Source organism: Pectinophora gossypiella, chromosome 6, assembly GCF_024362695.1.
Source record: "Pectinophora gossypiella chromosome 6, ilPecGoss1.1, whole genome shotgun sequence".
In the NCBI taxonomy this organism is placed as follows: domain Eukaryota; kingdom Metazoa; phylum Arthropoda; class Insecta; order Lepidoptera; family Gelechiidae; genus Pectinophora; species Pectinophora gossypiella.
The window spans coordinates 9,575,133-9,699,975 of record NC_065409.1 but is presented as its reverse complement, the minus strand read 5'-3'; the positions used below and the strand labels follow the sequence as shown (position 1 = coordinate 9,699,975).

At 36.8% G+C, this 124,843-nt stretch overlaps 12 protein-coding genes and 1 non-coding gene across 24 annotated transcripts in view; 8 read left to right on the top strand and 5 right to left on the bottom strand.

Moving 5' to 3' along the window:
• Nucleotides 1–5,250: 5,250 nt before the first annotated feature.
• LOC126367944 (40S ribosomal protein S15Aa) lies at nt 5,251–6,744 on the bottom strand. Its single transcript, XM_050011750.1, has 3 exons — nt 6,654–6,744; nt 6,145–6,442; nt 5,251–5,371 (listed from the first exon to the last, which is right to left on the bottom strand). Exons 2-3 carry the CDS (start codon nt 6,438–6,440, stop codon nt 5,278–5,280), a joined length of 390 nt encoding a protein of 129 aa, XP_049867707.1. The 5' UTR covers nt 6,441–6,442; nt 6,654–6,744; the 3' UTR covers nt 5,251–5,277.
• Nucleotides 6,745–9,950: 3,206 nt separating this feature from the next.
• On the top strand, nt 9,951–43,699 carry LOC126367703 (protein sidekick). 2 transcript variants are annotated; one of them, XM_050011366.1, is made up of 29 exons: nt 9,951–10,505; nt 24,387–24,482; nt 24,558–24,734; nt 25,038–25,254; nt 25,344–26,047; nt 27,541–27,660; nt 28,297–28,452; nt 28,560–28,686; nt 28,770–29,065; nt 29,141–29,326; nt 29,919–30,331; nt 30,408–30,630; nt 31,040–31,236; nt 33,001–33,210; nt 33,705–33,959; nt 35,118–35,346; nt 35,531–35,851; nt 36,146–36,326; nt 36,639–36,854; nt 37,116–37,312; nt 37,553–37,749; nt 38,146–38,385; nt 38,968–39,105; nt 39,792–39,999; nt 40,243–40,521; nt 40,604–40,624; nt 40,836–41,156; nt 41,229–41,536; nt 42,055–43,699. In XM_050011366.1, the coding sequence occupies exons 1-29, from the start codon at nt 10,394–10,396 to the stop codon at nt 42,295–42,297; spliced, it is 6,588 nt and encodes a 2,195-aa protein (XP_049867323.1). In that variant the 5' UTR covers nt 9,951–10,393; the 3' UTR covers nt 42,298–43,699. The 2 variants fall into 2 exon arrangements, with proteins under 2 accessions (XP_049867323.1, XP_049867324.1); XM_050011367.1 differs by lacking the exon at nt 40,604–40,624.
• Nucleotides 43,700–43,807: 108 nt separating this feature from the next.
• LOC126367704 (uncharacterized) lies at nt 43,808–45,605 on the bottom strand. 4 transcript variants are annotated; one of them, XM_050011368.1, is made up of 5 exons: nt 45,459–45,605; nt 45,226–45,368; nt 44,729–44,878; nt 44,261–44,480; nt 43,808–44,191 (listed from the first exon to the last, which is right to left on the bottom strand). In XM_050011368.1, the coding sequence occupies exons 2-5, from the start codon at nt 45,364–45,366 to the stop codon at nt 43,845–43,847; spliced, it is 858 nt and encodes a 285-aa protein (XP_049867325.1). In that variant the 5' UTR covers nt 45,367–45,368; nt 45,459–45,605; the 3' UTR covers nt 43,808–43,844. The 4 variants fall into 4 exon arrangements, with proteins under 4 accessions (XP_049867325.1, XP_049867326.1, XP_049867328.1 ...); XM_050011369.1 differs by having other exon boundaries at nt 45,226–45,382; nt 45,459–45,591; XM_050011371.1 differs by lacking the exon at nt 45,226–45,368 and having other exon boundaries at nt 45,459–45,587.
• Nucleotides 45,606–46,823: 1,218 nt separating this feature from the next.
• LOC126367706 (nucleosome-remodeling factor subunit NURF301) lies at nt 46,824–62,030 on the top strand. Its single transcript, XM_050011374.1, has 20 exons — nt 46,824–48,433; nt 49,003–49,285; nt 49,374–49,825; nt 49,901–50,128; nt 50,203–50,375; nt 50,509–50,706; nt 52,023–52,260; nt 52,388–54,204; nt 54,291–54,522; nt 54,618–55,222; nt 55,366–55,578; nt 55,698–55,931; nt 56,111–56,225; nt 56,571–56,731; nt 58,955–59,162; nt 59,251–59,726; nt 60,426–60,640; nt 60,724–60,891; nt 60,980–61,260; nt 61,399–62,030. The coding sequence occupies exons 1-20, from the start codon at nt 47,413–47,415 to the stop codon at nt 61,602–61,604; spliced, it is 7,524 nt and encodes a 2,507-aa protein (XP_049867331.1). The 5' UTR covers nt 46,824–47,412; the 3' UTR covers nt 61,605–62,030.
• Nucleotides 62,031–65,377: 3,347 nt separating this feature from the next.
• Nucleotides 65,378–66,688, top strand: LOC126367691 (UV excision repair protein RAD23 homolog A). Its single transcript, XM_050011337.1, has one exon. It carries the CDS (start codon nt 65,539–65,541, stop codon nt 66,505–66,507), a length of 969 nt encoding a protein of 322 aa, XP_049867294.1. The 5' UTR covers nt 65,378–65,538; the 3' UTR covers nt 66,508–66,688.
• An 851-nt stretch (nt 66,689–67,539) lies between these two features.
• LOC126367692 (cyclic AMP response element-binding protein B) lies at nt 67,540–72,261 on the bottom strand. 5 transcript variants are annotated; one of them, XM_050011338.1, is made up of 7 exons: nt 72,078–72,261; nt 71,561–71,752; nt 71,217–71,366; nt 70,972–71,134; nt 70,580–70,651; nt 69,285–69,404; nt 67,540–69,188 (listed from the first exon to the last, which is right to left on the bottom strand). In XM_050011338.1, exons 2-7 carry the CDS (start codon nt 71,735–71,737, stop codon nt 68,986–68,988), a joined length of 885 nt encoding a protein of 294 aa, XP_049867295.1. In that variant the 5' UTR covers nt 71,738–71,752; nt 72,078–72,261; the 3' UTR covers nt 67,540–68,985. The 5 variants fall into 5 exon arrangements, with proteins under 5 accessions (XP_049867295.1, XP_049867297.1, XP_049867299.1 ...); XM_050011340.1 differs by having other exon boundaries at nt 67,540–69,176; XM_050011342.1 differs by lacking the exon at nt 70,580–70,651 and having other exon boundaries at nt 72,078–72,256.
• A 360-nt stretch (nt 72,262–72,621) lies between these two features.
• Nucleotides 72,622–79,042, top strand: LOC126367688 (lanC-like protein 2). The gene is made up of 8 exons (XM_050011335.1): nt 72,622–72,901; nt 73,314–73,493; nt 73,802–73,959; nt 74,294–74,432; nt 77,821–77,961; nt 78,121–78,306; nt 78,484–78,630; nt 78,747–79,042. Exons 1-8 carry the CDS (start codon nt 72,812–72,814, stop codon nt 78,927–78,929), a joined length of 1,224 nt encoding a protein of 407 aa, XP_049867292.1. The 5' UTR covers nt 72,622–72,811; the 3' UTR covers nt 78,930–79,042.
• Trnak-uuu (transfer RNA lysine (anticodon UUU)) lies at nt 77,200–77,272 on the top strand. Its single transcript has one exon. It is a non-coding gene; the product is annotated as a tRNA-Lys (tRNA).
• LOC126367687 (actin-binding protein IPP-like) lies at nt 79,021–88,670 on the bottom strand. 2 transcript variants are annotated; one of them, XM_050011333.1, is made up of 10 exons: nt 87,910–88,670; nt 87,388–87,532; nt 87,034–87,172; nt 86,141–86,306; nt 85,274–85,453; nt 83,959–84,122; nt 83,187–83,322; nt 82,712–82,922; nt 82,040–82,260; nt 79,021–81,477 (listed from the first exon to the last, which is right to left on the bottom strand). In XM_050011333.1, the coding sequence occupies exons 1-10, from the start codon at nt 88,069–88,071 to the stop codon at nt 81,241–81,243; spliced, it is 1,761 nt and encodes a 586-aa protein (XP_049867290.1). In that variant the 5' UTR covers nt 88,072–88,670; the 3' UTR covers nt 79,021–81,240. The 2 variants fall into 2 exon arrangements, with proteins under 2 accessions (XP_049867290.1, XP_049867291.1); XM_050011334.1 differs by having other exon boundaries at nt 87,957–88,089.
• A 502-nt stretch (nt 88,671–89,172) lies between these two features.
• Nucleotides 89,173–93,019, top strand: LOC126367689 (uncharacterized). Its single transcript, XM_050011336.1, has 6 exons — nt 89,173–89,431; nt 89,509–89,743; nt 90,138–90,297; nt 90,565–90,672; nt 90,814–90,969; nt 91,183–93,019. Exons 1-6 carry the CDS (start codon nt 89,256–89,258, stop codon nt 91,386–91,388), a joined length of 1,041 nt encoding a protein of 346 aa, XP_049867293.1. The 5' UTR covers nt 89,173–89,255; the 3' UTR covers nt 91,389–93,019.
• LOC126367693 (lys-63-specific deubiquitinase BRCC36-like) lies at nt 91,435–93,678 on the bottom strand. Its single transcript, XM_050011344.1, has 6 exons — nt 93,492–93,678; nt 93,164–93,374; nt 92,829–92,926; nt 92,085–92,195; nt 91,865–92,011; nt 91,435–91,649 (listed from the first exon to the last, which is right to left on the bottom strand). The coding sequence occupies exons 1-6, from the start codon at nt 93,591–93,593 to the stop codon at nt 91,518–91,520; spliced, it is 801 nt and encodes a 266-aa protein (XP_049867301.1). The 5' UTR covers nt 93,594–93,678; the 3' UTR covers nt 91,435–91,517.
• Nucleotides 93,679–100,850: 7,172 nt separating this feature from the next.
• LOC126367715 (4-aminobutyrate aminotransferase, mitochondrial) lies at nt 100,851–108,709 on the top strand. Of its 2 annotated transcripts, none has more exons than XM_050011386.1 (9): nt 100,851–100,869; nt 102,478–102,575; nt 105,611–105,778; nt 105,977–106,255; nt 106,512–106,675; nt 106,927–107,074; nt 107,154–107,311; nt 107,837–108,105; nt 108,215–108,709. In XM_050011386.1, exons 2-9 carry the CDS (start codon nt 102,525–102,527, stop codon nt 108,331–108,333), a joined length of 1,356 nt encoding a protein of 451 aa, XP_049867343.1. In that variant the 5' UTR covers nt 100,851–100,869; nt 102,478–102,524; the 3' UTR covers nt 108,334–108,709. The 2 variants fall into 2 exon arrangements, with proteins under 2 accessions (XP_049867343.1, XP_049867342.1); XM_050011385.1 differs by lacking the exon at nt 100,851–100,869 and adding an exon at nt 101,055–101,319.
• Nucleotides 108,710–122,613: 13,904 nt separating this feature from the next.
• Nucleotides 122,614–124,843, top strand: part of LOC126367710 (dnaJ homolog subfamily B member 6) — a 9,531-nt gene continuing 7,301 nt past the window's right edge. The window contains exon 1 of one of the 2 annotated variants that reach the window (XM_050011377.1): nt 122,614–123,066. The gene's annotated coding sequence lies outside the window, so the exon portion shown is untranslated. The remainder of the gene's footprint in view (nt 123,067–124,843) is intronic. The other variant, XM_050011379.1, reaches the window with a different exon arrangement.

Here is a 124,843-nt window from a genome sequence, read left to right as displayed (position 1 = left end):
TTTACAATACATATAATTTGAAGAAAAAAAACCTAACAAAACAACTGAATTTCATGAAATCTGAAAACAATAATCGACTCAACAGTAATGGAACAAGTAGCGACATCTAGTGGTTACGGATAAGATATACTTATAGAACTTTATGCCTCTTGCACTGTACTTCTGCTGCCATCTAGGAACATAAACTATTTACTTGCATACATAAACTCCCGCGCTTATAATCCGTAATAGGGTAGACAGACCCACAAAGAATTAAAAGACAACTTGCTTTCGATGTTAAGGACCACAAGATAAAGTGTTAAAAAGGTTGCATGTGACCAGACTATAGGGTAGTTTCCAACTAGTCAAATCAGTTACTTTTTACTAAACGTCAAAACACGGAATTACTATGGAATTTGTATGAAAAGCACACTGTGACGTCATAGAAAAACGTGATAAAATGTCGGACTTATTATTAAGTTTTTCTTTATTAACATTCATAATAAGTTAAATAGTAAAAGAAATGTTTTTCGTTAGTTTTAGGTCCGTCTTGATTTAGTAATCAGAATATCATAATTTATTTTGAACTTAGTACACGACCCAATTTTAACAAAATGATCTTCTCATTACTCATAAATGGTTTTAAAAAGATCCTTACCTATAGATTATCTTTGCCCTTCGTCAATATTTTATGTATATATTTTATTGCACTTAACGCACCATAAATATATTTATTTAAATTGTTGTTTGCATCGAATTATACATTTATTTAGTTTGGTTGGTCATGCATGTTCAAGGGATGGCAGATAGTATGTTTCACATATATCTGATCTAGATAAATCATATTTTCGAAAACTGGTATAGTATAAGGTGCTTACGACAAATATGAGTTTGTTAAACATATCATAAACAGCCTATATACGTCCCACTGCTGGGCACAGACCTCCCCTCCATCAACCGTGTATACTCCATACTCCAGAAAGCTGCTCCACTGAGGGTTTTCGGGTTATGTATAGTCTACTACATAACTTATCTAGTACATTTCACTTTATATACTGAATCAGTTACTACACTGCATACTCAAGAGTTGGATGGATCTTCGTTCTCATCATTCTTGTCAGTGTTGCATTCTCCATTCTTGTCTATGCAGCGCCAATTCTTCCAAGGTTATCAACTTGGTTCTATTATCTTGAAGTTAAGATGGCCGGACCAAATATTTTGTCAAACTTGTCGAGGTAGGTAGTATTACAATTACATTGATATAAATATGTGTAGCTGGCGAAGAGTGGGTGTATACTATACATCTCTGCCTACCCCTTCGGGAATACAGACGTGGTGCTATATGTGTATATTGAAAACCAAGACTTGGTCACGTCATCTTGACGATCCAACCACCGCAGTGTTTTTCCCGCGGTTTTGATTTTGTTAGGCAACTAAAGACGACACGCCAACATTATTTACTTGTATGATCGTAATAGTAGTTATTTAATTCTATTCTGTAGAGTATATTTGAGTTAAGGTGATGCGTTTCAGTCAGCTAGGTAACGCTGCGTCAGCAGATGGCGTTACTTCTGCAGTTTTCGTATTTTTTTCCATTTATTCGTTTAGTGTTGAGTTCTGACCCAGTGAAATGTTAGGTGGCGAAATCTTACATACATTATCTTTAAGATAAGCTACAATTTTGAAGTATTTACTGCAGATATCATATTAAAACATTGCATCAAAAGTTGGTGTCATTTCAATTTGTGTACAAACACGAAGCTGTCACACACACATGCGAACTAGGTTAGCTATTAAAAGAGATGCATAATTTGAAGTCTACTTCTAACTTCTAAATGGCGCATTTGGTAAAGCAGTCGCCGCCATTCTTAAGTTTCACGGTTCAAACCCAAGTGCATGTTTTAATTGTTTTTACTTTTTGTATTTTTTTTTACAATTGAATTTGGCGAACCCGTCTATTTGTTACGGAATTTTCAAAAAGTATCACTTTTACCAATAATATTATAATTATACAATAATGTACTTTGCACTAAAGTACCTTTCGTAATTTCCGTATTTACAGGCATTAATCGCATCAGTGAACATGCGGCTAACTAAAAAACTACTGAACGGATTTTCATACGGTTTTCACCAATGAGTAGTGATTCATGGGCGTGCTTTAGGGTATATAATTTATACAAGTATTTTTTTTTGTATAAAATGGTTCAAAAATGATGATGAATGTCAAACATAATTATCGTTACAAATATAGCCGACTTGGAGCTTTCGGCGAAAACACTGCCTGAGCCCATTGAGATATAACAAAACAACGTATGGTTGAATTGTTCCTTTTTTGTAGGTCTACCGAAAAGTCCACAATATGTCATAATAATTATATTGTGTATAAAGAATTGTGTATATGTTTTGTATGATTTTACAAATAACGATCACAGTACAGTAATAATAAGGTAGATTTTTCCTAAATTGCCTCGGTTCAAACTTTTGAAAGATGTAATAGCGCTTCAGGACGTCCCGCAAGCACGGCGCTGATGTCGCAGTATCCGCATATAATTATTATGACTTGTCATTTAGTTCCAATAAAATCCGCGGGACTTCATACGTATGTCAGTGACAGCTGGTGATAGCATGCGGGACACTTAGCAGCTAATCGAATTCTATGTTGTTTTCGCGCCCAGTCCAGACGACTTGCAGCGCATTTCTGGACTTATATTTACGCGTGGTGTTTATTGTTAGGTTAGTTAGTTCAGGTTAGGACGTCTTTTTTTAACGAGGACGTTAAAAAAAGACGAGGCTGGGACATATTGAAGTAGTATTTCCATATATACGCGGCCTGAAATGGGCTGTTTCGGGGACCTGAACTGGTTGCTGTCGAACTTATTATCACGTTTTCTTGATTAAAATTCATAAATAAGTCAAATAGAAAAAAGAAAAAAGATTTTCGTTAGTTTTAGATCTGTCATGATGTCTGTGATGTTTGTTTATTATACATGTCACCGTAAAATTGTAAATAACGTTAGATTATAATCTATCGATTTGAATCTCGCGAGATTGTGAACTGTCGAATAATTATGAATCGTATCATATTGCTTACAATTTAACGTATTATTTTTCGGTAGATTATAATTTATCGAAGTGAAACCGTCAAATTGTGATACGAAACGCACCTCGCGTGCTATACCATAGAGTTACAAAACTATTAGAGTGAGCATAATGTTAATTTGGGATTCTCTTAAAATGCATAAATGTTTTTGTCATAATTTTAATTATCATAATCCTTTTTGCATAACGTTTTTTAGCATAATAGTTTTACTTTCCCATAATAACATCTAGGAATACTGGTTTGTTAGGTATAACTTATTTTTGGGATTAATAAATAGATATCCAATTATCCATAATTCTTTTTTAGAATAATAGTGTTTTGTCATAATTTTTACAAGGCATAACAGTAGGTTAGGGTGCGGCAGGGGTGGCCCTTGGGCCACCCCTATGCCGCCAGCATGTTTATCTTACACACGAAAAGTATACTGAATGATACGTTTCAGATTTTTTAATTTTGATACATTTTTTCTTACCATGTGATGTCAGAATTATTGATTACTTACTAAATAATTAATAAATACGTACTTGATTTCACAATCTTGAAGAGCATTTATTTTATTTGACTGACACCTGTGTTTTATTCCTAACTCTATGGACACAGAACGGTCTACTGTAAGGCCGACCAATCAGGGACAGCCGTCGGACAGTTGACAATTTGACAATTGTAAGATTGTGATTTAACAGTTTTACTTCGATAGATTATAATCTGACGAATAATAATACGTTAAATTGTAAGCAGTATATTACGTTTCACAATTTTTCGACAGTTCACAATCTCGCGAGATAGATTATAATCTAACGTTATTTACAATTTTACGGTGACATACATAAGAATTTCAAAATTTATCTTATTTTTTTTTCCCAAAGGGCAAGGCAAAGGGAACTATGCCCATACAGCCATGTCTTGTGTTTTTTTTTCTTGATGATGATTAATGAAATGATGAAACCTAAGCCCCCACACAGACTCCTACTCCGAACCCCAAACGAAGTAAGCGGCTTGTTGGCGCAAAGCGAAAATAGATAGGTACACTTTGTTTATTGAATATTCCGATTTAATAATACTATCGGGAATGTTTTCCGACTAACTTAATGTGATCATTAACCACAAAACACCACTTCGTATTGATTATTTAGATTATTCAATGAAGAAAGCAACCTTCCCGTTCCCGGTCCCACCAAAAAGTCCGCGGCAAAGAGAATATAAATAAATCTGTATGTTGGACGGAAAAACAATTAATTATAAATGACTACTATTTAGGCCGGCAAATGCAACAACTTTTTTTTTGATTTGGTTTTCCCCGAAGGGTAAGGCAAAGTGAACTATGCCCATACAGCCATTTCATTTTATGTATTGATTTTTTATTATAATATATGTCCTCTTTTAAAACACGGTACTTACCCATTATTTAAAAATGTTTAAATAATATGCGTTAAAACAAAAATATTTTTCCAATATTCCTTTTCTCAGATTGTAGTATTTTTAGTTTTTTATTTATTCATACAAAATCTCTTTATAAATTGTCACTGACATTCTATTACACTTGTCAAGTAGTCAAAGCCTTTAGAGAAAAAAAAACTATCACGCACACAAACTAACATTGACACCACTACACGCTCAGCAAATACACTGTAATCTGCACCACTACAAATGTAGAATTGATCAAAATTGAGGGTCTGAAATATGGTACTTCTCGTATTCGGACCCAAAATTTTTGTTAGTTTGCGAAAATAATACACCAAAATATTACTATTTATCGGTTTTATAACAATATTCTTCTATCCGTTTTCCTGTAGCACTGCATCAACTTTTGTAAATCCATTCCTCATCATCCTCAGAACAGATACTGTGGAGGCACCTCATCTCTATACACTAACAGGAATTATACATATATTGTATTAGTGGGTCTATGGCAAATATTTACAAAATGGAAATTGTAATTAATTATCATTTACACATATTTTCATCCTTATTAACACTTTACCACATTAAATCTGCTTTCACAGTGTACTGTGCTTGGGTTTTTTTTTTTTTTGCTTTCTTTGGAAGATTTTTTTGAAATCTGATGTTGTTATGTGTACCTACTTACAAAAGGTAGCTAATAGAATGTGAAACAAATCACTTATAATACCAAAACAGAAGAGGAAACTGCCCCAGGCAAAATAAAACCACAGTTACATTTTTTAATGTATTAGGTAAACTTAGAAGAAGAAGCCTAGAATTTTTCCTCCGAGATGTTTTCTCCTGGCCTCCTCATGGTCCATGATGCCACCACTGGTGGTCAGCACAAGGTATCTGTAACAAACAAAAGTACTCATTAGTTGTTTCACATTATTTAACACATGCATTTCAATCCTATAGTCAACATTAACAACACATAACACATATTTTAATATAAAAAATAAAATTTGTAGCCAAAAACAAGCTGTAACATTGAGTTAATGTATAAAACAGCGCTCACAATGTTCACTATAGAAGTGACATCAATTGGTGCCATCTTATTTACTTTTGCATAACGTATCAAATGACGACCAACAAGAACTATTGGCGATCCGCGGTAGTTATGCATTTAACACAATAAAACAAAATATCTAATATACCACCTAAACCTTAAGAATTATAAGACATTTCATTATTTGTTCAAGAAATAAATAGCATAACAAACAAAACTATTTTAAATTAAAAAATTGTTTCCATACAGTATGAAGTAACTTTAATACTATTCATTTATATTTACACTCTTATATATTCAGAAATTCTATACATACAACAAACATAATCTCATAATCTTCATGGGGTAGACAGAGCCACAATTCAAACATGACTAAGTTTACTTCTGTTATTCATATCTTAAATACTACCCATATATATCCTTTAAAGCATCTCACTTATTCATAATGAATTCAAGATAGTAAAAAAACGAACTATAACCTAAAAAATGCCAGGTACATACATAACCTTATAAACTAGACTTGACTTAATCTTAGTTTAATTTGTTTACCATTTTAACTGGCATTTTCTTATTTACTACAATGCCACTTACAAAAAGATATAGTAGCGGAACTTACCCAAACTGTCTGGATGGCAGCAGGTTAGTCCATCTTTCAATATCATTGATCGGTACGTCGAATCGTGGTGAAATGACGCCGCATTTGTTCAGCCGTCCTGTGAGGTTCACGACGATCTTGCCGGCTCTGTGGTCATCCACAATCTCGAACTCTCCGATGTAGCCGTGCTTCATCATCACAGTCAAGAACTTGACGATCACTTTTGAGCAAGGCCTGATGAGGACTTGCCTTTTGCCGCGCCTTTCGGCATTGTGAATTGATTTCAGAGCATCGCTCAATACGTTCATACGCACCATGGCTGGAATAACAATGAAATATTTAAGACAAACTTAACAAGAGTGGTTCACAACCGCACTGGGAAATGTCAAAACATCATGAAATGAAAGAGGTTAAAAACTGCGAGAGTATATTCTTATGACTGAAATAATGTAACGCACGTAATACGCATAATGTCTTTTATTGAGATATTCGCCGTTTTTATATAAAAATTAAGTAAAAACGACGATTACCTAGGATTTAAATCCGCCTCAACTACCCAAATGACAGGACAGTCCAAAAAGAAAGAGGCTGGACGTGTTCCGTTCAACCACAGAAATTGTTATCTTTGACAGCAGGATAGCATATTATATTTTGTATGAGAGTGACAAGGATGGAGAAGATTGTCTAATATTATAGAGTTAGCAATTACACACATATGGAACGTATGTGTTGCTATTTTCGAACACCTGATTTCTACCATCAAGTGAGCGAATGGAAGAATGAATGAATTGAATGAGTTGCGAAGTTACAATTATAATGTTGCCAATTAATGTAATTTTTACAGCCTTTGCCAAAAACGAAATTGAATAAAAATACTGTAAAAGTCTTATATTCTTTATTTTAAGTTGTGATTCATGGATTCTGTTAGCTGGATCAGTTTAATCAATTGTCAAAATAATTATTTTAGTTATTATGTATCATAAAAGAAACATCTAATGTAATTTCAATAAACTTGAATACGCTTCCCATCACTTCTGTGTAAAAAAAAAACAGAATTTCTCCGTGTGCTGTGACTTATAACTTATTCTATTACTTATAATTGTATTTATTTTATATCTATAGTACACTTGAAACTTGAACGTTTTGGTTTCTTAATATTTTTTATGACAGTATTGAATCGCTGACTCTGGTCCTCAGAACAATAACTAAAGCATAGAAGGAAGGCTAAAATAGCAACAGAACTCTATAATTCTGCTCTACTTTATCTTACGGAACCGGCGTAATGTTAGACAAAGACGCATATACAAAAATTGTTTCGTAATTTCGTAGGTTGTCACAAGTTTTTCATTGCCTAGTGTTGGGTTTCACTTTAGTAGTATGTCGATAAAATTAAATTTACTTACAATTAATGTCGATAAATTTTTTTTACAAGATTTCTTTTTGTAGGATGCAATTATCTTCTTCTTGATGAAAGGAGACTCTGTCTCTGATAGGTAAGTATCTAACCATTTTTGGATTATATTGTCTGGTTTATATTAGTTTGGAGCTGCAGCTCACATTCAGGAAGGAAAGAAAATAGCCAACTGTTATCGTTTCATCGGTAAGTATTTTGTAATATTCGAATTTATTTATGATGTCATCCGCCGTGCACTGGTGTCGATCGACGTGCCGTGCAAATTGGAACCGCCGCCGCCGGGTCTAAGCCGCACAGACGGTAAGAGGCCCGATGGGGTCACGCCATAGACATAGAAAAGAGTATGGACTGGAAATACCTACAGAAAAAACGTGCCACTCTGTAAACATAAAATGGCGGTCTTTACTAGGGCTACAAGCTGTTTCAATACTAGGATTACCATACTCGTACCTACTAGATATAGCATTATACTTAAAAAAATACGGCATACAAGTATTCATAAGAGAACAGAAAGGGAAAGTAAAAGGTAGGTAGGTGGTGTACTGTATCTTTCGTGTAAAACTTGTAAGTATTGTATGTTGTGTGCAATAAAGTATATTACTTAGCGACTTAGATAAATCTTGACTAAACCTTCCTTTACAAATACAAATATATACTTTATATTTGTATTTGTAAATATAAAGTATATATTTGTATTTGTAAAGGAAGGTTTAGTCAAGATTTATCTAAGTCGCTTACACAAATCTATAACATTCATTACATTCTTTATTGGGCGCAGTTCGTATCAACCTGGAGTGTTGGAGTAGGAGTAAATAAGAACAGGAGGTAAAATGAAATATAAATTAGATCGTAAATCTGTTCATTAGCAAGTATTTATTTCACACGTTATTAATTATGTACATTATATTTACAATAAATACAAATTTATTAATTTCTAAACAGTGTCAATTTGCTTAGAAACTGTCTTTGTGACACCCTGTCACATTGTTTTTTTTTTTTTCATTAAGTCGTTTGATCTTGAGGCGGGACTTGTTCAGCTTTTCTTTTAAATTTTTCATCTCGTCTTCTTGAACTGACTGAAATAAAGTTTAATAATAATGTTAAAATAGTATATGTACAAAATAATCTATAAAAATAAAAGTAAAATATATCTGATTTAAGTGCATTGTGCAGCTGGTTGAATTATACACTCTATATATGTATATCATGTTAAAAATATAAAAAAAGAAAATTATTTGATATACCTTTTCATGTAAATCCAGTCGACACTTTTGGATTTAATATCTGAAATCAAAGATAATAATAATTTACTTATATAAAACGTGTACAACTCATAATTGTTTTAGACATAAAACAACTACAGATTTAGTATATACTAAGTTTATTAAGTACATAATAATATGTAGTTGAATGATAGATAGTATAAACGTGTTGTGATAACATGATACAAATATCTTATCTATCTATCCAGCAGTGAGATGATGCAGGCTAGGCTGAAATTTAAATTTAAACACCATTTCATCTGTCTGATCTATAATATAATGTTCAATGTAGGAATAGCATCGTCTCGAAGACGCCTCACACTTTGAATTAGGAACACACATAAATGAATCCGCAGTAAAATGTTTCGAGCAAATACGGCTGTACTTATTTGAAATCCAATTTCGTCTATTAATGCGAATTATCCATTCTTTCTCTTTGTTATCGTCTACAGGAAATCTAAAAATTAAAAGTATCGATAATTTTAGTACATCACTATGGACAATCAACATAACCTCAAATCAATTCCGTATTCATCGATGAAACGTATAATATAATGGATATCTCAAATATTTTATGCTACAAATCTATTCAGCAAAACATATTACTTTCCTAAAATTGTTCAGCAGTTCACATTTCACTAGAAAACTACAAAAAACTTACCGATGAAACGACAGAAGTTGTTGGCTATTTTCTTTTCTTCCTGAATGTGAGCTGCAGCCCCATACCACACAAGACATAATGTCACACAGTCGAGACACTCAATTATTTGATATAAATAAAAGTTTCTTTCCATTTATTTGGAAAAATATTGTTAAATTATCACTTAAAACAATCTGAACACAAGACACTCGTAAACACAGTTGACGCGACCGTGTCAAATAGTTCGGTAAATATAAGTAAAATCTTCTTATGTATGTTACTATGTATTTGGCCGAGTTAAAATGAGTCCAATAGGTCCAAATGACATTTCATGTTGTGACAACCTCGGAAAAAATGAAGCAAAGAGCGAATCATTTGTCCTTTTCTCACTCATAGTTTGTGTCGTAAGCTAGAAGAGAGCCGGTTTATAGTTTCTGAATTCTTATTTTAGCCTTCCTTCTATGCTTTAGTTATTGTTCTGAGCTCTGGTCACACTTGCTTTGTGCTCGTTTGTTGTCGACCTCTTCGCACGCTCGTACGGTATCGGACTCGGTTGATCCGATCGCGTCCTTCAAACAGTCAGTGAAATGAAGTTCATGAAACTTTCAAACTGCTATAAAAGTTGTAAAAAACGGTCAAATATGGAATGTCATATGTTGTAGGTAATAAATTATGTTAGTATTGTCGAAAACAGTTTAAAACAATAGAAATTCCGTGTAACATTACTTATAAATGGCACACAAAAGTTGAGTGAACCTGTGAGTAATCTGGTACCTTGTTCTCATACCTTGTACAGTGGTTTCGCGTCGAACAAATCCTACAGGTGTTATGTGAATGTTGTGGCTGCCGTGGTCCTAGCAACCAGTTCAAAATGGATTGTAGTTGGTTCTTTAACGTAAACCAGTGAAATCTGTAATGTAAACGGTGGTAACGAAGAACACTAAATAACGTGTCATGGAAGAATTGGAACGGTTGTTCAAGATGTGTGCTTCGAAAGTTTGGGGAAGCTTGGTGATATTCATCATGATCTCCACGTGCAATCTCACAGCATCTGTGGACAATATAGGTAAGTTTGTATTCTATTAATTTAAGTCATTTTTTATAACATAATTTTAGTTCATGCTACTCAAAAGCATTTATTTACATAATTAGCAAGCAACAAAGTACAATTTCATAGTATTATGTTTTATATCGAAATAAAATGCACAACTATTTAATGTCAAGCAAAGTAGGTATATTATGTACATTATATCTGCATCAAACAACTTGGTTGCATTCTGAAAGAGTGATTAAAATGGTAAAAAGGGTTTTTTCCTGATATCTTTGTTGGTATTTATTAATTTAATCAATTATAAACTTGACTGAATTATTAGAAATGTGGTATAATAATACATATAATAAGTCCCACAACTGGACACATGGCTTCCCTCAATCATTATCAATTACAGGAGCACACTGCCTTGCGCCACTACATTTCTCCATAAGTAATATAATCAAACATCCCTGCTGGGTCAGGCTCTCCCTCATTCACTTTCAGCATACTCGACCATGTTGCTCCAGCATGGATTAATGGACATATTTGGTATTTGGGTTTTATTAACCGGGACCAACAACAAGAAATTAAATTAACTCTATTTAATAAAACATTAATTTTTCATCCTAGAATTACGTCATACCACATTTTGAAATATTTTTATGTAATCCCACGGTAAAGTTCCATTCTACCCCTGTTTTATATATTTTACTCCTTATACCAATATTATTGCAAAGTTTGTTTTAACATACCTATTACTGATTTTTTTAAGTTACAAATTCAATCCCACCCAACCCAACTTAAAAAAAATATTTTAAATAATAAAACCCAAATATGGAACAATCATAATAAAAAGTATGAAACTATATAAATTATAAAAAAAATATTTGATAGAAAACTAATATTCCATTTTTTCAATAATGCCTGGCGTCCTATTAAGTACCTACTTCTTTTAAGCATTATGATTTGCTTCATCAATAATTGTTATCACCTGACAAAACAATGTAATCAAAAAAGTGAATTTGCTTTGTAACCTGTTTGAACAACAATAGCTCTGCCATGTTCTATTATAATCTACTATAATAACAATATCACATTTAACCCATAGTGCTGTAATGATTCCCTGGCATGTAATACCATAAAGGGCAGTTATAGAATTATGCAGACTTATAAGCTTATTTGTAGATACCAAACATAACAAAAACTTACATGTAAAAGATGCATAAGGCTTTGTTCAGACACGGTGAAATACGCGCCCGCTTCCGCGCGTTTACATACCATGATTTTTTTACTTTATGAATTATGCCCATGTACCGATGCCTGGCCAATTAGTATTACATTATTTGGTATGAAAACTAGCAGAAACTGCGGGGTCCCACCATGTCTGTACGAAGCCGAAGGTGAGCGAAGTATGACACTTTCACAATGTTATGAATCATCCTCTTTCTTCGGCCATTACTTACTCTTGGGTTTATTATAATACTGAATGCTCACGATCGACATCACGTGGAAATCGACAGCTCAGCTCTATCCTGTTAGGGTGCGTACCTATTGAAGCGGAGCGGAGACGTGAGCAACTAATTAATCACAGCTTAAGAAACAGAAGACTCTCGCGGAACCCAATAGTTCCGTTTGTTGCGGATTTAGGATATTTTGCATGCGATCCGCATATAAATTTTCACATACAAAAGGATATGCCTCAACCTCTAGCAACCATTCGAAATTCGTTCAGCAGCTTTTGCTTTTGCGCGAAGGGCGTATGCTCAGGTGAAATGCGAACCTATTTTCTGGCAAAGAATTAAATTAATATTTGTTTGTTGTTATATTTGTTTGTGTTGTGTGTCTAAGTTATGAATGAAGGATTTTCTAAGCTACGTTCCCAAAAAACATATTTGTTACTAATCTTTCTTATTGTTGTTTGTTTTTACTCCAACAAACTATAGCTTAGCTTATCTTTTTCAATTACGATAGTACATATTTTCTCATGCCTACTGACGTAATAACATCGTGATTAAAACAGCAAGTCAAGAATATACAATATATACTAGAAGTAGTAGTCAGCTTGGTAGTTAGTTTATTAATCTGACAATTCTACATTAGACCGACTATTTTTCGTGTGTTAACTGTTAACCTTCTAAATACTTGCTACCATGACTTTTCAAGTATGTTACTTATGTGACTTACTTCAGTGACTTACGTCAGTCACATAAGTAGCCATGCTACTTAAGGTAAAGTACTCACAGTACCTATCTATATCGTAGTCAATCGCTATCAATTACCTATTTCATTTTATACCGCCTCAAAGCGTAGACTGCACGAAACACATTCTGTTATGTTAATTATGGATGTCTAAAAAGATAGATCCTTTAGGTACATCACATAGAGACATAAATTGATATAATATTTAAGAACTTCATAAATACTCGATAGGTTTCCTTAAATAAACTTTTTTATTATTGTTTTTTTATTATTATATTATGAAGAAGTCTCTTAAAATTGGCTTTATACTCTAAAAACTTAGTTATCGTAGTGATACGATACGTACGTTTTTAGTATGTCTGTCCGTTTATATGTTTCAAGACGTTGTGAAGAAAGAATAGAATTGTTGACATTGTTATTATACTGCTTACTCAACTTGTTGCAATAACGTGAAATTAACGACTCGTCAAAGTTAAGTCATAAGACTGTGACAATCCGGCGTCGTCATCATGCAATTGTACAGCTGGAAGTGGCAGCTTGGGAGCAAGGTGGAAACAACTCAATCAAGTACATACTAATGAACTTCGTCAACTTAGAGTGCTTCTAAATATTCAATGGTGAATTAGCGTCTGGGCTCAAAATTTGCTCATGCATACAGAGTTAGTCAAGCGGTCATCAATTCATTAAGATGTTGGGGACAGCAAAATGTGTAAAACAAAATTAGCGAACGCAATTTGAGAAATGTTTTATGTCCCCAGTCTGTCTATAGACGTATAAGTCTACTTTCGGACTGAACAGCACTCTTGTGTCTTTGAGGACGTGAGTACAAGCTGTTTTTAGAAAATGCATTCACAAGCACGCACGCAAAAGTGCAGTTACGTATTATCATACGTACAGACATAGGTCTCTATTACACGTGTTGTACATGCTTGTAAACATACATATAATGCTTAGTAAACAATGCGCAAACCGTCACTTCATTGGCGATGAAAGCGAAGCTAGTTATAGTTACCCATTTACATAGTTATTAAAAGTTCTACCTGCTTTTATTATACTTGCATATTACGGGTAAATGTTTGATATTGTTTTGTTAATTTAAGTAAATATTCATGCTCTGCAGCTTCAGGTTAATTTAAGAAGTGGGCAAGAAACTTTAGCTTGTTTAAAAGCGCGAGCTGGCGACGTGAGACGGCGGTAAACATCGTCATAAAGAGCCGAGCCTCGGAAGCAACTACAGGAGCTCTCTTGTGTGGGGTTATTAATATTAAAACGGTTCGCGAGCCGAGTAAATACAGGCAATGAGGCTGCGACGACACGTCCGTCCAATGCCTTTGCTCCCAGCGATATCCTACCGCGACTCCAATAGCTTCTTTAGCTACTCATTAATAGAGCTCTCAATAATAGCTTGAACGTCTGTGTTGGTCACTGGTCACTACCCTTCACTTATAGTCACTGATATGGATGTTGCGTAACGAGGAAGTATTCTTCGTATTAATATTATGAAAGTCGACCATTCTTAGATAAAATTTGATCTCTTCAACTTTCATTATCACGTCTTAGTAAAAATATTATTAATCAGTAATTAGTATAAAAGCTTTTTCATTATAAACACCCAACAGCAACACTAAATCTTACTTATTAAGAGACTGGAATAAGTTAACACTGCACCGATATTCTGTGGCATATTTTAGGTAACACATTATTAGTCAAGTTTATTTTTGGTTTACTGCGGATGTCGTTAGATTTCCCAGGTGTCAGGTACCGGAAGGAGAAATGACATTCGGTGACTCTAATCCTGCTGTGGCGACCCATCTTAATTATTCAGCCGACCCGGCCAATTCGTGATTGTGTTGATCCCTTCGCACGTGGTCAGATTGAAGAAGACACCGATTCCACATCGTAAAATCAACAGAGTCCATAACAACGTTGGAGTGTGCATTAGGACATGTCGGTAAACAGATAAGTGTTTATCGTATCAACCCCTGTTTCAATAGTTTTAAGATACGATAAACACTTACCGATTACTATAGTAACATATTATACATCAAAGCTTACGGACATGTGCTAATGCACACTCCAACTAACTAAAGTTAAGGCTGACAGTTATATTACACGTTATTTTATCTCTAGTTAGATTTCCAACGGTTTACATTTAAGTCCAAAAAAAATTATCGGAAACATCTTGTAGCTACTTACAGCTGCTGCTAGTACAAATTAAACTGTTATGGACTTTATCTTTAGAAGTTACGTAATTATCTTCAACTTTCTTCTAAAGCTAGTATCAGTAAGTTTTTAATACTCTATAGCAGAATTCGTAATTTGACTGTAGTAATTTACGTTGCGAAGCGAACCGCGGCGAGGGCGGGCGGGGTTTTCAACATTTTACGACAGCCGTTTCAGCATTTGACGCGAAAGCGCCGCGAGTGCGTAATACATAATCGTCGATAAATTATAAACGTTTTCTCCGTATTTACGCTTACTCCAATTCGCCATTTCACCCTTCAGAAACACCTTGAAAACAACTGTCATTAATTAATTCTCCTGAAAGCAAAATTTAAGTAATTTAAAGCCCGAAAGAAAACTTCCGAACAGCTTCTTGTTTTCCTAATGAAACTTGAAAATGTATGTTCGATTAGCTTTATAATCACGATCATGCTTAATTATGTCTGCACTTGAAAGCCTAACTTCATCTTAAATAATGTTCATCTTAAATATATGAAAAAAGGTTTTCAGAGAAATAATATTTAACTTTTTTGTTTGGACTGAAATTCAGTAATGAGAACGCGTTACATTTGAACTGTCTACCAACATTCAGATTTTACACTCGAAAGGGATTATGAATTTCCGTTATTTATTTTCTTAATAGTTCTTTCTAGTGATGTTCTTGTCGCCCGACTCCTGTGATTCCAGAGCAGCTGACACAAATAAAAGGATCGATTAATTTCTATTTTTACTCGTGGCCTGCAAACCCGGCGTCGGTTGATTGAAATATGCCTCCGGTATACAAAGGACATCGAGGACATGGAGCCTAAGTGCCTTTTTGTGTTTTTCTGAAATCAATCATCAATTGATTTTCATGTAACTGCTGTTCCATAATATCCATGAACCTAAAACCTAAATAAAAATGTAACCCTCGTTGTTTGTACTAATCCACAATGAATATCAGTATACAGTTTTGCTTTTCCGTCCCTGTAAAATATTTGTCGGCTAATTTAACAAGCTAATATTTGTTTCAACATTTCTGCTGTCGTATAAACTCATACATAACATTAGAAAATTGGGGTTTAACTTTTCCACATTGTATTCGAAACTATTTCGTATTATACTATAGAGCAAGTTTACAAACATTAAAGTTGAGTACAGGTAACTACATAAAAGGTTCGTGTTAGTGGTCATTGGCCTAGAAGAGTATGTCGTGTGACCCGCCACTTGTTACCTATTTGAATCGATTACTTTCAGGATTATTACCGCGATACTGTAACAGTACATTGATCCTGTGCATACACCAGGACAGGTATTCTGTGTCTCGTAAATTATAAATAGCCTAGCATTGGAATAGCCTGTGACCCACTTCATCCAATAAATCAATATGCAATTTTACTGCTGTTTTGATATAAGTACGCAATGTTTCTTTTAGACCCGCTGTAAAAGCAAAAGCAAACGATAGAAATGAAAACGATAAAAATGAACAAAAAATCATGGTTTTTCTTGTTTTGGTCGTTTAGCACGAAATCAATGGATAGGGACCATCCTATTGCAAAGTATCCGTAGATTTGATAACGGAAACTTTCCTTTTTATCAGCAATTAGATCTTTGAAACCAACAGACGCTGAGTTTAGGTGAAAATATCTTATGTTGATCGTTTACTATAGTTAGTTATTGTACATGAAATAGCAACCAATAAATAGCTCATTCTCAAATCGAACCGTCTCTTTGTATGAAAAGATATAATGTGTATTTAACGATAGTTTCTACTCTAAACTGGAAGTAGGTTCAGTGCACATTACAGTGAAATGGGTTCGTGTCGAATCTCTTGGCTATATCCCTTTCAATACTGGTCAAAGGACGAACCGACGTGAAGCGTAGCGGGTTCGGTCTACTGGGAGCTAGGCAGGCTGCTAAACAATAAATAAACCTAATAACTTTGGGCCGCAGTAAATTTTTCACATAACACCCTTTGAGCCACACTTTTTTACATGGTTTTTTTTTTTACTTTGTTAACTAATCTTTCAGTACACGAACGTGTTTTTATTGTTCTGGATGTAACTCGTCGATGGAGCAAACGCAGTATACATTTGATTATCTTCTTATACCTAATATATAAAAAATAATAAGTTGAAAAAAAAACTTGTACCGACTGGCTTTAACCCCACGCTATTTGAGCACCAATCGAGCTGTGGAGAACTTCCGTCACGGTTCAGAAATCACACAAAATGATGTCAGAGTGAACCTGAGAACTTTTCAACTTAACATGCTAATAGCTAATACTGTTTTATGTATTTTATAAGACGCGTCGTTTTTTATTATTGAGAAGCTAAATCTATATTCAACATAATAAAACCACCTTACTTCGATGTTTAGGTATTGATTTAATTAAATCAATTCACAGAAATAAACACAATTAATAAGCAAATCAGGTTACATTCTAACAGTGGCCGTTCATTGTATTACGATGCAAGTGCATATTTAAGCGTCTCTATCCATAACAGTATTGGCTACTTGTAAATGTGTGCAGTACTGTAGTTACATGTGTTTTATTCTCATAGAAGTGTGTGCAGACCGGTTGTGGTGTGCGGTCATGCCGCGCTCGCCACCCGGTGAGAGGTAGGATTGCATATTATACAGTAAACAGCCTTTATAACAAAAATACAAAACCTTCTCAATGGGACCCTTTTACATGTACTCGGGTAATTTAGACCTAATTTCATTACTAAGCAGTAGTAAGCACTCCTATTACAGATTAAAACTATTAGGCAGCATGAATACATAGAATATCGCGCGGCAAAATCATACTTGTGTAATAGGTGGAGGTGCTTTTGACCTAAATGGATCGCTTTTGTATACAATGCGGCCGTAAACCGTTTATTTACTCTGACAACGATGTCTGTACCAAAAGCGTCTCAATTAATTACAGAATCAACAAGCTGAATCCGCTTCGGTCGGCAGAGCAATCATATTTATTGTACTATGAAAATGGCTGCATATTAGTGAGCAGGTCGATTTGTTATCGCGAGCGTCTACGCTACGCGGTTGACTGTTGCATGGCTTCTTTGTAAAAAGAGCACAAAACCTATAGGAAGGAAAGGTTTCCTCGTTCATTGTGTGCAACTAACGCTCGCGGCATGGCGTGAGCTCGGGTTACCAGGAGAGCGGGTCGACCTATAGGAAGTTATATTGTGGCATCAAAACCAATCTGTGCTTTGTAATGTGCATTGCTTTTACAATTAAATCACTTGTATTGTCAATAGACAACAATACCGTTTGTGTTCATTTATATTCAAATTAGGTTGTAAATACGTATATATTGTAAAAAAATATCCTTCCATAATCGAATTAAAAAGACGGTAAACAATTACTTATCTTAATTATGTGAAACGCAGAATTTCTAATATCTTGCTTTGTTGCTTTGTACTACGTTCCTTACTTATATTAGGGTAAATAATTTAAGCTCTAAATACGTTTACGAGATTAGCTTGCAGCGCTAATGTTGAACCGAGAATAAGTAGGCGACAATATAGGCGGAAGCGGAGTACCAGACGAGAATAGTTCCACAAAATGGCTCGTATATTACTAAGTACGCATTTTAGATTTTCCGCAGTCTCAATCAGTAAACTAAATTTTAAAACTTCCCGGTGTAGCAATAACTATCCTTTCAAAGCTTACATTAATAGCTTTTATAAGTTAAACACGTGGCTTTTGTGCAACACACAACGACAAATCAAAACTTCAAAATTCTCATCATAATTCCAGTGCCGCTCTCACTTGGAGGCTTCTAAGAAATAAAATGGCCTTCTGAACCGCGCTCTTTAGTATGTTAGTGGTCGCTAGCGCCTTGTGAACGTGCCATAGGTGTGAGTCACGTAACGGAAACGCTTCTTACTTCGATATTGATGTCTTATACACTCTGATACATTCCCAAGCTTTTTCCTTGCTTTACATTACTCTGCCAAAGTGCAATAGTGCACGATGCTCAGTTCAACAGATTGCTCCAATTTACTGCTGTCGGTTTTTCCTTATTTTCAGTCCGTATTTATTTTACAGCATCAGCGCATTACCCTCGACTAAGTACGTTTAATTCAAATGAACCTCATGTTTTAAACCATTTATCAGCAAACATCTGCGTTCCCGCTCGGGAACGAAGTTGGTTAAACGGCTATTTCTCTTTACAAAAACTCCAGTGAAACTGCCATCATTGAATGAGAGTATTTTCCTTTAATAATTGTAAGATTTTAAGCGGCTGCAAAGGTTTTATGCCTTAGACGACCTTATTTTGATAGGTCAAGTGAATCGAGAGTATCCGAATTAAGTTCATTTCGCAACAAACGCGCAATGTGGTACAAGACTTCTTTTTTGTTAAACGAAGACGAATTATAAACGGTTACGTAATAGAAGAAACGGTCTTGTTGTTTTCCCACACAGTCGTATAAAATTGGGAGTTCTAAGTAGAACTAGATTTAGAGACTGCTACAATTAATTAAAACTGAGTGTGACAAACTACAGGATACACCATCTGAGGCCATTACAGAAATGAATTCTGTGTTGAGTATCTGCTGTCGAGATGAAAGCTATATATCCAAGCTAATGAGAACCTAAGAAGGAAATTCATTGTACCTCACGATAAAGTTTGGAGCAACTGGATTGGAAATACCTTAATGGTTCAATAGCATGGATTGCTTACAGGGAACTTTGAGATGCTATAATAAATTGCAAGTGTTCGTCCAGACACCGAACTGCCGTCGTTATATTATGTACTTATTGTAACGGCGTAAATAGGTTATGGACCAAGCCCATAATTGCTTGTAAACTTCAACACTTTAAATTTTTATCTTATCACGTCATTATCAATCTTGGCGATATGAGAGTATATAGAGTATCGTGATATCATTTCACGACTGATGTACTGCGTACGGCGGCGTACAGGCATTGTCTATCTTTGCCCATGAGCTATGATCAAAAATCATCCTTGGACTACTTTCCGCCGTGCAACAAACGGTTATTGTTAAACCTGTAGCCTTTTTTATATGCTCTCGCTTGGATTTATGCATGTAAACTTTTTGCTGTTTACTTTTTTAATAAACAGTAAGATCCACAAGAAGGAAACATATACCTGCTTGGAATTACTTCAAACTAGTTCTCATTTAGTTTTTGTTGTGTGTATCAACATATTATGAACCGGCCGAAAAACCGAACTTTGATCGAAAGCCTAGCTTGCAATTTTATTTAATTGTGAATAGGGTCCATACAATAAATTTATAGGGCACATAATACCTACATGTTGCCCTTGCGCTGCCACGAACACGCCGGACAAAGGCTAAAGGTAAAAGTCTGTACCTAACAATACAGGTCAAACCGTAAACTATCGTCCAACCTGTGGAACATATTTATGAGGTTTTCCTGAAATAGAACTCTGTATCCTTATAACAGTAGTTGGAAATCTACAGCATCCCGACAATGTAAACTCGGAATCAGTTTTATGCTCCGGTGAAACTCAAAACGTTTGTTATCTTACCAACCGACAGTTATGAACTCAACACGTGTTAACCATAGTAACTGGGCCAGCTTTGCTGCAGTCAATCAATAGCACGTAAAAAATAAACAAATTAGTCCACGCTTCCCGGAATCGACTTTTTACTCCCATTACAAACAGTCTATTAATTACTTCTGCATTTGTATATAAGTACAATTTCCGTGGACTTCAACTTTTTTCTTTGATGTTATACCAATTTTCAGTATTCTTTCATACCACACTATAGTTTTAGTTTTTTTGCCCGATTTAAAAATCGTTCTGTGTGTGATGTAGTACGTATTGTACAATTTTTTGCTCAATAAAAAGTGGTGTAGAATTATTAATAACTACACGAATGTTTTAACTCAACACCCTTTTTATATTCTAGTCGTTTCCGAGCTCGAAAACCAGTGATCCGAAAATCGTGCATTAAAGAATATAGCCTACTTGTTCACACAATACATAAACTTATGTATTCCGTAAGTTTTTATAAGATAAACCATCTAAGCCACCTTTGGTATTTACGTTAAAATAAGACAAAATATGTGACGTGTGCTTGTTTATATTAAACTAGTTAGTCTTTGTCTTGTTTATCTTCAGTTAATCCTGTTATCTTCTGCTCAGATGTAGGGCTCGATGAACAGGGGGGTTAAAATGGCCACATTGAAGCAATTCATCTTAGAAAGCAATATTGCAATTTGACATTTGCGCATATAAAAGTAAGTGCGCAATGCAAACAAATGTCAAATAGCAATATTGCTTTCTTAGATGAATTGCTTCGATGTGGCCTTTTTAACCCCCCAGATTTCCACTCTTCGCGATCTTTAATATTCTAGGTATCTATAAAACAAAAATATTACCTGCAGTGGTATTCCGTCTATCCAATTTACACCTCTATAGTATCGAGTTACTAGACGACAGGTATGAAACTATGAAGCGAAACAGAGATAATTATGTTGAGCACAGCTCTGAAGCGACCTTCCGACAGATGGGACACGCCATTTACAAGAATAACCACTAATGGAACGCTAGCTACTTGCTTTTTTGTCCCGAGATGACAGTATAATTTTCTTAACGCAACATTCGAAAGTTGTGTCTACAAAAAAGTCGCAAAGGTTAAAGGTAATATTAACGATTCGAGAAGTTTTATATCAGAAAAAGGCGTATAGGGGCGCTGATTTAACATCGCTCATGACTTGGTCGTTAAATAATCCGCAACTTTCGACTATAACATTTATGATGCGCCCAACAAAGTTCACATGTGTTGAATTTCATAGATCCATTGAGTTTTCATGAAAATACCACTTTTATAGCTACTAAAATTCCTACCCTATTACAGCTACGATTAAGTGGTTATAATTAATATTACAAAGTTGTATTTCACGTCGTATAACTTAACAATTTTCCTAAAAATTCTTTACGTTCATCGTCCCAAGATTACTGTTGATATATTGTGTGGCTTAGTTTAACGATCCTAAAGCGCCAATTTCAATGGAAAAGGGTCAAATCCTCCAAATCTTAAAATAATACCCTTAATATGTTACAATCACGTGCGTACACAGGTGATACCTGCATTACTTAAATGTCTCTAAAAGAAAAAGTATCATCAATACTCGTAATAGAGTTCCTATCTTTCTTGTGGATATTTTTGTATCTAGAGATTCCAATAGAACAGTTAATGATTGTCGTGTAAGAGAAATATATATTCTACAGTCCACTTAAGATGTCAATAGATTGCCTGGAACATGGTTATAAGTGAATGCAAGAGTAGTTCTAGCTCGACTGTGCTATAGATATAGATAAGCGAACGCTTGAGTGATCGCTGCTGTTGTAAAGGGCGATGCGATCTTCCAATCGTTTTTGCGAGCAGCGTCTGCATTCCATAAGCTTAATTGGTTCCGTTGGTCAGCTCGCCTGGCTTCTATTTAGCTTTAATGAGATCCATAAAGCCAATCAGCACAGTTTCATATGCATTCGATGATCCATAAAATATAAGTATGTTCAAACAGACGTGAAATTTTTCGCTTTGTTAATGAATGTTAGAACGTTGCGTAAAATTTGAAAGCAAATATTTTTATAAGTAATCAGTGATTTGTATCGCAACGAGTTCGGTGCCGGCAGGCCATTCCGATCTGGAGATAAATTCGGTCAACGAGTGGCGCTGCTCCCTAATGTCGCTGCTCTCCGTCGAATGACGTGGCTCCTAATTGATCGCGTTTTTATACCTTCTCTTAACGGTCCCTTGACTCATCTCAGAATCATTTTGAATACAGACAGCCCATGATAAATGTGCATCTGGCTTGACCGAATTGGGTGATTTACTAGCGCATTCATCTTATAGTAACAAATGGCGTGTGTAATACTTTAGAATCGTGGCGTGTTTGTACTGTAGGACTACTACTAGACATAACAACATAACATAAATACTTTTAGGAAAAAACAAAAGAGAAATAGAATGAGTACAATAGGCGGCCTTATTGCTAAGTAGTAGTAGTAGGTAGTCCTTATTATACTATTCATAAAGTATCAATTTACTGCTTAAATTGTATGAATTGTTTCTTACGCAGCTTGGAATACATACCTTTTTAATCAATGTAAGGTTTCATATAATTTCATCAGTAGGTATTAGCGAAATTATACCAACTCATAAAATGAATAGGTTAATCTGTATTAAGCGGTCAAATCACGCAAACCTGCCGTAAGAGTTGAGTGTATTAGGATAAATGTATATATATAATATTCATTGCCTGATGGCTACCTTATTTCAGATAAAAGGTAACGTAAATTTTTGCTGACGACGTGGCGTGAGTGTACACTACTTCCTCCTAAAATATGCAAGTGTCTGGTAACCACGTAATTCCATACTAAAAAGAAAATTAGCCAATGAATAAATTGGTTTTAATGACTCAGTATCAACATATTACGTCAATTATATTTTTAAAACTTATCAGTATTGTCATCTCAGCTCTCAGGCAATGGGAAAACGCGATGGAAACTCCCTTAACTTTAGGACGCGAATGAACTATACTGTAATTTCTTTATATATATATTATATTTTTTTTTTATAATAGAAAATTTATCGACGTTATAATGGGAATGCAAAGTTAAGTGTTTCGCAAAAGTATATGATTCGCAAAAACGTATCGAAATGAATTTTCAATTGAAATATTTTCAGTTTTAACGAGTAAAGTTGGGCCGCATACGCGCCGTTTGCGGTGTTTAATTTCTATATGTCGGTACGAGTGTTTCCATGCGTAAAGGATTTACAAAGGCAATAATATATTTAGATAGTCATTTATATTTATATATTATGCTGCAGATAGCGCCATACTTGTTGCCAAGATTTGGGCCGATACAATTTAGTTTGCCATCGACACGATAATAATAAGATAGTCATTGGTCCTGTGGTTCACCAAGTTGCTTCTCAAACGGGGAGCGCCGGTTCGAACCCCGGTACTGCACTTGCACCAATTAATTATTAATTTATCTGCAGTTTTCTCTAACACAGTTGGCTCGACCATCATAGGCGGCGATACGACTCACCACCTATCACGCTGGGGCCTGTTTAATAAAACTTACAATTGTAAATGACAATGACAATTTGATGTACATTGCGGAGTGTGTCACGAACATCACGAATATTTTGCAGTTTCATATTAGCTACGTAATGTACATCAAATTGTCGTTGTAATTTACAATTGTAAGTTTTATTAAACAGGCCCCTGGTCTAACAGAAAGTTCGGTGAGGCGTGGGTACTTAGTTCATCTTGCGATCTAATTAACATATAGTGAGTGTTATGTAATAATATATTTAATTCAAATTATAAAATACGTTTCATATGTTTGAATATTTTTATAACTCAGACGATTTCAATGCAAATCGTTACTCTGAAAATTAATAAAGCAAATCGCGCTATAAACCAACTTTAAACTCAGCCCTTCAAACTTTTATTACGCAAATATTTAATAACTCCGTTTCTTTGTTTCAGTACAAATGCAACCACCGAGATTTAGTATGCAGCCATCTTCATCAAATAGCATAGTCAGAGAAGGAACGACAAAGATACTACAATGTTCTGCAAAAGGTAATAATATTTTCATGTAGAAAATATTCTCTTTTCTTTTGTTGTTTCGCTGTAGTTTATTTTTTACTTTTATAGGTATACCTCAACCCATGTATAGATGGTTGAAGAATGGAGTACCTCTCGGTGACTTCTCTTCAGAGTTATTCTACAAAATTCATAACACGCAGCGGCTAGACGCAGGGGCGTACCAGTGTATAGCCAAGAACGACGTCGGTGCAATTTTCAGTGAAAAGAACAACATTGTAGTAGCCTGTGAGTCCATTCTCTCTTAACGACACATTCACCTCCTTTGTCCCTCGCTTTACTGTTACCTTGTAACCAAGTACTTAACTCTACATTACAAATTCGTTTTGTTACCGTAATCCATCAAGCGATGCGATACTGATTCAAACAAGAATAGTTTAGTTTTATGATCTATCAAAACAATGAAACGTTGTGTATATGTCTATTATATAATTAATTCTTCGCTATATTTTAAACTGACTCCATCATAATTCTGTTTTTAATCTTGTGGGGAGATATTAAGGAATAGTCATTATCATTTTATTTTAATAGACATGGGTCTGTTTGAGAACACCATGGAGACGGTAGTGACGGTGGAGTCGGGGAGGGCTGCAATCCTGGAGTTCCCTCACATCGAGTCCGAACCAGCACCTACCGTTACATGGCAGGATGAAAACGGACATCTTCGCTACGATCAGAAATACGCTGTCACAGACAAACACCACCTCGTCATCCTATGTGCGTCGCGTGAGGATGACCGCGCTTACAGGTTCGTATTCTACAGGAATAGTCTTAATAATTTTACCTACATTTTCAGTTTGTTTCGGAAACCACGTAAAAATTACTTTAATATTCCAGAGTAAGAGCCATTAACAGCCAACTAGGTAAAGTTGAAAACAGTCCATACATCAAACTAAACGTTTACGGCGACGACGACAAAGAAATCCCACCGGAAATCATAATAAAGCCGCAAGACACAAAAATAATAAAAGGTCAAGAATATACGAACTTGTATTGTGTGGCTAATGCGAGGCCACTACACGAATTGGAAACATTGTGGTTCAAAGATGGGATAATGATTGAGCTGGCTGGAATCAATTACGATTTGACAGATCAGTGGAATAGAACATTGAGCCTTATATCGGCTAATTTGACTCACACGGGCCAATACACGTGCCAAGCGAGATTGAAGACTGGAGGGTTCGCGACGGTGACCGCGTCGGCTTCTGTTACTGTGTTTGAAAAGCCAATATATCTCTCTAATTTGAAGTCTGAAACGTTCGGAGAATTCGGTAGCAGTGTAGTTTTAGAGTGCAATGTCCAAGGCATACCATTGCCTGGGATAACCTGGTATAAAGATGCGAGGAAGATAGCTAGTGTGGGCGCCGATGCCGGTGAACCTGATAGCATAGACGTCGACGACGGAGCCGGCCGGTACAGGGTCGAGGTGGACCGCTCGCTGCTCATCAAAGACCTAAAAATGGAAGACATGGGCATATACCAATGCATCGCAACCAACGAAGCAGGAGAGTCGTCTATTTACACATGGTTACGAATTAAAAGTAAGTAATCTTTTACCCGTTACTTGTTCATACATGGATTTGGCTAATACACATTATAAGAAACCATTTTAGAGTCTAAGTAGATTAATATGACTAAACGCTTGTAACTATGTCGTACAGCCAAACCCACTAGGCGCATACCACGCAGTCACATGAAGTTAACGAGAATGCGGACGGCAGATAAAAAAGCAAAAACTTTCAAATTCGATACAGGCAGTAAGGAAAATACATCGTTGTCAATTGCACAGTTTTTCTTTCAATAGCAGATTATTATGTTTTTACAGCACCGTGTGATTGCAAACATCGCTTTTCCATTGTTTTCCTTGGTTATGGTGCTCACTTAGTACCGATGAAGGAAGTTTATTTTATTTGTAGTTTCTACTTATTTGCATTTATAGAAACACAGTTTCTATTTTCGTTAGTACATTTTTGTAGCACATTAACATTTTAGCATGATCAACTTAACATTCTACTAACACGATAGAGGCAATATTACACTGCTCAATAGTCGCGGAAAGTATGTGTCTCTTCCTTTTGTCGATTAAAAATGTATTGTATTTGTATTGTCACAGGAAATTAATCATTTACAACGGAAGATCAAAATTATTCAGGTGTACTATAAAATAAGTTCCCCTATAAAACACTCGAATTTAGCACCCAGCTCGTCAAATATTCATCGGTGTGGTCCAAGCTGGTGTAAGTCTAGTCACTTGCGGCATCTTGCGGCCGAGTCTTGGGAACCGGAATGAGTGACATAAATAAAACCAAAACGCTCTTTCCGGTTCTACGAAGTTCCTTCTTAAAGCTTTTCTCCGACTCACGATTAAAGAGATTACATTACGTTGAGCTGTGTACTCTAGTACTTTTAAAAGTTTGTTTTCTTTACAGAAATGATATTGTTTCAAAAATAAAATTAATTACAATATATTTTATATCATACAGAACATGCATGTTAATATATTTTTAATTACACTCTAATTAAGCGACTAATGGGAACTATGATGTGAGGACTGTTGATCGAGATTAAATTGTTTAAATGACACAATTAGCCTTTCACATTATATTGACCCTCGATGAATGCTCCGTTTGGTCGCTTTTGTTATACAAGTACCTATAAAGTAGGTCACTAGTTTTTGTGTGATACTAATTCGCCTTTTTAAGAGGACAAAATTAGAACTATTTAGTCTGGTTTGCAGTCGAGAAAAAATGATAAGTTGGTTAAGTGACTTAGTCCGTCGTGAATTATGTATTATCGACAATCACGCAATTTATAAAGCCAAGTCAAAATCTTTAGATTGGCAGCATTGCTCAATGACGTAATTCATTGTGTGGTTGTGGATATGATTTGCGACGACCTTCGAATTAAAAAGCTGCGTCATATAAAACCACGAATGTGATGCCATGTTGTGGCGATTATTATAATGGTGTAGCTATAGCCGTTGCAGTTTGTGTGGCTAGAGTAGCGTGTGTACTAACGGTAGCGTGGCTTGTAGCGTCTCCGCCGGTAATGCAGACCCCGCCGGCCAACCTGACCGTGCTAGACGGCAAGGACGCCACCATCGCCTGCCGCGCCGTCGGAGCCCCCACCCCTAACGTCACCTGGTACTTCAACGGTTAGTATTACCTCACAACCCTTGTACAGTAAGCTCTATTCATTATACTCCCCTCGCAATTTACGGGCTTACTCACTCCACAACTTAACGCATTCATTATTGAGTGATCATGATATCTGATAATGGTTTTAAAACACCTACCTACAGGTTTATACTCTGAATATAATCCACGAAGTCGTTCGAGTTAATTGCATTAAATTGTGATTTATTGTTTCGTTATCTTACTCAATTCCACTAATAGATTCGTTGTATTAAACTTAACTATAATGGATCTTCCCGATCGTTTAGTAAGTGGTTGTATCACTAAACGTCTATGAACGTGTATAAATTGCTCTCAGCTCTAGGTGGAACGAAAATTTATTATCATTGCCGTTTGCAGGTTTACAGATAAAAACAAAATGTAACTTTAATTTATCCTTTCTAAGCCCTGATACGTCTGTGACACACAAAACAGGATTTATAAAGTTTGAAAGCAAGATAAGTCTCAAATACAGCGATTCTTTGCTAATCTAAAATGTATAAGTACCTACGTACTAATTAGTTCAACAAGTCCTCGTATGTTTGGTGTACATGAAATATAAATTCTAATTACTTTTACGACGTGACGTTCCATACTCAGCCGGCGCAATATTACAGATTCCCTCATAATAAATTTGTCGGCGAGGTTGCAAGCTTTGGATGAAGGAGACCTCTTAATCACCGGCACTACTACTGCGGATAGCGGGAAATATACCTGTGTCCGCGCCAACGACGCGGGCAACGTTACGGGGGAGGCGTTCCTTACTGTACTCGGTATGATATTTAATCTGTTTATGAACTAACGTCTAAACACACTCATACATTCCCACGTGGTTCCAAAACTAAGGACAATTACCTACATGCTTCGTTTACTTTTCCAGTGAGAACACAAATTATTGCTCCACCAGTGGATACGCGCGTATTACTGGGTCACACGGCCACGTTACAGTGTAAAGTTTCCAATGACCCGAACGTCAAATACAACATCGATTGGTTCCACAATAAACAGTACGTTTGTTTTTCTTTGATTTCTCACGTGCTTATAAACAAGTAGAATAAGTATGTGTGTTATTTGTGTTTTGTGTTTGTAGGCCTATGACAGCTGGTTCTCGAGTATGGGTGACTGCTGAAGGGGCGTTGCAAGTGCAAGCTGTGCGAGCGAGTGACGCGGGCGAGTACACGTGTGTAGTGACGTCACCCGGCGGGAATCACACAAGGAGCGCTGTGCTCTCTGTCATCGAACTACCCTTCGCACCGACCAATGTGCGCGCAGAGAGGTTGGATGCGACCCCGCAGCGCGCTGTTAACGTGTCCTGGACACCCGGCTTTGACGGAAACTCGCCTATTCAGAAGTTCATCGTCCAAAGAAGAGTTGTGCCTGAATTTGGTCTGTGTATAACATTATAAAGATTTCTCTTTCTAATTATCGCCTTTATACTAACTAGTATTGCTGTCATTGTAGGCCCAATACCAGACCCGCTTCTGAACTGGGTCACGGAGCCAATGAATGTATCGGCGAACCAGCGCTGGGTGTTGCTAACCAGTTTGAAGGCAGCGACTTCTTATCAGTTCCGGGTGTCAGCGGTGAACACAGTCGGGGAAGGCCCGGCTTCGGATCCCACAGACGTACTTACTTTGCCGCAAGAAGGTATTCATTGCAATTGATAGTATGGAATCTTATATCAACTGAACACTGTAAGACCTGTACACAAAGCAGTTCATAACGTAATTTAATGAATAAAAAAAATCGTTCACAATCCATGTGCACCACTACATGATCATTGGTTTTGCACTGTACAAAATTTGACTGTACGTAGTGATCAATTCTCGCAAATTTGCAATTTATAAAGAAGCTTTTTGCAATAATCAGCATACAATTCACATCAATAAAGTGTGTTCTCTTTGTGATCAAGCAGCCAGTGATTTAATATGCTGCCAAGGTACGCAAAATACTTGGTAATTAGATGGTATTCTTCTTCTTTTGTCGTGTGATCGTGATGTGTTTAAATATTATGTTCTTTAATTTATTACAGCGTCTCTTTTTACTTTGGCTGTCTTGATTTCATCGTTAACTTCCATGTGTGCATGCATTGTTAATGTTAATTACTCTTTCACTAAATATAGAATATGATCTGTGTTCTAGAATTTTTTTTAATGTCGTTGCAGTGGCATGTCTTAGCCTTTTCATAATGTAATGTTCCTAATACAAATTCCTAATTGTTCCTAATCTATATTTCTAGCTCCGTCGGGCCCTCCGGTAGGGTTTATGGCCTCGGCTCGTTCCTCCTCCGAAATAATTACCCAATGGCAACCGCCTCTTGAGGAACACAGAAATGGCCATATTCTCGGATACGTCATCAGATATCGGCTGAAGGGCTACGACAATAGCCCGTGGACGTATCAGAACATCACCAATGAAGCTCAAAGAAACTATCTCATTCAAGATTTAATCACCTGGAAGGATTACAACGTCCAAATCGCTTCGTACAACGATAAAGGCGTAGGGGTGTTTTCGGATAGTTATACGATAAAAACAAAGGAAGGTGTCCCTGAAGCAGCGCCCGACAGTGTCCGATGTGAACCACACAACTCCACCTCCATCACGGTGTGGTGGACGCCGCCGAACCCGCAGAAAATAAACGGAATCAATCAGGTAATTAGTGTTATTTGCATAAATCACCCAGTTATTAGTATCGTATGCATAATTTAACGCGCAATTTCCATTATAGGGTTATAAAATTCAAGCGTGGCGTTGGGATGAAAATGAAGGCGAAAATGTCGAGCAGAAATTAGTTAGTGTGCCGCCCAACCTGCTGGATCCACTTACTGAACAATCGTCTATTATTAGTGGCCTGGAAAAGTTCACGGAGTATAACATATCCGTTTTATGCTTCACGGAACCCGGTGACGGTCCGCGCAGCGACTTCGTACTGGTCCGAACTAAAGAAGATAGTAAGTTCTAACACTATATACTCGAGCTTACTTTGTCTACAGAGCTACGAAGCAGTAACCAAGCTCATAAAACGACTATTATCTCTCACTGAATACAACTTCAACAGGTAGTAATACTCAGGATACAATTTCACTTTCGGCAGTTCTGGAACACGTTTTCAACTAACGCAACCGCAACATCTGTTAATCTCAAACCTTCAGAGCAGCTAGTTTTTAAATATATATTTCCGGTGCATAACGTATCCCGCTACCAGGAAAAGCTTTTACATTTGTATTTAAAATTCAATTGACTCTACAATTCACAGATATATCTTTGAATAAACGCTACAGAGCTCGATGTTCGACACGCCACGTTCATTTGCAGCCACTACGCCTACCACTTACAATAATAGCATTTTCCCCCATACAGTTCCAGACGAAATATCGAACCTACAGTTTGACGACATATCTGACCGTGCGGTTAGAGTATCTTGGTCTCCGCCTAAGAAGTCTAACGGAGTGCTAATCAGTTACAAGTTGACTTATCAAATCAAAGACAGCGAGGATTCAGTAAAGGAAGAAGTATTGCCGCCGAACGTTACGAGCATCAAAGTCGAACATTTACAGGTTTGTTTGTCTATTTTTTACATATTTTTTTTTTCTTTAAAAGGTATCGCGTTTGACCGCAAGTCTTACCTGACAATGAAAGCTCACGTATTAGGTACACTTACATGGTAAACGCCCCAACCTTTTCAACCACAGAAAAAAACTGGCTCAAACGCATCTTTACAAAAAAAACTTTTTTTTGTTGACTATAAAAAAAAAATATTTAAGAACCTTTTTACATTTGTTCTATCACACTACTAAGTTTTCGTCACTTAGCTATAATACCCAAAGTGAGCTTGTTTGCGCTAAGCTCCTTAACACGTTCGTATTCGTTAAGAATGAAATATCACCATAATATTAGGTATAACTAATAATTAAGATTTTGTCGGTTATTTATATGAGTTGTTGGATAGCTGCATTATGCATCCAAATTGGATACAACAGTGCAACTTGGGGATTCTACTTGCTAACTACTGAATACGATGTTATGTTAAAAGATATACAGTGAAACCTGGTTAAGTGAGACATCAAGGGACCTGCAATGTCGTTTCACTTATAGAGGTATTCCACTTACCCAGTGTCTCAGATATACAGGTATAAATAAATATCTGTCTCATTTACAGAGGGTTTATGTCCCATTAATAGAGGTGAGAATACAGGTTATTTCAGTTATACAGGTGCGATCATTAAATAAAATAACGTGTTATGTATTTTCCAAATAAACATCTGTATGATAGTAAAGCGAAACTAAAAATGAAGGTAATTAAAGCTCAAAATTTGTACTTACGTACTTGGAATTACGTGTGGAATTTGTGGGTAGAATAAGAATGAGTAAACAAACAATGTTATCTCAGTTACAGAGGTTTATGCATATAAAATTTACTCGCTGTCTCTGTTATAGAGGTAACTATGATGATAAATCGAAAGAACGAATCCCAGATATAGAGGCTTACCTCGTCCCACTAACAGAGGTAATTCAGTGCCAAAGTGTTGGGACCTCAGCATGAGTTCCAGTTATGGAGGTTTCTCACTTATCCAGGTCCCACTTAACCAAGTTTCACTGTACTAACCCATGAGCCGTGGTAGCCCAATTGGTAGAACGCTAGCCTCTCACTTTGAGGTCGCAGGTTGAATCCAGCAGGCCTAAAGTAATGATTACACAATTTGAATTTTACTAATGCTTATACATTCGAATTCATGTTTGGATCATAAATGATTATTACGTGCTCAGCAGTGAAGGAAAACATCGTGAGGAAACCCACATTCCCGAGAAATCCATTTTCGGAGGTATGTGATCTAATTAATCTGTATTGGGCTGGTTTTCCCTTCGCGGGTTGGAAGGTCAGACAGGCAGTCGCTTCTGTAAAAACAGGACCTGTCAAATCTTCAGGTTAGGTAAGCGGACCCTGTAAAAACGGGATTATACTAGGGGTGATGTTAAAAGATATCCTAATAATAACTGATCTGAACCTCTCCGATACTCTTTAGTGGTGATACGTATACTGATTTCTTATAAGAGAAGTTCCTTGGAGTACTTTCAAAGGGGTTTTAGGCGTGAAATGGTAACGGACAGACAAGACAGACGACCTTCGCATTTATAACATCAGTACCTTTGTATACCATAAAATCAAATATTTCACATACAGGAAAAAACTCATATACAGAAACAAAGGGAAATACAGAGAACAATAGGTAGCCTTATCGCTAAGTAGCAATCTCTTTCAGGCGACCTTTGTGTATAGGCGATTTTTAATGTTATATAAACGTAAATACTGTTGAATACAGGCAAGTACCCACTACATATTCTGGCTTTGCGCTATGACGACGGTGGGCGAGGGCCCGGCGAGGTCCGCTACCATCCAGTCGGGGGTAGAACCAGTTCTCCCGGACGCCCCTAGGAACCTCGCATTGTCCAACATAGACGCCTTCTCCGTGCTACTGCAGTTCACGCCAGGCTTCGATGGCAACTCTTCCATATCGCTGTGGACTGTACAGGTAAAGCAAAGTTATAAGATTCAGGAAATATGTGTAATAAGAACTTCATGAAGACAAAAGTTTCAGACAACTTCGGAAGAAATATTACAATGAGCTTTTTGTACTTTGTTGCAAGCTATTTATGCTTGGAAGAAACTAAATATTGCCGACTGTATTTCTTATGTATCCACAAGCTTTGAAATCTGTAATGATAAATTCCCCTTTCATAATCAGGCATTCGTCGTTAGCCCTAAAATAGATATAATAATATTATATACAGGGTGTTAGTGACATCGTAACGAAAACTTTGAGGGATGATTCAGGCCATGATTCTAAGTTGATACCAAGTAGAATTTTGCGTAGCAAAAAATTTGAACAGCAAATAATTAAAAAAATCAAAAATTTTCCTGTCGAAAAATTCACTTGATATCTAAAACCTCACTCAGAATCATGGTCTGAATCATCCGCCTCAGCATTTGTTACGATGTCACTAACATCCTGTATACACCACTCAGGCTCAAACCGCGCGGAACTCATCATGGGTGACAATCTACGAAGTGAGCGCTCCGGACGCTCAATCCATCCATGTGACTGGGCTGGTTCCCTTCACGACGTACCGGCTGCGGTTGGTAGCCACCAACGTGGTAGGGTCGTCGACGCCATCCGAGCCGTGCAAAGAGTTCCAGACCATTCAAGCGCCGCCGCAGCACCCGCCGAGGAACGTCACCGTCAGAGCTGTCAGTGCTACCAACTTGCGTGTGCGGTGGATTGTAAGTATATCTGGGGGATGGAAAGGCCACATCGACAATCCATCTAAAAAAGTAGGCAACAAATGTGAAATGGCAATATTGCTTTTGCATCAATGCTATGTATTGCTTCAATGCAACCTTTTTAATTCCGTCTTTCTCTACATTGTATGAAAGGAAGTCTCCTTGTACGAGGGTCTGTTGTCCGCTAACTACTTCTATCTATCTCTCGTAACGCACGGCCCACTTACCCACATCAACGATTCCAGTTTTTGAACGTAGTGATTTGATTGATATCTATCAATTTCAATCGAAATTTACACAAATATCTATTTGTGTAAATTTCTTGAAACGTGTCGATGACTTTTAAGGGGAACCCCGTGGTTTTCCTGAAAAGTCGGAATTTCAGAGACGGGGCGGGTCGATTCTAGTATAAATAATTAACTCTACCAACATAGTAACTTAAAACCTGACCAGACTTAGCTACTTGTTAGTAAAACAAATACCAACAAACCAAAACAAGTTTTAAAAGATGTCTTCTTGAGGGTTAAAAGTAATACTGGTTAAGCTAAAATTAAAAATTTACTACACCATAAACGAGTGATACCGCAAAACTAGCATTTGATCTTTATATCTGTATTTTCGTAACATATTTTTTACGGCTAATATTACAAATGTTAGTAAGATTAGATTATATTATTACGGTGTCGTACTTTGGTGTCGTATTAATATTTCAGAAGCCCTTAAAATGTCACTGGCTGTTCAATTAAGCTTGAAGCGCGTCCTTAAAATTAAACAAGGCGTGTTACGTACACTTGCGAGGTATCACTTCGAGATAAACACGGTAGAGAAACATTCTGAAACAAGATTATTTTCAAAACACGCTTCGAACAGCTGGCAAGCCATTAGAAGTGCATTGTGATTAGAAAAACAATTTGAAATCAGTCTATAATTGACGGTAATATCGGTGAACATACATAAAAAAAAATATTATACATACAGACGAATTGAGAACCTCCTCCTTTTTGAAGTCGGTTAAAAAAGAAAAATAATGTAGGGAAGTAGTTCAAAATGTAATCTATGAAACATTCGATTTTACTTAATTATATCTGTAAAATTATTGAACCCATTTTGTATACTTGTCTGTCATACAACATGGATTTACAATCACTTTTCTTACAGCCTCTACAACAGAGCGAATGGTACGGCAATCCCAAAGGGTACAACATAACGTATGCGAGGAGTGGCACCAACGAGACCCAGTTCAGCATTATCGACGACCACACTGCCAATTCGCACGTCCTATCCAATTTGGAAGAGTGGTCTCTCTACGAGATACGAATGACGGCTATAAACGAAGTCGGCACTTCTGCAGAGAGTCCTACTGCTACCGAACGGACTAGAGAAGCTGGTAAGTTATTTAAAAAAGTTGGTTAGTACCACATTAGTGTTTATTAGTAATTAGATAGCACGGAATTGTAGTCCAACGCCTTTAAATAGACATTAAATGATAATTGTTTATCTGTAGGAAATAATTTGCAACAACTAAATCATTTAGTAAATAGTTCTTTTTATCAACTTATTTTGACTTGTAGTACCATCACGCGGACCAGCGAAGGTATCGGCGAACGCGACATCCTCCACAACAGTAGTGGTCTCTTGGGGTGACATTCCAGTGCAAGACCAGAACGGTCTAATCGAGGGGTACAAAGTGTGCTACGCAGCCGTAGCCCCGCCGCCGCGGCCCGAACACAAGAAGGTGGAATGCCAAGCCATACCTTCCAACCAGACGCACACCATCACACTGACTGAGTTGAGGAAATACGTGGTCTATCAGATACAAGTTCTCGGTTACACTAGACTAGGAGACGGTACGCTGAGCGACCCTCCCATCTCGGTTAGAACGTTTGAAGACAGTAAGTATCTATTTGGATTTACAAATTATGGTAATCAATAAGCTTGCATAGAAATAAATACATATAACTTCTTGTGGGAAGCATTTTTTCGTGTAGTCTGTCCCCTCCGGTTGATTAAGGGGAGGCCTGTGCCCAGCAGTGGGACGTATATAGGCTGTTGTGTATATATGTTATGCTGATATATGTATATTCAAATAAATTTATATTTTTGTTATTTATACAAAATTTAATTATTTAAAATAATACTATTTATTATTTTCGGAAATAATGATACAAATGAATGTACTTTCCCAGCACCCGGCCCACCGTCCAACGTATCGTTCCCGGACGTAACGTTCACGACAGCGCGGATAATATGGGACGTCCCGGAAGATCCCAACGGCGAGATATTGGCATACAAAGTTACATATCACCTCAACAGTTCCAGTCAACACATGTTTTCTAGAGAATTCGAACCTATTGATAGGACTTTCAGGTATTTATATTTATCACTCATTGAAATTAGGTACTTACTAAAGAGCCTGTTCCAAGAGTTCCAAAAACAATGGTAATTTTACTGCTTGTTCTCACAGCAGTCCCTTACTGAACTCACTCGAAACACCAATATGAATCTCAATTATTGCATGCATTCAAAACAACCTGATGTCATTACGAAGAGCTATGTAGTCGTTACATGAACCTCCTTCCTTCCTCCTCCTCGTCCTTTAGGTTGCTCAATAATACCCACACCCCACAAGCCGAAGCCAAGAAAAGGGACCGTAGTGTGAACGCTAAACATGTCTCGCAGGGCCACAGAGCTGGCGTCGGAGCGCTACTACCTGTTCTCGGTGACGGCGCAGACGCGGCTGGGCTGGGGCGCCACGGCGCGCGCGCTGGTGCTGAGCACCGTCAACCGCGCCGCGCCCGCGCCGCCCGCGCGCCCGCTCGTGCAGCGCTCGCTGCTGCAGCCGCACCACATCACCTTCTCCTGGACGCCTGGCGACGACGGCTACGCGCCGCTCAGGTATGCCACGTGGGATTACCACGTTTACCAGTTGCTGGTAAACGTTAATCATTTCTTTACCTTACAATATACTAAGAACACATACGTAAAATAATCAAATTTTCTAACATTACTTTTTTGTTCAATAATGTACATCAGTGGTCCATGAATACATTAAAACATTAATCAACTATAAACGTTAGCTATTAAAAAGTACATTATACCTAAGTCAGTCTAGTGCGTTTTCTTTTGCAGCGAAAATAATTAATTTGTTCCTTTCAGGTACTACACAGTACAGCAAAAGGAGGATGGCGGTACGTGGCAGACTATACCGGAGCGCGTGGACCCGTTCGCGACATCTTACACCGTGGAGAACCTCAAGCCGTATACCGCTTACCAGTTCCGCATCCGAGCCACCAACGACATCGGGCCGAGTCGATACAGCAACGCCACTGAGACTGTCCGCACTTTGCCTGCAGGTTCGTCATGATTAGTTCAACTACCCTCAAAAAACAAGCATTCAGTTTTCATAAAACAGACAGACAACATAACAAATACTTTATTGCACAAACAGGAAAAAACAAAATACAACTTAATTATCTCAATCACTATTGACGTGAGCAGAGTCAGAGATAACTTAGCTACATTGGTATTGATTGAACTCTTTTCAAGATAATTGAATAGGTATCCTAAATCTTAAGCATAATGTTTTTTAACAGCGCCAAGTAAAGCCGTGGAAGGACTCCACGTGGTACCTATAACGCCGAGCAGCGTCCGCGTTCAATGGACTCCTCTTGGAGACCAATACTGGAGTGGAGACACCCGCACTGGAGGCTACAGAGTCTTCTACCAGCCGCTCGCTGACTTCCCCACGCCGCTACAGCAGAATATGAAGCAGGAAGTGCCGGGCATAAAGGTATGGAGATCTCATCTACATATTACAGAAAACACAATGTTTATTTCAAGTATATATATAAAACAACTCTTTCTACCAATAAGATTAATTTATTCTACATAAAATATTATTATCGTACCACAAACGCAGCGTAAATAACTAAACGAATACCTATACCTAACTTTTCAATATGAAAGCCTGATTCTAATATATATATATATATTGATATGAACTAATACAAAGACACATAAAACCCTACACGCTTATTTCTTGTTGAGGCAAGCAGAGGCCACGGGAAACAAACGTATATATGGAATCGTCACATAATAATAATCCAATAAAAAAAAACCACTTACCTTCTCTCGTATAAACTTAACCCCATACAACACACTAGTACAACAGAGCATTTACTTCCAGAGCGAAGAAGTAGTGCTAACAGATTTAGCACTGGACCGCAACTACGAGATCGGCGTGTGCGCAGTGAACTCGCAGGGCGCGGGCCCGAGCGGCACGCCGGCCGTGGTGTGGGTGGGCGAGGCCGTGCCCACGGCGCCGCCGCGGGACGTGGCCGCTGAGCCGCTGTCGCCCACCGAGGTCACGCTCAAGTGGAAGCCGCCGCTACTCGCGCAGCAAAACGGAGATTTGCTCGGATACAAGGTACAGTTTATATCAATGCCAGTGCTCTAAGCGCTCATGCACAACCCCGTCCTTTTATACATTGTTTTATGTTTACGCGGTTATTATCATAATTAAAACACATAATAACGGGTTCTTACCGCGTTTAAATGGGGATATGAGAATTACTGTGCAAGACTGCAACATATTTTTGACATTAATTAAAAAACATCTGTACGTGTTTGCAGATGTTTTTTTAAACTCAGAACAAGTCATTGGAACGCAGTAAATTAGGAACTGCTTTGTTTTTTTTTTAACTTATTAATATTATTAATAAGGAATTAATTTGCACTAAATGAAGTTTATCTTGCTGTCACAATCCGGATGTCCCGGGTTCGAATCCCAGTGGGGACATATCACAAAAATCACTTACTGATGTAAGTAATTAGTCGTTACATGAGCCATGTCAGGGGCCTTTGGTGGCTCGATAATAACCCTGACATCAGAGTTGATGAGGTTGGTAATTCACCTCACAAACCCACACGATAGAAGAAGATCTTGCTGTATCTTCAAGGAATATTATGTTCCAGAATACATTTTGTAATACTGAATGTTGTATTTCAGATATTCTACCTGATGACGGAGTCCCCTGAAGAGCCTGAGCCGGGGCGCCGCAACGAGGAAGAGATAGAGGTCGTCCCCGCCACAGCTACGTCGCATTCGCTCGTGTTTCTGGACAAGTTCACGCAGTACCGCATCCAGGTAAGGACTTCCACTTTCTTGACTGTGGTCGTTGGATAAAGTTTTGTCACTTTCTAATAAAAGTTATCTAATAATAACTAATAATTAAAAATTCAGACGTTATCAAATTCAAAAATATCTTTATTCAGTAGGTAACATAGTTACACGAACTTAGTTATAACGAACGTCTCACCCACCTAAAACTACTGCAGCTTCTCACAACCTGTATAGCCGGGGAAAAGAAGCTGCAAGAAAAACCTCGGCACAGGGCCCTAAACGTTCTTTAAAAAAATAAAAATAAACATAAAATATTGGTATACAATTGAGTAATTTAGCTGCCTAATATAAGTTCTCAGACAGTTAATCCCATGCATTCATATCTTCTAAATAATCACTAACTTTATAATAACCTTTTTTGTAAAGTTTTTGTTTAACTACTGTCTTAAAACAGTTGAAAGGCAATATCCTATTCTAAGTTATATACGCCCTGTGTGTTTACATTTAGACCAAGTGGCAGTACTTAAATCAATAAGTAATGTAAATTTCCTATGGCGTTAGTTCGGGCCAATCTCAATAGATTGGACCAAGATCTAACTAGGATTTGACAATTCAAATCACTGCTCATGTAAAAAGAGTGGATGACCTTTTCAATCCAGCCTGTAAGTAGAGCTAAACTCACAATTGATCTGCAAATATTAAATCCCCAGATGTTAGCATTCAACCCGGCTGGCGACGGGCCGCGGTCGAGCCCGATCCTGGTCCGCACGCACCAGGGCCTGCCGTCTGCGCCGCGCAATATCACCTTCACTGACATCACCATGAACAGCCTCGTCGTCGAGTGGGAGGCGCCGCACCGGCGCAACGGCCTCATACAGTCCTACCTCGTCACCTACGAGACCATAGAGCAAGATGAACGTTAGTTCTTATATAATCTCAAATTGGCTGACAGCGGGCACCGGAGCGGTGGGTACCCGTACTACGCCGTCCCTCGCCCCGCTGTCGTCATGTTTATATACTGTATGTCCTTATAGCTATACATTTATTTTCATATAATTACAAATTTTAATATAAGTGTTAAATGCGATCATAAAAATCTTTGTAGTTCTTCGATAAAGTATTCGAGTTTCCGACACGGTGTTCATGAAGACATTTGAACAGGTTTCAGCAAGCAAGTGAAGCAGAAGGTGACGGAGCGGCACCTAGCCGTGGGCGGGCTGGAGGAGGAGGTGGAGTACCGGTTCACGGTGCGCGGCGTGACGCTGGCGCCGGGCGGCGCGGCGGCGGCGCGCGTGCGCACGGGCCCGCAGGCCGGCTCGCCCAGCGCGCCGCGCGACCTGCGGCTCACGCCCGCGCCCGCCGCGCTGCAGCTGCGCTGGACCAACGCGCCCTCCGGCAAGGGGCCGCTGCTCGGGTACTACATCGAAGCACGGAAAAAAGGTACAAACGAATTCATTTGGCGTCGCCCCTAGTGATACTTTATTTCTACTGTTTTGCATTAATATTTCATTTTTCAATGCAGCCAAGGAAACATGGCAAGCCTGTAAGTTTTTGTAGTTGTAAATTAATTTTATTATATTAATAAAATAGTATAGTTTAATTAGTTTATTCTTAGCACGTAGTCGAAGTAGGGAGTGCGTTGTAGCTACGCGTAGACTGCGAACATTGAATAGAAAGTAAATTTTGTATATTTTCAATCGATATTATGTATTTACTATTTCGTTACGTGCTTCACCTTTATTTTGTCATTTTAGATGACTCAAGATGGGAGACGGTAACGCGAACCAGCAACGGAATGCTCGAAGAGTTCACGATATCGTACCAGAGCCTGTTGCCTTCCACCACGTACTCACTCCGAGTGATAGCGTACAACAAGTACGGCATCAGCAACCCGACATACAGCGACAATACGATCGTCACGCCTTCCAAGCTGTACCTAGAGTACGGATTTTTGCAGTACCAGCCCTTCTACCGCCGCACCTGGTTCATGGTGGCACTGGCCGCCGCCTCTATCATCATCATCATAATGGTCATCGCGATACTCTGCGTCAAGAGCAAGAGTTATAAATATAAAAGTAAGTAAAGAACGTGTTCCTGATAAATGAAATACGAAACTCGGATAAATAACACTATATTTGTTTCTGCAGAAGAAGCACAGAAGACTCTCGAAGAGTCGCTAGCGGGAGAGACGGACGAACGCGGGTCGCTGGCCATGGACCTGTACCGCTCGCGGCAGAACTCTGTGGCTAGCGCAGGCGCCCTGGGCGGCGGCGGCGGCGCGGCCACGCTGCGGCGCGGCAAGGCGGCGCCGGCACTCGGCAAGTCCCCGCCGCGGCCCTCGCCCGCCTCCGTCGCCTACCACAGCGACGAAGAGAGCCTGCGCGCCTACGACGAGAACCCCGACGACTCCTCCCTCACCGAGAAACCCTCCGAGATGAGCTCCTCCGACTCACAGGTGATCACGATCAAAATCAGCGTCGTCTAACTCTACCCGAGCTCCATGTTACTAAATTCCGACCTTATTTTTTTCCCTCATCACCTCCGATCGGATTCCGTGACGGTAAATATCATTGAATGGGAACTCGCTACCGCTAAAATTTATTGTTTTCGTCACGCTTTCATCCCTTGAGCACTAAGTGTAGTAGGTTCGAATTTCTTAAATCTTCCTATATACTTGGCTCTTCACATTATTACATCTATTTTGTAAATACAAACCATCACTATCTATAGTGCTACGTTGGTTCCTTTTCATAAATACAATCTTCAGCCTTTACATACCTTGTTTTAAATCATAATAGCATTAAAATAAACATAAATTTGTATAATATAGAGCATAAACCATTCGATCAATGATTTATATGCTTGGTAAAGTTTAAATAGTACAAGTAAAATAAATACGTATTTTTAATTATAAATATTAATGTAACACATGTTGAAAATAGTTTATAACAAGTTATTTGAATATAATTTCAGAATTCCGAGAGTGAAAATGAGAGTGTGCGGTCAGAGCCGCATTCGTTTGTGAATCACTACGCCAACGTGAATGACACGCTGCGGCAGTCGTGGAAGCGGCAGCGGCCCGTGCGTAATTACTCCAGCTACACGGACTCGGAGCCCGAGGGCAGCGCCGTCGTCAGCCTCAACGGCGGGCAGATCGTCATGAACAACATGGCGCGCTCGCGAGCGCCCCTCCCAGGGTTCTCATCGTTTGTATGACAAGCTCCCACGCAAGCCGTGCACATGTAACTTACACTGCCCATTCCTATTATATGTGCTAATTATAGTCTCTGATATTGTTCTCAGAGGTATGAACCTACGCGGTAGGAAACATAACCAGCACATATTCTAATGTAAATACATATCAAGCTTTACGATAGGTAGTTGAAATTAGTGATTCTAGATAAATCGTAATTAATCTAGTTAATCAATTCGAAATGAAATTGTTATTCTACAGCACAGATCATAAGTGTCTCACACTCGTAAATCTGTGCCTATGACCAATGTTATTTAAGATAATTTGCCGTTGTTGCGAAGTATGAGATCTCGTTATGTATGAATAAAATTTCAAATAAATATAGGTAATCATGTATTTAGATGAACGTATTGTATCTTCGAAATAATAACTAGTATCAGGAAAAAATACAAACTATAATGTACCTTAACCGGAAAGCAAGCCGAACTTACGATAATTCTGATAAATATTATAATATAATTATGTTGTTCTAAGGCTTTAGCTTCATTGCCATATAATGTATTGAAAGTTATTTATAAACCTTACATACAGCATTGTTATGATATATGAATTAAGTACTATATTTATAATAAGCATGTAGTTGTTAATTGACCGTAGACGAAATAACGTGAATTCATTACTTCCTGGATAGCACTTTTATACTATTACAGAAAAATAAAACTCATTTAAATTTGATCCAATGACAAAACAATAAATTAGTATCAATGTAAGTACTTAAATTGTTTTACCAGTTTTGTACATAATAACAGTTATAATTTTCATAACAGTATTGTTTTAGCTATTTTAGTCATTTATTACAATAAGTGAACAAGACTTAAATTTGCTATTGCATAATTTAACATTTTATATTTTATGAATATAACTTGCAATTGACTGATAGTTTTAGATTATAACTCCTGTTTATTGATGTAAATAGTAGTATTAGTTACATAAGAAAAGGCATGCATTTAATTTGAACAAGCTTAAATTTGGCACAACTATTTCAAAAAACTGTGATTTATTGTAACTTTCAATAACTCTTAATAGATATTAAAGTATACCTACTTATCCTTTATATTAAGTAGTAATAGATATTCTTGTAGAGAATATAGTATGGAACACCGAATAAATATTAAAGCAATAAAGTAAATATAAGATGCACTTTCCATAATAATGAAGTTCAGTTTATATTTTGGATTTCACTTTTTTGTATACCTAAGGTTCTACTACGAATTTTTTACACTCGAAAATCAGTAGAATTTTTTATTAATCAGGTGCCATTGACTTTTTGTCTAAAACTTTGTCATGAAGGTCACTCAAATTGAAATACAATTGTTATAATCTTATATTTAGACAAATATTTTAATTAATACATCCTTTAATTGACTTGAATTTCTTTTTTATGTGATAAACCTTTTCCATTATCCACTTTACTTAATAATCTTTGCATGTAGGTAATGTCAGTGTGTTAATTTAGGCAGTAATTAAATACAATTTGGGAGTAAATTACCATATATTTAATAATAAAGCATTATGACAACTTTTTTTCACACTTCTCAAACCAGTTTTTGGGAACATATTTACTGCTGTTTTGCCATTGTTTAACTACATTGTAAGCAGCTACATCCACAATAGAAAATCCATTTTCGTTAATCCATTCCTTTTGCTGGGAAAATAGCTTTTTTATAATAGCTTCTCTCTTTTTCTCAGGTGCTTTTTCCAGTTGATGACATAGGTCTAAGAGACTATCAACATAGTAGTCATCACCATTGTATGGCAGAACATTTGGATACACATAAGCCAGGTATCGCAGGATGTTGACATTGCCCACAATGGGGACAGACAACGATGATAGTTTTAATTCTGCATCGGCTGAACCTGAAACAATATATAATTATAAACAAACTTAAAAATAATAGGAAATAAATTACCTTTAAAATTACTCACCACTTTTAAATATCAGCCTCACATTAACTTTTCCCCCTTGGTTACTGTTCTTCAGTTTCTTGGCAAAAGCATTAATTTTAGGTAGCTTCTCCTTGGGTACAGAAGAATGGATGTGCCATGTAATATTAACTGTCAGCGAAGATTCTTTCAAAAACAAATTGATAAACCAAGGTAAGTTATCTGGATTGAGTGCTACTACTATTTCATCAGGTGTTGATATCTGAAACAAACATTTCTTATTACTTTTATAATACTTTACCACACAATGATAAACATTTTATACCACTATAAAAACTAATAGAGAACCACAAAACATGTATATAGAATTAAATAAAAAAGATAATATGCTCTACCGCTGCTGTTTATATGGAAGCATACTCTTCCATCAGAGGAGAATATTGGTGTTAGTTACATATATTATTTTATCAAAACAACATAATATGATGTGAATACTATGTATATACTCACAGCTTGTTTCACTTCCTTAGCTTTACTGACTTGTGGAGTACTGTCACTACAATATGAACTGATTGTTTTTATTCTATCATATAAAGCATCAAGTTTCTTCAGGAGCTGGTCTTGTCTTTGTTCCAGTTCTGCCATCTTCTTATTTGGGCCCTAAAATGTTATTGTAATTAATTTTATTATTTACTCAATTCAATATACTAAAATGATGAGCTTAAAATATCAAAATCTTTATTTATACTATTCATTAAGCAAGCAATTATCAAGCATAGACACCCTCTCTACTAAAGTATTTATATAGTGATTTTGTATATCACTCTGTCTAGGCACATCCAGTCATCCATCACCAAGGTTAGTAACACAAAGAAATCTAATATTCAGTTAGTAAAATTTAGAACTGCCATCACTGAGCAAACATGTTAAAACTTAAAGAACATTTGTTTGATCATATCAGATGGTAGTCCTATGTGATATAATATTATAATTATAATGAAATAAACCTTAAGAAATTTGATAACCTGGTTGCTTATATTGATATCATCTGCATTCAGTATTTCGTTTAGATTTTTTATATAGTACATGCACTTCGGTAAAGTAATTTCATCATCGAAGGCGATGATGTTCTTCATACGGTACATCATGTCTGCAAATGTTAAACTAATCAATTAACTATGCACTACACTCTTACCCCGTGTTGAATAAAAATTAAATAGTAAAGCCGAAATTACTCAACTCGTTCGTTTTACACCACAGACCAAACCCTGGCTGGAGGGTAATTTTAAGGACGATTTCTTTGATGGTAATTTTACACGTTTCCTTCGTTTTCCTTCTATGAAAGTGTCAGTCAGCGAGCCAGTGTCAAATGTCAATTTTTTTTTTCCCCGAAGGGTAAGGCAAAGGGAACTATGCCCATACAGCCATGTCTTACGTATTTTTTTCTTGATGAATAATGAAATGATGAAAGGTGATGATGATGAAACCTAAGCCCCCACCCTCGGAGTAGACTCCTACTCCGAACCCCAAACGAGTTAACTCAAAAGTCCGCATAAACTTTCGAGTTATGAAGCGGCTTCCTGGCACGAAGCGAAAATAGGCAGATACACTTTGTTTATTGAATACTCCGATATAATAACACTCGCGAATGTCTTCCGACTAACTTAATGCGATCATTAATCACAAAACACCACTTTGTATTAATTAATTAGATTATTCAATGAAGAAAGCAACTGTCCCGTTCCCGTTTCCCGCCAAAAAGCCTGTCAAATGTCAAACTGATAGACGCAATGCGCCGTCGCGCACGAGGAAACTGCAGTTTTCTGAAGCCTTATAGCGTTTTCGCATTAAGTATAGCCGATCTGAGTCAGAAAATGACGAATAGTAGATAATTATAGATATGATGGATATAATAGTAATTACCTGTTATGAATCTTCGAATTCTGTTTTGCGATCATTGTTTACTAAGCGCTGTCGCGCACGGGGAAACTCAATTTTTCAATAACCGCGCCCGCGACTTATAGCTGTACGACGTCTATCTACATAGATGCATTCGCTGCGTGTATTGGTCGATACCCTCCATATAATTCGCCGCCCCACGCGGCGTGGTTGTCGTGCAGACCCTGCTAACTATCCGGTTTCCTTTACATCACTCTCCATCTCTGAACCGCCCATGCATTTCAATAAAGGCTGACACACGACGCAGAAAACAATATCGTCCTTCGAATCACTTGGCATTATATACGGTCACTCGACTGAAAAATATGACTGGAAACCGCGCAACTTGATCGATCAATCGATATATAGAAAAACTTACAATGGCACAACACTACTGGAGAAACCGTACCATAGACGAAAATAGAAGTTGGCGGAAACTTGTAATGGCAACAAAAATTATATCAATCAATGTTGCTAGCAGTGTCAACATCCGATAACTACACTATAGTACCAATAGTTCTTCACTTCAAGATTTTGGCTTTACATAGTTAAATTATAAACATAAATTTGTGTTATTATTTAATATAGTGATTTAAATCTTAGTTTTCATATATATTTTCGATTTACTAAATTAAAATTAATAAGTTGTGAACATGACACGCTTTTCGGACCAAGAAATAAAATGGCTGCCGACTCTCCGAGCAAAGTGCTGTGCGACCGAAACTATGGTGTTACTTTGCAATATAAAACGTTAGAATATCTTGGAAAAAAGCTGTAATTCTTAAGGGAAATTCATTTATACGACATTTTTCCTGTGTGTGTGAAGTAGTATTTTATAGGCCAAGTTCAATTATTGGCGTTAGAAAATTCAATATCACACAATTTACGAAAACGACATGGCGGATTGATAATCGACCAATAGGAAGCCAGCATCTAGCGTTTCAGAATTGCATGTATCTACTCACATTTCGCGTCATTACTTTTGGTGCCTTCTTTCTTTAGATAAAAATGAAATGCTTTTGCTGTTATCAGTGAACTGAACGAGTTGTTAATTTGTTGTGAAAAAACAGTGAAAATTGTGTGTGAAAGCCGTGTGATATACAATTTCCGTATAGTGTCTCAAACGGCTGGGATCATGACTACGTTGGATTTAGGTTGAACTAAAATGCATTTCCATCGTTTTGTTTTTGTAAACAAGACTTGTGTTTTTGCTATACACGTGCAAATCGGTACATAATTGACAGTTGTTTACAATAATGTCGGGAAGGGGGGCAAAAAAACGCGGTAGGCCCCCAAAAGCGGGAACTTTTGAGAAAAATAGGAAATTTCAGTACCATTTATTGAAAAAACCAAAATACTTACAAGCTCAAAATGTTGGATCCAGTTCTCTGGCGAGCACTCCTTCAGCATCACGAGCTTCATCTCCGCAAGGTAGCGATGTGAGCAGACGAAGCACGCGGAAACAACGAGGAGGAAGAACGCATAAATCTAAAAGAGGAGGTTTGTCAAGTGCGTATTCGCGAAGAGGGTATAATCCGCATGCTGCCGATTATCACGAGTCTGAATATCATTATGGATCCGATTTTGGAGATGAATACAGTGATAGGTCTGAACCTGAAGAAGACCGTGGAAGCGAGAGCTCCGACGGCAGCGTCGGAGACGGTGCCGCGAGCGACAGTGACTTCTCAGTAAGCAGCTACAGTACTACTGGAGGCACTCCTCGGAAGGTAACTAGTAATGCACTTCGCCCTCCAAGTCCAGATCCACTATGGTTACAACAAGAAAGACAGATACCTCCACTGGATCTTCCCACTTCATCTGATGATTTGCTTATTCCTCAAAGTTTGGTCTTGCAAATTGTGGGTATATATGAAGTGTTACGCCACTTTAGACATTTGGTCAGATTGTCTCCATTTCGCTTAGAAGACCTGTGTGCAGCTATGACCTGTGAAGATCAAAGCAATTTGTTGATTGAGGTACATATAATGTTACTGAAGTCATTGTTGAGAGAAGAAGATGCTCAACAAACACATTTCGGTCCACTGGATCATAAAGACAGTGTAAATATCACCTTGTTTCTTCTTGATGTTATGACTTGGCCTGAGGTCCTCAGGATTTATGTGGAAAGTGATAAATCATTTGACCAGAATGTGGTCTGCATATTGAACTCCTGTGAATATCCATTCACAACAGTGGAAGATAGATTGGCTGTACTTCAATTCTTGTGCAATCAATTTCTTATCACAAACCCAGTACGAGACGATCTTCTGAGTGAAGGTGAGTTTAGACTTATAAATTGTTTTCTGTGATAATAACACTCCCTGCTTTGTACACTACAATAATATCATAGCACATAAAATATCATTAATTAAAGATATTTTTAAGAATTTCCTATTTACACATTTAGAATGAATGTAATCCTAAAGTGTCCCACATAAACTTCAAGTTACAAATGTTCCCTTGCCTCTAATAGAAATCTACATGGGAGGAATGTAGGATGCTATACTGTAATATACAGATGAACATGATTTATGTGACTTATATATTCACCCAATACCCATTAAACCTAATTCACCCTGTCAATGCTAAAGTTTGATATATTTGTCAATTCAGTTTTGTGTCGACAATCCCTTCTCATCAGAATAAAAATGGGTGTACTCATTTTTTGAATATGTAATAAGTACTCATTTCATGTTGTAGGTTTTTCAAATAGTGTCTCAACATTTTTTATTAAAATTCGTGACAGAAATAATATGAATGAGGCTAAAGTAATATTTCCCTTTTAGGTTTTTAAGTATTTATTTCTGGTTTCAACAAAACTTCTATGCAGAATGTATTCTTTTCAGTTCCTATACATTATGATGATCACTGCCGAGTATGTCATCGGTTGGGAGATCTACTTTGTTGTGAAACTTGCCCTGCAGTCTACCATCTGGAATGTGTAGATCCTCCTTTAGTGGATGTCCCTTCTGAGGATTGGCAGTGTGCTCTCTGTAAACAACATAAAACTGTTGGTGTCACTGATTGTCTTCCTGATGCAGAAAAGCAAGGCTTACTCTGTCGTCATGAACATTTAGGTTTTGATAGACATGGGAGAAAGTATTGGTTTATAACTCGTCGTATATTTATGTAAGTATTAACATAATTTTCGTTTTTTTTTGTACTGCATGACAATAAAACACCACCAACATGATAATAATTATTGGAAATGTTTTAGTGAATCTGAAAATGGAGAAGTCTGGTACTATACCACTCCAACACAACTTGAAGAATTACTGACAGTACTTGATGCAGATGAGATGGAGGCTCCGCTGGTTCGTGAGCTTTTGGAATTGAAACAAGAAATTCTGAGGCAAATGGAAATTACAGAACGGTTGACTAACCAGGCCAAGGGAAATCGTAAGTCGTATTTGGAAGTTGAAAACACTAATATTATAAAGCAAAGAAAATTAAGAGAGGAACAGAAACAACAAGGCCCACACACTGGCTTGAAATTAGATGATGAAAAAACTGGGAGTGATTCAGCTTTAGATGCAGATGGAGATGTAGTGAATGAAGTAACTATAACCAGTGAAGATGTAACTCAAGACGATGATGATCCACTTGATGATGATCTGAAGAAAATAAAGAACCATACAAATAATAAAAATAAAAAGAAAAATGAAGAAAGTAAGTTGGTTTGAATGTAAGTTATATATTTTGATTTGTATGTATCTGTATTAAAAACAATTTATTTTTTTACAGTAACTGAAAGAGTAACTAGGCTGAAATCAAATCAGCTTTCGAATGGAACTTACTTATTTAAATTAGGGAATGAAAATACTTTCAAAAGTTATGTCAATCAATATACCACAAACCCTCTGGCATTAAATAAACCCCAAAGGAATGAAGAAAGAGACAAAAAGCGGTACATGTCGCACAAGTTTTCATTATCTTCATCACAAGACTTCAAATGGGTTGGATTACTTAATGGTAAATATATACTATACATTTTGATTATTTAGTATTGTAATGTTAGTTGACTATAATGTTTTTGTTGTTTACAGCTACAAAACCTTTGTTAGTTGCAACACTAAGACAAACATTACTGCAACTGGAATCTAACATTGTCGTGCAATTTATGCACCCGAATTGGTCATTGTTGAGAAAACCATGGGTGCAGGCTGTGCAATTGTGCCAAGCACCTAGGGATTTTGCAAGAGCACTATGTGTTTTGCAGGTATGTTTTTTTTTAATTTAGAACTTGTAAAGACTTACTATTTTGTAACAGTCAATTCAATTAATGATACAATTAATAAATAATTCAAATTAGTGTCATCAGGAAATTCAAATTTGTTTAAAAACATTTGCAGGCATGTATTAAAAGTGTAGTATGGGTCCCTGCATGGCATGAGCAACTTGGTCATGTTAAACTTATACGAACTACTGCGGCCGAACGTGAGGAGAGGAAAAAGCTTGATAAGAGAGAGAAAAAAGAAAGAGATGAGGAAGAAGAACGATATCGCACAGCCTACAATTTTGTTAAATATTCACTGGGCCTTCGACATCAGGTATAAATATTTTATATATCATTATGCCCTGCGCGTCCAGTACAATAATGGCTTTAGGATGCTGTTGGGGCTGCCTCGCTTCTGCAGCGCATCTGGCATGTTTGCGCAGATGCACACCGACGACTTTTTCGCGTTAATACGCAAAAAGTCTGCCTCGTTGCTCTGCAGGGTGCGGGCCAGCTCCAACTCCATCCTGAAAACTATCGCGGCCAGGTATGACGCCCCAATTATGAGGCACTGGGCCAAAATACTCGTAAAAAGGAACGAAATTTTATGATGTTTTTTCTACCACCTACGCTACTAACATTATCTTTTAAGTTTTATTCATGTTACTAACGAATTGGATCTATGTTATCTTAAAATTAAATAAATAATAATAATAATTATTTTTGCATTCCATCGATTCGAAAAACTATGATTGGTTCATACATATGTGTGGCCAAAATAAGTCTTTTCCTCGAGAGACTTTCACAGGTGGTGTAAGTTTGCAATATAGAATAATGTTCACAATAATACATATCAGTGTGTTCCATGTAATATGTCATGCTCCACAACCAAAGAGGATCCACTGGTTAGTTAGATGAGCGGCGCACATGCTGTATTTAAGAAAAAAACAAAAAAGCGCGAAGTACAAAGTGTATCACTGGGCAGCAATTATTTTTAACTTGGGCGACATACGTTAAATCCAAAGCGAAGCGAAGGATAAGTCGTCGTACGACATTGCTGTCATACAAAAAAGCGAAAAGTAAAAATATATCAACATTTTTTCGCTCCGCTAAATTCTGGAATAAAATGTGTATGAAAATCCATTACCTCCCGCTTTTACTTTATTTATTTATTTGTACACAATAAAACAGACAAGGAACATACAAAGAAAACAGACACTAAATTTTTAATTTTTTGACTAGTAATAAAAAGGACAGTTTTCATATCCAAGTTTAATGTTACTAGTGGTAGGGGTGTCGTGCATGGCTGTTGCAAACGCTATTGCAAAAAGCTAAGAATAAAACAACAAAATTACAATCGCAATATATAGGTAATATCGCGCGATTCGCCATATTACCTATATTGTTAACATAATAATCACGACTATATTCACATTTTTAATATAAATATGATTAGGTATGCAAAAATATAAGCTGTTTTCTTTGTAGCTGTAAGTTTAAACAACTATGTATCACTCTAGAGAATGTATGGTTCCCAAATTGCGGCAAACTCGCAATACTTTCTTGCATCAGTAAACAATGTAGTAATATATAGTTAAAAAAAGTTTGTAGTCTTTTTTTACACAGTGCGTTTCTTCATTTTTTTTTTAGGCGTGGAAGCAAAAGGGAGAAGAGTACAGGATTCATGGACAGTGGGGATGGCTATGGAATTCCGCTACTCGAAAATTTAAGAAATATAATGGAACTTCAAAGCCCACCCTGAGTAGCGGGCCAGCCAAGATTGCTGTCAGGGTCAGAGAAGGCAGTGTCATCAAAGTCCTTGCAGTGGAGCCAAAAACGTATGAATACTTGTCCAATGAGTCTGCTGATAAAGAAGTACTGGAAAAATGTGAGTATATAGAATCAGTAGTTGGGAATCAGTCCTAAAAATATTACATTGGTAAAATCAATTAAAGACGCAAATAGCATAAAAGCTACTTTTTTCCTCATTATTAATTCACATTAAATACTTTTAGTGCCTGCATCTATGAGAAATCTCAAATTAGAAAAAGACAATGAAGATTTTGAAGAGATTGACGTTGAGAAAGCTTTGAGCTCTTCAACCAGAAGGTATTACCCCAAAATAGCAAGAAAGTCTAAACTAGATGATTTCCTTGCACGCCGGACTTATTTGAAGTTTATGGAGGAAAAGAAAATTGCTAATTTATTAGCTAATGTTAAAAAAGAAGAGATGGATGTTAAAAATGAAGATGATAAAAATATTGATGTCGAGAATGATGAATCAGAACCAGACGTGACATCTATTTGTGACCCAACAGATGATAAGATTGAACTGAAGCAAAAACCAGTAACCCTGAGTGTGTCCAAGGATGTTGATTCTTTGAGGGATCAGTACCAAAATCTGACTCAGTTGACTAAGCACTATAAATGCTACTCATCTGAATGTACTAAATTAAACTCCTCAACCTTGATACAATGCTCAGGTGTGAAAATAAATTGCTATTCTCCTCTGTGTATTAAAAAAGGAAAACTACTGAATGAATTGTTAGCTTTGATAAGAAGTGGGGCAGTCAATTCTACTGGCATGTTTACAAATTCTAAGGAGAATACTAAAATGTCTATTTTAGAACAGTACTTACTAGGAAAAAGTTCTGTTCAAAATATAAACTCAAATGAGAATATACTGTCAGACTTGCTATCCGCAGTAGCGTGCGCCCAAGAATGCGACAGTAAAAATACTGACAGTTTCGTAAAAAGAAAGTTCAGTGGTGAGGATGTTACTGTAAAGACTGAAAAATATGATGACGCCCTTCTAAAATCTGAGAGCACCCTCGAAGAGTCTGCTGTTCCAGCTGTAGGAAATGAAATGGACATTGACATATCATGTAATAATATTGATGACAACGAAGTTGAAATAGGACCTCTCAAGGAATTAACAGACGCTGACCAACAAGAAGAGGCGGAAAATTCTTCAGTAGCTGATAACGAAACTGATAAAAGTAGGCCGCCAATTCCCAAGCTTAAAATAACGAGGGGCAGGTCAGCAAAAATGGTGGCAAATGCTACTGCAGTCAGTAACAAAGAGGGATATAAGTGTTCAGTAACCACTGCTAAAGATGAAAAACCAAAATACCGGGCGGCTGTCAACAGACGGTTTGGATTAGCTAAACCAAAGAGAGATGATAAGTCCATAAAGGAAGAAAAAACTGAAAATGGTGTTGTAAGAGTATATTCTGCAGAGTGTCCTAGAGGCAAGCTGTACCTCAAAAGAGTGCAGACATCAGCAGTCGAGAAAAAGAAGAAAAGGACCCCAGTGAAATACCCCCTTTGTTCTTCATTCCATACTAGAAGTAAGGCAAAGACAATCATGGTTTTGCCTCACCATGAGCTAAAGAAGCTAAGTAGGCAAGCAGGACATAGTACAGTGACAGGATTTAGTCACAGCGCGAAGCCTAACCAGACTGTGTGGCCTTATCCCTGTGCGAGACCACTGTTCAAAACTTGTTGGTTATATCGCACAGTAAATCTTCAATGGTTAGCGAGTGCTGCGCTACAGTTGCGTATCTTGTGGTCATGTTTACGGTGGGATGATATGTCTGCCAAGCCTGCTACCGCCGACGGCAAGCACCAGCTCACGACGGACACTGAAATAGTATCACTGGAGTTATTAAAACATCGCCATGTTGGCCAATTCTCTGAGCGAACGCAATACCTTCGACGACGTGTTGTGATACCTTTAGAATTACCGAAGACGGTGCGTGAGGTTACATCCATTCGCAGCGGGTTAAGAAAAAGGAAACGTGCTGAATCTCCCCAAAATACTGAACCTCAGGTAAATATAAAGATATTAATAAAAAGTTTCTGAATTTAGGTCTCGATATAGGAATGATGTGTTCAACTATATTGTAAATTTTATAGGTGACAGAAGAGTGGGTAGATGAGGATAAACTAGAGTTATGGGAAGTACGGCAATACGGTGAGCGAGCGGAGCGGGCCACTCCCGTCACGCGGACGTCTACCGGCAAGTTACCGCAGCGCAACTCTGCTCAGCCGCCGCCTAATGCTGCAGATATCAAGGACAAAATGGAACAGCAGTTACGTGAACAACGAGCTGCGCACCAACAAAAGCGAGCGCTCGAAATGTCGCAAGGTAAATCAAGTCATGCTAATTGATATACTTTAATTTAATTGCTTCCATAGAAAACATTTTTTTTGTTATGTATTTATTTCGAATTCTTATTACAGATAAATCAAAGACGACTCCAAGTCAATATACTGGAAAAAGCACTCTCACTTCTTTGCTTACGAGTAATGCTACTACACCTACCGGCCCGAAAACCGTAATCGGCACTAGAAGAATCATCATGACAAAAGGTGCCGATGGTACTACACGGGTTATTAGCCAACCGTTTGCGGGAACTCCGAAAACCAGTCAACCTGATGGGGTTCCAACGGGGAAAACGCCAGTGGCGCCGCAGAAGGAAGGACCACAGAAAGTCCAAATAATTCGGGCGCCAGATGGGAAAATTACTGTTCGTGGATTACTGGCTGGCCAACAACTGATTCAAATGCCGGATGGGAAGCTGCACGTAGTAATGGCAGGACAACAAGGAATAACCGGGCAGCTGGTGGCGGCATCGCCTTCGAAGCCCGCGGAGACGACCGAGCCCGCCGAGCGGCCGGTCGCGCCGGCGAAGGCCGTGGAGGAGCCCAAAGCGGCGGCGTCCCCGCGCGTAGCCGCCCAGCCCACGCAGATCGTGCTGCAAGGCAACCGCCAGCTGATGGTGCAGCCTCAGCAACAAGTGGTCGTCCAACCTACGCAGCAAGTCGTAGTCCAATCTCCACAACAGGTATGTCCCAAGGTCGTATACTTAGAGAATTCGTTGAAAAAGATCTTGGAGGGGCGCACTCAATTTAAATCGGGATACAGTCTTCCGCTCTAGGTATTTCCAGGTAACGTAGATCGACGTAAAGTATGAACCCGTGAATGCAGGTGGTGGTGCAGGCGGGGGCGCGCGCGGCGCTGGCGCCGGGCGGCGTGCAGGCCGTGGTGGTGGCGGGGCAGCTGCTGCGGCCGCCGAGGGCCGCGCGCGCGCCGCCGCCGCGCGTGCGCGCCGCGGCGCAGCAGATCGTCGTCAACAACCCCGCGCTCGTGCAGCAGATCGCCGCCGGCAAGATACAGCTCGCCACCGTCAACGGCCAGCAGGTACGAAGGCCACTCTCACTTGGTCACGGAAGAGTTAGAATGGCTGTAAAACCTTTCATTTAATAATAGATAATTATGTCCTTCCATTCCTAAATTGTAATTGCTCCAATCTGTTCCAGGTGCTCATTCGGCCCACCGGCAACAATCAGGCGCAAATCGTAGCGCACATAGGCCAGAGCCCGAGCGTAGCGCCTGCGCCTGCGCCTACGCCGGTGCCCGTGCCCGCGCCTCCCGTCGCCCCCATCCGCGCCGCCACGCCTATTCAGCCGCAACTCACTGAAGACCAAATTATGGAAAAACGCCTTCTAGCGGGACAACCGCCTGGTACTGTGATTAAAACTGTCACCGCCCAGGTAATTAAATATCAAAAATATCTTTATTCCTTAGATAACATAGTTACTCTTTGCATCGTTTTTTTTTACATACCGAATATCTCATCCACCTAAAACTGCACTAAATATCACTTTGTGTATTCCTTGAAGACAAATTATTACACAAATTGTGAACTACAGTTCTCTTATGTTGTTTACAGGTGATGCAAACGAGCAGTGGCCCTAGCATCGTCCTGCAAGGCCTGCACGGGTACACTCTCACACCACAGCAGCTGGCCCTCGTCCAACACCAAGTCAAACAGCAGTTGCTGAAAGGTATGTGTTATAATGGTTATAATTAAGTAAATCATAAATTAAAGAATGCTTTATCAAAAACTTGAGACTGCGTGATAAAATGTGGTAAAATAGTGCATGCAGTAATAGGTCTATAATTCATGAATTTAATAAATCTCGCTCATAATTAACCAAGTCTCTTACAACTCCACATTAACCCCCTTTTCAATTTTGGCATCGATGATATGTTGTAGTTAAAGGGCGGCACGTAGCTCCTCCGTAGTATGACTTGTTTATTCACAGACATATTTACTCTACTCTGTTTGATAGTCGTATTCGTACTATTAAGTAGATTACAGATGTGTAAGATTATGACTGGCGTTCCAGCGCAAGAGTCTACCGGCAAGCAAGGCATGCTGGGCCCGCGGAAGATGTACTTGGCGGTGCAGCCGCCGCCGTCGGCGCCGCCGCCGCTGGCGCCCGTGGCCGCGGCGCCCGCGCTGCACGCCGTGCAGGCGCTGCAGCCGCTCACCGTCCCCGCGCACCAGGTAATTTACTACTATTAGGCTCCTACCAATCGCCCATCGACTGCTCCATCTCTTCTAGCGGAATTATACTAAATAGTAAGCCCGTAAATTTGACCACTTCTTGACAATTGTGACTAAACATAAGGACAGGTTTTTACGTACTTATTATTTAGCCGTGATTTATAATGATAGGCCGATATTCGTATAGCCAAATTTAAATATGTATGTGATCCAGGCCTACAAATTGTCTAATTGGTATCAAAATTTGGCCGTTTATCATCACAAGTTTAAATTAATGTGTCGCCCTGTAATTTATAAGCGTTTGGGATAACTGTATATAATTGGTATATTATAAGTTCGACATTTGAATAACGAACTTTGAAATAATGACTATTGATTGGGGTAGGATCACTCCGAGCGCATAGTAAATATAGCAGCATTTCTGATTTGGTGTTGACTCGCTAGCTAGCTAAAAGGCTATAAGCTTAACGTAAACTTGTCAACGCACTCGATCTGATCAGACCCTGTCTGCTAAAACGTAGAAATGTTGCGTTAGTCACTATACTCCTAAATGTAAACTACTGTATAAGACTGGACTCATAATGTAGAGAAAATATTAATTTATTATTCAGCTATAATATTTTTTTCTACATTGTCAAAGTACACCAAAGATATTTTGTGTATATTATCATTAATGTAATACCTATTTTAGTAACAGTATAATTATTATAATTTGATAGGGAAGTAACAAATCTAAAGAAAGCTCCTACACTTAACGCTCATTAGGTGAAATTTTCTGTTGAATGCTGCATATAAGGTCTAGGGTCAAAAAGTTATATTAAAACATTTTTTATTCATTCATTCGGAATTATTAATATTATTTCAATATGGTTTAGAAGTAGTATTCAATAAAAACTGCCTTAATTTGGAGAACATCAAGAATCTGATATTTTAAATGAGTGTGGTAAATGTAATTCGTGAAAATAACAATAATTCAAACATTTTCAATCGTATATATAGAGGCTAAACTCTTCAAGCTTTAATTTTAGTTTTTCTTTACATTTATTTTTTCATTAAATCCACCTATTGAGCGTTGAGAGTATTAATTACAGTATTAAAGTATAATAGCATCTTAAGTTTACAAGTTATTCCTGGCTGCTTAGGGTGGAATTCGCGAATGTATAAAACTTAGTTCATTCTAAGAATTCTATCCTAACACAATATCTTTTATAACTTTATGAACAGTTTAATTTTAGGGTACAAACTTAAATTATACAAATTTATTAATACCATAATGTCACTAGTTTCACGCAAAATACGTTAAACGGTTTAATTTCCTATTAGGGGTTGTATTTCCAGTTGGTATCGAATTAGTTATACAATACGTTTCATAATGGACACAAATCGTGAAACTAGCTGACTCACAATTAGAACTATTCTGTTTGTCAATTAATATTATAACCCTGGCTTAAGTCTACAGGGGCAGTCAAATTTCACTGACGTGTTCTAAATAGATCATTAATGAAAACTATTTTTGCAAAAGCTAACATTTGACGCCGTCACGTCATTATATCAACTATATTCACTGATAACGTATTGCAGCATTTATCTCATTTTTATTATACAGACTTATCTAGGAGAAATCTTCACATGGTATTAGTAAATGGTATCAGGAATTGCTCATACACCACCTGTCAACGTGTGTACCTACATAGTTATTAAAGTCATAATTATTGATATACTTCTAGTGCAATAATTCACTTGAATAAATTAATATACCATTGTCATCGACTTTTATTTAACAAGTCCTGTTTATTTTTGTAAATTTAATTTCTCATTTTCTTGATTATTTAATTATTTGCGAATAGTTTGTGGGGGTGTATGGGCAATTATGTACTAAATAAATAAGCGCATTTCTGTAATACTGATATAATAGGAACAATTTGTAAACAATTTTGCTATTCATCTATTATTACTCTTAACTGATATATTCCCACAAACGTCAAAATCAATCCTAATTTTATTTTATTTTTTTGTTTCCCCATATCATAAGAAAAAAATGGATAGTAATTGGTAGCTTAAATACGTTATTTTCCAGAGCATAGTAATTGATTAACAAAAAACCTGCAATTAGTGTATTATAAAACTCATAATAAGGTAGGTGGTATATATTGCATGGATACAACAATAATATTAGCGTTATAGAATTGTTTTTGACTAACAGACTTCACGCACTTTTTTTAGGATGCTAACGAAGAAGATGATATTAAACAACAACAACCTCTTGTAAACGGCGAGGATGTTGTGGCAGAAGCAGCGAGTCATAAAGAGGCAACTCCCGCCAAACCGGAGGACATTCGGGAAAATAGTACCAAGACAGACATAGTTAACTCAGCCCAGGACGGACTACAAAGTAATAAATTCGTCCTCACCCCAGACTACATACAACAAAGTAAGTAGATATATTTTTATTTAAAATCGCGAATGTTAATCGTGTATTTCGTGTGTATACCTTTAAATTAAATGTTGTATTTTTATAGCAATTAAGAGCGCCCTCAAACAAGAGAATCTCAACCCCGAAATAGAAGAGAAGCTATTGCAGTTGCAGCGATACCAGGAAAAGCAAATGAGACCCGAAACCCGTGAAGTGATAGAGCGGGAGCCTCGGGTAGTGGCCGTATCGGCGCAATCCCCGTCTCCGCCCCCGCGCCGCCGCGTGGTGTCGCGCCACGACGACGACGACGAGTGGATCGACACGAGCCCGCGCAAGCGGCCGCGCCTGCTGCGCCAGCCGTCGCCGCCGCGCCCCGCGCCGCGCGCGCCGCCCGCGCCCCCGCCGCCGCCGCCCGCCGCGCCGCCGCCCCCGCCGCCGCTCTCCGCCGCCGACGAGCGCCGCCGGGCTGCCTCCACACACTCCCGCCTACAGATGCTACTCTTCAAACATAAAGAGATGCTTAAGAAAGACATTATTAAAAAGAGAGGTCTACTCGAAAAGGAACTTGGTGTTGAAATACAGGTGAGAATATTATTTGAAACTAACTACTAATGTGATCAAATGTTTTTGATGCAAGTCAATCACAATTCTCAAAGTTGAGATATAGTCGTCATTGTCGTGGTGGCTTATGTAGTAAAAATTATGGAACCCTACTAAAATTTCAATAATGTTACCCAAGCTGTAAATAAAAAATGTCAATCATCGCGTGGGCTGCGGAAATTATTGATGATCGAATAAAACATTATTATTAAAGAACATATCAATATCTGTCACTATGACTACTTTATTACATTCTAAAAGTTGACAGAAATGCTGATCAAAATCAGAGCATGTTTTCATTTAACCAGATAAATCATCTCGTATCAATACCTGTAGATTACTTTTGAATTATTCAAATTGGATGTTCCATTCAAAAGAGAAAAAATTCAACCACGGTTATTTAATTATATGCATTGCATTGAGTGTGTCCAATTTGTATCGTTATCCATAATATAATAACATATCTTTTTTTTAGTTATCCCTAGATCACACTAGATGTCAGAAATGCTGATGCTCTGTACAGAATTAGAACGCGGTATTGAGATTTTTTATATGTGCATAAAAAAGAGATTGAGCATAAAAATCGTTTTATTCTATGTTTATCTCAAAAGTTAAAAAAGTGATTTTCACCCGTGGGAAGCCGGGTGCTGCTAGTAACTCAATTTGAATTTGTGTTTATAGAAGGAGCTATCCGCCGAGTTAGCGCTGCGTACTCGGGCGGAGCGGACCAAGCAAGAAGAGGTACGTGGCGGAGGCGGAGGCACCGCTCCCAGCACCGGTAGCAAGCGACGCACCACATCTAGTACTGCCCGTGACAATACACCACGTGCGAACAAAAAGACTGGCAAGAAAGAAAAGCTGTTATGTATCTGTCGTACTCCTTATGACAATACTAAGTAAGAAAATGTTTATTATAAAACAGATTTAATTGCAGTTACTCTACTTACATATTTATAATTTTATTATATTTCAATTTTAGGTTCTATGTGGGTTGTGAGCATTGTAGTAACTGGTTCCACGGCAATTGCGTCGGTGTTACCGAGGAAATGAGCAAAACTATGGAGGAGTATGTGTGTCCTGACTGCCGGCGAGCTGAGGAGACCCAAGAACTATACTGCCTCTGCCGTCAACCCTACGACAATTCGCAGTTAGTATACTTAACAGACAGAAAACTGTCTGGATTTATTATTTAGGAATAAAATCAATATTGATGCTTAATTAATCTCTCGTTTCAGATTCTATATATGCTGTGACCGATGTCAGGATTGGTTCCATGGTCGATGTGTTGGTATTCTACAGTCGGAAGCTGACAATATTGACGAATACATCTGTCCTAACTGTCAAAAAAATAACTCTGTTAACTTCGCAAACATGAAAGAATTGACAGCCAAAGACTTTGAAAATCTAAGGAGACTTGTCAAACAAATTCAGTTGCATAAAAGCGCGTGGCCCTTCATGGAACCTGTTGATCCTAGAGAAGCTCCTACTTATTACAAAGTCATCAAGGAACCAATGGGTAAGCATATCTGAACTTTGCACATATTTGTATCGGAGACGCTGGTATACTTTGAAAAAATACTGAAATTAAAACATGGAAGAAGAGATGTGTTCATTTTAGGAATTGAAAATATGTATTACTTTTTTCTTTTTCCAGATTTGCAAACAGTGGAAAGAAAAGTGAATGAACAAAGTTACAGTACGTTAAGTGAATTCATTGGTGATATGACAAAAATATTTGATAATTGTCGTTATTTCAATCCAAAAGACTCTGAATTTTATCGCTGTGCAGAAGGTTTAGAAGCATTTTTTGCGCAAAAAATAAAATACTTTCGTGAGAAACTTTTTGAAACTACTCAATGATAATAGTGCCAGTGTACAGTCTTATGTTAAGAATTGTGTTGAGTGGAATTCGAAGAATGGAAAAGACAATTTATATGAAAATCATATAATTATCTATATGTATTATTCCCTTGATCTGTAACACCTGTAAAATATAAACAATGTGATGAAATTGCAAAGAATAATTTAATTTAAACTGTTTCTGAAGGTATCTATTGAGTATGTCAGTTTCATGTTTAGTATTTATTGTATTTATTACAAGCTTTACATGCATTGTCCCACTAGCTGATGCTTGTAAGGCTCTTGACAGAAGAAGAATAATAATTATTATAAATAGTTTTGTGAAATATTATGTTAGCTGATATGAATTAGCAAGTTTAGTTATCTTAGTAGTACTTAGAGTAAGTAAACCTATTTGTATGTAAGTAATAAATTTTTATTAATATACATCTCGAGATGCTTTTCAATTTATTTTATTCTCTAAGATTTCAATCAATCACGATGACTGCAAGCAATAAGTTAATTTAAAAAACTGCAACTGTATTATTATTCTACATAACAGCAAGAATATATAAAAAAGTGTCTCTTATCCTGGCACGGCCGCCATAACGGATCGGGATTCTGATTACACACAAAAATATACGAAACTGTCGGATGAATTTCTTGAATTTGTCGGTCTGCCGTTAAAAAGTTACAAGCGGCCTTTTTTTCGTGGATCAGCCTATGCCAATGTCTTTTTTTTTCTACAGCACTTAACAAAAATCTCATTTCACCAAAAAATTTCGCTTCGTCGTCGTCAATAAAAAGATATTCGGCTTTTATTTTAATATGCAGTAGTCCAGGAGCCAATTCAGTAAATGTTAACATTGAATAAATTCTAGGTACTTACTAGTTTATTTTTATCAGATTATTTTAAGATTTAAAGTTTTGTTTATTCAACCGACAAATTCTGAAATTTCGCGGCATTTTTTTTTGTGTAATCAGTATTCCGATCCTTTATGGTGGCAGTGCCAGGATAATGGACACTATTAAGAGACTTTGTAATTATTTATTTTTAGTTTGGTGCAATAAAGTGTATTTGTATTGTATAAAAAAAAAGGAAAACAAATTTTAATATGGAAAGTGGTCCGAAAATTACGGGCATCATGTTTTCTATGGCTTTTGAGTTAAGAACCCATGTCTGTCTCTTCAGCAAGCCGATGCCTGTCCGAAGTTTCTTACTAGTCAGGGAATAACTGAAAATTTAGGACCTATTTTCAGCAATCACATAGCGTAACCTCACTTTTGGAGCCATAAGGGTTGAATTACATCTGGCCGCACCACATCACACTTTCTTATGCTTCTGTCACCCAGAACCATTATTTGCTAGAGCGAGAAAAAAGCGGGACTGCGACCTCACGCGGCGGAATTAACAAGGGGTTCGGAAACTCGGCAAAAATGCGAGACGGTAGAAAGCCGGCCCGTTTTATAGCACGCTATACTGTGCGGAGAACCAAAAAGATCACGATAGCATTCTGCACAGGGAACCGTATTCGTGACAGAAAAGCCTGGGAAAGAAAATGCGTTGCGGCCGGATGTAGTTCAACCCCTAACGGTAGAAGCGCGTGATTGTCGGTTTGCTAGAGATATTCCCCTGGCATCAAAACTTGAGGTTGGGGATGAATGGCAGGTACCCAGTCAAAAGTAAAGTCAATGTTCAGAACTGTATACCAAATTTCAAAACTGTAGCTTCTACTGTTCTTTACACAGTGCAGTTAAGCTTGCAAGAGAGACGTCTACCGTCTCGTAACTAGCGCATTTAGGTTAAAGTAAATAAGTAAGTACCTACCATGCTAGAATTTGAAGTCACGTGTTAGAACTAGGTTCCAAAATATTCAGACTTGAAGCCTCTCTTCGGTACAAGCGCAAGCTGTATTTATACCTTGTACCATAATGCAAAAGATTTCACCATTAATACAAAAATATCTTTATTCAGTAGGTAACATAGTTACACTTTGAATCGTCAATTTTTATGTACCTAACGAACGGCTCATCCGCCTAAAACTACTGCAAAACAATCTGAAGCCTACGTGTTATTATTAGTTTCGAACAAAACGTAAACCGCCCAAAAATTTCGAGTGTTACGAAATAAACGGTTATGGGTTCATCATCAAAAGCGAATTTTTGCGTTGATTCGTTAATTTTGAGAAAAAAAAGATGTTGCATAAATTAATTATTTATTTATTATTTTATTGATTCATGGACAAATTTTGCCTAGTCACCTTTAGTGAACAAGTTGCATAGCTGGTGAGGATTATGTATAATTTTTAGCTACATTGTAAAATGTTACGGGTTATGATGGTACACAATGGTACATATACATATAGCGGGTTTTTAATTCACGCGCGATAGCTTTAGCGCCTTTTTCTCGCGTTAGCAAACCATAGACAACACAGCGTCCGCAGCGTCCAAATAGCAAGTTGATATATCACAACTTTTTGCACGAGACGGACAAATAATTTATTTGTTGATGGTTTTTAGTATAATCTTAGAGAAAGTCCTATAGTCTATTTTTTCTGCCAAGAGAACAAGAGAGTACAATAGTAAATTATTTTTTGTAGGACTTGGGCAACGTACTACACGTATTTGTTTTCAGCTTGGAACAAGGAAGAATTAGAAGAATCCTTTCTACACAAAGACCAAGTATACTTTGTTTCTACAAGTTTTAATTTTAATAGGTACCTACTTACTATTTATTTTTATAAACTACTTACCTAATTAATTAAAAAGGAAATACGACGTCGTATGACCAAAACTTGCTCATAATGAAGTGTAAAACACAAAGAGAAATAATAATAATTTTCTTTTTGATGGCGAATTTTCAATCGTTTTTGACGGTTTTTGATTTAAATCGGTTCTTAATCGATTATTTTAAATCTGGTGCAGGTTGGGTGCAGGTTAGAAGTTCGATCACAGGCTCGCGCATCGAGATCGGGAAAATCGACGCTAATATAGGTACTTACCTACTTGCTCGATCGTGGTTACCATGGTTACGCCCACTTGCTATCAGACTAACACCTTTGGACTATATACCCTCTTTGGATTATACACGATACCGATCACCGATCCCGTGAACTTGACGCATCAGCAAATGTTTTATAACCGCTATAAAATACAACATGGTAGAGCTAAGATCACTTTATGACCCATCACACATAATATTATTATAATGTATATTATATATTATTAGGACCTGTATATCGTCTATTAGCGCGTTCTTTATAACGCTTCGTCGGTAATGTTCGGGCGGGATTCATTATTCCCACTAAGTCCAGACGGTCATCGTCGCTGCCGCGCCGCCGCGCTGAGCTGAGCATTATCGATATGATGCATATAAGAGAGCTACCTACTGCTACTGAGGAAATAATGATGTTGATGGGTTTTACTGCCAATAATAAAATGTTTATATTATACTATGACATAGAAGATTGGACATTATTGTGTATGGATACACAACACAATGCTGAGTATGTAGGTATAGTACATGAAATACAATACTAGTCTTTCTTTTTTGATTTTCGCATTCTTTTTGTATTTTTTTAGCACGCTCTTCTCCATGTTGACTGTTGGTAGACTAATCGCACACTACGGAGAAATATAGCATTTGTGCACTAACTTTATGTCCCTCTTTTTGAGCATTCAAATTTCAATCTATAGTCCTAGCGAGACTATTGATTTGAGCATGGCAGCATGGTCATAATATCGTAGCCTGAGCCTGATCCCTTTAATGGACGAATTAACAAAAAAAAAAGTTTGTGATTGTCTCCATCCCATCTTGTATCCGAACAATGTTGACGGGTATTGCAGATAAGTGAGGTTATGTTTACTGCATAAATTTGTCGAGTCAGATATCTAATTTGGGGTGCAAAACTTACTGATTCATTATTCACACTTAATACAACGCAACAACATCAAAATGTTGGTGACTTTAAAAACTTTGCAACAACAAACGTTTCAAATAGAAATTGATCCAGAGGAAACTGTCAAAGCTTTGAAGCTCAAGATTGAAGTTGAAAAAGGTAAAGACTATGCCGCCGATTATCAAAGACTTATTTACGCAGGAAAAATACTTCTCGACGACAACAAACTAACTAATTATAACATAGATGAAAAGAAATTTATTGTGATCATGGTAACAAAGCCGAAACCATCTGAAGCATCATCGACTTCTGCGCCCGAGGCTGGTGAAAGTGCCTCTACTGAACGCGGCGATGGAAAAGATAAACCTGCCGAAGAAGCACCCAAACCAACACCAACCGCTGCCGCAGAGAGTGAACGCACCGTCGAGCCGCCTGTTGTGGCCAATGAACCCGACTTCGAGGCGACAGTCCAAAGCATTATGGACATGGGTTACAATCGGCAGCAAGTGGAACAAGCATTGCGAGCATCTTTCAATAACAGAGAAAGGGCAGTGGAATATCTAATAACAGGTATACCAGAGGAACTGCTTCAGGAACAAGAAGTAGATGAAGGTTCTGATGAAGATCCATTAGCATTTTTGCGTGATCAACCTCAATTCCAGCAAATGCGGGCAGTCATTCAGCAAAATCCTAATTTGTTAAATGCAATTCTACAACAAATTGGTCAAACTAACCCTGCACTTCTGCAAGCAATCAGTCAACACCAACAAGCTTTTGTGAGAATGCTTAATGAACCAATCAACCCCTCAGCGGGAGGTGCTGCTGTGGAAGAAAGTGCCGCCGACCCCCAGCAGCCTCCACAGCCACATAATGTAATACAAGTGTCACCACAAGACAAAGAAGCTATTGAACGATTAAAAGCACTTGGGTTCCCCGAGCACATGGTCATTCAAGCTTATTTTGCTTGTGAAAAGAATGAAAACCTTGCAGCAAATTTCCTGCTCTCACAAAATTTTGATGATTAAAGTCATTTGTTTATCTACTTGTTACATGGAGAGACAAATTTATAAAATTTAACACAAGGCATATTTCATATGTTGTCTTTATATCAATAGCCTAATAGTTAACTGCTTATATTCATGTGTATTTTTACACAGTTTCACACTTTGTCAAGGATTCAACGTCTAATAAATTTCTTATTGTTCATTGATTGTTTTAATAGTTAATTTAAATACTACAGCAGACCTCTTTAACATGTGGTTATGTGTATAAACAACTATAAAAAAATAGGTAACAGAAATAAATGATTCAAGATTTTAAAATTTGTTCATTTTGCCCTAAAAGAAAATCCTTAACCCAAAGTATTTTATTTTTATAAATAACATCTTTTCTCTCCATATCCCCCTATAGATATTAAAAATGCATCTCAACCCTTCAATAGCAACCAATCCTATTACTGTTGCCGAACTCGATAGTTTCGACTAAAAAGTTGTTTAAGTTGACCTTAAAAATAATCTATATTGATAGCTTATTTAGATCAAAACTGTCGATATTAATGCTTCTGGTTATATATTGTAAGAACTATTGATAGTTACTATTGCTTTTTTGCACCTATCTATACTACCTGTTATCCAAAACTTGGAACTTTACTAAAATAGGTATTAATTTCGTGCAATAAAACAGAAGTATTCAGAAATTAGCTAGTCATAATAAATTATTTTAACATTTTCTGTATGAGTTAGTAAAAAGGAAGGGGACTTGCCAATGAACATTCCATACACTCCCTATTTCAGTAAGTACCCAAAAGTATTTTTTAAATATTTTTCGATATTATATTAGGATGCAAAAGGTTTGGGCTGACTCTACTAGTGCTGTTGTTATTGACACCTTGGGGCTGCATAACTAATGGTAACAGCTTATGTCTGGCTTTATGACTTTTAAGATATTATAATAATAGAGACTATACAATCTGTAATTTATAAATACTTTTTGTCTTTTCGCGTCTTTGTATTCTGCGTTTACAGGACCCAAAAAGTTAATTCAAATAAAACAAAAGATACATCAAACAATTAATATTATTAATAAGTATTTATAAATAGCATTAAGTTAACATAAAAAGCTATGTCGGTATAAACTTTATCCATTCTAAATTTAAAGGCACTTTCCACAATGTCTAATCTTAATCAATTTGCCATGATTGATATGAGTTATTATAACAAAATGTATTATGTCCGACAACAAAGTTCAAGTCAAAAATAAATATATAGATCACCAAACCAAAATTATTCTAGCACATATCAATCATGGCAAAATACAATACCTATCTTATATTTAATCTGATAGTTAACTAAATTTACCCTTTGATAAAAAATATTTCATTTTCGTGAATATTTAAACATGAATGGTGCTAGCTAACAACAGACTTATGTTGATATTTCATGATTCTTTATTCCAAAAGAATATTTGAACTGAGAAATACGGCATGCAACCATTCCATCATTCACATAAACAATAAATTTATGTACATAATTAAAACGTTCAATATACATTCTATTCAATATACATCTATATTATCTATACACAATGTACAACACTTTTATTCCATCTACCATATTGAATTTGTAAGAAGTAGAAAAAGATAGTTAAATCTGTACATTGCAATATGGCTATTGCACAAAACAACTAAAATATAACTTTGGCTTATCCATTAAACACACTTATGGTGTTGAAAGTACTTAGAAGACTTTAAATCGCCATGATAACTACTGAAATAAGAGGGTACTGGTCACCATTATCTGTTACCTATCATAAAAGTGTAAAAAAAAGAGTTAATCAGCTCTCCTTTTAGTCCAACCAATATATAACACAAGGGTTCAAAACTATATGCCTATAATAAAAATAGGCATGTAAAAAGTTAACCCAGGGCAGTTAAATAAGACTTATTTCATTTTAGTAATTCAAGAAACACTCCAACTTAAAAAAAATGGCACAAAAGTCAAGCTTGGGATAAGGCGCTGTTAGAAATCAACTGTCAAAAATATACATTTTGGAATGGTAGCGAAACCCACGTGACTAAAGTTCAGGGGAATAAAAATTTACTTTCAAAGAAAACATAACAATGTAACTACCTTTCTTATAACTACATACTCACTTGACTCTGTTCTGTTATCTTCAAGATGTATAAAATTATAGCAACGGACATAAAAACAACAACGGAAATAAGTCATTAACAAAATATCCAAATCTAATATTATTTCCAGACATTAATAAATTGATTTACTCATTTATTACTTATCAAATCGTTCATGAATAATTCGACATTACGATTTTGGTCTACCGTATGTCAGCAAAGATGGACAACATTACTTTCGAGCAACATTGGGCTCGTCGCTGGGGCGCCATCGAGCGAGCGCGTCTCCGCACGGAGCAACAGGAGTGACATGACGTGTGCCTCAGAGCTCTCACCGGCAGGGCAGTGGCACATCTGGTTAGCCGGCTGGGCCTCATTCTGTTTTTTGTTGGCAATAAAGTTCTTTCAAAGTTTTGAGTTCCTCTATTAGGGCTTTGTTTTGATTTTCTAGTACTGCAACTCTGTTCTCTAGGCATTTGATGTATTCTTTCTTCTTTCGACGACATTCCCTCGCAGCCTCGCGATTTTTCAGCAACCTCATCTCACGTTTACGAGTTTGATCCTCTAACATTGGACCTGTAACGATAGTACGATTTGTTCGTTTCTTTGATGGGGGCTCTTTATATAGCAAGAGTGACTGTAATGTAACATGTGGTGTGGTATGACACTAACCCGGCACGTAGAACTGTCCATCCTGGTTGGCGTACTGCACGATGGCCCCGCCGCCCGCCGCGCCTGACACTGCCAGCGTGTGCAGCCCGCTCTCCGCCTGCAGCGCTCCCGCTGGAATCACTGTAACACAACAATCACTTACAATGAAAGTCATTAGTATTATCAGATATCATACTAAAACTCCACCCAATATTCAACAAAATGTAAATAATGATATAAAGATTGTGCTCTCATGTACTTCCGATTAGTTCCATCAAATAGTAACATGAAACAAACAAATTAACATACAATATTGCTTAATATAAAGTAAGTCATTATAATCATGTGTTAAGAATTAAGATGTACATTAAAACGGCATTTGTCCAATATACAATCTTGAAACTGTTATAAAGGTCTTTAAAGTGTTCACAACATTTTCACTGTAAATATATTATGAACTTATAGTCTAAAATAATATATCTCATTGCATAAACCATAATCAAGTTTAAATATAATATTGCTGATGCTGTTTTTACTTACACATATTTTCTTTTAGAATTGTGAAGTCAATTTGTATATAGAAAGGAATAATTTGAATAAATGTGACCAAGTTTAAAATTCCTAACAAATGTTCAGGTCCATATGACAATAACACATTCAACATACCTACTTAAGTAAATACTTCTTTAGACTACTATTTATTTTAACTATACACACGAAAACAACGAGCAAGGAATCCAATAGCATGACGTCATCGCCACTGCCTCGCCGCGATTACGTCATCGCGTAGAATATCAATCAGGCTCACTTGGTGCATGATGACATCATATTTTTAAAAGCTATATTACTTACCTAGATAATAATAATATATTGTTTATATCAATATTCCATAATATTTCATAAATAAAATCTTTCATTCCCCCAAAACTTTTATAACAATGATTAAACAATCACCATTTAAGCAAATATCAAAATTAGCATTTCTAAAGAATATGTTAAGTTGCAAAATGGTTATTTAAAGTCACTACAACAAATGTGATGCAATAAAATAAGTGTACAGAATGAAAAGACAGTCATGTCTAAAAGTCACCACTGATATAATATTAAAATAATATATAGAATAAATTCACTCCGAATCTGAGGGAAAAATTTCCACCAATGTAATGTGTAAACATTTAATGATGAGAAACTGTCCTGAAGCTGTGGTGATGAACTAATAAGGAACTCTGCAATAGTTATATATATGTTTTGTGACATGTTAGTGACACAGGTGGCACACAGAAACAAAGAGTGTCAGCGCAGCACATTTAACTGACCTGGTGCAAACGATAAAGGAGCTGACAGCGACACTTCATTCTCGCATCCAGGTTTAGATCCCATACGATTGTCTGTAATATTAGCAGGTTCTTATACTAACTCTATATTTATTTCCTGTCTATCGATTCTTCCATTCTCCACCTACATGAATATAATTCTCCTCCTTACTCTTATCAAAAAGAATATCAAGTGCTAAGTAAATTTAAACTTGTTAGTAACCTTGGAGTTATTATTATAATTAAAATTCATAGTATATAACAAGGCATCACATGGCATGCTGATTAAAAACAGTAGGTACCAATGTTCTTTGATATCACAGTCTCACATAAAGCACAATCTTTATATTTTTAAGTTCATAGATATTTTTTTTCTAAAAAGCAATAATACTCACCAGCAATCTCAGCTCCTCCTAGATCGTTAAGGATCTTGCGATAAGATGGGCGGCGAGTCAACATTTCCCTGTATTTTCGCTTTGGACTGTCATCATCACTGCAACTTTCATCACTGCAGGACTGTCCTTGCGTGCTCACCAATGTGTTTGGCTCTGGCTTTATCTAAATTTCAAAAAAGTGTTACTAATTCACAATTCAAACATTCACAATCCTTTTCTTAGCTTAACTCAAGAGTATAATTTACCTGTAATGTTTGTAATGTGCCCTGTGTGGTATGTATAACAGAGCTAGGCTTGCTAACAAGTATAACATTTCCTTTAGGTAACTGCACTGATTGAATGTTTGATGCTGTCTGAATCACAGATTGCTGATTGGGTTGTATTACAGATTGGACCTGAAAAGAAGACATTACACACTTCAGTTACAAACAGGTACCAATGAGAAAACAAACTCCAAAATGCCACTGTGTTTATAAAGAATTCAAATAGGATAATTTTCTATATAGCAATAAAATAAATATGTCTTAGAGTAGAGGTATGAAACAAAGTGTATGTGTAATGTAAACAGATGTAATATCAAAACAAACACCTGTGCGGAGGGAGCCTGAGTGGGCAAGGTTAGCTGGACGATGCTGGTGACGGCGACGACATGCGCGGGAGCAGCAGCGGTCATCGGCGCCCCCGACCCTCCCGCACCACCCGCGCCGCCCAGCGGGTCCGCGCTCGCGCCCGTCGACGTACCGTTCTCCTCCACCATTCCGTCCATGCCCTCTACGCTCACCTAAAATATTCAAGGTCATCCTTCTGTGTATTCCTTGTTCTTCAACGTGTAATCAAATTCCTAGAATATTATCCCTGAAACATTGTAATCTACTCCTCTTACGACGCAATGTTGATAGGCGAATCCTAAAACGGAGTCATCGCGTCATAGTTGGAAAATTTTCCTATTGCGTTTTGTCATCATATAAGTACGCAACATATTTCCTGGAGTTTCAGAGGCTCATAAACGATATTCTGCGTGTTCCTTTATCGGGAACATACATATTTGTTAACTCAAAATTTAGCTGTGACAGGTCGCAAGGTTTGTCTTCAGTATGAGCACTCACCAGTTACGTATTCCTCGTCACCGTCTATGCTGTGTCCGGAGTGGGCGAACGGGATGGTACGTAGTAGCCACGTCAACTGCGAGAAGTCTCGTCACTGGCGGAGAACTATGATCTTGTATGCGTCATAACAATATGGCCGAAAATTGTCAGACGCATGCGCAGTACACTCTGATTTCCCTCCCGTTCCCTCCTTTTGGCCCTCTTTTCATAATTCCATTTGACAGTAGGAAATGAAATGTCAAAATGCACCACAGACAAAATTTATTTTTATATCACGCACGACGCATTTTGGCTGGAAGGTTAACGAAATGGTTGCTCATGGTCTTCATTGAATAATCTAAATAATTAAATACGAAGTGGTGTTTTGTGGTTATTGATCGCATTATATTAGTCAGAAAACATTTCAGGATCCCTCCGTGTGGGACGGAGAATTTTATTTATACCATATTTATCTATGATATTTATACACATGACTTGGCTGTATGGGCTACGTTCCCTTTGCCTGCCCAGTACGGGCAAATGCAACAAAAAAATACTAATTATAAAAAAAAAAAACAAAAAATAAATAATCTTTTTGTTGTTTTGATATTGAAGATAATTGAAGTTTCTTTCTTTAAAATTTTATAGTGATAATTGTAAATTAATTTAGCCTGCCTGGTTGACGAGTATACAAAGTACTCTTAACTTTAAAAAATTTGTATAGTTGTAAAAAAAATACTTATCTTTGTCCAAATATGGCTCCAAAAGGATCCTTTGAAAACCAATATGAAGATTTTTCTTGTGATGATTCTGTAAATAATGTTCTCAATAAATCTAGAAATGGGGTTTGTGTCTGCTTATAATTTTGTTATTTTAGAAAAATATTTATTTAAGGTTGGGCACTGACCCTAATTGTTACAACAGTCTCTATAAACTTGTTGTGTAAATAGAGCATTCTTTAGATTTTTACAGACTACTGTGTGAAATGCTACTGCAATGATTGATGTGTAATACATGGAGAATGCTACACTAACAAGAGCGTGGCTCTTAAATTAGTGTGACTTTGTAAAAAAAATTACGTACAAAAATTTAAAAAAACAGTAACAAAAAAACAAACTGTGTCTAATCAAACAGACCACCTCTGACCGTCTCTGGTGCAAAGGTGCCCAAAATTGCATCATGGCTACAAACAACCTTTGCACCAGAAACGATTCTGAGCTCATATTGAGATAGGTATTTAAATTTGTTTATTTTCAGATATCTGAGAAGTTCCAAACCCAACTTGAAACTTTCAAGAAAACCAAATTACGTGTTTTATTCACTAAAATGGAGAGTGACATTTTTTATGATGGATCTGTTTATACTGGTTCTGCTGGATTAGCATTGTATTATTTAATGTCTCCTGAGAAAAAAGAAGATCCTTCTGAAAATTTGCTGGTAAACATCACACAGTAATTTTTTTATTATTAATAATATAATGGCACTGATTTGAGTAGACACCGGTGCTGATTTAAGTATTCACTATCTAATTTTAAGTTATACCTGTATTTTTTTATTCTCTGAAAAGGTAAGGGAAATTGTTATGTGTTCCAAAATTGTATGCCTGTTGATTACTTGTCCCTTTACGGCGGATATGAAAATGACAGGTAGGTAAGAACTTAAATTAGGAAGTGTCTGTAGGAATCAGGGAAAATGTCTTTCACTTAGTCAAATGTGTTTCTCACCTTTCAATATTATTTTTACAGAATGCCTTATCTTATTTGAATCTGGATCAATTAAAAGGTCGTCGCATTAGTTTCCTATGTGGTGATGCAGGCCCACTGGCTATAGCTGCTGTTATTTCACACAAACTGGGCCCCAAATGTCCATCAACATTGGCCGACACTAAAATTTTAATACAAAAGTAAGTATATGTACGTACTTATTATAATAGGGTAGTTTCCAACTAGTCAAATTAGTTACTTTTTACTAAAGGTCAAAATACGAAATGACTATGGAGTTTGTATGAAAAAGCAACCTGGGAATCACAGAAAAATGTGACAAAATGTCACACTTATTTTTAAATTTTTCTTTATTAAAATTTATAAATAAGTTAAATAGAAAAGAGTAAACTTTTTGTCCCCTTTAGATCTGTCTTTATTTAGTAATAACAATTTCATAATTTCTCCTTGACCTAGGAAACTACCCAATTATGGATTTTTTTAAATAGATATTTTATGAAAGACATTTATTTCCAGACTCATGAGTTTGATTTCGCTGATGAATGATTCACCAGACGAGTTGCTGTATGGAAAAGTGGGATATCTTTATGCTTTATTATTTGTAACTAAATACATTGATGAAAAAAATATCATTCCTGCAAGCCATATTGAGAAGGTATGTCGCATGTCAAAGAATAGTTACCTTATAATTTAATGAGGGATTATCCAGGCTTCATTCCCCAAAAAAAGATTTCTTCGTGATAATTACGTATTTTCCCATTGCTAGGGTACATAATTATTTAAAAATATGTAAAATACCATAATATTATACATACAAAGGGCATATATATATATATATATATATATATATATATATATATATATATATATATATATAAATGTTGCCTGAGGTCCTGGTTTAGAATTAGTGTGCTTCTGGAAAATAAAAGGAATTTAATGAGTTCATCCATTAATTAAAATATGAATAGTCACTGTGGTCATGTGGTACACCAGTTTGCTTCTCAATCGGGATGCGCCCGCGCCGGTTTGAACCCCGGTACTTGCGGTCTCGACCATTACAAACGGCAATACAACGCACCATCTATCACGTCGGTGTAACAGATAGGGTCGGGGTGTCGCAAAAAGGGTCCCATACAAAATTAGGACTTAGAATTTTTTTAACAAAAATCGCCAAAAGTAACATTCGGGATCCGGGGGGATGTGGGAGTATTAGGGTGGGGGGAAACCACGGGTGACCTTAGATGACCTTGGGAGGTCACTGACCTTAAAGTCAAGGTCATGACCTTATTCCCTTATTCTTCACAAATATAGTGTAGGTCAGACACATCAAAGGTCAAGGTCATTGACCTTAAAGGTCAAGGTCACTTATCCAAAATCAGAAATATTACCATAATATCAACTTTTGCAGTAAACTTTCGATTTCAGTGACCTCAAAGGTCAAGGTCACCAAGATCATTGACCTTAAAAGTCAAGGTCACTTATCCAAAATCAAAAATATTCGCATTATATCAACTTTGTGTAGTAAACCTTCAAAGTCAGTGACCTTTAAAGGTCTTCACCGCCACCTCTCGGCCCTTCGGGCCTCGATGGTCACAAAGTAACCTAACCCACTCGGCTATATGGCAGGGGGCTCGCTTTGCTCGCCCCCTGCCATACAGCCTTCGTAACCTATACCTACAGTGTCGGGGTGCCGCGAATTTCCGTGCTCGCTTCGCTCGCACCCGTGACTGCTGTCATATCGAAACAAATCTTCACCGCCGCCTCTCGGCCCTTCGGGCCTCGATGGTCACAAGTAACCTAACCCACTCGGCTATATGGCAGGGGGCTCGCTTTGCTCCCCCCCTGCCATACAGCCTTCGTAACCTATATCTATAGTGTCGGGGTGCCGCGAATTTCCGTGCTCGCTACGCTCGCACCCGTGACAAAAGGATGCCTGTAAAAAAAAAATACGCGTGGCGGACACCGAGCGTGGACGTGTTTCGCGGAGCTCCATAGAAAAAATTAAAGATATTTTAAAATTACATAAAACGCATTTTTTTAAATATCTCGAAAACGGTGCGTCGTAGCGCAAAAATAACAAAAAATTGCCCCCTTTTAGACACCCCTAACCCACCTCTTCCGCATATATTAAAATAAAAAAAACTTACTTTTTCAAAAAAAAATTAAAAATTTTTCAAGTAAAAAAAAAAAAAAAAAAGAAAAAAAAAGAAAGAAAAGAAAGAAAGAATATAAAGATTTTACTTACTTACTTACTTTTCAAGTCCAGCTTTCATAGTAATTTCCCTCGAAAATCGGCTATGTCCGTGGCTCATACAAAAACGACCAAAATTATTCTAAGTCTCGGACCCTTTTTGCGACACTACGTAGAATCAACTTGTGAAAATTTTACAAGTCCAGCTTCCATAGTAATTTCATTCGAAAATTCGGCTAAGTCGATGGTTCATACAAAATTGAAGTGAAATTTTTCTAAGTGTTGGGACCCCTTTTACGACACCCTAACCCAATATATTCAGATTCACACGAGTTCTTTACAAGATTGGCACACAAATTTAAGAAAGGGCGCGTATAGCGTGCGCGTGGTTCGCAATCGTCCAGAGAAGAGAAAAAAATCTGAAAGTGACAGATAGCGGGGGCGCGCGGGGGGGTGGCGCGGCACGCTCATTTAACAATTAAAGCGCGCGGGCATACGACCGCGCGAGACTCGTTCGTTTCGCCGACCCAGACAATGTTCGGTAGGCCGGGTTGCTATATACTCCCCCTCCAGTCCTGGAGGACGTCCTCGCTCGTGGACTGGCTGCTCAGACTGCTTCCTACCCGGTCGTCCTCGTTTCCTTTTAGGAATGACAGGTTTAGGTGGAGTTACCTCACTGCCTGTGTACCGAGTAAGATCTTGAAGATGATACTTCCCTATAATATCGTCGGGGTTCTCTATGCGCGCGATGCTGTAGGTCGTAGGACTAACCTTCTGCGCGATGCGATAGGGACCATCTCGACGTGGGACGAATTTGGATGTAAGCTCCTTGGAACTCCTGCTCAGGACGTGTGATCGTAGAAGAACTAAGTCACCTACTTGAAAGTGGTCTCCAGGACGCCGTGACTGGTCAGCGTACTCTTTGCGCTTGTCCTGCTGCACTTCTACACGTTCCCGGATCGCCGATAGGGAGTTGATAAATTGTCTGAGATATGGTGTTATCTGTGGGACAAAGTTATCTTTGTCTAGAATAGCACGAAGGTCATGTGTGACCTCTGTGGGAGACCTCATCTCTCTAGCCAAGGTCAAATAAGCTGGCGTTTTACCTGTAGTGCGGCATGGCGCGCTGTTCAGGGCAAAGCGAATGATGTGTAGCTTCTTTGGCCAGGATGGATGGTCGTTCTCCACGAGTTGCGCTAACATTACCTTTAAGTCGCGATTCTTTCTCTCTGCCCGGCTAGCTCAGTCGGTAGAGCATGAGACTTTTAATCTCAGGGTCGTGGGTTCGAGCCCCACGTTGGGCGCCAGATATGGGGGTGGCTAGCCAGGTGTTGAAGTAAAACAGTCGGATCTCAGGGTAATCTTTTGTTTAATGGGGTGATTGTCACAATATATTCAGATTCACACGAGTTCTTTACAAGATTGGCACACAAATTTAAGAAAGGGCGCGTATAGCGTGCGCGTGGTTCGCAATCGTCTGAAAGTGACAGATAGCGGGGGCGCGCGGATGGGTGGCGCGGCACGCTCATTTAACAATTAAAGCGCGCGGGCATACGACCGCGCGAGGCTCGTTCGTTTCGCCGACCCAAACAATGTTCGGTAGGCCGGGTTGCTATAAACTGCGTTAATTAACTGTTAACGGATTAACGATCTTGTGGCCAGTTATGGATGTGTCACGTGGGGTAGGTATACGTTCTTGAACAGAATTTCAATGTTTTATGACAAGTAGTCACACACAAACACAACCAACCAACGTATTTTAACATTGCACATCTATATACCTTTGTATTGACTTTCATAATGGGAACTTTCAATGAAGTCTCTCTAATCTGTTTTAACTTTTTAATTTTAGGTAATAAATTCAATCCTGAAGTCTGGCAAACAATTTTCTATAACAATGAAATCTGAAAGTCCACTTCTATGGCAGTGGCATGACAAGATTTACTTTGGAGCAGCTCATGGCATGTCGGGTATTTTGTATTCACTGCTACAGGTTAGTCATCTAAATGTTACAATAATTGTCTCATTCTAAAATTCCTTGTATAATTCTATTTACTTAGACATTTCTTACTTAGTCTGATGCCAACATGTAGAAAAATAAGCTAGCAATAAATAGATTAAATGATTAAAGTACGCATTTTATAATTTTCAGGCGCGTAGTTACATACATTTTAATGAATTGCGTAATTACATCAAGCCATCCATCGATTGGTTGTTAAAACATCGGTACCCAAGTGGCAACTTCCCTTCTTCACTAGGCAGTGCTTCTGGGGACAGGCTGGTACAATGGTGTCACGGTGCACCTGGGTTTGTACCATTGTGTATTGCAGCTTATCAGGTAAACAATAGTATACTTTATTGAACATACATAGTAAAATATGCCAACCACGACAGATCGTTTATGTTTAAATGAAACCATTCTGAAATAAAAATGTATATAAGAAAAATGCAGATTACAGAAATTCAATCAATATTTATTATTTATCCCTATAATTTTAACGATGCGTATTTTCAGACGTTTAAAGAAGAGCAATATTTGAAATACGCTCTTGATTGCGGCGATGTTATTTGGGAGCGGGGACTTTGTGCCAAGGGTTACAGCATCTGTCATGGTGTTAGTGGAAACGCTTATGCCTTTCTTCAGTTGTATCAAGCTACCAAGGTATAATGAATATTTTGTTTTTTGTTTTGTATTTTAGTATCATTAATTTTATAGAATACATTGGTTGTTGCATGACATAAAGGGCGAATGTTTCAGATAACCTTTTCCTGTTCCAGAACCCATTACATTTGTATCGCGCTTGTTGCTTCATGGAATGGTGCGCACTGGAGAGGCCGGGCACAGAGCTGCACCGCCCTGACAGGCCCGCCTCCTTGTTCGAGGGCGTTATCGGCCGCCTCTACCTCGCCGAAGAAATGGCTCGGCCCATGGAAGCTAAATTCCCCGCAATGTGCTTATAAACTCTTCATTATCAAACTTTAATGTCTGTGTAATGTGTCAGGTGTGTGTAACTATTCGTATTCTGTTAATAAGTTTTAAAGAAAAAGACTGTTAATTATAAAAATATTTAATACTTAGATTAATTCTTACATCTACTTGATTCGTATTTATTAATATCACACGGTATAAATTATAAATATATGCTTCAGCCTGCATCAAGGCTGCTTACATAATAATATACTCAGTCATTTGTAAATCCTACTACAATAAAAGCATGCGACAAGTAATTGTTGACAATAGAAAGTTTTGGAAGTCCTGTTCTGTAAATAATAAAATAACTAAATAGTAAGTATATACTTGATTAATACATAATTTTGAGAAATATAAAATGAGAAAACAAGCACAACAAAAAGCGAGCCGCGGACATTTACCAGTTATATTTCCGTACACTTAAATTATTCATATTTTACAGAAATATGTGTGTAGTAATTAAGAACAAAATTATTTTCTAATTAAGAGGTAATTTCTAAAGATTCATTGCCAGACACTAATTCTAGTTGTATCTCAGTCTAGTCCTTAAAAATCTTGGAAACAGCAATGTATATAATTTGGCATTAATTATAACATATATTTTATCTCAAACAAATTGGAATTCATTTATACCGTTAACAAAGTTCCCTGATTGCAATCTAAACATAATACTTGTATATGTATTTTATTGTTTAGCATTACAGAGAATAATATAGAAAGTGCTAACTGCTTGGCAGTGCATAAGTCGCTTGAATCTTTCAAGTGCCTATTAATCTGTGTTATTAATAGACTGAACTCTACCCTCGAATTCTTTCACCGTTATAAAGTTATCCATTCGTATTTGTTTTCATTTATTTCTTTCTTTAGCGCTTTTGTAACGCAAGTAATGCATTATTAGCTTTTTACTTCACACTAACTGCGCTTGAAAGTAAATTATTTTAGGACTCAGATATGATTTGTCGCTAGAAAAGTTGGAAGACAAAAGTTATTTTACCTAAAACCATAGAGCAACACGGGCGTGTGGTGGACCGGACAGGAGTAGCTTTAGCGTTATTTTTTTTTTTGAACTAGCTTCCGTCAGCGATGCGCTAATGACAAATCTTTTTTGTGGTCACCCATCCTATGACCGGCCTTTGCGAAAGTTGCTTAACTTCAACAATAGCAGACCGAGCGCGTTTACCGCTGCGCCATCGAGCTCCTCAATTATTACTTTAATCATTATGAATTATTAAATAATTTTGCATTATCCTCTTCCTGTCCCAGGTTTAAATTATGATAGAATAGTAAAATTGGCAAAAATGGAGTGTAGGAAATAATATTGATGAAATGACAGGTAAAACAAGGAAAAATGCTTAGTACGTTAAAGTACGACTCTATATTCAAAGTCGCCATGAGCAACTGCGTATTTCGACTTTCGACCGCAATGGAAGAAAGGAAATGTAATTGGCATACATAATCCAGTGAAAAATTGGGACTACAAATTTTGACCTGGATTGAAACGAGACTGTCTAACTGTGATAGCGAGGTTTTATTAACATAAATCATATCCGAATATGATTTTAATAAAGGGCGCTTTCTTAGTTTTACTATGAGGCGACGATATGTAGACTCCTTTGTCTATGACATTTCTATCGATAACTATCTATTTATAAATCAATAGCGCTCGATGAAAGTGACAACTACAATCTCCTTGACAACTAGAAAACAATCGCTCATAGTCGTTTGAGTAATCCGCATAATGTATGAAGCATGTTGGTCAACAAATCCGTACACAACAGGACGGAAGTTTTACGAGAATTAAATGCTAATAATGTGATATAAAATTACTAAAATATGGAGCCAAAGATTCCTTTTTGCAACGAAATAACGAACAATTAGGTATTTTTCAATGACGTCGTTTCAGCTACGCACCTAGATTCAGTCTAGTGCGCAGGGCGACTGCAACTAGTTTTTATAGAACTACCTGTCCCGGGGACATACAGGTTCGCAGAGGGGAACGTCTGCGCATGTCTACTCCTTTCCCGTGTTGCTCTAAGCCTGAAACCTACGAAACCCATCTCACAAGCTTAGAGACGATAGAGCAAAGAAAATTAGAAGAAGAACCGTAGTCACAAGGTAACATACAATCTCCAGAAAGGTAATTAATCATTGCAAATCTAAACCGAATCGAGTTTCGAAAAGTGAAAGAAGAAATGTTTTACATTTAAAATAGAAAATTACGCCCCTAACCGTAATCGTCGAGTTAATTTAGTTTGTACCTCGGTCCGACCGGAGCTCCCGGCTGCGAAGGGGAGACTTTCGTCAGAGCAGCGCGGCGCCGGCCTCGGCCCGCGAGTGCGGCAGCGGCGGGCCGGGCCGCCAGCGGTCGTCGCGCGGGTCGTACACCTCGACGCTGGCCAGCGTGGTGCGCGCGCGGTAGAAGGCGCGCTGGCCGCCGCTCTCGCTGTCGCCGCCCGCCGCCACCACCACGCCCTCCGCCGCGCCCGCCGCGCACCCCGCGCGCGCGAACTTCAGGCTCGCCACTTCTTCCCAAGAGTCCTGGGGAATTTTATGTACATCTACTATCTTGTCGGATGAATTTAAGCCCCGTACCCACTAGGCAACAATTAACGCGCAACACGTAATGCTCAACATGTACGACAACGTTGCACAACAGTGCGCGACGATGCCAGCTGAAGCGCAATATGTCGCGCGGCTTGTTGCTTGTTTAGAGTTAGTTAGTTAGTTGACCATCAATGGTTGTCAACTGGAGACGAACGTGTATTAGATGCGTAGACAGACAAAAGTTTGTTAAACAAAAGTTCTGCGCTAACTTTCAACATGTTGGGCAACATGTTGCGCGCCATGTTACCACGTTAAATAGAATAACGTGCGAAGTAGCAAATCTGGGTGAAACCTGGCAATTATATTTCTTATAGCCACCATCGTCCTGTCTATTAATTTGTGCTAGAGTGTTTTAAGCAATTATTAAGGTAGGCCTCCTTCACATCATTACCTATCAACACTTATCATCAGTATAAATGTAATCCTGTTACAAAAAATTACAACTGCCTGCTTATATAGTGAAAATACAATTAAATATGCTAATAAGTGCACTTACGTCATCGAAACTATATCTCTCGACGGAGGTGAGCACGGTCCGCTGCGACGTGTTCCCGCCGATGACGTACAGGTAGTTGTCGAGCACCACGGCGGCGGCCTGGCTGCGCGCGTGCCTCATCGGCGTCAGCTCCTGCCACTTGCGGGACGCGGGGTGGTAGCACAGCAAGTCCCGCGTGTGGCGCCACGTGTGGGTACACCCGCCTACTACGTATATTAACCCTGCAACATATAATTACCTAATAGATTTTTCGGTTGCCAATGGGTTAGTATAATAAAAATATGATCACACTTGCTAATCCATCGAGCCCGATGCGTCTATTTATTTTATTTATTACACAATAAGACTTGTTAATTTATTCGCATTTTGATTCAAATCATATTTCTTGTGTACCTTCAATGTACTACACTCATAATGTATGTAATGTACTCTTGTTTCCGTACATTGGTTTGGTAAATATTACATAAACATAACTTATTAGTTATTGCATTAATTTTTCCGCATTTAGACACAGTCTGTTTATACAGTTATCTGTATAAAATATAATTAAAGTAAACTTAAATCACAAACTATTTCATATTTATTAAAATTAAAACTAATCAAATAGAAGAAATATACTATTAAAACCATATATATTACATTATCTTTACCAAAACAAAAGCAAATATTTACCGTCAAAATTAACAACACCCATTCCAAATCTGGGCTCTCGCATTCGACCGGTGAGGGTCCATTCGTCCGTTATAGGGTCGTATACCTCGACCGAAGCCCCCATGTCCGATCCCACCCATCCACCGAAAGCGAAGAGGTTGCCATTCCACCCGGTCAACCCAAATTCGCAGCGAGCTTCCTTCATTGGTGCAATGTTGGACCATTTGTCAGTCTACAAATAATGATGATAAATAACATCTATATATTAGAGAAATTTAACATTCTTACAACTTAATAGACCCCTTTAACAAATGGTTTATAAACAATCTCATCACTACTTGTCTCCCATTTTCATTGTAAATTTTGAGTTATATTTTGCTGTTGTATTTAGATTATTTAAAAATATTTGCAAACATAAGTGTTTGGGTAGGTAGGAATACCCCAAGGGTAAAAATGACATAAAGAAGTATAAGTTGTAGACAACCATTTATTTTACCTGTGGATCATAAACCTCTCCATTAGCGAGAATCTGACTGCCCTGCTCGCCACCCACAGCATATACTCGGCCTCCGAGGGTTGCGACTCCGGGCTGGATGCGAGCTATACCCATTGGTGCCAGTTCTTCCCATTCCCTATTAAAATTGAATATAATAATGTAGATTTAGGATTTGAATTTAGATGCATTAGTACGAACAACGTGACATAAACTAATAGGCGTCATTATTCTTAGGATTGTAAACCTGTGACTTCTTCCGTGAAACCTTGGACATTGGATAATTTGTTGGATGTTACCAACAAGAACTTTTGCAATTTCTAGAACTACTGAACAAATTTCTAAAATTCATTAATCAGTAAAAATCTACATTATTCAGTGAATTAGGCTACATTTGATAACCGAAATCTACGTGAAAGGAGCCGCGGGCGGATAGCTTGTATAATAAAAGTACAATTTAAAAAAGCAAAAAAAAAGCAAAGCCACAAATTTAATGTGGTGCGACATACGGATGTACATACGGGTGTTAAGTGATGCTGATGATTCATGATGATTCAAACCGTGATTCTGAGTTAATATCAAATGGAATTTTCCGTCGCAAAACTCATGAAAAAGTTAGTATTTTTGTTAATTATTTTCAATTCTATTCTGTTGTGACGGAAAATTGCACTTGATATTAACACAGAATCATGAGCGGAATCATCCCCCTCAGTAATCAGTACGGTGTCACTAACCTGTATATAGGTATTGTATAAAAATAATATTGGAAACTAACCGCTTGTGTAAATCAAACTTGAGCACCGAAGAGAGTATATTGTCGGAAGAGAGCGGGGGGTGGGCCGCCGAGTCGTGGCAGGAACCACCCGCCAACAGCAGCATTCTGCGCGCGCGCGCTCTCGGCTCCGCAGCCAACGCTACTAAAGCACCTCGACCCGTTTTCTGAAACCAATTTGTTTACTATCGTTGATAGATATAGTTGTTGTACTACACAGGTACATCCTAACTTAACTTTTTTCTAGAGAAATGTTTTATACCCATATGAAATAGTTAATAAATACCATTTCGCGTCAAAATGATGCATATTAATTTCGTAAAGGTCATAAAAATATATTTATTTGGTTATCTATAGTAATTGGTTGCGCCTGGCGCCACAGCAGTTATCTTTAACATGTGGAAGCTTGTTATTGGCTTTTAGAGCGCTATTACATATTTCATACACGCACCGAGAAAGTTTGAGAAGTTCAGAAAAAAATACCTTAATAATACTGTACTGTGACCGTTATTTGTAGGGTCATATATTTTTTGTATGAAGATTGACGACAAACAGTGTTACAAACAGAATTTGGTAAAATCAACCTGATTATTACTACACTACGATTAAAATTTCAATGAGCCATATTACTGTTTGCCAAAAACAGTGTATGACCCTACAAGTAATGACCACAGTATAGCAATAATAAGATCGATTTTTCTTTGAATTGTAAGTCGTAATTGACGAATTATTGAAAGATGTAATATCGATCTTAGATAAGAATTTTAAGCCTAGTATTAAGATAAGAACAAATGTAAAAAGCTCCCCAAATAAAATAAAATTTACGCGAATTATTATTATCAGTGTTTCAACACTAAATATTTTAGAATATTGGTTGGTATGGTCGCATCAATTCCTTGCCCTTTCTCTTCCCGCACATACCTATCGTTAGTGCGAGCACGCCCACACCAGGTACTGTGCTTTCCTTTTACCTTTGCAAACAGTTTTATTTGTTCCATATACGCAGTAGTTTTTATTATTCCGCCCAGTATGATATACCAGTCAAATTTTGTATTTTTTATCATACTGCAACACACTATGGACTAATGTTATGGGCGATAGGCTGATCCCTTATCACCATAAGGTTCATCATATCCAGCTTAAGACATCGTATCAACAGTGGCTGCAAGTTGTCTTTGATTACTTGTGGCTCTGCCCACCCCATTAGGGATAACGGGCGTGAGTTTATGTATGTATGTATGTATGTATGCAACACACTATACAGTCCATTAAAACTTTTGTATTCCACCCGCCCAACCAGTACTAATTTAATTATTACCATGTCAACTCTAACAGTTTTTAAGGCCACTGCGATTGATGGATCTTGTACATTTTTGATGGCTTCGTCTAATATTTGCGGTGCTATCAAGGGAAGACGAACGTGGCTCAGGACTTCAAAACAATGGCGCCTACGACACGCCGGGTCATGTTCCAGCCATCGCAGAGCTGGATATAACACCTGAAATAAGGACACAAGTGCAGTAGTAAGTGATAAGGTGGCTATATATTCTCCCATTTTACTATGAAACATAAAAAGAAGGTGTTTAACACTTGTGTACTGCCATTCATGATATATGGTTGCCAAACATGGGCCCTAACAGAAAAACTGAGTAAAGCTCTAAAGTATGGAGAGAAGTACGCTACATATCAAATATTAGGGAAAAAACCAGAGTAGAAGATGTCACATATACAGCAAGGAGGCTAAAATTTAAATGGATTGGTAAGAAAAACGAATGGTCTAAGGATATCACTATGTGGTGCCCACATGATGGAATAAAGGAAGAAGGGAAGACAGAGGAATAGAGGATGAACTCAAAAAGGTAGCTGGAGTAACATGGAGAAGCATGGTATTGGATCGGGAATTATGGTCTATTCTCAGGGAGGCCTTTGCCAAAAGGGCAAACTGACACAAAAAATAGAAAACAAATCAATTAATACATTGTCCCATAAGCCCTCTATACCTGTATGGTTTGAGATATCACAAAAGTAGAGTTTGTCTATATCAAAACTCAATCAAAAATTAAAATTAAATTTCATCCTAACATTATAACTAAAACTTTGTTGTCTATTGGTTTGTAAAGACAGATTAGGGATTAATTAGCTAGTCACTTCTTAAAGGTACCAATGTTAAAAGATTAAATTATACCTGAGCTTCGCTATCCACTTTCAGTTGTTCTGAAGACAATAAAGTAATTAACTGAGGCAGAGGCAACTCAAGTAGTTCATCTCCACTGGCCACTATGTTCCAGTTTGCTTGTGCATGGTCTAATGCTTCCTCTGCCAGCTCCCGACAGTTGTGTGCTTCAGCAAACCTGTTGTTTACAGCTTCATTTGAATATTAAAACAGTATTATACCAAAGTACTACAAAGTACTGGGGGGTTAAAATGGCCACATTAAAGCAATTCATCTAAGAAAGCATTTATTGCAATTTGACATTTGTTTGCATTGCGCACTTACTTTTATATGCGCAAATGTCAAATTGCAATATTGCTTTATAAGATGAATTGCTTCGATGTGGCCATTTTAACCCCCCTATACTACAAAGTACTAAAGTATACATTGTTAATTAAAAATAAGAAGTAAGGAATGGATGTTTTAGTAGTTCATTTTTAATTATAAACATAATACTTATGAATCTTGTTGGAATGCAACCAATTTGACTAAATCTAACAAGTAATTTGTATGGGTTACACACAAAGGATTTTCATAAATGGGAAATTTTGTGGAGACTGTTTATTATAGGTCTAAAATTGATGTATGTTTCATTAATGATTAGGCTGTGGATTTCCTATCTCCTTCTTTCTTATGTGGTTAGAAAGTGACAGCTACAACTAAAAATATGTAGGTGTTTGCGTGAATGAGGTATTTTTAGGGTCTCTCTCTTTCTATTTAAGAGCTGCGCTCTTGTTGGTGGAGTAATCGCCATTCCTCTTTTTTTATTTTTAGGTTACACCCCCCAAAAAATATATAGATGGTATGGGCTGTAGAGTTCAAGAATAATCTAGCCTAAATCCCTGTATTAATGTTAAAATTTTTACCTAAATATTCCAAGAGCATTTGAAGGGTGTAACTCTCTTCTGAGAAATTCTCCACACCCAGTTACTAGTTCTCTCAATTGCAGCATATCAGCAGCTATTAGTAGATGTTGTACTGTAGCCTTGTCTATCATTACTTCACCTGAAACCCAATGTATTTTATATATATAATGAGTAATCAGTCTATTTATTGTTTATTAATAATATGTAATAAAAATAAATAAATTCATCAAGGAAAGTCAGGATATCATCATATCTTATCATAGCAGAAAATATGGTTTTAAGAAGTAACTTAAAATGATTATAATTAATTTATTATAAGATTGAGATAATGTATGCACTATGTTAGTAATTCACCTGTGTAAATAAAATCAATTATCATAGGCAGGATGTCAGGGGGTACACTTGGCAATGCCACATGACCTTTTTGGCTTTCTTCCAGACCCACACTGAACATAGCATCAAAATAAGCACAGCTAGCTGCCAGTACTACACGATGAGCCTGTAAAGTAACTTTTATTTATACCAGAAGAATTTTTTAAACTTCTATTGTACTTAATAAATAAAATAAATATTGAATGTGGATATCTTGATATGAATAATCAAAATTCAAAAACTATAGAACAGATGGTCATTCTACAAAGAAACATGTAATATTTATTAATTAAATACCAATTAAGAAATATGATTTATATTACGTTATTTATTCCGAATTACCAGTGTATTAGTTGCTGCTGTGTTATTCAGAACGGAAGGTAATGAAGGAAATGATCATACCTATATAAGACAGGAGTTACTCATAATAAAGTGCCCTAGCAAATAAAAAAATAAATACAGTTAGGTATTAGATCAATAATTTTTGGCGAAACAAAATCTTACCTTGACTCTAGTTTTTCCTGAAATAAGGTCTATATCACAAAACCTACCGTCCCTTTTGAAATGGTGCAGATTCACAGAAATCTTGTTCGTATATTCACGACACTTATACGGGAGAGATCCATCTTTTTTCGGGCCCTTATCGAATATATTAGAAGAAGACATAATTATTGCAGTTAATTCACCGTTTCACATTAAAATGAAAACACTGCAATATATAGTAGAAATAAATCCATAAGTTAAGTAAAATAAACCAAATTTAATTTAATGACGGAATTGACGGAAACATCATTTTTGTTTTTGTTTTGGTTTTCCCCGAAGGGTAAGGCAAAGGGAACTATGCCCATACAGCCATGTCTGACGTATTTTTTTTCTTGATGATTAATGAAATGATGAAAGGTGATGATGATGAAACCTAAGCCCCCACCCTCGGAGTAGACTCCTACTCCGAACCCCAAACGAATTAACTCAAAAGTCCGCATAAACTTTTGAGTTATGAAGCGGCTTCCCGGCACGAAGCGAAAATAGGCAGATACACTTTGTTTATTGAGAATACTCCAATATAATAACACTCGCGAATGTCTTCCGACTAACTTAATGCGATCATTAACCACAAAACACCACTTCGTATTAATTATTTAGATTACTCAATGAAGAAAGCAACTGTCCCGTTCCCGTTTCCCGCCGAAAAACCCGGAAACATCAATCATGACAGGTCTGATCTTTGGTCTGATCTGACAGAATACAGATGACAGAAAAATCTGAGGAAAATACAGCCTGCCTCAGCGCTGAGAACTTGACAGCAGTGAGCAGTGGTTTTTCTTAATTTAATGGCCTGGTTGCACTGACACACTATGTGACACACAGACAGAAGTACATAAACTTGTTTATCCCCTTGGGGAAACGCAAAGCCGCAAATACTTGGCCCTCGCAAAGCCGCTTTGAACAAATATTGCTCTGTGCCTGACAAAGACCTGTGTGTGCCTGACATATTACCTATTTGGTGTATAATTATTTTATTCTAAATCTAGCTGAAATGGAGGCTATTCCGGGATATGTTGTAAAAACTATGATTTTTGTTAGTTGGAGAGAGATTTCACCATTTTCATTCCCCTAAAACGAAAATCAAGAAAATGGAAACCATAGAGAAACAAGGGCCTCCACATGAGGCACATGGTTTGGCCTAAAGGTATCTCTCTAGTTCTGCAACCAAGCCAAAAAATCTACAAAAAAAAAACACAAATTGTCAATATTTTGATGGATTTTGACATATTTTTTTTATATTTTCATTGGACGGGACGTGATGAGTGTTGTTTTTTAATTGTTGTACAACATAAATTATTCAAATTATGATTGCGTCTTTGAAAAAAATATTTAAATGGGGTCCCGCTAAACATTTGGAGACCAAGAAAAATCAGGGGTCGCTTTTGCTAACAGCTTTTATTGGATTATTTGAAGATATTTTACTTTGGAAGAAAATGTGGCTTTCTTTGTCTTGTATTTTCTTTTTGAACGTGTTATTTTTGTAAGTATATCAATAACAGGATTTACGCAGTGTTTCTAATCGCTTTGTATCTAATAATTTCCTTTATCTATTTTCAGAATTTGCATTCATTGGCAAATAAATATTTTAGAATCTATTTTCTGCAGCTGTCTTGCAATATTAAGTATGGATGCATTTGAAACTTGGCTAAAATATAAACACAGAACTGCTTGTTTGAAAAAATGGGCCAGTCACAGTGGTTCTGAATTTAATACTGTAATTCTAAACATAAAGAATTGGATGAGAAGACGATGGATGGAGTTTATCTACCTTAGAGAAACTAATCATACTAAAGTAAGGATTACATATAGATACTGGTGCTAATTCCTGTAAATACCATCTAATTTTATTTTAAGTTATATCTGTCATTTTCTTATCCGCCGAAAAGGAAAGGGACGGGTAATCGACAAGCATAAAATTTATGGAACACACGTCAATTTTAAGCACAAATCTAAACCAACCGTCTAAAAATTTTACATCAGTCAATAACCCGACACGTTCATTTACTCATTCTTCCTAAAATTAAGAGCTGTGAATCATCCGTCTCTTTCCTTTTCGACGGATATGAAAATGACAGATATAACTTAAAATAAAATTAGACGGTGTCTCCAGGAATCGGGGCCATTATACTTTTATATAATAATTATTTTTGTGGCATAATTTAAATCTTACATTTCTTTACTTACAGGCATTTCTATTGGTCAGCATATTCTTTTCAATACTATTTTTGGTAGGAAAATATATAAATGGCTATGTCCTTCTGTATTTGCTATTTATGTCACTATGTGTTTTACGTAAAATTGCTCCTCCAATACACAGATTCATTCGAAAAATTCAGCAGAATGCAGGTAAGCAATATTTATTAACCTCTTAAGCCCTGAGGGGTTAAAAAGGCTAAATCAAAGCAATTCATCAATATTGCAATTTGACATTTGCAAATACAAAAGTAAATGCGCAATGCAAACAAAATAGCAATATTGGTTTTTAGGTGAATTGCTTTGATGTGGCCTTTTTAACTCCCCTGGTTTTCCAAACACTATAATCAAGGGAGATTGGATTTTAAAAGATATTGGGCATCACTAACTCCAAAAACATATAAAACATAATATTTACAGACTCTGATGGTGAATTGGAGGGTCTTATTCCTGACATATCTGATGTGGACATTAAGTTGTTATCTATTGAACCCGAGCAACCTATAATTGATGACAGGCAGAGTTTGGGTAAGTAATATAGGAAAATATTTTAGAAGTATTGTAAATATTTTTAGTATACTGAAACATGGACAAAAAGTATTGTGAATTGTGATGTAATAAAAAAAATATGCAAAAGATCTTAATTAACTGCCAAATTATATATTTCAGATTATTGGAAACCTGAGGATTTACCGCTTGAAGATGGCAGTGATAGCTCAGAACACAGCAGTTCTCTTGTAACAAACCTTTCTATGGATAAGATGAAGACATTTGATAAAGATGTTGAGACTTCAGACTCCAGTGAAGATGAATATATACCATTAGGTACATTTGAGTATATTGAAGAGTTTCTTTAGTAAAGCTTTTATCTATTAAATATTTTATTTTTTTATAAGTTTGCTTGTTTGTTACAGGCTGGATAGATAGATAAGTTTGGCTAATATTACAAGTATATTCATTAAGTGCTATATATGGAAATGCTTTATAAATTTTAATTGAAATCAAAGGATTTTAAAATACCTGACATTTAATTTTCAGAGCAACAAAAGGAGCTCCAGTCAACATTGGAAGTGATACAACCAGCCAGCACATGGAGCAGCTCAGCTTACAATGCTCTCTTCAACATCACAGGGGCAATGGCTAACATGATGTACTCTACACCAGAACAAACAAAAAGAAAACGTGTGTCAAGTGTCGATTCGTCTGATGGCTTTGAAATGATTGATAAAAATGATTTAAATTAGTAACATATCAATAAGCGTAAAGGGATAACTTATGAAAACAGTATCATATTTGTATTTCTTAGTATTTATTGTCATTGAAACTTAGTTCTAAAGCTTGTGATTATGAAATAGATGCTAACAAATAGAAATTTATTTGGAAGCATTACATGTCATATTTTCCATACGAGACATTAATTCTTGGTGTTGTCTTTTTAGTGCTCTTAAACGGATACTGTTGAGTGAATTTCTGGCTACAAGTGCTTCTAACATGGGTCGGGACATCTGAAAGTTTTAAAAACCGAATTATTAATGTTTCTTCAATATCTAAAAGTAAAAAAATAGGATACTGTAAATTACTATGAAATGAACTGAAACCTTTGCTCATTTTATTACTATAGCAGGTATACTTAAATGAAAAGTCCAGTGTTAAGTAGGTATTTATTATTGATATAAAATAAGTTCTCACTGGGGACTTCAATACATTCTGTAAACTGTACCTTCTCCACAATATGCCCAATTGCAATAGTTCTGACAGCTGCATTGTGTTGTTTATTTATAATATCATCTATTTGGCTGTGGCCCACTTCATTAGTATAAGCTTCATCCTCTTCCTCTTTTAATATTGTTGGCAATTGGGTTAAAATCTGTAAAATATAAACAATGTTGCAAAGAAAATGTACTATATTATTAGTAAAATTCTCCTAACTTTGAACTTACCTCAAAATTATTCATAAGCAAGGAATCATTCTGGTTGACAATTTCCATCTCAATCTCTCTTCGGCTTTGACTTGATCCTTCATTCATTGATTGAAAGCAAGTTATTTGTACCTAAAAAGTACTTAGACTGTAGTATTACTGAGTAGTTACCAAAACTAGTAATTAATTTCTTTTAACAAGTGTTTCTAGAATAGACATTAAAATAATATATATTATGTATCATGAAATTGTTAATCAAACAAAATATTAAATTGAATATTACTTATAGCATTGAAAACAATATATAGCCGTAACTTTCAGTTTGCCAGCATTTTGATCAGCATTTTGTGGGTCAGCAAAAGCAAAAGTGTGTGGGTCAGCATTTAGATCTATTTTTGAGAGGTACACTGAACATATATTCCTTTGGTATCTACATATCACATAACCATATTTATTACATTAATTTTCAACATACACCTGCCATTCTAACCATCAAGACTGCAGGTCACTTTATTATTATAATTTCTCCAGTTGCATGGAGGTACATTCAATTTCCATTGAGCTAAATTCATGTACATTGCTTTTCATATTTAACATATTCATATCTGCAACAGTACACATGCCATTCTGATCCACACAAATAAGTTAATTGTTGAGTCCTTTAGAGTTGAGAGACCTTTATCTATGTATACAAATTAATGTAATTTTTGTAGGCTAACTTTCAAGCCAGCCTGAATAAGTGTTTAAACTTTAAATACCCCTTACCGATGGAGCCTTTGTAGTTTGCTCAGTTAAAAATACTGCAAAAATGATTCCAACAAAACTGGAGTCCATTCGCTGATACATTGATTGTGTTGCCAAATCTGAAAATGTTAAGACATTTTTCTTTTATAAGGTGTATTTCATAAACCACATTTTGTGTTTGTTCTACTTGTGAAAATAAATTAGAAAGTTAATCAGATGTTTTATTTTGAAACTATTACAAAAATTTAATATTCTATTCAAAAAATCTTTCATGAGAACTCTGGTGACGAAATATGTACACAATAAATTATGTAATCAAACTAAAACCTTAAAAAAATAAACTATTTTTTACTCACCCACATGAGATGGCCAGACAGTTATGTGTGGGTGAGAGTGATACCAACCAACCACACGCAACGGCCTGCCCACCTCCGCAGCTAACTCTTCAGCCCTAAGCGTAGCTTGCACCAGTTGCTCTTCAGATATCTCCACTCGGTCAGGCTTTTTATCTAAACGTCTTAGTATAACAGAAGATTCTATTGATACAAGGCGACCATTGTTATGCACCTGTAATACAATAAGATTGAATTAAGTAGCGAACAGGTATCCATCATTACCTCTATTTATTCTGTGTTTTACAAGTATTTTGTTGGATAGGTACATACAGTGCATTAGACGACATACCTCTCCAATAAGTAATCCCATGATTTCTTCTTTTTCCGTGGACAGAGCATGTTGGACGCAAACTAAAGCTACATCCGTAGATAACAAAACTTTATTTAGCATAATTTTTCGGTTTATATTCTACTTTTACAACAATCGGTAAACAAAGGCAAAAATATGTTTTGACAATGACAGTTAAAACGTAGTAGATTTCAGTGTGTGACCAACTTTTCATATGCAAATCTTCTATATTTTGAACAATATTTTTCGAAATAGTATACAACAATAGACCAACACGCATAGCGATGTGCTGCAAACAATTCCCACGTGACCGGGAACATTCGCAATTAGTGAAAACGTACTAAAAAACCCTAAAAATCTTTTCTACATTTATTTATTAATTTAGGTTTATTGTAGTATGATTTCATAATAAAATTAAACACTAATCTATTAAAATCTAGTAAACAAAGCAAACATCAATAACCATCATTCACCATCTTCAATTACCTATCGTCAATCAACATCAAACGTCCCCTACAATCATCATCAACCATCACCATCGATGCTCTTCAATAAAAAGCAATTAACATCAGACGCCACCAATCATAATCGACTTTCGCCATGAATCACTTTTATTTACCATACATCATCACCACACCATGTTCACCATCACTCAGCGTCCTCCGTTAACATTCATTCAAACCCCATGTTGCATCAGAGTGCTCGCCAAGACAATATCTAACGAGCTCGAACTCATTAATGTGAATAGATTAAATTGCCCGTAGTATAAGAAAACCTAGTTTTATGATTATATTTCAACCAAATACTCTTTTTCTCCTTTAACCTAGTACGTTTATACGGACTTAGGTATGTAACTAATTAATGCCAAAATTACTGAAGATTACACGTTAAATTAGATGTAAGTAGGTAGGTATATATTTAAAAGTATCAAACAATGGCAAATTATTTAATATTTCATTATTCACAGATACATTCCCAACAAATGGGAACATTCCCGGGAACGGCAGATTACTGAATACGGACCTCCATAGCTTCGCGGATAGAACTTACGGGGATGTGAGGAAAAAAATGGCAACATAGGTACAGTGTTGCCACTGGGTTCAGTGGAATTTCCATTAGATTGGCAAGTTTGACAAGTGACTTTTGACTGGTCTGAGTTTTTAAAAAGGATCCGTGCCACACCCGTAAAAACAGAAGTATAGTCTCAGAACAATAACTAAAGCATAGAAGGAAGGCTAAAATAGCCACAGAACTCTATAATTCTGCTCTACTTTATCTTACGGAACCGGCGTAATGTTAGACAAAGACGCATATACAAAAATTGTTTCGTAATTTCGTAGGTTGTCACAAGTTTTTCATTGCCTAGTGTTGGGTTTCACTTTAGTAATATGTCGATAAAATTAAATTTACTTACAATTAATGTCGATATTTTTTTTTTACAAGATTTCTTTTTGTAGGATGCAATTATCTTCTTCTTGATGAAAGGAGACTCTGTCTCTGATAGGTTAGGTGTCTGGTTTATATTAGTTTGGAGCTGCAGCTCACATTCAGGAAGGAAAGAAAATAGCCAACTGTTCGTTTCATCGGTATTTTGTAATATTCGAATTTATTTATGATGTCATCCGCCGTGCACTGGTGTCGATCGACGTGCAAATTGGAACGGCCGGGTCTAAGCCGCACAGACGGTAAGAGGCCCGATGGGCTCACGCTCATACCCTAGGAGAGGGGGCGTGCTTTATTGTGGGACGCGACCTGCGCTTGCAGGTTTGCAGCAACGCACCTGCCCCGTACTACTCGAACCGCAGGGCCGGCTGCCGAGTGGGCCGCTAGTCAAAAACTGGCGAAATATGGGAATTTAACGCGGACCCACAATTTTGTCCCTTTTGCCGTCGAGACTTCGGGTGTGAGGTGCTCGGCCGTAATTACCATTTCATCTGTCTGATCTATAATGTTCAATGTAGGAATAGCATCGTCTCGAAGACGTCTCCACTTCGAGCAAATACGGCTGTACTTATTTGGAATACAATTTCGTCTATTAATGCGAATTAGAAAAAGAAAACGCCACTAATACTACAAAGGGAAATATTTATTTACTTGCATTGAATAGGCTTCAAAACTACTGAGCCGTTGGGACTATTCGTTTATCTTTAGAATAATACCTACCTCATACTTCGTACAATACTTCCTGAGTAACATGTGGATGACTTGGAGCGAGCGAATACCAGCGACACTTTTGGACTACAAGTGAGTTTTGAATAGATACCGGCAATTGGATCTACGACTCCTGCGACGACCTTGAACCAGTTCATCATCAGCAAGCGTTCGTGTGGATGTAGTAAATTCTCGGAAATTCTCGACAATGTTTTTCTTCAAATTACGAAACCCCAGCCCGTAACATTATAAATGCGAAACTTGGTGAGGATGGATGGAAATTGTTACTTGTGCACCAAGAAACCACAGATCGGATTTTGATGAAATTGTAGACTACTAGAATTATGTCATATGCGCAAAAATTACCCTCATTGCAGCATAACATAACATAACAAATACTTTATTGCACAAACAGGAAAAAACAAAATACAAAACAAAAGAGAAATAGAATTAGTACAATGTGTATGTATGTATATACAGGGTGTTAGTGACATCGTAACGAATAATCAGGGGGATGATTCAGACCATGATTCTGAGTTAATATCAAGTAGAATTTTTCGTCGCAAAATTCATAATTTTTTTTAGTTTTTTAAAATTATTTTCAATTCTATACTTTTGCGATGGAAAATTCCACTTGATATTAATTCAGAATAATCAGCTAAATCATCCCCCTCAGTATTCGTTATGACGTCACTTACACCCCGCACAAGTACATACGGTAGCCATACAAGTAGGTATGGGTGTTAGTGACATCGTAACGAATACTGAAGGGGATGGTTCAGACTATGATTCTGAGTTGATATCAAGTGGAATTTTCAGTCCGAATATTCATGAAAATTTTAGTGTTTTTTTTTTAATTATTTTCAGTTCGATACTTTTGCGACGGAAAATTCCACTTGATATCAACTCAGAATGATGGCCTCAATCACCCCTCAAAGTTTTCGTTACGATGCCACTAACACCCTGTATGTGTTATTAGTATAGTATGGTCGAACAAAACAAATGTTACCTTGCCATAGTTAGGTAAACCACAAGTTTAAATTAAAATACAATCATTAAATAAATATCTTTATTAATCAATACACCACACCATCATAGTATGCAAATAAAGATATTTTTTATAAAGTATATGTCAGTACCTTATATAATTATTATTATATGTCACAACAAGACTAAATGTGCTGTGCGCTATAAGCATCTATAAAGTAATAATAAATCATTGACCTTTAAATATAATAGTTTTAGTCAAATATGTGCGAATTTTTTCAGTGGGTACACTTAACTGTTTTGTAATGTAATGAATCCTGATTTTAAAATAATGATGTGCAATAGATTTTATTAGAAGATTTCTATGGTCATCATATAAAGATTGCTCTAAAGAATGATCTTTTAAATCACAGAAAACCTGTGTTGGCAATATATTTGCTGTAACTTTATTGATCATCTTTAACAAATTTATAGGTTGGCCAAGATACTTGGAGCCAATATGAACTTGATATTCTCTTACAATTTTTTCAGAGAATTGACAGATTCTGTTTAAATCGGATGTTGGCTTGAACAGGCCTCCTCTATTTTTTATAGCTATCAAGGATTTTTCATCTATGTTTTTGGTGTTTTCGAGACTTTCAATGCATTTTTCGCATTTTAATATCTTCTTTAGTTTCCTTCCAATAAAACCTGCTATATATTCTACTACATTTTTTGAATACTCTGTCAGAGTTGTTGGGCATAAAATATAATCATGATCTTGATCAGCTATGCCATCGAAGTCATGATGTAACTCGGGCTCTAAACGTCGCCTACAACTGGTGCTGTCGTCAATGGCTTTTTTATAATTAGTATTACAGTTCAAAACCGTTATTTTCTCGAGGGGAATGCAATTTCCAGAAGCACTATCTTTGAACTGAGCATGCACAAGTAGTTTTTTGTAAGCTGCACAAAATATTCGTGCCGAAGGATTATTATTGAAGCCACACTTTGATCGGATGGCCCCAAAAAATAGCTCGAGGTGATCTTGGCTCAACTTGTAAGTACATATGTACTTTAAAGAATTATTTTCTTTCACAACGTACATATTATAAAGCTTGATGAGAGATGACATGCACGTTAGAAACCCACAGAATCCGGTGGATCTGTTAGAGTGAATTAATAGAGTTCCATCTCCAAGCTTCAAACCTTTAATATAAATTTCAGCTGCTGTAAAAAAAACCATTGTTTCGTCTATGTTGAACGATGTTAATGCTCTTTTCCATCCCTTTGCTCTCATATTGCGGCTGTTCATTATATCAAACAGGTTATTAAATAACCTAATAAAGGTAATGGTTCCATCACACCCTGCAAATTCTGGTATGCCTAATTGCTTACAAAATTCTAAGGCATCAGCCACAGATTCACTTAGCAATTGAGTGGCCAAGCGCACTTTCATTTTTTGTTTGACATAGTTCACGTGATCATTTTTCAGCTTGGTTCCTAAATGAAGATCTTCTTCATTTTGGATTTGGTTTAGGAGTTCTATATAAAACCATGAAACTGTATTTCCTTGGAAATCCATAAAAGTTTTTTTGTCTCCGAAGGTGTTTCGGACTAATTTAATATTGTGGCAGGGGTCTGGCCACAGACATACTTCCTGCCCGTCAAGCTTGAAAGACGATTCCGATTTAATATCACAGCCTAAATGTTCACACATTGCTTTGTTGGTAGCAACACCATCATAGGTAAGACTGATGACATTAACACCACAATTTTTTAAAAGCGTAAGGCATTGTTTTACTAACGCAGCTTTCTGCTGAGCAGTAATAGAATGGATAAGGAAATATCCAACCGGCACTTTAAATGTATCATTAATTGATGTTACCATAAATGTCAGAGCTTCTTTTGCTAGTGGCACATCATCTACATCAAGATCACAACCAATGTTACTATAGCCAAAATACTCTTTACCATCCCATTCCACTTGTTTCCTTATAGCCATTTCATCCATGGCTAAAGCACAAAATATAGTTTTGTTTGGATTTTCTTGTGCTCTTTGTTGTAATGAGTCCAAAGCTTCTGTTGTAAAACCAGGTCTACAATCTAAACATTTATACCACGCTGATATACTTTTTGGATGTGGCAAAACGTTTTCAAATTGTTCTCTGATGAATGAGTATGCTTTTGGAGATAAATAATGCAAAGTTACAGCAAATTTCTTAATTTCTAGACTGTACTCCCTAGTAAGCACATCATCGTATTGTTTCTGAAGAAACCTTTTTATTATATCATTTTTATTTATACTATCTAGCATGTTAATATACTTCAATTCAACATTTTCCAGTCTTAATTTGTCTAGTAAGGCTGTGTAGAGATCCTCATTCTTTTTTGAAAGTCTAGTATTGCGTTTTGTTAAAGTATTAATTCTTCGTAAACGACGTTTTGAAACATTTTTCAATTTTTCAACATGTTTTTCTAATAATTTGATTTTTTTTTCAGGCTGTATTTCATCTTCATCCGTAGATGTGCCACATGATACTTTTCTTTTTAAATCAATGGATGTCTGCGTGCTGATTTCTGAAAGCGGTTCCTGAACAAGTATAAAAAAAATGTTATCACTTAAGTCTCTAAAGTGTTGAATATTCATATGTTGTATTGTCTATGTCTATATTGTTTGATTATTAATCAACGAAAGAGTAATTAATAAAGCTTACCTTTCTATTTGTATAGTGGCAACTTGTTGCCGCTTGTGCTAGGCTACGATTTGCTTCACTTGATGATAAGGTTTTCTGAAAACATAAAATATAATTATTTTTCATAAAGATCTTTCTAAGCCTTATATGCTGGTCTGGGAGAATTGAAAAAACGCAGAATGAATTAGCTGCTTCTCTTCACACGCAGGTCGTAAAAACTTATCAAGGAATTGAGCGAAAATCATTTACATGATTCTTAAGTTTCTTTATTTTGAACCCATCAGTATTTTAAAATCTTTTTCCACCTTTATGCCCATCAACAAGTTAGCCCTCTAAGCTAGCTAGGGCTCTGTCTACGCCGCAAGGGAATGAGACAATGTATATATCTAAATAATGAAATATATTTGTTGTATGAATTGTAAAAAAAAATAAATATAAAAGACTAGAATGAAATTGAAATTATTGTCCAATCTTTAAGTTACTGAGTTGTTTTAATTTTATTACATTATTAAACAATTTATGTCCATTGAACTACAACATTATGTTTCTGTAGCCCGCAGAAGTTGCATGCATTTTATTGTTTATTTTATTCCATTATGTAATAAATAAATCAAATAAATTCATAATTTACCATGGCCAAGCTGGATGTTTCTTCTGGTATATTTAACGTAGGTAAAGCATTGGATTTCAGCCTTCTCCATTTTTTATTTTCATTTGGTACATAAGAGTCTTCAGTGAAATGTTTTGAGCAAATTCTACTATGCTCTTTTGGAGTCCAATTAGCCCTATTGATGCACCGAGTCCATTTCATTTTTATTTCATCGTCTTTAGGAAATCTGCAACAGTATTAATCCGATTACCTATCGACAACAATTTTCACATCACTACTAACCTATAAATACAACAATTTAATTTTCCAGAAAACCCTAGAATAAAGCAAATACTTGTATTGTTTTGAGTAGATAGACATATATTATTATACTTTCTTACCGTTTATCACTTTTATCTTTCCAAAATTGAATAAAAATATCTCTAAACTTACCGATGAAATGTTAAGGATTCGTCTTCATTTTCTTTTCTAGAACTATGAGATTTACACCCTTCCACAACACATGACATCTTGTCTAGGGAACTGTAAACAGCCCAGGTAAACAGTCTCTGGCCACGTTTTTTAACAGAAATTAATAATTTTCAGTTTTTTTATTTAACAAATTCGTCGAGCTTCCGATCGGTACGAACAAAACATTAAACTATATAATTAAGTTGGTTCATCGATATAAGTATTTTGACGACGTTAGTAGTACTTTCATATTTGTCAGTATTATAAGTAGACCAAAGGTGACCATGTGACATTTACCCTTTTTTTTACTAGTGACACGTTCTAAAATAATACGAACAAACAACAATATTTTGTTTCATTCACACTTATGATATTCTAATTAAAATTTGTGAATAAGCTATAGGGTATTCGGTTTTTATTTTAGCCCGGCTTCCATGCTTTAGTCATTGTTCCGAGAGTATAGTGGTCAAACACATAACCCACCTTTTTGCTTCGCCGTAGTCGGGTAAACAATATAAATTACAATATTAATATTTTATTTTCAAATCCTATATATGTATTGTTTGTCTGGCATTTTTTATGCGCTAATGGTTTTCTGGTGGTTTAAGGGATAGCCAAATTTAGTGGTTTTTCTAGTGAGTTACGATACCATAGTACAATTTGCGGATTCGTTAAATAAAGTTGGCCACACTGCATGCGGGTGTTGGCGTTGGTGAACGGGCGGAAGGAAGGAGGGTGCGCGACGCGCGTTTAGGATTAAATTGATTGAATTATTACTGTGATTTTTCAATTATTCAGTGCAATTGAACCAACTGTAAGAGTTCGAACGTGTCTGATATATCATAAATAACAGAGTTTTGTATTCTTAGTACAAGTTTCAAAATTTTTAAAGCTGCCATTATGCTTCGCGCAAACGGAATATTTATTACGAAAAGATTATTACCGTCTGTAAAATGTAAGTCTAGTTTCTCAAATTCTTTGTTTAATGTGATCGTTTTGTCTTAGCTATAAAAACATAAAATAGAACCCAGTTCCGTCAAAAATGAGATTCATTTACTCAAGGTATATTTCATATCATAAATAAATTTATAAATAAACATACAAAATAAATATTGTAAAATTGACTTTTGATAGGTTTATCTGATTACGTTGAATAAATGAATTTGATTTTTGACGGAACTCAGTTGTCCACAGAACCTGTCAAAGTTACAAAACTGGCCTGCAAATCCATTATCCACCAAAAATTGTTTAACTTTAAACGTACGCTTAGGTGGTAGGTATAGATAAAATTGTTGGTCTGGGGTTCCCAAAGTGTGCGTCGCGGCGCCCTGGTGCGCAGTAGGGACTTGAGAGGTAGCGTGAGGCAGACCTGTTTTTATCTTTGTGGGAATTTAAAATTCGCGGGTATTTAGGACCTAATATTTGAATATACACATGATCCTCAGAGGGCTTAGAAAAGCCTCTTTTACAATCGCTAACCTATTTACTCCCAGAAGTATGCCCCGGAGACTGACAAGATCGACATCAGGAAACTAGTCATATGCGAGGTCTCCACAATTTTGTGGATCAAATGGATCTTGTGTCCAATACAGAAGTGTTGCATCGATCGGAGATTTCCGGTGTAGAGGTTTTATTAATGAAAAATCAATTAAGATGGTTCAGTCACGTTTGCCGATTGGATAACTACAGTGCATCTTCTACTCAGAACTAGCGAGGTTAGTTGCTGTAGCGCAAACGTAGGAGGCAGTATCTATTACCTACGATATAAGGACGCACTTAATAAAGCGTAACATAGCTGTCTGCGATATCTGCATTAAATACTTTGGTTCTCCCAAGTTATTTACTGCTTTAAGTCCCAAGTGACGTCACTAATTATTAGACATTGATGAATAGCTAAGATGCCAATACAAAATACTAAACTAACAATTGCCCTGCGAACTGAAAAAGTTTGGGAGCCCCTGAAAAATGTTACATAATGAAATTGAATTTACGATTATGTAGGTACGTACCTAACTAATTACCTATATCCATGAAATAGAAAACTTGTCAATTTTCCACAGAAAGGTGAATAACATATATTTTATAGTCTCATCATTCGTTCTGCGATTTACAGATTCTACACAAATACAAGAGCCTGACAGACCATGCGTGAAGACCCCTATGCCTGGTCCTAAGACACAAGCTCTTCTGAGAGAACTGAACTCTTTTCAGGTACTTACTATTTTACCTTGACTAGGTGCAATGCTGCTCTATAAACATCACCAACGAACTACCCGTTACGAATGACCTTCCCATGTGCCGATAATTTAAAGTACGTAGGTACCTATTTAATTTATTTCAATGAATACATATTGAACCACTTTATCACCATCAATTTATTTTGTAGATATTATTGTACTCGTTGGAAACAGACACATACCTACCTACAGTTAAGGGCGATTGAAAGAAGTTATTTGTTATAATTTTTAACCGATTTCAGAAATGAAGGATTAATGTGACCCGTAGCCCTTATGTACCTATGTGATATTGTTGGAATTCTACAATATTCGTAAGGTTCATCTATGTGCCCTAGTAAACACGCGTGACAAATTTCACACAGTGTATGTATGTATATTATTTTGTCTGTCACTTTCTCACTAACTACAAATCGTATTGCAGTAATTATTTTTTTATGGGACAAAGTATCATCCAACTTAGGGAAGAGTGCAAAATTCATCAAAATCGGTTTAGACATTTTCAAGGTATAGGTAGTCGAAAAATAGTTAAATTGTCGCCGACTTCAGAATTCGTACACTGATATTGTAATCAACAACATAATTATTATTTCTTACTTTTTATTTGACAGATTTTGAACTCGGTATTTTTTTTGTTTAAATTGCTTTTTTCGGTCAAACACGATTTTAAGCGGCAGAATGAACCTAAAACCTTAGTATCAGTCATTTTTTAGGATTCTGTAGGTAAGTACCTAAGTATTCAACAAGAAACCTTTATATTTTCGCCATGTCCGTTCGTCTGTCTATTCGTGGTTTAGCTCATAGATTCTTACTTGGTATTAGAAAGCTATAACGCCGACAATGTAAGAAAATAAAATAACGAAAAATATCGTTTTGGGTTCCTCTATGTCGCACTGTGGTTCAGTGGTTGAGCCTATATATGTAAACTAAGACCCGATTCCGGATATACGCGCTCTAAAAAGTATATAAAAAGAAAATAATTCTACAAAATTCTTTCGAATAGTGGTGTTTAGCAACTGTCCTAAGAATTCGCTTACTATGGCATACAACCACGGCTATGTCCTAAACACCACTGTTCGGAAAAAGTCGGAGAAATATTTTCTTGTTAGAGTCAAGACTGAAGAAGAAACTACTATCTACGTTTAAAAGATTTTTATCATTTGATACAGTTTACCTTCGTTTTTTTTGGTACCCAGTTAAATCAATGGAATAGGCCTGTATTAAATGGGTTTAGGTTTAGATAAGATGTTTGTGTGATTTATCTTATTTGATATAGTCGTCTTTGCATGCGCATAAGATAAGATTTAACCTTTTTCTTTCAAAGGTAATCTACCTATCGGTAATCTAATCACAATCAATAAGTTGTATCGTTCTACAACTTAGCCAACGCAGCCATAAATAGAAAAAGTTGACAAAATTTGGAGGTATTAGTTACTATTTAATTTAATTTTCTTATCTGGAGAACTTCAACCAAACGCCTAATTGTTCGATTCCAAAATACAACATCACGTTCAAAAACTGGAATCGCTGATGTGAGACGTAAAGCCGACAGACTCAAATGGGATTGTGCTGGATATGTTTGTAGTTGTCTCATGAACCTTGAGAGGTAGTTGCAAGTTATGGTCGAATAAAAATTAGGTCATTCTGATATTATTAGAAATCCTGTGTTTCGACTATACTTGTAGAGGCTTAGAGGGTATTTAAGTATAAGTAAGTATTACATTACTAATGGCTTGAGCGCAAACTAGATAACAGAGTCCCTTTGACAGCTTCCCGCCCCATCTGAAGACCCTGAATATCATCTACGACAAGAGTGCTTGCCAAGAAAAATCAAAGGAGGCCATACTCGAATGTTGCGTGGTTTTATAAAAGAGTTCTTTCGACTACCTTCCAGTTTCATCTACAGACCCTGGATATGATATAGCACAGAAAGTGTTTGCCACGACAAGTGAAACGAGCCTAAACTCGATAATGTTGCGCGGTTTTATAAAAGAGTTCTTTCGACTCCCTTTTTGGCCTCATCGACAGACCCTGGATATGATTTAGCACAGAGAGTGGTTGCCTAGATAAATCAAACGAGCCTAAACTCGATAATGATGCGTGGTTTTATGAAACACTTCTTTCGACTACCTTCCGGCTTCATCTACAGATCCTGGATAATATGATATAATATAGTGCTTGCTATCAAAATTATTAAAACCATAACACTATCACATGACTCATGATAATAAAATTTGATTATGGAATCATGTAGGTATGAAAAAGGAGTTGCGATATAGTCTAACATAATTCTCTATTTTGTGTAACGAATTGCATATTTGTTCCAAGGCTCTGCATTACCAAGTACATGATACCTTCTGAATGACTATCATAGAGATAAAATTGTTATCGTACTTAGAGCAAATCTGGAGTGCCAGTTTTTCGAACACTTACGATTATATGTATGTCAATAGAAGGCTTATGTTATCGCTGGTTATAGTTGTAAACCTAAGTATCCATAGTTTGTAATATGGCGTTCATCATAGAAATAAATCATTTTTCTTTCATTCTTTTTTCTTTCATATAAGTGGGTACCTACAATGACCTACATGTATACAGGGTGTTAGTGACATCGTAACGAATACTGAGGGGGATGATTCACACAACGATCTTGAATTAATATCAAGTGGAATTACCTATTTAATAATTCTTTTTAATTCTATACTTTTGCGATGGAAATTTCCACTTTATATTACCTCAGAATAATGAGCTGAATCACCTCACTATTCGTTACGATGTCACTTACACACCGTACAACAGCTAGCCATACAAGTGCGTGCGAGTGTTAGTGACACCGTAACAAATACTGACGGGGATAATTCAGACCATAACTCGAGGTGATATCAAGTGGAATTTCCTGTCAGATAATTCATGAAATTTTTTGTGTTTTTTTATTATTTTAAATTATAAATAAGTATTAATAATAATGTAACCAATAAATATTAATAGTAAAATAATTAATTATTATTTCAGCAAGCGGGTTCAGTCCAACTATTTGCGGACTATGACAAGTGCGCCGGGAATTATTTTGTCGACGCTGACGGCAATACACTTTTAGATGTCTTTACACAAATATCTTCACTACCGCTTGGATACAATCATCCGGCGTTATTATCAGCATTTCAAGACGAACATAGCCTTGTTAGTATACGTTTTAAACCTAATACCCTGTAACCTTATTATATTAACCTGTAATTTCCTAGCTTTGTTTTGTTTGTTCTTTGTTTGCAATTTCAATCTATTTGTGTGCAAGTTTTCATGGAAATCGGCCCAATGATTTAGACGCGAAAAGGAAGCAAACAGTTACTTGTTTTTATGGATTGTAATAAACATTTTCAGAAATCGATGGTGAACCGGCCAGCACTTGGTGTCTTCCCCGCGACAGACTGGCCTGAACGAGTTCGCAATGTACTTCTAACAGTAGCACCGCGCCATATGGATCATATTTTTACTATGATGTGTGGTTCTTGCTCAAATGAGAATGCGTACAAAGCAGTTTGTTTTTGGTACCGTACCAAAGAGCGTTGTGGTTCAACAGAATTCTCGGATGAAGACCTGAAATCATGCATGCTGAATGAGCCGCCTGGATCACCAAATCTGTCTATTATGTCTTTTAAGGTAGCTTTTTTATTGATGTTGTCTTAGGATAGTGATCGCTTTTGATATTTATTTATTACGCATGACATATGATTAGAGTGGCATGTCTCTTTTGTAGGTACTAAGCTGTATACTTTTAGTGCCAAAGAGATATATCTAGTCCGTTTCGCGATAGGCGATGTACTATATATCTGTCCTACTGCCATTCTTATCAAACTACGTTAAATAAGGTGTATAATGTTTTTAATTTCATTTTTAAAAATATATATAATTACAGGGAGGCTTTCACGGTCGCACGTTTGGATCGTTAGCTACAACAAGGTCGAAGGCAATCCATAAATTGGATTGTCCATCATTTCCTAACTGGCCAGTTGCTTCGTTCCCAAGATACAAATATCCACTTGAGTGTTTTCAATGTGAGAATATGGCAGAAGATGACAGGTATTTTAACATTAATAATTAAGTAGTCGGTGTTGATCGCTTTTAACATTTTTTAAAACTTTTTTGCTGTTTTGTTTGAGACCAAGTTTGCTTGAACTTACGTACGAAAATAATATCTATTTCCATATCTTATTCCAATAATATCTTTTCCCAATAAATTCGTTGGTAGTGGAACTTTAACTGCTTATAGATCGATGGAGGAGTTCATTTGTAACGTAACGGAATCTCTCCCGTTTAACAATATTTTTCAGATGCTTAGCAGAAGTGCAGTGTCTTATTCATCAGTATAAATGCATCTGTCCTGTTGCCGGCTTGGTCGTAGAGCCAATCCAGTCGGAAGGCGGCGACTATGAAGCATCGCCCCGATTTTTCCAATGTCTTCAAAGGATTTGCAGGGAAGTGAGTACATACCTAATTTGAAATAATATTAAGAAAAAATGCATCGAATAGATGACTAGCTAATGGGAAAACTTTTCAGAATGGAGTTGCCTTCATAATAGACGAGGTGCAGACTGGTTGCGGAGCCACGGGAAAAATGTGGTGTCATGAACATTTTAACTTAGAATGTCCTCCCGATATTGTGACATTCAGCAAGAAAATGTTGACCGGCGGATTCTACTTCAAAAAAGAATTCAAGTAAGTATTTTTATTGATTTCTAAAGAATGCCCGTCAATTCATTTTATTTTAGAGGTACTAAGCAGGAGCTTACTTTGGCATAGTTGGTGGGTGGGTATGTGGGATATTCTTGTTTTGACATACTTGTAACAGTGTCTAACTGTAAGTGCCCTTTTGAACACGGACTTGTTGTAATTATTCAATAAGTGAATTGGCTATTGACTTACCTACATTTCACGCGACGCTACCAAAAATCGAACAAAATTCGTGTGCAGTTTTAAAACTAGATCGTGTAAGTAGGTCTATTTTGTGACACTTCAAATACAGGCAGAATAATAAAGTTAGATTAAGTAACATAAATATATATTTCTTCCAAAACTTGAAACGGGACACAGTTTTGTTTTTTACATACTTATCTACGAGACTAGTTGCAGTTAGCCGAACAGTGGTGTATTTACCTGTTTTACATTCAACAGGAAACAGACATTGTATGACGATGTTTTCACATAAGTAAGGAAGTTTAATTTTTAATGTGTTATTTCCAGACCTCCACAGGCGTACCGTATTTTCAACACATGGATGGGTGATCCAGGAAAATTGATTCTCTTGGGAAAAGTTTTGGAAGTAATCAAAAATGAGAAATTAATCGATTTGGTAAATGTGACTGGACAGGCATTCAAATGTGGTCTTCACGCTATGGAACAAGAATTTCCTAGTATAATGAACAGCGTGAGGGGACGTGGCACCTTCTTGGCATTTAATATGTGTACCCCGGAAGCACGCGATAAACTCAACGCACTTCTAAAGAAAAATGGTGAGATACTTATTTGTTATTAACTCTTTTTTAATATTGGTTTCGCATAGTCCCTGTGTCTCGTATTTGATTGCAATATGTTTTATAAAATGCATATTTTTTTTTGTAGGTGTATTGGGAGGGATATGTGGTGAAGCAGCTATTCGTCTTAGACCATCATTGATCTTCACACCAAAACACGTAGAAATATATTTGGACATATTACGGAAAACTTTCAAGGAACTTTGAAGCACTAATAAATCATTCCCAGTTATACTTTCCAGTATTATTATTAGTCGTGTCTCAGTGTTATAACGTAATTAGAGATTTACTTTAAGATTGATTAACGTTTTCTCTGTAATATTTGCGTAATATTAACGTAACGTTTTCTCTGTAATATTTGTCGTAATATTTGCGTATTTTGCACGTACATAAATTCAGTTGTTGTTGAAATTGTGTCCAAACTATGTTATTTTAAAAGATAACGTGTATAATTTTTGAATACGTACTTTGCTCATATAAATCTTTTATTTGTTATTATTGCATTTTAAGTTCTTGATATTTTTATACAAAATGAATATGCCTCAAACTATGTCTTCCAAAATACACTATATTGTTTATTCTATTACTGGTCTCAAGTTATTTGTTACCTACCTGCAGTCTGAATTACATAAGTATTTTTAGGCTTCCGAACCTCAAAAGGAAAAACGGGTCCCTGTTTTTTCATCACATAATAAATAAAACCCAGAAATAGTATAAATAAAAATATAGTTTAAAAACTGAAACCCGACTAGTCGGGGTTTAAACTTATATTTTTATTTATACTATTTTTGGGTTTTATTTATTAATAACGTGTTACCGGCGTGCGTGTATGAAGCGATTGATGAATGTGGAGGAAGCAAGAGAAGTGTGTCAGGATCGAAGCAAATGGAATTCTATAGTCTCTGCTTACCCCGGTGGGAAATAGGCGTGAGTTTATGTATGTATGTATGTATATGTAAGATTTGGAGATAAAACTTATCCGGAACATGTCTGAGCAGTTATCAATTCAACGTATTTATCGAGTAAATACAAGGAAAAAAATTACATATTTGAAATGTGTCAATTACGCCCTTTCATTTGATATCCAACACAATACCATTCATTTAAAAAAAAATAACGAAATAATCCGATAAACCGATAGATGTCGCTGCAACCCCACTCTGATAAAATAATACATAGGTATATGTGTACTGTAGGTGTACTGACATGTAGTGAAACAAAGTATATAATGTATTATTTTACCGCTCCCGTTTATACTACCTATTTCCAAACTATTTTTTCAGTTGGTAAACTAATTGCGACCTATGGAGACAATAGTTTTTCAACGACAAAGTCAAAGCCCCCCTTAGATTATCTTTGGTAATTAATTCTTGGATAATAAGGATAAACTTACGTACCTGCATAAACTCACGCCTGTATGTACTCTTATTGCGTATGGAGAAGACAAAAAAAATGGGCCGAAATAAAAGAAGTCGGCCACATCGGCGTTATCGGGCGTTATGTAGTGTAGTGCCTAGTATTTATTTATAAACGTTTTATACTTTATTATACGACTAACAACAAACGATTTAATTATGTGTTGATGTCAGAATATTTTATTTACCGCAATAATTATTTGAAGAAAGTCCGATGCGATCACGCGTTCAATTCATTCGCAGTTAGCACTCATTAAATGTTGGGTCACGTTTTGACGAATCCTACATTCCTACCTATACCTAACCCAAGTAGCATTGGCGAGTCTAAAAAGGGGATATTAGATATCTAATAGAATGCGATTTGATTGTCTACCTCTAGAGTAAAATATCCCTCAAGTTATCTTCAAGAACGCTTATAGATAGCCTCTAGCCAAGTGGGCACAACCTTGTAGCTATTCATAAGAAGGAGTTAAGAACGCACGAATAGATAGAGTTAAGAGTTGAAAATTTTCAAAGTCTAAAGGCGTACTTCTAGAGTCTTTCTAAACTGTTTATAGACCACAATGTGCACTAGTAGATAGTCTATAGATAATGTTAAGAGCTAAACAGAAATCTTTGCATGTGAAGTTTTAAGACCGAATTTTCTTAACATTAACAGCTTTAAGATAATTTTTATTTGAAATAGACAACGATTCATAATGGCGCAGATCTCACAAGAGTAAAAGTTAATATTACAACATGGCGTTACAAATTTCTAAATTCCTATTTATTTACCGCTTATACGGGCTGATACTGTCACCTAGACATGAAAAACCTAATGCGAATGAAAGTCTCTCGTGGAATTTGTGTAAAACTCTCTTAAAATAAGAGCGCCCGCTTTAAATGTAATATTTAATTAATAATTTACCAAATAAAAAAATATTTTGTAAAAATAATATTTTTTAAATTAGATTTAAATGCTTTAACCATTTATTTCATTCATAATATAGTATTTTAAAACGTGTAGAATGATTTATTAGACATAATTTATTCATAAAAACACGAATAAATAGTTCGTTATAATAATGTAAAAACGTATCAAGCAATAAAAATGGCGTCTAGTTAAAATTGTCTAGAAAATCGATTCCTTTAGAACAAACATTCTAAAGAATTGTCTGTAGTATGGCTCTAGATAATGACAAGACTATTTGTACTTGTTACATACTAAACTTACTAGTCGAAGAAAAAACAGGTTTATGAGTGATTTAAGATTGCCTATAAACTGTCATTTTTGTATACTGTTTTATCTTCTCGGAGTATTTCTAGACATTCATCAGAGAACTGTATTTTTTACGTTGTGAACAATTATGGATGGAATTGTGCAGAAGCAATCGATTGCATTAATTGACGAGGGAAAGTAAAATATTTTTATTTGTAAACAATGCGAAATATAATCTTAAGTCATTTAGATCTTTCGTTAAATTCAGTCTAGTATGGTTTAAAGAAGGCGATAAAATGTATGAGTGGTATTACATCTATCCAAAAATACTCAGACGATAACCTCTTGTATATAAACATAGTTACTTTGTTTTTAACTCCCGTGGAGACACTTCGTGCGTATGCGTAACCCTGTGATATTAGCGTCAAAACGATATTGAATTCTCTTTTATAAATAAACCTACCATTTGTAACATTTTTCAAATTTTTGTCATCATTATCCACCTTAGGATTTTGTATCATAAGTGGCTGCAAATAGTTTCTCGATTTGTAGTTCTGCCTACCCCTTCAGGGAATACGGGCGTGAGTTTATGTATGTATGTATTTTAATATATTTTTTTTATTTAAATATAAAGAAATTTAATGATAGACGTTCTGTACGTTTTTCTACCTCTTAGGTGAATTTTATTATTGGACTTTCTTGCAATATTAGAGATTCCTAGAGTTTTAGTTTTTTTCAAATCTAGCATATTTCTTTTTTTTTTACTGGTATATAATGACTATGACACAGGTCCGTTATTTTCTCCTGATATTATTCATTTTCCAAAATAGAACTCGCTATTGCAAAATAGAATTCACTTTTATCCGTGCGGCGACGGAGAAAGAATACGATTGTCGCCGCCCCCCTCTTCCCGTGGATGTCGTAAGAGTTGACTAAGGGTAATTCCAAACATAACACCTCTTTTAGCTGGTGGTAGACCTCGCCACCTGGTTAGCTACCACCCTCCCGCCGGAGCCAGGCGCCAAGCCACTTGCTGCGTTCCGTCTGTGCGCGGGAGTACCAGTGCCTTTGGGGGATGTAAGGGTATCAGTTGTGTTGCTTAGAACCGATTTGGTTCCTTAAGCGACGTCAGGCCGGGAAGCTCCCTCTGGAGGGTAGTGGGATTCGAGTCACGGTCTTGCCGGTGGCCGACCGCAGGTAGTTGGGGGCCCTGTGGTATTCCGTCAATCAGCACACGACCCTAAAATGATTTGTGACCGCAGTGCAGTAATAATAAGGTCGCTTTTTCTAAACTTCATTTTTGTGCATTTCTTTTGTCTATGGTGGTGGTTTGGTGGTTTGTCCATGGCAATCCGTCAATCAGCATACGACCCTACAAATACCAATAACAATCACAGTGAAGTAATAATAAAGTCGATTTTTGTTTGAATAAAAGTCATGATTGACAAATAAGTTTTAAATTTGAATTGGTGGATAGATTAATACCCCTCTTACAGATATAAGTGGCAAATCGCTTCACCAGCCCCCTCCATCTCAAAGGCACCACCACAAAGATCACCTTTATACTCGGCGCTGCGTCAATTTGTACACATCCATGAATAATATAAAATATTATGTCATTACGATCTAAGAAATTAATACATCCAAGGTCCTCTAAGACCTCTAAGTCGGTCCAAAGCATTTAATCTCTCGCCTCTTGAACTATATCTTGAGTATGAGGCAATATATCGGCTAAACGCTCACGTCAGGACCAGCTGGGAACCCCAAAAAATGAGATCGTGATCTTTAAATTTTTACTGCCTCCGTTGCATAAAGCCAATCGATCTAGTAAAATTGCACTTAGTTATGCTATTGTTAGGCAAATAAACACTGGAAACACTGTTTCACTAGCAAATTTTTAGAATAACTATAACATATCTATAAAAGTAGTTTATTTAGACTTTAGTGTCTCTCTAAAACAAAGTTAAGAGTACCACTAGCTAAAATTGAATATTTGTAGAAAGTTATATCTTAAAATATACCATCTTATCTATAAAATATCTAGAAAATAGGTTCCTCTAGGCTTTATTCATTACTTATAGATAATATTGTCTTAAGATAATCGTCATACCTAGAAATGTACTTAAAATAAGTGCTCTATAGAGCAAATTATCTAAAAATAATCAAATATTAGTGAAGATACTCTATAAGAATACTAATACTTTATAGAAGCCATCTGTAGAAAGCCCTTGTCTAGAAATAAACCACGAATAGACTATCAATAGATAATTTTGTTTTAAGCCTCCAGACCGATGCTACTTGGGTAACTACTTATACACCTGCATTCATTTTTTTTTCAATATTGTATGAACGTGCTACTGACCAAAGCGAGTCATTTAAGCCAAATAAGAATACCTAAACTTTCACTAATAAACTCATTACTTTGAATTAAAAACGTCACGCGCGTGTGCAATTTTTAACAGACTTCCCAAAAAAAGTGGAATGTGCAATTCCATATTCGCGTGTTAAATAGTCTATACGGGCTTTTAAAAACGTGTGCCAAATTTCACGGGTGTAGGTGTATGTTTCTCCACGCGTTTCTTAGAAATTACATATCGTATTGCGATAAAATTCTTTTATTGTATTCTTTAACTAAGAGAATAGTGCAAGTTTCATCAAAATCGGCTTAGTAGTTTTAAAGTTATTGACGGTAGTCTTCTTTTTAAGTCGGTAAAAAATACTGTCTTTTGTAAGTATGAAGGAATCACTTATCAGTGTCAGAAGGCAATATGAAACTGTTAGAGGGAATTTATTTAATTGCTGCGGATGCTGGTGAATTGAGAATCTGGTGAACTGCTCCGAAAGAGGGCTGGCTGGTGCGGGTTGGGAGGGGGGTAGATGCAGGTGCTGCTGCTGAAATATATCGAGCGATTTGATACACATACGACGTCATCCACGTAGGTAGCATTCCCTGCGTCTGTTGGTCGAAACCCACGGTATAATTCGTGCAGGGCCTCCTGGTGTGAATGTTGGTCGGGTGGATGCGGGTAGAGATGGTGGGGATATGGTGCTGATGTGGAAGCTGGGTGAAGGACTATTTTGCAGGGTTTTAGGTTACCTACGAAAGTTGCTGACTTCAAAATATTATGATTCATTAGGTCGGTTTAATTTTATTAATTTACTTACTTTTTTTAATTTACCGTTTACTACGAATGTAGGCACATAATTATCACAGATCTGAGTAAGTACTCACATGTGTGAAGAGGCACCAAATGATAGCGTCAGTCTCTACAATATGACTGAATTGAACGGGATTTCACTGGCCTCGATCACGCATTTTTCGTGTTGACGGCGAATTCAATTACTTAGAAATTTCTATTTTTTAGGGTTCTTCAACAAGGAACTCTATAGTTTGACCATGTCTATCCGTCTGTCCGCGGCTAGCTCAGAAACAGGCAACTGTCCGATGTCCCCCAAAACCAGTTTTTGGTTCACAATGTTAAAAGAAAACCTACCTCCGCTGAGTTCACTTTACTAGTTGAATTTAAGAGTAATATTCGAGTAGCTTATAAAACGTCGGTACTTGGCCAACATAGAGAAGTAACAACCAGAATAATAAAAATACTAAGTTGAACTGTAAATGTAATACTGCAGTAAGACGCCTTCTACATACATACATAAAGTCATGATGAATCCTCCTTCTATTCAGCATATTGTAACGGGCAACTACAGCACCTAAAACTGTAGAGTGCCCCATTTTTCACAAGACAGTTTTCATTTTAAGTAATATTCCAGAACGATAATATGAAATTACCAAAACATTTTTAATTGATGTTAAATTATTGCAACGTAAACAAAGAAATCGCACAGTTTATTTATGAAAGAAAACTCAGTTGCGATTTAATATTCGTTAGTAATAATTTTGTTTTTTAGATAGATGAAAATTATGATTACATAATTGTTTCTTTTGTTTTTTATTTAACCCTTTAATCACGTATCAACCCGTCAAAAATAGTTTACAACATAAGAAAAGACATAGGTAAGTACGTCACAAAAACACTTCACGTGGCATAATGAATTTGCACATTGGCCATTCTAAAACTGTTTAAATACAGGAACGTCATATTTTGCTAAATTTAAGACTGCTTAGATAGGTACTTGCGTATATTTGTCTACTTCTCTAATTATAACTTCCCTTGCGACGACGTCGTGCGAAAATAGCTCTCATATTCCTCGAAAAAATATATCTCCCGAAATGAGAAATATTTCCTCTGACTCTTGATTTTGACATTCTGTTTATCCACGCAAAAACATAGCGAGATAAAATGCTCATTTTTGACAGGCTTACTAAGTGAAGGTGGATGGCAGGTTTTCAAGAACCACATTTGCTTATAGACAAAGTTAACCATGTTAGTATAAGAGTATAACGAAACTATCACAATTTTAACCTATCTTGTAAATATTAATTTCTTAGTGAACAATAAGAACAATATTAAAATACCGGCTCCACTGTGGGATAGTAGAATTATTATGATATCCGGTTGATTTCTGGGATACCCGGTTGATTACTGGGAGACTACTACTGGGACCTCGACTGGGATGTACCAACAGCGATGGACTAATTACAGATTATGAAACCGAATTATTTGGATATACATTTACAAATATGAAGGATAGCTAATACGTAACATTTTCCGTTGCTCTCCATTCATTAATTTTACACAAAGTAACGTATTAGATAATGTTATCTAACAGGTAATGTTGAATTCGGGCGACCTCCCACTGCTCTCAGGCGCGCCGGGCTCTATTTTCGCACCCGAATGATCGAAATAGATCACCACTGAAATATTATTTTTATGCGCAAAACTCGAGAACGTATAACGTCATGCAGTTACATTCTCCTCTTAATCATAGTTTACTTTTCTATATGAATTTATGTGTTTTACAGAGTTATCTGTTCAGCATTGCATGTTTTATAAATTGATTTACATATTTAGCTTTCTAGTCTCAACTGTGTTAACGTATCAATATTCTAATAAATAAATAAAAGTTATATTGAAATGAGAATATAAAACGTTTAAAATAAAATGTAGCACAATAAAGTGAGTAAGTATTTTTTCAACGCCCTACTATACTTACTTACTGCAATTTACGATCGCGAATTTACCGACATACGTAATTATCAAGTTAGTTTAGAAAATATAAAAGTCTGGCGAGTGAGAGTACCTACGACTCGCGCACTCAGGGTTCCGTCCGATAATTTAAGAGAGGCTTTGCCGTTGAAAAACTATTGTCTTCGTCTCCATAGACCGACAGGTCGCGATTATTTTGCCAACTGCAAATCAATTTGTAATCGTAAAAACATGTGTTCGGTTTTTTTTTATACTTGTGCTATAACTGCTGTAAGTCCTTCCTTTCCAGTTCTAAGGGAATCACAAAAAACCTTTTTATGTGATGAAAGAACAAAACTGTTTTCGCTTACTTGAGCTGTGATTTCTTCCTTTTTGCCTTTCATGATAAGACCTTACCTTGGTCTTATGGGAAGTACCCCGTAGGTTTTGATGCCCTGGTCGTCATTTTGAAATGCGTTGACTTAAAAAGCCTGATTTCACTACAGCTTCAAATGGTCGCAGACATTTTAAGTATTAGGTGTTAATTTCAACTTGATATCTCCACGCGTTCCACGACAGATGGAGAGACGGACGGACAACAAAGTGATTCTATAGGGACCCCTTTTTATTGATGTTCTAAAAACAAGCAACAGACTAACATTCGATGTGAAAGTTTCCTCAAATTATGTACCCACGAGTTAAATTCGATGATAGGTATTCAGTAGGTCACGGGGTCCTGAATGTGGCACAGTAACTTTATATGACGCGTAGGTAGTTAGAGTAGAGGAAATAATTTTCAGGTTCAAACAGAACGAGGTCCTACTAACCCATTTGTGTTTAGAGCAAGTTTGTTGACCTCGATGACCAACGACCTGTTCGCAGAATACAAAGCCGCACTGTGATGCGCCTTGTTAATGTTCCGTCGTCGGACTCGTGTACCTATAAATGCTCACCTGACCTGACTGAGGTAGGTGTACCTACTTTACTCTAGTTTTGCCATAATATACAGCGAAATTCTATTATCATTAAAATAATGACAAAGAACTTTTGACGGTATAAAAACTACACTAAACATGCAAATTTATTTGTGTTATAACACTTATAATTATAATCGAGTATTGTGATTGGATTGCATCAGACCGGCGGCTCGGCGGCATTTAATCATAAAAAAGTGTCGCGTTGATGGATTAACTTTCACCAGTTCATAATGACTAATATATGCGAATTTGGTTTAGAAAGTTAATAAGTGCAATCTACTCTATTCCTCATGTAAATATTTGCTATTGGGTAATGCAATGTTATGATTTGATTAGTGAGGACATGTTATCAAGCTATCTATATTTGAGAAGTTTATTTTACCTAACTATGAGTGTATTGCTCGTCTTATAAAGGTGTCTTGCTTGATACATCGATTAGTTTTATACTAGATGAGATTCACATATAGAGAAGTATAAAAAAACATATTAATGAGATTACACTATTAGACGCCTTCAAAGGCAGACTCCTATGAGTACGACTCATGTATGTTACCTACAGGTCATTGGCTTAATAAGATTATGAGAGTTAACCGTGACTAACGACTTTGATCTAGTGGTCGATAATTTAGATATTTTTGTAAATTACTCAAAAATACAATCGGCTGGCTATAATGAGTCACTCTGACTTTGAGCTTAGTGTAGTTCTCCTTGGACAGTTTTTGCTACGTAAGCGCTGTGTTATGTTACATTCCAAAGTCGTTATTTGGCTAAAGCAATCTCAACTTCATCTTACATTCACAATTGCGAAAAACGGTTTAATTGCAAAATAATTTAGGCACATTACAATATATGAACAACAAAGGTGTGTTGTAAGATTTTCCCAGTGGCCGACATTTGTAAGTAGTGGTTAGCGTGCGGCGGCGGCGAATGTGGTGGCTAGGCTCAGGCAGTTGTCGGACCGGTCTGTCTGCCGTGCCGACACTTAGCTTTGTTGCTCACATCAGATCATTATCATTCAGCATTAAGAATATACCTAAGTGCTGTGACTTCAAACGATGCGTGAATGCGTGATGTCACCAAAACATTGTTTTGAAATAACTAATAAGTATTTCAGTCTGTCATTTCTAGATTTTCTCAAGTCTCTCTAGATTTTTTTAGATTTAGTCATAAACGCTGTCTCTTTCCTATCGATTGAGAATCATGTATACTTACAGTAATAATAAATCTCATATAATACGGGGCATCTGGGCGACGTTTATATTTCCACTTCTCTCAATCTCTCACTAAGTTTCAGAATTCAGAGCGGTCAATTCATCATTGGTTCTTAGGAGTGGTCTTTTGGTTTCTTTATGTACAGTGTTAGATGTTGCTGGCAAACACACTGGGTGTAGAGAAAAACGACACACCCACAAACATTAGTGAATAATCATCAATGAATCCGCCTCGCATTGTCAATTGATAGTATGTCTGCGCATTGCACAAAACAACCATTTTAAACATTCCAGTTCACCGGATTGAGATTGAGAGTAATAAACACAAGTCGAACATTTTGGTCATCAACTGTCGGAAGAAGGTTACTTTCTTATTGACTAATTCATGTCATGCGTTTCACTAATGCGGACCAAAATTATTAAACCATTAGTTCTTGTCTGCTTACTCTTAGATTTCAGATAGAAACAAAAAAGTTTGAAGGAATGGTAATTTAGTTGTAAAGGACGTGTTTCTAATACATTTTCGTTTTAGGGGTCAAGGGGAAGTCCACGTTTTTTGACCGTAATGAAGTGTCATTTCATTACATGGGTTATACTTATCGAAGTGACATTCAAAGCCATCGGTCTAGCCCATGTGCGCACTGAATGGACCGTGTTTTGTAGTAACTATTTAAAGCAAAACATAGCACTTCACTTTAAATAGGTAACAGCCTTCGTGGTCTAGTGGTTAAGAGTGTTGGGCTCACGGTCCGGGTTCGATTTCCGATGGGGGACATTATCGAAATCACTTTGTGAGACTGTCCTTTGTTTGGGACATTGCAGGTTTGAATCACGTGATTGTCCTAAAAAGTAAGATGATGAGGCACGTTAAGCCGTTGGTCCCGGTTTTTAGCTAAAACACCTCGCAGTCAACCCGCAGTGGAACAGCGTAGTGGAGTATGCTCTATACCCCCTCCGGTTGATTGAGTTGAGGGGAGGCCTGTACCCAGCAGTTGGACGTATATAGGCTGTTTGTGGTATATATAGAATTTTAAATAATGAATAATCATGATTTTGATTTATTAACCGAGTTCATTTTTTAACTCTTAACAACGGTAAGAGTTACTACGTCAGTTATATACCTATTATAAGTTATAATTGACTATACATACACTTCTCATCAAAAAAATCGAAACACTTCCGTTTTCATTGTTTCTGTCCGAATTTAACACAAAAAAGAATTCATACGATGAAAAAAAATACATAAATGTATAGCTGGCAGTTTGGCCATTACAGTAATAAGCGAAAATTCTAAATTCAAAATTAGAATTTCATTTGTTTATCTTATAAACGAAATGAATCACTGTTTTGAGACAAATGTGTGTTTAGGGTTGGAGTACATTTAGCGTTTAAAAACTAAAAATTGGCGCCTATCCTTAAACTTTTTGTTTTTTATTTCAATACTGTGACTTTGGGACGTCTGAAAAAAGGTTTTTTTTCTAAAACGTATGGATACTTCGCCCACAGAAGCCGCCCAAGTTGTGGCATTGCTGGATTCTGGCCTTAGTCAGCGTGTTGTGGCTGCAAGACTGCATCTAAGCCTGTCATCTGTTCATAGAGTCTATAAACGTTATCGGGAGACTGGTTTGTTCACGCGCCGTTCAGGATCTGGCAGGAATCGGGTCACTTTGAGCGAGATGATCGATTTATTGTAACAACTTCTTTAAGAAATCGACGCCTTAACGCTTTTCAACTGCAGCAGCGGCTTCGTGTTGTACGAAGGGTGGCTGTAAGTGACTCTACAATTAGAAGAAGGTTGAAGGATCGTGGACTGGTACCGCATAAGCCAGCAAATGGGCCGAAATTAACTGCAGACCATCGAAGAGCGCGCCTTAACTTTGCACGTGAGCACCTAAATTGGTCATACCTACAGTGGAGCAAAGTTCTCTTTTCTGATGAGTGTAAAATTATGCTGTATGGTAACGACGGAAGGAACAAGGTCTACAGAAGAGACGGAGAACGCTATGCACAATGCTGCATTGAAGAAAAGGTCAGCTATGGTGGCGGTTCGTGGACGGTTTGGGGTGGAATCAGCGCCGACGGTAAGACAGAGCTTGCTTTCGTGTCTGGGCCACGTCTGCCTGCACTAAACTGTCATCGGTACATCGAAGAGTGTCTCGAGCCTCATGTGATGCCCTATGCACATTTTATTGGCAACGGCTTCATATTCATGCACGACAATGCTAGGGCTCACACCGCGGGCGTCGTACGAGATTATCTTAACGAAGTCGATATCTCTATTATGGAATGGCCAGCAAGAAGCCCGGACATGAATCCCATTGAACATCTGTGGGATGAATTAAAGAGACGAATTCGAGCAAGAGATCCTGCCCCAGAAACACTTAGCCAGCTGCAAATGCAATCCAAGAGGAATGGGACAATATACCACAGCATGTGATCGTGACTCTCATCCGATCGATGAAGAACCGTATGGAAGCAGTAATTAGAGCTCGGGGAGGGAATACAAGTTATTAAATAAACGTTTTTTAGCTTTTTTTTTCATTTACGTGTGTTGTTTTATCCATTTCCTTTATACTCCATACGGAATAAAAATGACTCATTTAACAAAATACGAAACCTATGAAAAAATCATTTAAATTTAGAACATTAACATTAAGATTTGATAAGCTCATATTACTCACTATTAAACGACATTTAACATTTATTCCTAAATGTACACATTTTTCTGATAATCCTGACAAAACGTAAACTTGCAAGGTGTTTCGATTTTTTTGATGAGAAGTGTATTTGACATTGCTTACTGGTCTACGAAGGTCGATTGATGCTATTCGATAAACAATATAAACACATTAATTTATATTTAGGTAGGTATATTGTCTGAATAAGTGTTCAATAGATGAACTATAACTATTATTATACGACGCATATGAACAGTAGCTACGAACAAGAGATCTTTAGTGAGAAATTATCACCAAAAATAGGTCATTTAATTTCCAGTAATTGCTGATTACATTATTCAAATATTTATGCGAATTGCAAATATGTATCCGTAACCCACATTTAGGTGCATAAAGATATTCTCTGTTAGACTTGATTTAACTACTAATTTATTGCAAATGAAACGATAGGACAGTTACGTTCATTATTTAAATTAGATTCACTATCATATTTCTGTAGGGAATTCTGTTATTTCCATATTTGTTCGCACTTTCATACGCACCACAACTACCCCAAGTGATGATTTATATATTTATGTTAAATATTTCGATATTAAAATTATAACACTGAGCAGTCCAAAACTGTGCCTGTGCCTTTTTTTTTTTTTTTTGACGTGACTTATTGTAGATTTGCCGCAGATGGCATTAACTACTTGGCCGGACAAATGGGGAGCGCTGAAGGCTCTCACCCGGTACAACGTTTAAGACAACAGGCCTGAGGGTGCCCAGTTGGGCGCGAACCTCGGCTCAGGGCGTCGTCTGAGAGGAAAAATGTTTGAAAGAATTAATCGACCCTAGTGGGTCGATAGCGATAAGCGCTGAATGAGGGAAATCGTCGACCACGCCGGCGGGGTCGGTATCGGGGTCCTGAAGTGTTTGGTGTCGCGAGCTGATTGGCTGCCTCTATGGCTAGGGTAATCGGGTCGTCGGGATCGTATATTACGTCCTTCGGACGCCGATACTTTTCAGTACCGTCCCTAAGCGGGATGTATTCGGAAGCCGCAACTACCAGGGGATTTGGGTGGTGCGGAGCAGAATCGAAAAAACGTTTGGAAGCTAATTTGAGCCATTGGGCAATGGTTGGCAGACCTAGGTCAATGTGCAGATTTTCATTGCGAAGGAACCACGGAGCTCCCGTGGCTTTCCGCATGAAACGATTTTGTATTACCTGTAGACGGTGAATTTGAGAGGGGCTCGCGTGAGCGAAAACTACCCCTGCATAGGTCATGATCGGACGGATGCAAGTCGTGTAGATTTTCACCTTATTCCTAAGGGACAATTTACTTCGCTTGTTAAGGAGATGTGCCTGTGCCACCGTCTCCTCTTAGCTGGCTAAATCTACAGGAACGGTGCACTGCGGAGCTGGGTTCTGTGGGACTGGGGCTCTACGATATTGTACGGACCTGCCAGATGTCAGGGTTAGACCATTGGACAAGTCACAGGTAACCTGCGGCCAATATATTGGGTTAGGTACTCTTACCTTATGGTGAGTTTTCTTTCTCCTTGCCGGATTACAGGCATTACCTACAGCACAATAATCGGGTTTTTCTGCTACCTTCAGGATGCAATGTGTTATCCGGCTGAGGCAAGCAAGACAGGGTAATGTTATTAAGTGCTATAGCATTTTGAAAAGACATAATATCAGCGTTTACGATTAACGTTTGATAATTATATGATGTTATAACCAACTGAATAGATTGTGGAACGTGACAAAGGTCCGAATCAGATCGCCTGTTCAGTTGTCGTGTCTAGCAGCATCATATATCTATCTCCGGCCGTTACGACTTGCCATGTCCGATTCATAGCTCTCTGCCCCTCTGCTAGATTCCTCCCGCCCGCGCGTCGGCGCGCTCTTCCATGTGTCGCCCCCTAGCGGCCTGTTTTGTCAAAACGCGTTACTATGTCAGTCGATGGAAAACGCGCATTCGGAACGTTTGATAAAGGTGCGGTTACCAAAACGTTGCCACTACCTACGCTTTGTTTTATCGTGGCCCCACACATTCTAGATTCGAACGCATGTTTTATTGATTTTACGTGCGAGAATCTTCCACTTGCTGACGGGATCGTTAAACAATGGAGTGATTTGGTCCAGTGTTATTATTAAGAAAGGTAAAGATCGAACACAAGTGTCATTGAACAAGATCAGTCATCCGTTTCGTGCATGTGTATTGAACATACTTAACGTGATAGTGGCATCTCTGTGATACTCAAAAAGGACTTGTTGTGATCATAAGGGTGAAATTTGTAGACCGTCAGTGAAGTGGAAAGACATCGTTTTGGTTTCGTGGTTGGCACCTACTTTATTCACCGGAAGAGCCAATGTTATTTTAAGGTTCGTATCCTACCTATTGCATTATAGGAATTGGGTTGTGGGAAAAAGTAAACGGTAGGTCTTTTTTTTATTACGAAACAGGTGTTTTGTAGGCAATGTAGTTGCATGTAAGCAATATGTCGTGTCATATTAGCATTTCAATGTGTAGTCATACTACCGAGTATGTGTGTAGGTGTAAGCAAGATACCTACTTACAGACCGATAACTAGGATTTGTATAGGCAGATAATACAATTTGATTGCAAGACTCATAGCCAAACAACAAAATATAGGTACGCACATCTTACGTACGTAAATCATAATAAAATGATAGGTATTATGAGTATTTTACAATTTGCCTTATAAACCATGTTATTAAACTTATAGAATTTAAGGGGATAAACAATGCTATTCTTTATGAAACGAGTCGAATGATAGTGACCTTCGAAATCTTCTGTTCACTTTTTGTACCTTTTAGGAGACTATGTATATTATACCTACGATACTAATCTACATAATTAAATAAGTGTTAATATATTACACTACTTATATTACATTGCTGCAAAACTTAAATATACATACCTACCTAATATTAGAATAATGATTGCACACTTCGATCATTTACACATTACTTATGAAACCGAGCCCAATTTCTAAACTGATAGGTAGGTACCTAGGTACATTAGATTTAAATCTTCAGTCAAGTGGTGTTAAAGACAATAGAAGAATAGAAAAACGTCAGATGTAGCTAGGTACCTGCTTAATTACTGAAAATTACGGTCTCAAAACATAAAATAACATTCTTACCTTCCGAATCCAATCAAATTTAATATTTGTAGCACATTTCACAAAACTAAAAGCTATTCATATTTTTGGCTAAATACCTACCTACCTATGCGGATTATGTAGGAATTAAGCAAAAATCTAAATCTGATATACCATACAACTTTTAATTTAAGACATGATTTTCGTAAGGGTTTTCTAAGCCAACTGAAGTTACTGGGTTTTTTCGGCGGGAAACGGGAACGGGACAGTTGCTTTCTTCATTGAGTAATCTAAATAATTAATACGAAGTGGTGTTTTGTGGTTAATGATCGCATTAAGTTAGTCGGAAGACATTCGCGAGTGTTATTATATTGGAGTATTCAATAAACAAAGTGTATCTGCCTATTTTCGCTTCGTGCTGGGAAGCCGCTTCATAACTCAAAAGTTTATGCGGACTTTTGAGTTAATTCGTTTGGGGTTCGGAGTAGGAGTCTACTCCGAGGGTGGGGGCTTAGGTTTCATCATCATCACCTTTCATCATTTCATTAATCATCAAGAAAAAAAATACGTCAGACATGGCTGTATGGGCATAGTTCCCTTTGCCTTACCCTTCGGGGAAAACCAAAACAAAAAAAAAAAAAAAAATGAAGTTACTGGTATTTATTTATTTTTATAAAATCGCAAAAAAGAAAGTTGAATTCCGGAAATAAAAACTACTCTTTCGTTCGTTTCGAAATATATATATTATATTTTTTTTTATTTAGTAGATTTTGCAAAATGTTGCTATTTAAAATGAAATAATAAAAAAAGTCAGTCAGTTTTCAATTACAAGTTAATATTTTTGAAATATTGATTAAGTAAATGTACCTACTTTTAGATGAAATGGGATAAAATTTAAGTTTTCAAAGTATGTCTTTACTTGGTTGCTTGCAAGAGTTTCTTTATTTTTGACTAGTGTTCTGGTAAATTAAACTTTCAAAATAAATAGTATTTTTTTTTCCTTGGGTGTCTAATAACTTTATAGAATAAGTTTC

Bases quoted from the DNA above. Each gene is read 5' to 3' on its own strand.
- LOC126367944 (XM_050011750.1), bottom strand. From the start codon at position 6,440: ATGGTGCGTATGAACGTATTGAGCGATGCTCTGAAATCAATTCACAAT. The intron at 5,372-6,144 runs GTAAGTTCCGCT...TGTTTGTTACAG, and splicing joins CTGCCATCCAGACAGTTTGG to ATACCTTGTGCTGACCACCA.
- LOC126367703 (XM_050011366.1), top strand. From the start codon at position 10,394: ATGGAAGAATTGGAACGGTTGTTCAAGATGTGTGCTTCGAAAGTTTGG. The intron at 39,106-39,791 runs GTAAGGACTTCC...TTAAATCCCCAG, and splicing joins TCACGCAGTACCGCATCCAG to ATGTTAGCATTCAACCCGGC. The intron at 40,522-40,603 runs GTACAAACGAAT...TTTTCAATGCAG, and splicing joins CATCGAAGCACGGAAAAAAG to CCAAGGAAACATGGCAAGCC.
- LOC126367704 (XM_050011368.1), bottom strand. From the start codon at position 45,366: ATGATGTACCGTATGAAGAACATCATCGCCTTCGATGATGAAATTACT. The intron at 44,481-44,728 runs GTGAGTATATAC...TGTTTGTTTCAG, and splicing joins CTAAGGAAGTGAAACAAGCT to ATATCAACACCTGATGAAAT. The intron at 44,192-44,260 runs GTGAGTAATTTT...ATATTGTTTCAG, and splicing joins GAGGCTGATATTTAAAAGTG to GTTCAGCCGATGCAGAATTA.
- LOC126367706 (XM_050011374.1), top strand. From the start codon at position 47,413: ATGTCGGGAAGGGGGGCAAAAAAACGCGGTAGGCCCCCAAAAGCGGGA. The intron at 50,376-50,508 runs GTATGTTTTTTT...AAACATTTGCAG, and splicing joins GAGCACTATGTGTTTTGCAG to GCATGTATTAAAAGTGTAGT. The intron at 59,163-59,250 runs GTAAGTAGATAT...GTATTTTTATAG, and splicing joins CCCAGACTACATACAACAAA to CAATTAAGAGCGCCCTCAAA.
- LOC126367691 (XM_050011337.1), top strand. From the start codon at position 65,539: ATGTTGGTGACTTTAAAAACTTTGCAACAACAAACGTTTCAAATAGAA.
- LOC126367692 (XM_050011338.1), bottom strand. From the start codon at position 71,737: ATGGACGGAATGGTGGAGGAGAACGGTACGTCGACGGGCGCGAGCGCG. The intron at 70,652-70,971 runs GTGAGTATTATT...CTAATATTACAG, and splicing joins AGGAGGAGCTGAGATTGCTG to ACAATCGTATGGGATCTAAA. The intron at 69,405-70,579 runs GTCAGTTAAATG...GTTGTGTTACAG, and splicing joins TCCTTTATCGTTTGCACCAG to TGATTCCAGCGGGAGCGCTG.
- LOC126367688 (XM_050011335.1), top strand. From the start codon at position 72,812: ATGGCTCCAAAAGGATCCTTTGAAAACCAATATGAAGATTTTTCTTGT. The intron at 73,494-73,801 runs GTAAACATCACA...TTATTTTTACAG, and splicing joins ATCCTTCTGAAAATTTGCTG to AATGCCTTATCTTATTTGAA. The intron at 77,962-78,120 runs GTTAGTCATCTA...TATAATTTTCAG, and splicing joins TTTTGTATTCACTGCTACAG to GCGCGTAGTTACATACATTT.
- LOC126367687 (XM_050011333.1), bottom strand. From the start codon at position 88,071: ATGTCTTCTTCTAATATATTCGATAAGGGCCCGAAAAAAGATGGATCT. The intron at 87,173-87,387 runs GTGAATTACTAA...ATTGGGTTTCAG, and splicing joins AATTGATTTTATTTACACAG to GTGAAGTAATGATAGACAAG. The intron at 82,261-82,711 runs GTAAATATTTGC...TATATGTTGCAG, and splicing joins GGGTGTTGTTAATTTTGACG to GGTTAATATACGTAGTAGGC.
- LOC126367689 (XM_050011336.1), top strand. From the start codon at position 89,256: ATGATTGCGTCTTTGAAAAAAATATTTAAATGGGGTCCCGCTAAACAT. The intron at 89,432-89,508 runs GTAAGTATATCA...ATCTATTTTCAG, and splicing joins TTTTTGAACGTGTTATTTTT to AATTTGCATTCATTGGCAAA. The intron at 90,298-90,564 runs GTAAGCAATATT...TAATATTTACAG, and splicing joins AAAAATTCAGCAGAATGCAG to ACTCTGATGGTGAATTGGAG.
- LOC126367693 (XM_050011344.1), bottom strand. From the start codon at position 93,593: ATGCTAAATAAAGTTTTGTTATCTACGGATGTAGCTTTAGTTTGCGTC. The intron at 92,927-93,163 runs GTGAGTAAAAAA...TAACATTTTCAG, and splicing joins TGTCTGGCCATCTCATGTGG to ATTTGGCAACACAATCAATG. The intron at 92,012-92,084 runs GTAAGTTCAAAG...TATATTTTACAG, and splicing joins TGCTTATGAATAATTTTGAG to ATTTTAACCCAATTGCCAAC.
- LOC126367715 (XM_050011385.1), top strand. From the start codon at position 101,265: ATGCTTCGCGCAAACGGAATATTTATTACGAAAAGATTATTACCGTCT. The intron at 101,320-102,477 runs GTAAGTCTAGTT...TGCGATTTACAG, and splicing joins ATTATTACCGTCTGTAAAAT to ATTCTACACAAATACAAGAG. The intron at 105,779-105,976 runs GTTAGTATACGT...AAACATTTTCAG, and splicing joins TTCAAGACGAACATAGCCTT to AAATCGATGGTGAACCGGCC.